Genomic DNA, 144,179 nt, shown 5'->3' on the forward strand with positions numbered 1-144,179 from the left:
ACATTGCATGGTTAAATGCTGCATGGCAGGAAAACCTCAACATGGAAAACGCTCAGGCTTGACTGTTTGCTCTCCATGCAAAAATAAGCTCTTAATGAACAGTAGACAGACATCTAATGATAAAATATAACAAATACATAACACGTTGTTATGAAAATAAATGTCCAGTGAATGGGTGATTGACATTTTAGCCTAATACTGAGGTTACTTTCAAACTTTAAATGAAGTTGCCTTCATGGAACCTCTCAGCTCTTGTTCAGACAATTGGTTTATTTGAACAGAGCAGCAGAGAGGTGCAATTATCCAGTAATTATAAAACATTATGCTCTTTGGGGTCATGTGAATGACCTGGTCCTTCAAGCTAACTGGACAGCATATTGTCCAAAGAAGACATAGTAATCAGCCTGGGGGCACCGTCACACAATGCAGGTCTGAAGCAATTTACTAGAATTTAGGAGATCCATTAGTTAAGTAGTCAACTAAACAAAATGAGCCACAGACCTGCGGTTTAATAATGAGATGAATGTTGACACTGAATAGCCTACAGTTAATAATGCTGCCAAAATGAAAATGGAGTGCACAAAGCATTCCCAGCTGATATATGTATTCAGCCAGTTCTTCATTTATTATTAAGTAGTATGAGCATCAAGGGTAAATTATATAAGACTAACTGTAAACACTTATAGTTCATGCAGATCCACACCTGATCTCACACTCTTCCCGTTTGCTGCTGGAAGCCGCAATGAATGAAACATGAATTCTACAGTTTCCAAGCTCACTGTTCATTTCTGAGTGAAGCATGCCTCATTACTTCATTTGGCCTCACAAAGAAAACAGCGATATTCATCATCTCTTACTGAGAGATTCGCTGTGTCTGAGAAGTGAACAGCTAAATGGAGTTTCGGACTCAAGCTGACCTTTGAACCTTGATGTTTACCTGCTGAAGGTTGGAGGCAAAGTGATGACGTCTCTCTGTTGTCTTCTTCGTGTGTTACTCATCCATAAACACAGTGCTCATTAATAATGTAACAGGTGCACAGTGTGCTTGGCTTAGCTGAGGGCTTATACCAAACTGTCAATATTGCACAGATGAAGCCCTCTCCATGTGCATGTTGGGATTTCTGGCTTTGTGAGCCTCTCTATGTATGTCTGTCTAATCCAAACCTTTAAAAGGTCTTTCCAAAAACCGTTTTTACCCTCAAAGTCCACTATGTACGGCCTTACAAATACATAAAATACACATGCACACACACACACCGAATAACCTGGAGATCGTACATCTTCCCTGTTCATGCTTGTCACAACTGTTTAGTGTTGTTTGTCACAGACATTAAAGCCCTAATCCATGAAGTTGTTGTATGTTTGTTTCACTACATACTAATATTTCTGTTCTTGATTATATACAGTTTTCTGTAATCTGTGGATTCTCCACAGAAGTCGAGTACAGCGGAGAGAGAGACTATCCTTGTAGGGCACCACAATTAATCACATTTCAGATCTGAATCATAATTTTGGCTTCCCACATTTAAAGGAAAGAAACTGAACAATATTGAAAATGTGTGCTCCACCAATAGAAAGCGAGCACTCCCTAAATCACAGCCGTTCCCTGCACCGTGCAGCTTGAAATATCCTGGACAAGTCTAGATGTGTAACACTATGTTAAAAGGCAGATATACAACAAAATTCAAATGTCTGGCGCAGCCGAAGGCGAAGAGCTCGTCCTTCAAAGCAGTTCATTATCCACTGTTTGAAAATACTGTTGGATTTACTACAAGCTTTGTTTAACAAGAGCAAATCCAATGCAAAGAGTGATGTAGAGTTATGTCTTATTCACCCAGCTGTCAGTGTGTTTATCGGCTCTCAAAGACACACTGAAATCACAAATAGGTCTACATGCCCTTCATTACTGACTGTGTTCAGTGGACACGGTCAGTAATGAAGGCTTCAGGAAAATGCTCAGCACAGTGGACAGCAGCTGTGTGGCTCAAGAGTTGGGTGTTCGTCTTGTAATCGGAAGGTTGTTGTGTCCTTGGGCAAGACACTTCACCTACCGCCTACTGGTGATGGCCAGAGGGGCCGATGGCGTGATATGGCAGCCTCGCCTCTGTCAGTCTGCCCCAGGGCAGCTGTGGCTACAACTGTAGCTTGTCTTTACCAGTGTATGAATGTGAGCGTGAATGAATAGTGGTATTGTAAAGCGCTTTGAGGGGTCCCAAAAAGCGCTATATAAATACAATCCATTATTATTATTATTATTTATTATCTCCTGAGGCAATTATTTTTCTAAATAATTGCAATATCCACACTGCATCCAAGATTTAGTCACATCCAGCTGTGAATGGAGTGAAAGACTATTCTGCTTCTACCAGGTAAACTCAAGTCAGGGGACTAAAGACCTGATTTTTTATGATTTTATTTAAATTAACAAAACTGTAGCACAGTGAAAAGATGCAATCAGTGCCCTTTTGCTCAAGATTTTTCTGGTACAGTATTTAAAATGTGTGTGTGTGTGTTTTTTAATTTTTCTTGTGCACTGGATTACTAAGATAAGATGAATGAGGAATATTATTTATTTTGATGCATTTGTCTCATTAGCAGGAATGCACCACTTTTAACATGGATGTTAAAGGACATTTTTCACCACTAAAATCAACGAGTAAACACACTGAAAGCAAATCACTTTCCAGTCCAGTGGGAGATGGTGGTACACCTTACACAAACCAACACAGGACTAACACAGAGCGGCAGACAAGCATTTATCCTCACATTCACACCTACTGTCAATTTAGAGTCGCTAGTTAACTTAACAAGCATATCTTTGGACTCTGCACCTTGTTCCTGTGAGGCAGCAATGCTAAAGTACTCTGTGCTCTTTGAGGCAGTATTATGAAATTTGTGCAGCAGCTGCATTTCACCTGGGACAGCTAATCCTCCTTTACAAAGACAAACACGAAAATCAAATGTCAGTTTAATAAAAATCATGAAAAATAAAGTGGAGGCTGGTATAATCTTCTGATACGTGACACTACCATATGGCGTCACATGCTGTATTCTCATTTATGCTTTTCCAGAATTTAGTTGACTATTATTCTTTTCATAGATTTAAAAGAAAATCCTTACCCTTGTGTTTGTTCAAAGTTCTTTAAATTCAGTACAAACCTTCATTGTGACTCAAGGATGAAGTATTAAAAGTTTGTTGGTCAAAAGTAAAGGTCATTATGACTTCAAAAAAAAAACCCTTTTTAACCAAAACTCAAGAATAAATTCCTCTTATGATGATAAAATGTCACACAGATGTCTAAGAGGATAATATGATGAAGCGATTACAGGCTTTTTCAAGCTGTTATTTAAAAAAATACTCCAGGAACAGAAGGGGAGATTGTGGCCATATTTCACATTTTCTTGGATAATGGCCAATAATCTTTGGTGCCAACCAATAAAAGTCCTCCAAAGTCCATAAAAGTTTTTACTACAACTATATAAACACTACATATCCGTCCTGAGATCTCTCATCGTTGGCAACACTTTTTCTCAACATCTACTGCAAGAGTAAAGCAGACTATGGCAGTGAAAGACCAAAGCAATCTCGCAAATGCCTAAAACTCAAGTGAACTGTTGTGATTGTCCACCAGGGGAGCTGTTGTATTGAATCTTCACACTAGTTATCTAGATCTTAAATCCGAGTCACTGCGGCAGCATTTATGAGCGAAGGGAGACCCAGTTCACGCACACGAAAGTACAGTATGAGCTGAACGAAAACAGACACTCAGTGACTCAGATGAGTAAATAACCTTAATTATGTCCTCAGAGCAAATGACAACAAAGGCTGGCACAGGAAACCACAAAACACACAAGCAATAATATGGATTTCATATGAAGGAATTGCAATAGGCAGGGGATGAATGAACGCAGAAACGGAGTGAGAGCTAATTCCCTGTTATACTCCCACCCACCCCACCCCATCCCCTTCCCCACTTGTCGATGTGCAATTAGATAAGCAAGTGTTCGATGAGGCACTTGGCGCCCACATGCTTCCATTTCAGAGCTGCTTTCATAACAGCAAAGCTCAACTCTACCAGTCCACTTTGACCAAACTCTATCAAACAGAGCCCCTTATCCCTCTCCAACGCAGGGAGTCACATCCCGGCCGCCCACTCCAAACTAACTCATTTCCCCCTGCTGTCACACATCATCCAACCTAATGGAAGTGCTCCCCCCTCCCTCTCCTGTAATTCACTCGGATTCAGCTAAACCACCTCGTGTTATGGAGCAGTTCAAATTTACTTTGAAAATCTAATTCGCTTTTCTTTTTTTCCCTTAATGGGTGCAGAAAGTCAATATTTGAGAGCTGAGCTGTTTGATGGTTTTGATTAGATTTTCATTTCCAAATGTCATCACTGAAAACATCTTTTAATAAGGTTTTGGAAAGGAAAGTGTTTAATTTTGCCCGAGGAAGAATGGGCCAATCATTCAGTGAATTTAAAATTCACTTTTTAAAATGTAAAGCATCATTTAAACAACGTTTTGTTTGTTCGTTTGTTTGTTTGTTTGTTTTTTAATTTTCTTCCCAGCATTTGTAGTGAGAGGAGATAAAATGACTCCTCCTGAAAAACTGTTTCTTATCTCTGAAATGTCAATAAGCAATTTTAAATGTAGGCAGTAATTGTCTATGTAGGTAGACAATTACATTTACCTTAAAAATACAACTAACCAAGTACAATTTTATATCCCTTAATAAAAGTGTCAGCCTGCCTTAAACTGCTCTGTTTTCCTCATTTGCACAGTTATTAGACAGTGATCCACTACATGTGCAGAGGTTAAAATTAAATGCTCCCTCCAGTCACTTTTCATGCATTCAAAAAAGTGCAGTAGCATGAAGACACTGGAGGACAGTGTGCCTGAATGTGTCCCCTGTTGTCCCCATTTTGATGACTCATCTCACTGCTCAGTTATGGCAGTTTCTCTCCCACCTTCAGCTATAAACAGTTCTGCCCTCAGGCGTGTTTAGACACTTCACAGAAATTATTAAGGCTAGTTTGAAGACTCTTAAAACTATAGGTGTTACCACCACAAAAGGAGGATGACAAACCTGGGATGCATCGATGGTACAAAAGCCTGATTGCTTTTATGTTTTGCATAAGCCCCTTGCAGACATGAGCTCCTTCCCATTAATCTGACAGGATCTGAACATGGCTTTACGTCTGAATGTACAGAGCTGCAGTGGAGGGAGCTTTTGATGGCTGCAAAACTTCAAACTACAGCAGTGAGCAATATGCAACATTTGCAGTGACAGTCGGAGAGACCTGACCTCCCTATGGGGGCCCCACTTGACCGCACTCACTTCAGTTGCAAGTGGCCTGCATGATTCTGTTTAAACAAACCCAATTTCAATGAGGAAAGCCACTCAATGAAAACGAAGGGTATTATCTTTCTCAGAGTGATAAGAGAAAGGATAAAAAGAGAAAGAGTCTGGGTGTAAAGATAAAACTAACTAACTAAATGCTTCTAGTCCAGCTTTAACTGTTAAGGCTAAGTGACAGATACTTGAGTAATGTAAGTTCTACGAGCATCACATTACTTCTTCTGTTTACTTTGATGGTCAGCATCAAACATAGGTTAGCTAAGTTAAGGTAGTTAGCCTAAGTCAGGGGTGCCCAATCCCGGTCCTCGAGAGCTACCGTCCTGCAGCTTTTAGATGCATCCCTACTCCAACACAGCTGAATCAAATGGTTTGATTACCTCTTCAGCATGCCATCGTGTTTGGCAAAGGCCTGATAACAAGCCATTCATTTGATTCAGCTGTGTTGGAGTAGGGATGCATCTAAAAGCTGCAGGATAGTAGCTCTCGAGGACTGGGATTGGGCAGCCCTGGCCTAAGTTATCCAACCTAGCAGAGCAGCAGTGTGTCCAGTACCACAGATGACTTGTTAACATCACAGAAACACTGTAAACGGGTTACTGTCAATTTTAGAGTATTCACTGGCTGCTAGCTGCCAATAAAGTTACTGCAAAAAACTATTTACAGTAACTTCACTGTAATTTTATATTTTTTGCTATACTGTCATTTCAGGCTGAACGACAGTAAGCTTTTAGTAACAGTAATCTACATCTGACAGTCAGTCAGACAGAACTCCAAAACACAACCTTAGCAACATAGTGTATGCTGTACAGTGTAGCAAAGAATGCTCAGACCTCTACATTGGAGAGACCAATCAGCCACTTCATAAACGCATGGCACAACATAGAAGACAAGACTTGGTGGGCTATATGGTGGGGCTAGGTATCACAACGGATTCTCCCGAAACCTTGGCTGATTGTCACCTACACCCATTTTCACACCTTGGCTCATGTGATTAGGTAGGACGTCCATGTCCCTCTTGGAGGAAACTCCCATAGGGCTTAAATCTGGGACTGTCCACCATTTACCTTAGAACTGAAGAAGCTTCATGGATGAGAGGTGAAACGTCTTCAAGCAACTCAAAGAAGTCCTTTTCTTTCCAAGCTCCTTAGACTACGATAACCTGGATGACTGAGAACCTTCACAGACAGTATGCCACATCGTTTGATGGAAAGAAAAACTATCAACTTGCAGAGGGATGAATTTAAAGACATCACGAGAGTCAAAGTAAAAAACTGACATGGTCGGCATTAGATAGATTGAATCAAAATGTCAAAGGTGTCCTGCTGGATTTTTGTCAGGTGTGCTAGGGGCCAGAAAATGGTATCAGTTCATTCATCATGCAGGAACTTACTGCATATTCTCACCACTTAAGGCCAGGAATTGTGTGCAGGAACCCACAACCCAGCCTAGAATTTGGCAGTGGGATCAAGGATTTCATTCTGATAGCTAATGGCAGTCATGTTGCTGTTGCCTGTAAAGGCCTGTTGGTGCTCCGCATGGATATGCCTCCACAGACCATCACTGAACCCCTGCCAAATCGGTCATGCTGAATGATGTTACAGGCAGCATAATTTTCTCCTTGGCTTTTCCAGACTCTTCCACACCTGCCACATGCCAATCAGACTCCATGGTGCCAGGTAGTGAGCACAGGGCACACTAGAGGACAGTAGCCCCTAATGAAGTCTGTTTCTGATTGTTTGACCATAGACATTTACACCATTGGGCTCATGGAAGTCCTTTGGTAGCTCTAGCAATCAGCATCCTTGTACAAAAGAGCAGAGACTGGTCCTCCAGATGAGTTGAGTACCTTCCACGGCCTTCTCCAGCCCTCCTAGAGCAACTGCCTGTCTCCTTGAATCTGCTGCATGTTCTTGAGACTATGTTGGAAGACACAGCAAACCTTCTCACAAAGGTATGCACATGTACCATTCTGGATACCTGTGCAACCTCTGTAGGGTCCATGTATCGCCTCACACTACGAGTAAGGACACTGGCCCAACTCAGTGGCCTCTACCTGTAAAATGTTTCCTGTTTGGGGGGTTGTCTCACTGTCACTATCACTGTCATCAACACTGAAGCAGCTGAAACTGATCAGCACCCCCATCTGCTACCTGACCGACCAGATCAATGTCTCGGAATTTTAACTGGCCTGATGTTATACTGGCAAAGCAGTTTTTGTGACTAGTCCTCTCCAAACACTTTCCTACTGAGCTAATAGGCTTAGTCATTTGTTTTGGGTGAAATTAAATAAAACGCATTAAGTCCATTTTGTAAATCCTGCTCGTACTATGTTTCAAAATGGAGACGTTCATTGATATTACTGGGCCTAAGAACATTTTAATATCATCATGTCATGATAATAACAACAAAGCTGCAGTAGCAGAGAGGTGTAAACCAATAAGTAAATCCTAAACCCTCATGCTGTCCTTAAGTTTCTGTAGTTTTTGTTTAATGACAGCAGGGACTCTCTGTGATGACATTAAAAACACTGATTGGCTGAAGCAGTATTTACCCTGGGGGAAATCATACAAATGTTAATTTCAGGACAGCAGCTTGGTTGAATCAGGAGCTGTGAGAGACAGTAATATAAAAGTGACCTGTGCCAATGATGCTAACAATGTTATGTATCCTATGTCTAAAAGGAGCTATAAAGATATAGCTCATAAAGACTCAAGGGTAAAGTGACCTTATGCAACTGCACACTCTTGCCTGACTTTAAGTGATCCTGAGTCACTACAAATAAAATTATCAGAAGGTGTGGGCATCATCTCCTCTTCTGTAACATAAATCTAAGTAAAAAATTACAGTAAGGAAGATAATTGTGTTCTCCTGTTAGCTATGCCCTTCTTCTGCCTCTCCCTTTGTGTCCATCTCATCACATTACCCAAGCAGGGGACTTCTGTCAGATTTTACCATAACCCGTGTCTCACACCCAGTCATTAGGTTGCTTTCTCTGCTGCTGTCAGCTGTCATTTCAGTGTCATATTGATGCGGTGCTCTCCCCTTTCACCTCCAGTTTTCATCACCAGTGATGTCCATGTGTCCGTCCAATCAGCTTCACGTCACTATCTATCTTCAGCATCATTCTGTTTCTAGACGTCATTGTGTGAATATTTCTGCACATTGCTACCCTGGATGATATGTTAAAATACATTTTCTCTAGCCTAAACACTGAAGGTTGCATGTGGACAAACCTTAAACAATGCTGCTCAGAGCTTTAACGCCCGGCGAATTTGCACAACCTCTGTCGACTCAGTGCTCCCTCTTAACGAATCATCTTGTATAAGTCAGCATAAAATTAGCCCTTTTGATAGTTTAATTCCCACTGCAGCTAACCCTGAGGAAGGTGGATGCACTGCATTGCAGGATACAATGAAATGTGTTAACTGTGATCCCCAGAGGCCGCAGATCCTCTCGCAAACTTTATTGCACTTGCGCTTTAGATCCTGGCAGTGGCAGATGAATGTGTGGAAGGGCACCTTGAGGGTCGATGGAGGGGCCGCTGCCCTTCCAGAGGCTGACAGAGTCATTTGTCAAACGGAGAAGGCCGTGAATTTACTGCACTCGCTGTCTTATCCGCATGTTTAACCCCATGTGCTCCTAACACACATACACATATACACACACACACACACACGCACGCACGCACGCACGCACGCACGCACGCACACACACACACACACACACACACACACACACACATCTCCTGCCCCTGCAATGTACGCAAAGGGATCCGGATCTGATGGAATTAGAGTGAGACAGAGGGAGAGAGCGGGCTATGGAGCAGACAGGGAGAGAGAGTTTATTTAATTATAGAGACACAGGAAGAGAACTGAGTGACATCATTTCAATGTCGCCTCTGTCGCTCTCCCCCCCTCACCCCCAAACTGTTCACTGTCAAGAGCTCCATCTGGTAGACACATGACGCACACACACATTCACGTCCACACGTATATTCACATGGACAGACTCATGCTCTGATACTCTGCGTGCTCCTCTTCACTGAGTCAGTAGTTCAAAAAAGAAAAAAAAGAAAGCTTCTGCATTTCACATCCGAGCTATTCATCATGGGTTTCACTCCCACCACACAGTCTGATTTTTAACCCATGTCCCTGTTCATGGAGGGGTTCATAAAGCCAGGACTGTAAGTGATACATGTGACACATTCATGCAAGATGCAGGACTATGAGGATGTCTCATGGATCAATATGGGAATGGAGTCTTATACTGATAATGTTCTTGTAAGTCTGCACACTCAATGCACAACAGACACGACAGAGTTGATCAGCCACTTCGTAATACTGGGGGGTTAGCATCTTGCCCCAGGACACTTTGTCACATGGACTTGATCAAAACACCAACCTTCCAATTAGCAGGCAACCTGCTCTGCCTACTGAGCTACAGCTGCACCTTTAATAAAACATATGACACATTTGTAATGAATTTTTTTGGTGATGATAAGTTAGATCTTGAAAGCTGAAAGTCAAAATATTATTTATTGGAAAAATGATATAAAGATACATATCTGTGTTCAAAACATTTTAACCGTTTTTTTCAGCAATTAATTAAATAAGATTTAATAAATAATTGTTGCCAGCCCTGGACATCAACCTAAAGTAGTTTAAGCTCATTTGTTTTGTCTCCTGATATTCCACCACATGACAATTTCTTCAGGACTCAGTTCACTGATAGGTGCTCTGACATTTTCCCATAGAATTTGGTAAATGGACTGGTGCTTGTACAGTGTAGTGTGTTTCAAACTGAGCACTCAAAGCACTTTACTACGCAAGTTTTACTCTACGCCTTTAAATGCTTTCCAGCTATCACACATGCACATATTCACACTCTGATGGATGCATTGGGAGCAGTTTGGGGTTTTCTGGGTCAACACTTTAACACCTTTGTGACAACACGCACCCATTTGCTGGTATAATTCATTGCTTCATCAGAAATGGTCGCCCTATATATGAAGCAAAACAGGCTCAGACCATGACATCAACACCACCATGGTTCGCAGGTTGAATGAGGTACTAATGGTGGAATTCAGTGTTCGCTTCTCTCGAGACATAAAGTACAGATACTTTTGACTGCTACGTTATTTGCAAAGGGTCACAGCATGTTTTGATATGGCAGAGTTTTATGCTGGATGCTCTTCCTGGCACAACCCTAGAGAGATTTTTGTCTGCTCTCAGGGTTGAACTGAGGTTCTTTTTTCCTTAGTACCAAATGTATAAACCATGATACAACGAAAAAAAATTCTCATACAAAACATTGTTGACGTTCAACAAACTCTGGACAAAGCTCTTTATGGAGGCCAGATGCTTTCTCCTGTCTTCCTGCCAATGCATGTGCAGCACAGTAACTTATTCACTTTTTAAAAAATTATTATCATTTTAGCTGTGGTTTAAAAAGACTAAATTATTATAATTTTTAGTTCTTAACTTGCTTTGACATTTAGTCACAGGCTTAAGTAAAGTGAAGTTTGTTAAAGCCTGATCAAACAAATTTATATCTGTATATAAATTTATGTATTAGTACAGTCAGCGTTAATCTCGTTAAAATGACAAATCTCTGTTAGCGAGTTAACGTGGATCGCCCCGTGCGTGGGGAACAATCAGCTGAGACTGCAAGACCAGACTGACAAACCTGTGCACTGCCTGGATTGATCACAAGAAGGCCTATAACTCAATGCCCCACATATGGATCCTGGAATCCCTAGAACTATACAAGATCAACAGGACCCTAAGAGCCTTCATCAGGAACTCAGTGGGGATGTGGCGTACAACACTAGAGACCATCTTCAAGCCCATAGCACATAGCGGTCCTGAATGATGGCAAAATCAGGAAGAAGGAACACGAGAAGCTTGAGAAATACCAAGGGCTCAGAGAAGAGCTCGAGAAGATGTGGAGGGTGAAGGTAACGGTGGTCCCCGTGGTAATCGGAGCACTAGGTGCGGTGATTCCCAAGCTAGGCGAGTGGCTCCAGCAGATCCCGGGAACAACATCGGAGATCTCTGTCCAGAAGAGCGCAGTCCTGGGAACAGCTAAGATACTGCGCAGGACCCTCAAGCTCCCAGGCCTCTGGTAGAGGACCCGAGCTTGAAGGATAAACCACCCGAAGGGGCGTGCTGGGTGTTTATATATGTATGTGTATGTGTGTGTCTATCTGTGTTTTTAATGTTCCTCATACATATCTAAAAGATCATTTATGGGGGAAAATGCCCAACAGAGTACTGATAAAGACACTGTTAGTTCATCTAACATTTAGCATCTACTAACCAACAATAAACAATACATATCTCAAAAACCATGCCATTCATAAAGAGGATACAGCTGTCTGCTAAATAGATAAAAATTAAATAGTAAATATAGGACTAGGAAAAAGTGGAAAGAAATGCAACAATAAAAAAGGGTTTGATTAATTCTAGCTATGTGACACTAATAACTGATCTCCAGTAGCCCCCAGTTTGTATGGAGTACTGTGATAGTGAGGAAATAATCAAAGCATAAAATACATAATAAAAATAACCTATTATCTGTTCAGTTCTAAGGTTTTGCACATGAGGCTATAATGAAAAATTATCTGGCCCTAAGCACGTCTTAGAATTAGGTAAACACAACCTCAAATGAACAAAGGCAGATGAAATGCTAAATAGAAAACAAGAAAGGATGTAACATATGTTTTTACCAAGTTTTAATACCTGCCAAGATCATATATTTCATTTGGAAACAACACCTCAGTACCTTATTTTGTTAGATTTCCATTAAAGGTGTGTATTTATCTTCTGTGTCATATGCAGATGGAATGAACAGCATTGTATTTTAGACTCCAACTATCCCAGCCGCACTGCAGAGCCATTGTAGCATAGCAGCACTGAGTCCCAGAAGCGTACAGCAGTGAATCTTCAGACAGTGAATCCTGCAGCACCTGCTGCATGAATGCTGAAGCCATTCTCTATTTCAGGGCAGTAAACACATGTGTTGTGTCAACCAGCATCTCTGCATGTATAACCAAGTGTGTTAGTAAGTAGTGTAAGTGAATGTGGGGGTGTGCATGTGTGTCATGTGTGTACATCTCAGCACGGAGTGGGTAGGTTGAGAACCACACAGGACGTGAAGTGTGCAGTGAAGTGTGGAGCATGTGGTGTGCATGTGTTACATGTACAGTATTAATGGAGGAGTGAACCTCCCATGGCTGGATCAGTAGCTAACCGCAGGGGACGAGGTGTCCAGGAGAGCTGTCAGTTTTATCCAGCACGAGCGCATTTGACGCATGAGCAGGTGACATTTATTGGATCAACTCTGTTTACACAATTGCCAAATATAACACATTTGTTCAAGACTAAGTAAGTAAAATTTATACCTTGACAGAAATCGCATTAACTGTTTGAGGAGATTTCAAAACCAGATTTGGACGGACTGAATTGGATATATGTTATACCTGAAGCATGTTACGAGGTTACAAAATCTTACAGGTAACAAATTAACAGGCTCTGTTCCATTTATCTAATCTCTACAAAAACCAAAGGACACAACTGACAGTGATAATGTCAGTGTCAGTTTGTCATTGCTCAGTGTGCTACACCTGGGAAGGCTTCATCATTAAACTCCCATACAAGCTCTTTAAAATCTATAGGCTCCTCCTGTTTGTATTTTAAAGTTGGGCAGATAGAACCAAATAGCAATAGTATCAATACCAATGCTGTTATGTGATTTAGTGGACATTAAAATGTATTCAGAATTTGCAAATTGATCATGGTTCATCTCATGGATCATGACGCACTGCTCTCCTCTTCATAAGCTGCCTTTGTGGGTTAAAAACTCTCAGTATCGGTATTGGTAGTGGCAGTATCAGCCCTATATTTAATAGGTATCAGATCAACACCAAAATTTGCCTTATTGAATAGCACCATTGTAGTTTTCTTTTTCTTTTATTTTGTCTGTTTATTCATTTTTATCATCATCCACAGTGTAACATGGCAATGCCAGAGGTGACAGGAAGGAAAAAAGTCCGGCTGTCTCTCCAATAGTTTGCACTTTGTCCGTTCTCCCTCTGCGCTCTTTCCCCGACCTCTAACCAATTGCAGTGATTGGCTGCCCCTCCCTGAGCCTGGTTCTGCTGAAGGTTTTTTCCTTTTAAAAGGGAGTTTTTCCTGCTCAGCAGAGACTCACTGCTCCAGACCAAGAAACTGTCATAAAAAAAAATCCTGACTGTCATCTTCATACTTCATTTAATATAAACATTGGCATGAAAGGAAATCAACACAAGTATTTCTTTAATGAAAAGGCAAGTTATTAGCATTTTTGTTGACCACTGAATGTCATAAATGAGACAGCTTCAAAAAGCATTTAATGCTGAAGGTCTCATGAAGCTTTGTGAATGTGAAGCATGCACTTCTAAATGCATTCAGACTTCCATACAAGAAGTTCAAAGCTCCTCATTGAAGTTTTTATTTAAATTTCTATTTATAAGAAACTTCAAGAATGACTCTAAGGAATTTCCAATACAGCCAATAATTTAATAACGGGAAAACTTTTTTTGTTGTTGCTGCACTGCTCTTAGGAAAAAGGTTGGATACATGTATTCATAATAGATAAATGCCCATATGCATGCATGTGTGCGCCCTATAATGTATTTAAAAAAGATGGATGATGGGGCTCCACTTGCTGAGACCATACATTTCATAGTTTCAGACCTTGCTGTCTTTGGCTTCCAGGGTCTGTGCAGGAGTGCTCCGGGCTGGACTTTATTCATTTGAATTCAAATTGATGGCAGTGTATACTAACTATACTAACTACTAACTATTTTAACAAGGCACAAATTTGTACATACTCTTGTTTTATGTACATAATTTATTTAGCTCCTGCTGTCAGTATGGAGCTGGTTTGGCAGATGTGTTAAGAAGGTTAACAGGCCGTATTTCAATGTATTTCATTCAAAACTGTGATTAAATTATAGTTGCCTATAAATAATAAAAAGTAGACACACAAGAAAAAGGGGGTAACAACTCTGTTTTTTACAGGAAACAGAAATGTTTATACCGTAAGTAGATTTAAGTACTGTTCAAAAATGTTTAATTAGTGTGCAGTTTCATGTTAACTTATATATAATCTTACATGATAAAGACGCTGTACATTTCGGGGGGCAGGCCATATTATTGAGTGGATTTATCTAGCCTTTTTGCATTTTTATTTAATATTAATTATGTTGATGTGTATGTATACTGTTCTCTCTTACTAACGTACATGAAAAAATAAACACTATCACATTTCTCAGGTCTATGTGATTTTATAACAATGGAGTAAAGTCTAACTTAAATTTTCTTTCACAATTACTGTTCAAAGATCAAAAGGAAATACCTAAAATACTTACATAATAATATATGTACTGTATACTTTCCTGTAAATTAAATGAGGTTCTACAATACTTAAAATTACTTGTGATTTATTCAAAATTACATGCAAACTGTTTAATTTTACTTATAGTATAATGATTTTTCCCTTTCAAAACTTAAGTTGCTACCCCTTTATTCTAGTGCATATATCTTTAACTAATTGTAGATAGATATAATTACATTGTAATTTAATTTAAATTCAGGGGTCTTGCAACCCTACATACAGGCCGTATTATAAAGTGCTGCTGAGTCATTGTGGGATTAAATCTGTGTTTCAAGTGTGACCAGCAAAGTGATTCAGATGGACTTTTCCAACCTTTGATTGTTTGCACATGGGCAGGAATCCCTAATTACAAGACCAATCCAATGAAATGTGTTTTGTTGATGTAAATGAAAACAGGAAGTGGAGTAAAATGGGTGGGGTTTTTGTGTCCAGGATCAAACAGACTTATGTTTTAACCCTTTGCACTGACATGTCACAAACTCACAGAATAGCCTTCTTCCCACATCGTGAAATCTCTGCCCCAGAATTACAGGTCGACCTTGGGGTCAGGCTGAGATGGATCAGGGCCATGTGTAACGAAAAAAATGCACCCAGGCAGCAGGAGTAGAAATCACCAGGGAGGCTGTGAAACAGCAGGAAATGGTTTTGGTCATAACCTCTTGTCAGGAGAGGTCACAGCACAGATTATTTCACAAACATGTCAAAGTAAGGAGGTGCTATTATGGGAAATGTACGCTGGCAGGTGGAAACAGAGGTATGACTGTAATATATTTGCCTGCAATAAACTTCTTCGATAGTGTAACCTGGACGTGTGTCCCTCTATCCCAATAAAGTGATCCACCCTACTGGCCCCAAGTGTAATACTTACAGCCCTCATCTGGTAGTTTAATTTCCGGGTTTGCCCTGGAGGCATCACCTGCAGCTCAGGTGGGGCCGAAAAACAGGAGTACGAGCGGGGAGAGCGAAGGGAAGCACGGGTTGTCCAATTCGTGGGGAAGGAAAACTTTCCGTGGAGTGTAACACTTACATTGTATGGGTCTAGGGCCTTCCAGTGTAGAATCACCACAAGGCTACTCCGATTCGCACTCACTAACCCACTAGGTTCCGAAAGGAGATTGGCCGTAGCCGACTAAATGGAAGCAAATAAGGCCTCCAGCCCACACAACACACGCTGATGAACAGGAAATTTCTTTATGATGTATTCAAAGAACCCTGTACTTTTGAGTGCTGTGAATCTAACCAGGTTTACAATAGCAAAGGGTTGTAATGAACACCGCGAGGGTGGGACAAAGTGAGGAAGAGGAAACACAGCAGCACCACAGAGAATACCAACTGGCTCGCCGGAGCTGAAATTGAGTTTTTTCTCGTACCAAATTGTCGCCGTTGTATCACATTTATTACATCACTGTGATATATAACACAATAGAGGATTCTGCCAAAGCAAATCTCCCTGAACATTTGTAGATATTAAAGAGAAAGCAAATAATGAAAAATCTAAATCATCTTGCAGACGTCTCACCTTCACATTCCCTGCTTAAACATGAGTAGTCGGCGTTACAAATAAAAGCAGAGACGCGAGAGCCAAGACGTCACGCCGCTTGCAGAAAATTACACTCGGGGGAAAGCTGAAGTACAGCAGAGGAAATAAACAAAAGGTTTTGAGCTGAGAGCAAGGGCTGGCTCTTTGATGTCATTAAAGTTTGTGATGTGCTTGTCTGAGGAAACACTTTACTGTATCCATGTTCTGCAGATATGTGAAGATGAACAAAGATTAGGAAAGAATGCATTCAGCCTGCTTATGTGTGTGTGTACAGTGTGTTAAATATTTTGCGATTTCGCCTGCTACCCGTGTGCACTGATATGTTGGGGGATTTGAGTTGATTGCTTGAGCTCAACACTTCCTCACGAGCTCAGAAAGGATCCATTATCCTTCAGTCGGGTAATGTCAGTCGTGCCAATTAACACAGAGCTTAATGCTTCACTGTTACACACTGTGACACCTCATTCATCACAATTACAGAGCTGCTATCATTTTAAATCGCGCTGTGATCCTCATCAGAAGCGTGCAATTAAACAATGATTTCTTCTTTTTTTTTCACCCCCACTTCTACAGCCTGTGACACTTTCAAACACATTTTTCACAAATGGGAAAAGTCTGTTAAGGGAACCCATTCGAGGCAATTATAGAGCAGTTTCTGACGGTAAATCAGATTAGCGTCTGATTTAGCGTCAGACGCTAATCTTTGTTTCTTGATCAAGCAACAAAGAACTCATGCACCCAGTTAACAAAATCCAGTGTCTCAAGAGAAACCCGAGGCCTTTATGCTGCACAAATGAGACTAAAGTCCTCCTATCCAGGGAAAGACTCTTTGTCAGAGGTGTAAGAAATCAAGAAATCAAGGCTACATTATGTTTTTTTCTCTGATCTTAAAGTTCAGATGCTGGGGTTTGGCATGGAGCTAGAAAATAGTTTTCAACTGTTGCTGCCGCTGATTGTTAAAGATTCAGAGGAGATGGAGAAGGCGAGCATGGAGGGCAAAAGAAAAGAAGATGGAGGCTGACAGATTGAGAGAGAAAGTGAGAGGCAAAGAGAGAGAGAGAATAGATATACAAAGATTGAAAAAAAATGGATCGGGTGGGGGAAGATGAGGTGGTGGGGAAATGAGAGGGAGGAAGAACGGATACCAGAGAAAAACAATTTTGGAAATGATACACATAATCTGGCTGATGCACTGTGAAACACCTGCAGGGATGCTGAAACTCATATAGCTCAGATAAAAGAAAATACGCCCTCTTTCATTTCTAATGTTTTACATATCAATAAAAAATCATCTTATTCTCAGCAGGTCTTACAATTATTCCAGCACAAGCTCAGACACCGAGTCTTTACTTATTTTAAAATCATGCATCCTTACTGCCTCCATAGGAGTTAAGATGAGGGTAAGTAGGAGACGTGAGCACCTCTGTGAAAGGAGATTTTTTTGGGCTGTTTGCTGGTTTGGAGCATACGGGTGTGTGTTAACACAATGCCAAAAAGGAAAGACATCACAAATGATTGTAGAGAAGAAACTGCTGCTGCATGCCAATCTGTAAAAGGTTACAAGGACATTTCCAAATAATCCAATTCCATCATTCTACAGTGAGAAACATTATTCACAAGCTGAAAACATTCAAGGCAGGTATCAGTGTTCCCGTTCACTCACACAAGTTAGGCCCATGCAATATTCAGAGAATCTGAATCACAATTAGAAAAACACTGAACAAGTGTGGCTTGTTTGGAAGGGCCGCCAGGAGAAAGCATCTTCTCTCTAAAAAAAACAACATGGCAGCACAGCTTAGGTTTACAAAGTTGCATCCGAACAAACTGCAAGACTTCTCGTCTGTCCTTCTAGAGTCAAATGTGAGGCCATCTGTCTGACAGCTGAAGCTTGGCACAAAGTGGGTCATGCAACAGGACAATGATCCCGAGCACAGCAACAAATCTACAACAGAATGGCTGAAAAAGAAAAGAATCAATGTGCTGCAACGGCCCGGTCAAAGTCCAGCCCTCAGTCTGTGGCGGGACCTGAAGAGACCGGTTCTACAAGCTACTATGAGGTGTGCTTGTGTTTACACACACTACTTGGCTTTTAATAAATAAATAATGACACTATGTAATATCTCATGTGTTGCTGTTCATCTGAGCTTGGACTTAAATCATTTTAGCACCTGGTAAAGACCAGAAAATGTTTTATTATTTCCTGATATGTAAAACGTTAGATACGACTGGGTTGAGTTGTAGCAGCATGAAAGTTTCTGTTTCAGTACACGAGTGTAACTGTGTGCAGGTAGTGAACCACACAGGCGAAGGTAAACAGAACTGTAAAGGCAATTTCACAGCATCTGCATGGGCATTTGTATAAAACCACAGGAGGGATATAAAGGTGTGCATACTGTTGATACAGATAATTAGGAAGTCTGCTGTAAGAGATACTGGAAAATAAGGCTAATGTAGGAAGAAACATCAAAGCGCTTACCTACAAAATAGATGACTACATACTAAACACACACACACACACACACACACACACACACACAGATTTTATATGCATCTGTCCTCATTTTACACTGATTTTATTATATTTAATAAACAAGCTGTCACCAAACCCTCAGCAGCTTCAAATGAGAAACCCACAATTTTGTTTGTGTGTAAAAATCCATGAAAAAGGAAAAAAAGTTTAGAGTGTTTTGAAGTGCAGATCAGATTAAATGAAATGCTCATTTAAGTCAGTCATGTATACAAATCAGTCAATTAGGCTATATTATTTAGTATACTTCAACACTACTTCTTCTTGTGAGTTAGCTGATAGCCTAAATAAATCATTCAACTTAGCATTAGACTGAAAACAGGTTAAGAAAATTCACCTATTTGACAATAATTGCAAGAGCTGTGACCCACCTGATAACAGGTTATCGCCACCTCTGCTCAAGAAGCAGTCTGACACACACCTTGGCACCGAACAGTCAGGCTTGCTGTTTTCAGTTTTTAAGTTAAGCTAAGATAAGCAGTGCAGGCTGTAATTATCATTTTAATTAGTTTTTTTTATCCCAAATTTTAAGATATATGACATCATAGGCACAAAACAGACAGAGGGATGATGAGCAAAGTGGATGATGCTGCCATGCACAAAAATTAAACACTTTTCATTTTACATGATTGCTTCTGAGAGCGTTTGCTCGGGTTGAGGAGTGGGTGACACGGTGCAGAAAACTGTTATTTTGCAGTAAAACAGTTCATGTAATAAACAGCAAGCAGAGAGGCACTTCAGGATGAGGGGAGTGACAGTGAGTAAGAAAGACGAAATGATAGCAGGACAGCGACGGCGCCCTCACAGAAATAATTCAGTTTCCTCTGCCACGCTGAAGGTCACTCAGTAAGAAACAGTGGACAACCCCGTTTAGCTGTGCCAAAGACCCAGGTGTGCTTAGTGAGAATTAGAAATATCAAGCACATAAATCTACAGACAGAACAAGGATAGGCGAGACCCAACATCGTACGGAGGTTGTGGTTTAATTACAAAGCCGTCTTTTCATATTAAAACCCCACAGAGACGTGTTGGCCTGGGAAGAACTGTATTAATTTCACATTTTTCTCAGCCTGCTTTGAACCTCTGAGATTAGCAAAGCTCAGTGACAGCAGACTGTCTGTTTCTATTGGTGTCAGACATACATTATAGTAACACGTCTTACATTATAGTAACTGAGGTTTTGATTGTCACCCTTGTGATTTTCCATAGTTACAGTCACAGGATTGTTTTTAGACAGTGCTTTTATTTATTCTTGCATTAGCCTACATTTACTGTGTTGGAATGTTTGATAGAACTTTATTATATAGCCCAGGACTCCTGTAGAAATCTCAGAGAATTAAAGGGAATTTCAAGGAATGTTACCTGAAATGAACAGAAATGAATGACATCATGTAATCATGCATTTTCCTACATATTTCCCAGCAGATACACTATAATAACAATTCAGGTTTTCACAAAAAGGAAGAAAAAATAGATTGTAAGTAATTTTAAGAACTGCATAAATAATAGTACTGTGTAATTTGAAGTACCACATAACTTCAGGAATTGCTGCTAAATTACCCACAGTTACACACTTATTTAAGTTACTTCCTGCGTCATTTTTTCTATAAAATATTACTTTTTTCTTCCTATAAAAGGCTGAATTGTTACCCCATTTTTTGAATGTACCTATTGGTAAGGCTTTGTAGTTAAATATAGTAATTTCAGATAAAATACAAATACATTTGTAGGGGAATTAAGCCTTAAATGTGTGCATGTTGATGACAATGGTTGTTGTCATTGTCAGTTAAAAAGATAAGCAGCTCTTTGCCACAGTGCTAATAATATCAAAGCTAAACAATGTTACTTTACAAGTATAACTATGTTTAGAATGTTAGCATGCTAGAGTTAGGCATGAAGTAAGACTGAACCGGTGGTGATGTCATTATTTTGACAAGCACTGAGTCATTAACCAGCGTTAGAGAAACTTACATTTTGAAATGAAAATTGTGCCAGACTTTTCCACATACTGAATGCGGAATAGCTGTTGCTAGTTCCTGGTACCAGCTACTGTTTTGGTACCTACTCCACCCGGCTTCCAAGCGATCCGAGGAGATCCAAAAATGTGACATCAGCAGACTGCATGCCACTGATTGGCTGGTCGGTGGTGTTACTCCTTCACCAAATTTAAAACCGCTGTTTTAGAAACTTGGCAACGAAGGAAACAGCTACAAAAAACAACGCTGTGGGGGATGCCACAAGATGGGAGGTTGAGGGGTTGAAGGTTCCCAGAACTTTGACTGTTTTCATCATTTCTCCGCTTTAGAAAAATGAAACGAGCACCAAAATGTAATTACAGCTGCTAAATCAAAGTGAAGAGTGCCGAATGCTGCCTTCAGCGGGATGTGAAAGAATGCACCCGTGTTTCCTTCTTAGAGCTGGTGTCAGCAGATCATTTACCTGTTTTTGTTCCAAAATTATCCAAAATATTTGAAAGCCAAGGAATAAAGTTGATGTAAGCAGCACCTGGCAGTCGCCCCTGTCACAAACTGCATCCTGATCCTGAAGGAGGAGAAGACCACAGGCAACTGTAACAAACAAACCAGTAATTTTATGGTAATTCTTGAGGGAAAGTCAGGGCTTCACACAGTAAACAGTAAATTTTGATCCCTGGTGGTTCTAACATCATATCATGTGTTGATGATTTGGGATCAGATGCTCCCGATTCCTCTGGGGACATTTTCCCAATCCAGCTAAAAACCTGTGATGTTTCAGGATGAAGAAAAGTGGCGTCTGTCTGACGAACACTACCATCCCTAAATGGATAAACTACGACTTCCACTAAGCATGATCATGGATATTAAAACGCAGCCGGCTGCTTTCTTCTCTACTGAGTCAGTCTCCCACATAATCTGTTCACATTTTCTACTCATTCCACTGTAAACCACAGAAAGCTGTTCTTTCAGCAGTCTTTTAGCAATATGCACATCACACCAGTAATTTTCAACTAAGGCTCTATGGCTTTGTTGTCCTCAATGAAGGAAATAATATGCCAACCAGAGAAAAAAAAAATGTTTTTTAAACCCTTCTGCAGTGCATATGTGATTTTAGGTTCTTTTTATGAGCTCCATTATTTTCAAGGCTGGAACAAGAAGCTGTACAGCCTCGACCCTGCCACTTCTTCTACTGGACATCTTTTAGTGACCTGCAAGTTTTTCTTGTGCTAGTGTCTCTGAATAAGGGCCTTTTAAATCAGCATAGACAATAAGGTCATGTGTGCTTTTAAATCCTTCTGTCCACGAAAACTGACGCACCAAATCAGAAACAAGAGCACCAGATGTTTGATTTCTGCCTGAAATGTGTGTAGGATGGACAAAAACAAAATAAAGAACTGAAATATTTTAGCATTTAAAAGTGCCTGTACTGTTTTCAATTCAGAGCATTATATTAAAGTTCGTTTTTTTAACGTCAGCTCATTGGCTGAAAACGGGATCTAAAAACTGTTTAAAAAAGAGATGTTAAAAGTGCTGCTTTGGTTTATTCAAATCATAGTCGTTTAAACAGAAAGAAGACAAAAAAACAACAACTTGCACATCTCACACACACACACACTCACATGTTTGGGATTAGTAGAGCTGCTTCCACTGAGCCAACCGCTGAATTGAGCATTTATATTGTGTGATGTAAAATGTCAGCGGGTATTTCCAGGCAGCAGATGGTGACAGTTTGCCTACTTAACTTTAACACAATGCATCTGAACACACTTACACACACACGTAAGCACAGGGACCCAAACTCCAACTTTCACCATAAAAACAAAACAAAAAACCCCTATACGTTCTCAGTCCCATATTCCCATCTGAAAATAGCAGGTACTGCATGCCATTTAAATGCAAACACCCGAACGCACGCGCGCACACACACACACACATTTACCAGCGACAAAAGCCTGCCTCTATAGACCATGACATCAGTGCCGTTTCCCACAGATGATACAGGAACTGCAGATGACAGATTGATTGAAAAGATCTTCCTCTCTCTCTCATACATCACTCTGGCCTCTTTATCATCGTCTTGCTGCTCAATCCATCTGCTGGAAAGAGAAGAGAATTCCATTTAGGCCAGCCCTGACCACCAGAGCAGCTTTATGCATCATATCCAAAGCAAGACAGCCATGATTTCTTCTCCTTTAATTCTACTTTGCCCTCCTCCTGACGATGGAAACGACTGGATGCTATTAGCCTTGTGAAGTTTGAGCTGCTTGATAATCTAATGCCAAAAGTTCTGTACTTTTGAGAGGTTGGGAGAAGCCTAAAATTTAATCTAAAGTCGTGGAGGGATTTGTCTGAGCTCCTCTGAAATGTTTGGAAGTTTCTTTTTAAAAATCTATTCGCCTTGGCAATATGTTTAGAAAAAACGAGAGAAATGGAGAAAATTTTTATAATGCAAAGAAGATACAATATACCGTATGTATATATGTGAGGCGAAGCTCTAACTTCTGTATCACACTTATCTCTGTTGTAATGTCACCATAATGAGCAACTGCACGGATCAACACAGGCAGACTTTTGGAGATGACAGAAATGAAACACCTACGCAGCAACTCTGCAGGCAAACATATGCAAAATGATTCAGTAGCTACAAGCAAGTTTAAGAAGACTGACTCTTTTGGATTAACTTGGCTTTTCACTGTAATGCTTGCACATCATTTAAGTACGTCTGAGCATCTTTAGATATTTTGTGGACATGTGACCACTTATTATGTGACGTTAACTTCCTCTGCTATTTTGCATGTGTGACAACTATGGTGGCAGTATATGATAATATAAATAAGGTCTCATAACACAGCTGGTCTGTGACCATCTGGCAATCAACAATCAGGAGGGAAAACTGAGTAGTTGCAGCCAGTACCCAAGTGGTTGCTGTAATGGCAGTTGCTGGAAAAATGATTGCTATAAAGCAACATTTAAGCAGGCCTACAGACTGGTCAGTGACACTCTGGCAAAAATATGCAATCCTCAACTGGTTGGCAAGTGATTGCAACACACTGCTAGCTATCACAAGGTGCAAAAAACCCTCCTTGTGATTGTTTTAGTCACTAGCAGATTTCCATGGTTGCCAATAGCCAACTTATCTGCGAACGCTCGCCATTTAATCTCTGAGCTGCATTGAAGATTGTGTAGTGTAAAGCGCTTTGGGGTCCTTAGGGACTAAGTAAAAGAGCTATACAAATACAGGCCATTTACCATTTAAGATTGAAAAAATGTGCTGCAAACAGGAAACGAATAAAGTTCACCTTCAAAGTAAAAGTTCTTTATTTCCAATTTGCATGGTGCATTTCACATTTTTACTATTGCTTGGCATGTATTTGATGTTTGCAGACAAATCGCCATCTTCCATGCAAACTGGTGGCCATGAGGGCACCAGTTTAGTTCACTGGTTGAGCTGGTGTCTGTATTACCCAAGGCTGAAATGCAGCAGCCTGGTTATGCCTGGTCTGACCTCTGGGTACGAGTCTGAAAAAAACAACAACCCAAAAAACCAAAAACGAAGCAGTGACAAAAAACCCTGTAGTTTTTCAGTGCATAAAGAAATTCCATTTTGCAATTGGTTTTGTGGTACTGACTGCCAGCAACTGGCCGTACAACATAGTTGCCAGGGGGAATACAAATTTTTTACTGACCAGTGGTTGCCAAGTGGTTGCCAGACAGTTGCAGACTAGTCTCTGTATCAGTGTGACTGTAATCACAAGGACACCCTCTTTGTGATTCCACTGAGCAAGCAACAACACATTTTTCGCCAACTGTTTGGGTTATACCCGAGATTCCAGAGGAACTGAAGGTTTCCACAGGATCAGTGGCTTCTGATTCTCCTTTCTGCAGTTTCATGGAAACTAAAAGAAACTACTCTGATGACACTGACTAGAAAAGAGACAGCAGATTTTTATTCATATTTCTTTTGTTAATATTCCCTTTAATAGACATGTGATGCATAACAATCACTGTAAGATAAAATTCAATGTCTTGAAAAACTTTCAGACTAATCTGAAATGGTTCGAGGTGTTTTAATATGAGTCATACCTCATAGATCAAAGCATATTGTGAGGAGAATGAATTAGACAGCTCCGTACATTAATCCTGCAGCTCTCCAGCAGTCTCAGAGAAGTTACTAAATTTCATCTCAGTAGCAGAAATCCAAAGACAGAGCACTGCTGGGAGAGAAGCCAGGGAGCAACATTGATTAGCAGCATTATCACCTCTATTCCTACCAGTTGTGCGCACACACATCGACACACACACACACACACACACACACACACACACACACACACACACACACACACACAGGCACTTCCAAGGTTATTGCAGGTTTCTTTCACTTTGATATTGGCTGCTGCACTCAGAGTGACAATGAATTTTTCAAAGCGTTGGATTTCTCACATACAAACAAGATTTTTTTTTCTTTCTTTCTTTTTTTTTCTCCTTTCAAATGAGCCAGATAGAACTGTTTTGTGAGTTATTAAAATCTGAAGAACTCACTTGTCTTGTCCATAAGGGGCTGCTATCTGATGCTTCAAATGATATGCATGATAGTATAAGAAAGCCTCTAAAAAGCCAGAGTGTAAACATACAGTCCACAGCATATGAGGATTGATTGGCTCATCACACACAATCAGTTCTTCTAAAATGTCTCCTGGGAAGACTTTTGGTGGAGTGTTTTTTCTTTTGATAGCCTGTTATATTGATGTTCTCAGCTCGTGCAGAGCAATTAGATAAGATAAGATAAGATAGAACTTTATTAATCCCTCGGGTGGGTTCCTCTGGGAAATTCGACTTCCAAAAAAAGCACAGCAACGACCAAAGTTACAGTTACAGAACTGTTATATATATATACACACACACACACACACACACACACACACACACACACACACACACACACATATATATAAATACAGAGACAAATATAAATAAATTATGACTTCATCCCATCTTTCAGCATAAAAGGTAAACAAACTAAAATGAGAAAAAAAATACGCTGAGGCTATTTTTGTATCCTTTGTAAGTCTTGCAATTGGAACACAGAGCTCTGCGTTCACTTGGGAACTGATCACAAGGATAGCGTTAGCAATTTGAATGGCTGAGGTAAAAATGCAACAAATAACACAAAAAATCCAGTCTGGCAGTGGCAAAAGTAAAAAAAAAAAAAAATACTGGTAAAATTGTAGTGTTACACATAGTCTCAACTGTTTTTATTTATCCACTTTTTAAGACAAAAAATTAAAATAGGATTGGTTTGAATTTTTGATTCAAAGCTACTTTACAAAAATATAACAACAAAACAATGAAAGTAAGCATATATTTTAAGGCTCTGTCCAACAGCCAGTTATTTAACATAGTTCAACTGTTTGTCAGTAATTTGGTTAAATATGACATTTATCAGATTTTAAAAAAAATTATAACCTGAGATTAGAGCAGTTTCTTGGTTGGAAGCAGCTGACGGCAACTAGCTAAAACTCCAGGGCGTTCCTCATCCAGGCCCAAGATATAATCTGGGAATGTTTCATTCCTGCGCTTAAGTTTAGTTTAGAACTTATTGCTAACCAGTGAGCTTACAAGTGCTTGTAGGAAAATTACAATATCTTTAATTGGAGGTAGGCTATAACACTTTAAACAAGTGTTTGAGCTAAGATAAGCTAAGCTAAGTTAAACATGTACTAGCTGCATCTTCCTGCATAACCTAGCTGGGTGTGTCCTTATGAACTGGATGGGCAACAAACGTCGACAGAGGAGTATTTGTTTCTAGTCACTTGCACATTGTATATGTACAAACTCGGGGTGTAAAGTAAGAACTCTTAAATTTTCTTAATTCTTAATTTCTTCTTCAGACTGAGTTTAGTTCATGTTTTTCCAGCTGAGGCCCAGCTCCGTCATCTAACATCCAGGACATCATTAGTCAAGCTAATCTGCTTTGTATTAGCATCGGCTTTGTTTGTCTGCATGTCAGCCACATCGTGGGCTGCTGTGGCACCTGAGCCAGAAGGCAGAACGATGCAGGTGATTAATGCAAGCCACAGTTTATGATAAATAAACCCACCGGCCTCTCATCTCTCTGCTGTTGGAGGAGCAATGACAGCATTCTGTAATCTGTTGTAGAGAAAGCTTTACTGCCGCATTCTTGTTGGCGTCTATATGAAATGAGAATGTAGATAAGCGATGAGGTGGTGAGTGTGTAATCCATATGGTGCACATCTATCTGGGTTTGTTTTGCTTGTCAGTGACCCTGAGAGTGTGAGGCACAGATGTACTGCATCCTAAATGAGCAGGTGTTGTCCAAAACAGCTATTCCAATGCATGAGTCAGGCAGGCAGGCATGACAAATATTCATGACTGCTGTTGACATGGTGTTGAAGAAATTTCCAGAACATCCGCCTACAAATGAAACTTTCATCTGGCAAGTTTGTTTTTAAAGTTTCTTGTTCTGCTCGTCAGCTTTTAAATATTTATGAACGAAAAGGCTGGAGAGATTTGTAGGGGGGAGAAAACACAGTGTTTAAACAGGAGTGAAGGTTGGCCAGACAGACAGCACCCTCTTCTGGTCACTTCTAAAAACTGCAGATTGCAAAGGCGTGTCAGAACAGACAGGTCTCTGGACATCAGTATAGTGGTTTTAAAAATAAGAATCTATTAAATTAACATTTTTGTTTAATAGTGTTTTGTTTAATGACTAACATATTAACATGATAGCATCACACAGTTGCTGCAAATTTGTTGACTGCACATCCATGACCTCACTCTTCTCTATGAGGTGCCGTAAGGGACATTATTACTGAAACGCTCTCACACAAACAACTGAAACGCTCTCACACACACTACTGAAACGCTCTCACACACACTACTGAAACGCTCTCACACACACTACTGAAACGCTCTCACACACACTACTGAAACGCTCTCACACACACTACTGAAACGCTCTCACACACACTACTGAAACGCTCTCACACACACTACTGAAATTTTAGCTCTCACACACACTACTGAAACGCTCTCACACACACTACTGAAACACTCTCACACACACTACTGAAACGCTCTCACACACACACTACTGAAATTTTAGCTCTCACACACACTACTGAAACGCTCTCATACACACTACTGAAACACTCTCACACACACTACTGAAACGCTCTCACACACACTACTGAAACGCTCTCACACACACTACTGAAACGCTCTCACACACACTACTGAAATTTTAGCTCTCACACACACAACTGAAACGCTCTCACACACACTACTGAAACGCTCTCACACACACTACTGAAATTTTAGCTCTCACACACACTACTGAAACGCTCTCACACACACTACTGAAACGCTCTCACACACACTACTGAAATTTTAGCTCTCACACACACTACTGAAACGCTCTCACACACACTACTGAAACGCTCTCACACACACTACTGAAATTTTAGCTCTCACACACACTACTGAAACGCTCTCACACACACTACTGAAACGCTCTCACACACACTACTGAAACGCTCTCACACACTACTGAAACGCTCTCACACACTACTGAAACGCTCTCACACACACTACTGAAACGCTCTCACACACACTACTGAAATGCTCTCGCACACACTACTGAAACGCTCTCGCACACACTACTGAAACGCTCTCGCACACACTACTGAAACGCTCTCACACACACTACTGAAACGTTCTCACATACACTACTGAAATTTTAGTTCTCACACACACTACTGAAACGCTCTCACACACACTACTGAAACGCTCTCACACACACAACTGAAACGCTCTCACACACACTACTGAAATTTTAGCTCTCACACACACTACTGAAACGCTCTCACACACACTACTGAAACGCTCTCACACACACAACTGAAACGCTCTCACACACACTACTGAAATTTTAGCTCTCACACACACTACTGAAACGCTCTCACACACACTACTGAAACGCTCTCACACACACTACTGAAATTTTAGCTCTCACACACACAACTGAAACGCTCTCACACACACTACTGAAACGCTCTCACACACACAACTGAAACGCTCTCACACACACAACTGAAACACTCTCACACACACAACTGAAACGCTCTCACACACACTACTGAAATTTTAGCTCTCACACACACACTACTGAAACGCTCTCACACACTACTGAAATTTTAGCTCTCACACACTACTGAAATTTTAGCTCTCACACACACTACTGAAACGCTCTCACACACACTACTGAAACGCTCTCACACACACTACTGAAATTTTAGCTCTCACACACACTACTGAAACGCTCTCACACACACTACTGAAATGCTCTCACACACACTACTGAAACGCTCTCACACACACTACTGAAACGCTCTCACACACACTACTGAAATTTTAGCTCTCACACACACTACTGAAATTTTAGCTCTCACACACACTACTGAAACGCTCTCACACACACAACTGAAACGCTCTCACACACACAACTGAAACGCTCTCACACACACTACTGAAATTTTAGCTCTCACACACACAACTGAAACGCTCTCACACACACTACTGAAAAACCAAGTCATTTCAGTGAACAGGAAGGCATTTCAGTTAAACAGGAAGGTGTTTCAGTTGAACAGGAAGGCGTTTCAGTTGAACAGGAAGGCATTTCAGTTAAACAGGAAGTTAATTCTTGACAAGGAAACTGAAGGAAAAAGTGTTAGATTTCAAACAAACCACTACACAGATGTCTACTCAGCAACCTGTTAGTTAGGGGTGGGTTTTTATAATCGATTTATTGATTAAAATCGATTCTGGCTTGGATAACGTGAAATCGATTCATTAAAATCCTGAATCGATTTTTTAATATAAATTTATTTTGCCTGAAATGCCAGAATCTCTGGTGAAACCTCACAAAATTTCAACAACCACCAAACAGCTAAGACAGTAAATGAGAGCAGGTACACGGCTTCTGCACAAAGACGTAAACACACAGCGCGGACCCGCGGATCAGAATCAGTGAGATGTCGCCTTTCTCACCCGACAGCACGGACACGGTCGGGGCTGAAAGCCGACAGCTCGCTGACTCTGATCTGTCGGCAGGTCCGCGCTTTGTTTTCACGCCGTTTTTGCGCCGATTCTAAAGCTGTTAGTTTGATCTCTCTCCAAACAATATTGACTGAACCAGCAGCAAAAGAAGATCCAAACTGCGCTTCACATAAACATCGTCATGAATTCCCTCACTGTTTTGCTTCCACCACGATAAAATCGCACGTCATGCACAGCCCTCTCTCTCTCTTTCTCTCTCTCTGTACTTCAAGAACAGTTTCCCGTCTAAAAATCTGTTTTCTGCATTATTCGCTTGCTTGTTAGGCACAAGTCTACTGTTGTTTACAGCGCAGTTGGCCGCTGTTTTTTTTTTTTGTTTTTTTTCATTTTACATACTTCCGAAAAGAAAACCTAATTTCTGCCATTCAATACTGAATAAATGTAAACTTTTTAAAATTATGCAAAATGCAAAACGTTAGCCGTGTCTCTAATAAAACCGCTGTAACGTCAGAGGTAACGTTCATATGTTGATTAATGGTTTTCTTTCGTTTTTGATGTACTGCAGAATATTTTTTATAAAATCCCAGGCCAGGAAAACCACCTTCATGTTTTTATGTGTTTTATCTTCAGCTACTTTGACACAAAGGCATCTGCTGTGATGCTCACACCTTTGATAAAGTCTTGCGTGTGTCAGCTTCCTTTTTTTAAATACAAAAATATGTAAATGTACTGATCTGAATTATAATATTTCTGACTGTCAAAATTCCCCATAATCAAATCGAATTGAATTGAATCGAATCCTGGAACAAATCGATTCTGGACCTTAGTGAGACAGCTGCATTACTTAACAATATATTAGCCTCAGCATAAGTCAAAATTTAGAATAGCGGGAGACGTGCATTATCCTGGTTATTTTTTTGGCATATGTGCTTTTTGTCTTTTTTAGCAAAGAAAAATATCTTAAAATCATCAATAAAACCAGGGAGAGAAGGCTTAGCGTTCCTCCATTTAGCACAATGGATATGATATTTACTCAAAAGTATGATGATGTTAATAATGTCTGAGACATCCAATGCTAGATGATCCATATAAAAAAAATTATGATGTAATTCAAACAGTGGCACATCATTAATATTTAGGGAAATCCAATTTTTTAAGTTGCACCAAATACATTGTGTGATAGGGCATAGAAAAAAAAAGATGTTCTAGGGTTTCATTTTCATCAGTACAAAAAGAACACTGATCCACCTCAAAGCCAAATCTCTTTTTTTAGAAATTCTGCCACAGTATTAGTTTTGTTTAAAGTGTGTTTCTTTAACTTATAGGCTATTTCATAAATTTTTAGTATGCTTTATCCAGTGTATATGAAATAACTAAACTAGAACCATGCCATGTAACCATTCTGTTGTAACTATGAAATATTTTGTCTTTGAAGAAACTACTAACAAATTTCTTATTGCATTTTTATCAAACAGCTGACATTGCCCTAGCAATAAATTTGGGAGCACTGATGAGAAATTATTGTATATCATAAAAATTTTAATCAAATGAAGCAGAGGCAGTGGGACCAGTTCACAAAATTTGTTATATTCTCTTTGAGAACAGTTTAGACAATATTTTTCTGAAAGTTCTGTGTAACTTAGAATGACACCTTTATCATCCAACAAATCTGTTATGAATATAATATTTTTGTTCAAACCAGTCACTCTTGAAAATAGATTTTTGATTAAGTGTTATTACCCTATTATTCCATAAGGTTGAATTATGGGGAGAAGTTGTGGGTACATCTCATTTTCCCAAAAATGCAACGTCTGTTTTGGAAAGTTTGATATCTTTATGGGGATTTTATTTGCCGCAAAATCACATTTCAAAATAAAGTCTAATCCTGTATACTATTTTATTAAACAAGAATCATGGGATGTGGAGCTAAGTAGAGTCTGGCTGTGACAGACAAGATTTTAACCATTTAATTCTAAGGGTGCCAACCATAAATTCCAATTCTGGAGTTTTGATACCACCTTTATTGTATCCCTTCACAAGCTGAGATCTTTCTATGTAATGGGTTTTATTCCTCCACAAAAATTCGAACACATTTCTATTTATGGTTTTCATGGTATTTATCGTTTTTTTATTTTTATATCGTTTACGTGGCGCAAAAAAGGTTGGGGACTGCTGTACTAGCAGGTTGCTGAGTAGAAATCCTTGTAGTGTTTTGAAATATACCACTTTTTCCATCAGTTTCCTTGTCAGGAAACAACTTCCTGTTCAGCGGAAATGCCTCTGGTTTCAGTAGTGTGTGTGAGAGCGTTTCAGTAGTGTGTGTGAGAGCGTTTCAGTAGTGTGTGTGAGAGCGTTTCAGTAGTGTGTGTGAGAGCTAAAATTTCAGTAGTGTGTGTGAGAGCGTTTCAGTAGTGTGTGTGAGAGCGTTTCAGTAGTGTGTGTGAGAGCGTTTCAGTAGTGTGTGTGAGAGCGTTTCAGTAGTGTGTGTGAGAGCTAAAATTTCAGTAGTGTGTGTGAGAGCGTTTCAGTAGTGTGTGTGAGAGCGTTTCAGTAGTGTGTGTGAGAGCGTTTCAGTTGTGTGTGTGAGAGCGTTTCAGTAGTGTGTGTGAGAGCGTTTCAGTAGTGTGTGTGAGAGCGTTTCAGTAGTGTGTGTGAGAGCTAAAATTTCAGTAGTGTGTGTGAGAGCGTTTCAGTAGTGTGTGTGAGAGCTAAAATTTCAGTAGTGTGTGTGAGAGCGTTTCAGTAGTGTGTGTGAGAGCGTTTCAGTAGTGTGTGTGAGAGCTAAAATTTCAGTAGTGTGTGTGAGAGCTAAAATTTCAGTAGTGTGTGTGAGAGCGTTTCAGTAGTGTGTGTGAGAGCGTTTCAGTTGTGTGTGTGAGAGCGTTTCAGTAGTGTGTGTGAGAGCGTTTCAGTAGTGTGTGTGAGAGCGTTTCAGTAGTGTGTGAGAGCGTTTCAGTAGTGTGTGTGAGAGCTAAAATTTCAGTAGTGTGTGTGAGAGCGTTTCAGTAGTGTGTGTGAGAGCTAAAATTTCAGTAGTGTGTGTGACAGCGTTTCAGTAGTGTGTGTGAGAGCGTTTCAGTAGTGTGTGTGAGAGCTAAAATTTCAGTAGTGTGTGTGACAGCGTTTCAGTAGTGTGTGTGAGAGCGTTTCAGTAGTGTGTGTGAGAGCTAAAATTTCAGTAGTGTGTGTGAGAGCGTTTCAGTAGTGTGTGTGAGAGCGTTTCAGTAGTGTGTGTGAGAGCGTTTCAGTAGTGTGTGTGAGAGCGTTTCAGTTGTGTGTGTGAGAGCGTTTCAGTAGTGTGTGTGAGAGCGTTTCAGTAGTGTGTGTGAGAGCTAAAATTTCAGTAGTGTGTGTGAGAGCGTTTCAGTAGTGTGTGTGAGAGCTAAAATTTCAGTAGTGTGTGTGAGAGCGTTTCAGTAGTGTGTGTGAGAGCGTTTCAGTAGTGTGTGTGAGAGCTAAAATTTCAGTAGTGTGTGTGAGAGCTAAAATTTCAGTAGTGTGTGTGAGAGCGTTTCAGTAGTGTGTGTGAGAGCGTTTCAGTAGTGTGTGTGAGAGCGTTTCAGTAGTGTGTGTGAGAGCGTTTCAGTAGTGTGTGAGAGCGTTTCAGTAGTGTGTGTGAGAGCGTTTCAGTAGTGTGTGTGAGAGCTAAAATTTCAGTAGTGTGTGTGACAGCGTTTCAGTAGTGTGTGTGAGAGCGTTTCAGTAGTGTGTGTGAGAGCGTTTCAGTTGTGTGTGTGAGAGCGTTTCAGTAGTGTGTGTGAGAGCGTTTCAGTAGTGTGTGTGAGAGCTAAAATTTCAGTAGTGTGTGTGAGAGCGTTTCAGTAGTGTGTGTGAGAGCTAAAATTTCAGTAGTGTGTGTGAGAGCGTTTCAGTAGTGTGTGTGAGAGCGTTTCAGTAATAATGTCCCTTACGGCACCCATACTTCTCTTCCACGACATCCCAAAGGTGCTCTATTAGATTGAGATTTGGTGACTGTGGAGGCCATTTGAGTACAGTGAACTCATGGTCATGTTCAAGAAAACAGTCTGAGATTATATAAGCTTTGTAAGATGGTGAGTTATCCTGCTGTAGGCAGCCATCAGATACTGGATATATTTTGGTCAGAGATGGAAATGGTCAGCAACAATACCCCCAAAAAGTGCCAAGAACATATTCCCAATATCATTACACCACCACCACCACCAGCCTGGCTATATGGCAGGATGGGTCCATTCTGACCCTACAATCCAAATGTTGCAGCAGAAATTGAGACTCATCACACCAGGCAATGTTTTCCCAACCATATGTTGTCCAAATGTGCTGACCTTGAGTGTTTAGTCTTACTTTCCTGTTCTTAGCTGACAGTCTGGTCTTCTGCTGCTGCAGCTCATCTGCTTCATGGTTTGACACGTTAAGGCTTCAGAGATGCTTTTCTGCACACCTTGGTTGTAACAACTGGTTAGTTACTGTTGCCCTCATTGGAACCCAGTTTTGCCCAGAGAACTGCCACTCACTGGATATTTTCTCTTTCTCGGACCATTCTCTGTAAACTACAGAGATTATGTGATCAGTAGATCAGCAGTTTCTGAAATACTCAGAGGAGCCCCTCTGGCTTCCAACATTTTAAAGTCAACAGATCATCCTGACCACATCACATCTACATACCTAGAAGCACCGAGTAGCTGCCATGTGATTTCCTGACTAGCAGATGAATAGGTTTACCTACGACACGTTCTCATCCTGACGCGTAAAATACAGACGATTGTGACAAGTCGATATTTTACACGTTGGGAATGAGAGCTGGTTGGAATGAATCTGTTTTACGTGTGAAATGAAAATGATAAACCTGTCAAAGCATGATGTACGTTAAATCTGTTCACTTTCAGATCCTGAATCACTATGTGATGGCCACAACATGAAGCTATTTTATTGTTGAATTATGAGTGATACTTTGTGTTTGTGTTGGAATGGACGGCTGGAGCCTCTGCTCGAAGCGTCTCATCGTATTATCACTGGATTGTGCAGTTTCCCCTCTATATCTATCTCTCTATCTACTTTTGTTTATGAGGCTAACAATGAGAGTGATGATGAAATTATTCCCAATACTCTCTGAATAATTACATCAGAATACATAATTTTTTTAATACATTTTATTTGAAAAAGGAATACTGAGCATCTCATTTCCAAACCACCAAACTTTTATTTTATGTGCTAAAAAAAAAAAAAAGCTGGCCCCAAACAAATCATACAGATCTTATTTAATCACAAAAAAGATGCATATTGCAACATAATGAATGCATGATTGTGAACACCATGCAGAGAGTGTTCTAGTTCAGACGTGACAGGCAGCTTTACTACCAGCATGCTGTATATACCATCATATCATTACAGGGAGTACGTTTGCATTAAAGGCAGTTATGCAGCACAGTTTCTCTCAGTCTCTCTTCACAACACACACCTAATACTTTTAAAAGTTGCACCCTTGCTCACAAAAAAAAAAAAAAAAAAAAAAAAAAAAAAATCACACATACACAGAAAAACATAAATGAGACAAAGCTTAGATTTGGTCCCAGATAACCAGAGGGGCAGTTAATTATAAGAACAAACTAATCGATATTAATGATCAACGAGGAAATTTTTGGGGGGAGAGTTTTGCAGATTGCTTTGTTGCTCATGCGTCTGCACAAATTTAAAAATGCTAAAAACTGAATATTTTTCTGTGTGTGAATCAGACGTCTGTATCAACACTCTGGTTAAAGAGCAGCAGAGAATCATAGATTACAGGAATTGTGCACAGACCTTCAATTTTTCTTCCTCTGTTCTCAAAATATGTCGATATGTCATATTTCTGCTGTGCAATTGTTTTTCTTAACACAGAGGTGGCTTTTCCATGACGCATTTCAAAAAAAAAAAAAAAAAAAGAAAGAAAGAAAAGGAGTAAATAAAATTCCCAAAGTATAAAGACCACAGGCATTTTTTCATAAACAAACACAGTTTTAAATGAGAAATAAAACTGATAAAAAACATTTATGGTATATTACATATTTATAATATGAGGATAAATGTAAAACAAAACATTTCTATTAACCCTTGTGTGGTGTTCGTATTTTTATTACTCAGCCAGTGTTCATGGGTCTGGTGGACCCGCTAGAGTTTTGGCTTTCCAAATTAACACTATCAAACAATTTTATGTTAAATTACTCAACAGATGTTTACTTCATCCCAATTACAAGACATATGAACAGCAAACATGGTTAATTTTTTCCCTTTACCTTTGTTAGATCACATTTATGAATTAATGTGCTTCTCGTTTTTCTTTTATATAAAATGTTATAAATAAATCAGTTATAATCAAGTGGAGTGAGTGGAAAGACACAACACATTTACACGTGAAAAAATAATTAATTGTTTAATTTTTCTTTTGAAAAAAACTGAACACGGGTCTCACAGACCCGAACACCATACAAGGGTTAAAAAAAAAAAAAGGTTAGCAATTGCACATAGGCTAGAATATTTCACTGATAAAGGGGGAAAATGGCACTGTTTTTTAAAAATAGATCAACATTTGAACAAAATTGTACATTTGCTTTTCCTAAGTCTTTCTACAAAATGAGGCCTGTTTGTTTTTAATAAAACACGTTAAAAATAAAAAAGACCCAACAGATGCGTGAAGAAAACGATGCGGTTTTAAAACAGACCCTTGCTTTTCTTCAGATTCTTTTGCTTCCAGTTTGGCAGAGCGTTGAACTCAACGCGACTCATCTCAAGAAGTTTCTATAAAACATTAAAAGTGAGCGGAAAAATAAATGTCGGCATTTATAACATTTTTCTTTATTTACTGAATTTAAATGTAACAAATAATTCTAATGGCCACGGAGCGAGTCCTACCTTGAAGTCCTGGTCTGAGAGGTAATCCTCCAGACGCAGAGGGTCCACTCCCTCTGGCAGCGGTTTCCTGGTCAGCTCCTCGATGGAGTACTGCTGCTTACTGAGCTTGGACAGGGCCTCTTTCACCAAGATCACTTTTTTGGAGAGCCCAGCCTGCGAACACAGAGGCAGAAATACTCTACTTTCTATTTTTTTCCACATTTAAGCTCAAACTCTGTCTTTTTGCAACACATTTAATCAAACATAACACCTGAATAAAAGGATAGAAAACAGCACTGCACTCTTGCTGCGATGCTTAGGACAAAATAATCTCCAGTTCAAGCTGTGACAGCTCCCTGACACCAACACTTCATAAGACAGACTGCAGTAAAAGACAAGCCATCACCCACCTTTGAAGCGATATTGGGGTCCTTCTCCCAGTATGGGAAGATGTTGGTGAAGGTCAGGGGTTCACAGCCTGCTAGGATCAAATAGGCCAGAGGGGGGCGCCGAGGATTCTTCTCTGTAGGTCAATGTTGTATTGAAAAACAGAAGGAAAACATAAGCCAAAAAAGAGACCGGACATTTAAGTACAGAATATTAGAGACTTTACATAAGAACAACATTACTCAGACAAACACGTTACTACGAAAATCATTCCTGCATGACTCGACTGTTAAAGTGAAATCTGTGATCTGAAGATTTTTATGGCCTCTCTCTTTGATTTCTCTTCTTTTCTTATATTTAAAAATGATGATGAAGTATTTGTGAATAATATTGCAAAACTTTAAATAAAATGTTCAAAATGCTTGTGTGTGACCTCTGACCTTTGCAGTACTGCAGCACAGTTTCCATGGCGCACTTCCTCTCGCTGTCCCAGCGCATTTTCGCAGATCCGGTGCACTGTGTGTCTTCAGGCTGCCAGCCCTGCCACAGATACACCTCCATACGGTTGTCGAGCAGAAACAAGGCTGAAGAAGAAATAGTGATGTGATAAGATAGCAAGCCATAACATGATTACATTGAACTTTTGTGTTGCGTTTGAACTGTTGCAAAATATTTGTGATGCATGTGGCATTAGCAGGCGTTCCTCTTGATTCCATCTTTCTTCATATCTGTAGATGTTTGCTGAAGATAAGCCTGAACTTGCTTCGCTAACTTTAAACTTTCTTTAAGAACTGAAATGTAGAAATAACTGAAATGCGACATTGCTCGCAGCTTGTGTTACCTGGTTGTTGTGCTGCGTAGAGGTTCTCCTGCAGGAAAGGCATCGCCATGACTCCTTCTGCTACCCTGGCGGGATACAGCACCTCCTCCCCTTCAAACACCCCGGAGCTCGCACTTAAGCTGAAGAGCCGCGGTGTGTGGTTGTACTTTCCTGGATCTGCAACACACACACACACACACACACACTATCTCTCTATCTACATATCTACATTCTGCTAAACACCTGGATAGTTGCTAAGCAGCGCATGTTGGGCCGTACCATCCAGCATACAGTCGTAGGCCTTCTTGTCTTTCAGACCCAGAGCCTTCACAAACTCCGCAGGTTCAGATCCTTCCTCCACCTCCTCCACTCTCACGCTGCTGCTGAGGCTCAGGCCTAACTCTGACGGATGCCTTGAAGACACAGACACGTGTTGATCCGCAGCCGCAGCCAAACATCCATTCATACATTTACACATCCTGTGCCTTACCTCTGGGTTAGTTTGTCCACTGCTCTTTTGGCCACCTGCTTGGCGCTTGCATGAGCTTTGCAGCCGTGCCACAAGTAGAGCTGGCCTTTCTCAGCATTAAGCAACACCAGGCTGCCACGAGAGCGCAGACTGCTATGCTGGCAGTCCACCTCCACCAGCAAGGCCTCTGACTCTGCCTCACCACGGACACAAAACAACCTCCAGGCTTCTGCAGAGGTGAAACAGACGTGGCATGCTTTCATGTTTTCTACCAGAACCACCTAAATAATTCATTCGGTTTATGAAGTATTGTGAGGCTTTAATCTTTTACAACAAGTCAAAGTTTCAACATGACATTTTTTTGGTTACCTGTGTTGTTGGTGTTGTTCTCTCTGCTGCCCTTATGGATGATCAGACCTCCCTGGAAGAGCTGCAGGAAGCAAGGAGGTTCTTTTCCCTGAGTCACCAACACCTGGAGAGCCACCCGCAAAGAAAAAGGTGAACAAAGCTGGATCTAAATTTACTTTCAACAAGCAGGGATTGTGATTCTAACACTTATTGTGGTTATTTTTGGTGCATCTGTGACTCACCTGTGACCCCCTGTGGCTTCCGAGCTCCACCGTCATGAGAGCGGAGGTTCCTTTCTCACTGGCGCTGGAGTGGCGGCCCTGCCAGAAAAAATACGCAGCCCTCTCTCTCCCAGGACCTCCAGCGCTCAGCTCCCCAGGTTTCTGCCGCTTCCCCACTGGAAGAACAGAGCACAGAAAACCTTCTGCTTATTCGGTTCAGGCTTTCAGTGACATAACAGTCAGCTTTTCTTCACATGCTGTTCTGATGAATGTGTGCCAACATGGTAAGCATGTGAAGCCACACAAATTTATTATTATTATTTTTGCTCGCATCTTCTTCCACTATTTATTCTGAGGCTGTGCCAAAATGTGACTCACCGAGCGTGGTGACAGAGTACTTCCAGCGGATGATGTAGGCGTCGCCCTCGTGCAGCTGGCCCAGGCTTTCCTCAGGCACTTCCTCCTCTCCGTGCTCTCTTATGTGCCACGCCTCTACGGCCACGGTTGCTAACTCTGCCTGCCTCCCATCCTCCGTCCTCACCAGGCCGTGACCCCGCTGGACATTGATGCCCTCCAGAATGGTCTTCACCGGCTCCGGCTCATTGTTCAGCAGATCTTTAGCGTCACATGGGTGGAGCTCCAAGTCAAGTGGGGCGCGCACAGTGGAGTGGACTGGGCTCTGAGCAAACCAGGACACTTTTAATTAGCTTTAAATTTGTTACTTTAAAAAAAAAACAAAAAAACAAACCCAAACAAACAAAACAAATCTCCTCTACCTTAACTTCCTCAGCTTGAGCCGCTTCCTCTTTCTTCCTCTCAGCCCAGTCCAGGAACTTCTCTCTGAACAGGGACGTCTCATTGTGCTCTGACAAACGACCAAACAGAGCCCAGCTCGGACGACCTTCCCCTTTCCTACATGTCACACACATGAAAGTTACCTTTAGTATTTTTAGTGTCTTCTCTGTGTGGCTGTACATGCACAGTGAGACCACTAGGGGCTGCAATATAACTAAAAATCTAACATAGCTCTCCGCTTGAACAGACAATAGAGGTTTCTGGCACAACTTCACCTACTTCCAAAGTGCATAGAGAAGAACAAGAGTCTGAAGAGGATGAAGCTCCAGCTGCGCATGCAGTTTAAAGAACAGCTTTATTACTTAACCAAACAATAAAGCTGTTCTTTAAACTACGTGTGCTGCTGAAGCTCCAAACTTCTTAAACCATTATAGCTGCTTTAAATGTGAGATGACCACATCATGCATTTAAAAAGCACCCCACAGAGGACAGAATACAGGATTAACATGTCACACTCACTGAGGCGTGTTCTGGTCTGTGCAGGAAGCATCCAGCGGGTTGACTCTGCAGTGGCTGTAATCGTAGCTGCCGCTGTAGAGCTGTTTGCCTAGTTTGACGGCCACTTTTCTGTCGCTCAAGGGCACATCTTTCCCGTGCCACACGTACACTTCGCTGCCAAAATCAAACACCAACACCTGGTGTGAGACAACAGCAGCAAGAGGAAGGAGGAGAGAGAGACGTTGGTTAAGTGTTTACTGAAATCTCTGTCTTGACTTTTATGGACGTGTCCTAAAGATCTTCAGCTTCCTGTAAGCTTTTAAAGACTTAAGGCTTGTAGGAGAATGAAATGGACTGAGTTTCTATTCCACTTATCAGAACTTCCCAGACATATGAGTGACATCACCTCTTTAGAGTCGAGCAAGGACACACTTGGGATAGAGGCCCAGGCGTCTTCGTGAGGCACCAGCTTGTCTCCCTGGAGTCTGTACACGCCATTAGAGTCCACCACGCCACTCTCGTACAGCTCATCCTCCTCTGGCTCTCCCGCCCCTACAATCAAAAACAGGGTAAGCACATGTGTGTGGTGGAGTGGGGGCTCAGTGGTTAGACAGATAATCCTTTAAGAGGATAAGAGAAGTGCTCTAAGGAGAGTTTGACAGAATATCTACTGGTACTAGTCAGTATTATTAGAGATACAGATGTCAGAGACTGTGTTGGTGTTTACTTATGAAAATGTGTGCACGTACCTCTGTATTTGGTCTTTCCACCCAGCAGGGTCCAGAACTCTTTGGCCCATCTGCTCTCAGTGTTGATGCCCTCCTCCAGCACCGTCACCTGAGGGGCCTTACAGCCGAGGTCCCTCTTAGCCTGAACGAACGCCGCCATCTCCGACGCCTGTCCACACAAAGCACACGTTACAGCAAATACACAGCAGTCACATTTTTTTCTAAATGTGTAAGAGCAGACACATATTAGCTCATTTAATCCATCTGTAGTGATCGGACTTTGTGAAAATGAGAACACAAAGCAGTTACACTATGCTAACTTGTGTGAGAATAGCACAGGCAACACTTGTGGCTGTCCCACATTCTGCAGGCCCTACTCAGACAGGGCCCTCACCCAACCAAATCAAGTATTCCCAGTAGTGAGAAAAGAAATGATGAAATAGAGGTGGAGGAATCATCTGAACCTGTCTCAGCCGGTGTCTTATTAATTCAGCAATTCTCTAACCACAAGAATCCGTCACCCTGTAGTGTCAGCTCTCCAGCTCAGGCACAGCCTTTGATCTACTGATGAAATTCAGCTGATATAAACACTGACACCATTGTCTACTTACCTGTATATGTTTGAGGGTTCAACGTATCCCTGTTTATATATTTTATGTTTTTATGTTCAATATTTTACATTTGGAAACAAACATGTTTTAGGTTGAACTCCTAAAACCAAAGTGGTTCTCTGTTGCATCTCTTTGGTGTGATGATTGTTTGAGTCACAGATCAAACAGTGTAAAGACGTCTTTATGTCAGAGACCTTATTTTGGTTTCATGGATTTTAAGATTTTTGGTTGAGACTTCAGGATCTTCAGAGACAAATTTGTTAAACTCATTTTTCACGTGAAGATACTGACATATAATAACTGAAAAAGTTCACATAACATGAACGTCTGACAAGCTTTTTTGATTTCAGTGGCAGAAACAAGCTTTCATACATTACACAATGCAATAAACACGAGAGCAGCAGAGATCACCTCCCACGGGACAGTGTCCCTTTGGTAGGTATAGTTAAAGCCTTTTATAATCCGTTTGTTTCAACTCTGAATATATCAAACATCAAACTTGATCCTGCAGTTCATGATGGAAACAGCCCGTCAATGCACAACATTATCTGCTCTGAATCTCTTTGTTTTTTCAAATGTGGTCATTAGGGTGCTGATTCAGTGTGTGAGGTTCACTACCTTTGCTTTCTCAATGACATTGGCGAACTCTCCACTCCACATGTAGCAGTGCTTTGGTGTTATCAGAAGAAAGCAGTCACCACTGTTTAGAGACTGAGCTGTGGGCTCCACCAACCGAACCTGGACGTGCCTCCGGCCTTCACAAAGTAACAAAAAAAGACCTTTTACTTATTTGAAACATTAAAGGGATTTAAACTGTGGAAAAAAAGAAGTTGATTTACCAAATATTTTTAAGAAATGAAACAAGAAACATTTTACTGAACCTTTGATCGCTTCAATATTCAACACGTAATCATAGAAAGAGTTAATCCCCTCGTGTTTCCTCACCTTTGATGCGGATAAGCATGAGCTTATTGAAAGGAACTGCACTGTTATTGGTCACAACATCAGTGGACTTCACACTTCGCAGGTTCACCTTGCGAAAGTTTTCCTTGCTGGCCAGACCGGCCAAGGCAACGTCAGCCAGGTTCGAGTGTTTTGCCACTGGACAGGTGAGAAAACAAGAACAGGGACTCAGTTACACATCAGCTCTTGAAATATTAAACTGTTTTGAGGTTTTGATGATTTTCTGTTCCTTTTTCTAATTCTTCATAAACAAAGAGACGAGACACACTTTAATTATTTCTTTCATGTGAGCTATACTAGCACACAGCACACGTAGCTGTGGTGCTCACTTCCTCTTTTGTAAACCGTGAAGACGTCACTGTGGTCAGTCAGCAGAGTAGAATACTTGTTCAAGCAAACATCACACTAATATGATACAATAACCGGCTGGCAACAGCCCCACAGCTTTACCTGAACATCATTTTCATATTTTCTTCTTACATACAGTGTGTTTACGTTACGGCTGATTCACGACATAAACAAGAAATTCACTCTCCAGACATATTTCCTGTATAAAATAATTCACTGACTTTAATGTGATTTTTTTCTTTTTTAGAAATAACCCTTTTTGTGCTCCTTTAAAGCTATCCAAGACTTTCTGGCTATCTTGGGTGAGAATATACTGTAAGCACTGCTACAGTAGGAAAGTTTGAGCACTTACTCCTCTCCACTTGGATCCTCTTGGTCTCCACGGTGGCTACGTTAAGCCTCTGCTCGGTGTAGACCTGCCTGATGTCATTGCGGGCAGCTAAAGCTCGCAGAGGGTTCCTGGAGCCTTGGTTCCTTCTGGCTGGTCGCACCGCTCGCTTGTGCTCTGCTACTGCTGAAGTGAGCCTGATGACAAAGTTTAAGACTTAAAAATATTATAATACTAAAAAACAAAGGACAAAAAACCCATTTATGTTTATTACAAACTTACTTTGGCGACTCAGTCGGGATCTGGCTTAGGTCTTCCTCAGTCACCACCACGCCGGTGTCCTGGATTGCTGAGGGCGAGACGGATCTGTAGAAGTTGCCGAACGTCTCTTCGTCGTCCAGCTTCATCACTTCTTTCTCCATCTCTGCTGTCACCTCGATGGTGGATGTCTTGCTTTTGCTCACGCCTGCGCCCACAAGCCATAACATCGGCAAGAAGAAAAGATGGAAAAGGAAGTGCTACAAAGACTTTTTGTGCATAACATTTCTGGCATTTTACAGGTCAAAAGGTCACATGTGGTGATGGATGTCCTGTGATGTCTATAGCTCAAATGCTTACACTAATTGAAAGTCAACTTTTTTTAATGTTATTAAATTAGTGTGTATTATATTAATAGGATGAAACAGAGAAGAGCTTACTAAACTGCACAGGGATAAAAATTTACTTAAAAAAATAATAAACAGGGCAAAAAATAGATGAATAGAAGGAAAAATAACAATTCTGCAATTTTACTTGTGCATTCATTTATTTTTGCTTTTTTTTTTTTTGTTTAAATTCCTTAAAGTAAAAAAAAGCTCCAAAATCTTAATTTAATCTGAAAAACAAATGTTCTGCCAATCTCATCGTTTCCACTAATCCACATGGTGGCCCAAACATTTGTGTTGGCAGTTGCTCTGCGTGATTCTTAAATGCTTAAAAATATGTTCCCGTATGTTGCCTCCACATGTTGAAGTGGTCAAAATCAGGTTTGTTTGTTTTTTGGCAAAGACACAATTTTTGTAGTTTTGCCTCAGCAAACGATCAGCAGTGGATTTTAAATCAAACATTCAAGATGTGATTGAAATGCAGACTTTCAGCTTTATTTCAGTGGGTTTAACTACAGCTCTAGATTTTAACTTTGGAATGACACATTTTTACCGACTCGGTATAATCGTGTACTATACGATTGTGCAATACATCATCAAATTCAATACTGTGTACAATAATCAGAAGCAGAGAAAGTGTACCTTTATTGTGGAGCTTGTCTAGGAAGGACTCCAGCTTGTCGAGCCGTTTATCTCCTTCCACCTTGACATCAGATCGAGTGGAGATTTCTGTACAGCAGAGAAAAACTCATTTACTTTTCAGTGGATTTTCCAACTATCTTTTTCATCTGTAATTAAGTGGCAGTTTGAGCCATATTTAATCATGAATATACTTTTAAAAGACCTTTCAGTGAGGTATTAGAAAGATTTACAGACCTTCAAGAGGTTTGACGGGTGTTGCATTAGCCTTCTTCAGAGCTCGAATGGGTGACTCTTCTACTCCTGACACGAGACCTTGCAAAAAAAAAAAAAAACGTTTCAGTATTGGTTATTTGTTTGTTTCTCTTTTGGTCTTTAAATTCAAATGTTTGGTTTTTTGTGACTGTCTGGACTACAGAGATATTTGTATCTACTTTACAACGAGTGCATTCAACCCGACGGCTTGGAAACGTCCTATTCAAAGTAGTACGCTTTGTGTAATCAAATATAGGTCGTCTGCGTCTGTTGGGAGGGTTGGATTTCTGTGTATAATGTTATAAGGGCTGCAGTTATTAGGATTGTTGTCAGTGGAAAACAATGAGCTTATTCAGGCCAACTAAAGCCCAGAGTATAGTCTCACCTTTCTTGGCCATGCGTCCAGCCACAGTGAACTGGTTTGAGTCGTTGGCCGCTCCTTTGCCTTTGCATTTCCACTGCTCCTCCTTCTCCTTGAGAATTTTCATCCTGTCTGCCAGCGACATTTTGGGCTCCACATCTACGTTGGATTTCTGTTGAAACATTCAAACACTTTCAGCTTTGTGTTTGTTTGTGTGTGTGTTTGAATGCAAATCTGTTAAGGCTTACACTCTGATAAACTGTGTACACAAGAGCAGACACACATGAAAACTTGGTGCAGTAACTATGAGAGAGAAAAAAGTGTTGCATCAGGAAAACAGAGACTCTGATGAGGGTGAAGGAAGGAGAGTGAAACACTCATACAGGCAAATATTACTCTGTCAGCGAGTTAGGAAAATTTAATACTGGCAACAAAAACCAAGACCTTTTTTTCTTTTTCAAATCCATCTCTCACCCATTATTCAGCACACCGTTTCTTCTGTGATTTACTCCTGCTGCCATTTTTGCACCTGAACTCGACCATTAAAAGGGAATCGGCAGTAGTTTACTGGCCTCCCTACAGCCCAGGAACTGTGTTGCGGTAATTAATGATTTTCCAGTCTGAAATATTTAGGTTGTTTCTGTCACACTTTTCCCATTGCTGTCTAATTAGTAAGTCACACCGTGCGCAATGTGTGCCTTAGTTTTTGCAGTTGATTACACACAGCTTAGTCAGTGACTGCACAGATTTAAAAAAACAAAAAAAAACAAAAAACAGAATTAACTGCTAACCAAGCATGAAAGGTCATAAAAAAGGTCTACACGATTAGATTTTACATTCATTTATGCATGCAAGCTGTACGTACAGCATTTAAGCAGCGCAGGATGAAAGCTAATGTTTGGGATTCCCCACACCAAACAGCTGGAATGTTCTCGGCAGATGAGTAACGATCTGTGTGATCTGTTGACTCTTACTCTATAACTCATCGCCTCATTTTTACTGTAAGCTCAGAAACCTTAAACTCTTACAGATGTTAGAGGCAGCTTTAAAGAGAAAAACATATTTAGCTAAATTTGGGATTAACAGAGGTTCAAAACAAGCTGTCGGTGCAGTTTATTGTTGTTTTCATTATTTTTCTAACACTGAAGTGACACGAAATCATTTGGCAAAACAATTTGAAAAAACTACCATCTTCTTCTTCCAGATGTTTCGCCAAAGCAGATCATCTTCCTCCATCTGTTCCTATCCCTCGCATCCTCCTTAATCACACCAACTCATATCATCCTTCAAGGCATCCATGAGTAAACGTCTAATAGCAATTTAAACTTAAACCATAAATGTACCATTAGGTCTCTCTACAGTTGTTGTTGCAAATTGCTAAGTACAGTTAAAAGAAAACGTATGCAGACACAAATCTCTGTGAGGGCAGGTTTACACTCAAGCACCACGTCAAGCCAGTCAGTTAGGAGACAATTATGTTTTTAGGTAACATAAAACAGAAATCAGAGATCAACAAAGTGCAGTCATCCAGTTAATCCTCCATTTTCTTTTTAAATACTTGGATTTACAGCTTCTCTCCCATGTAGATAAGACAGCGAGGTCCTGTTCAGTGTTTCATATGAGATAACAGACTTTTGTTGATGCTCCAACAGGCACAAAGTTGGAGACCCAAGGTCAGATCAGCACACTCCAAGAACAATCCATCGGGCATTATCTCATTACCTTCAGACATCACTTAGTAGGAAAAAATAATCCTTTTGTGAATCAAGAAAAATCATTTTTGATCAGCCAATAAATCGCACATCTATAGAGCACATCCAGTCTCATATTTAACAATATTAGAGATAAAACATATCTTTGGCCTCTGCTATATTTAGCACACTGAAATATAATAAATGTGCTTTTTTTACTGTGTATGAGAAAATGGAAAAACGAAGGGGGAAAAAAAAGCATGCTGACATGCTCAAACAATTATCCACCAAATCAAATCGCACGTTCTCTCTCTCCTTCCGCGTCTCGCCATTTCAACCTGAACTTTATTTTGTGCTTTCATATCGAATGTGCTGCCATATGTGCTCAAATATTTGCCTTACATGAGACAAAAGCTCAAAGAATTAAGACTGAACCATGCTGGAATGCACAGACACCTGGATAGGCTAATAAAGAGCTTTTCTACTCTAACAGACAAATCCCTCTAAAACATTCCTGCTCTTTTGCTCATCTCACACACTAAAGGGTGAGAGTTACTCTACAAGGTGTTCTGTGTTTTTCTTAAAATCACTTCAAGAGCCAGAAAGCCCGAATAAACATTTCTGCATACCAATAACACACTTTTGGACTACAGGACTAAGTAAAGTCTGCTTCTTGCAGTCAAAAACTACAACTTCAACCCCTTCCATATTATATTTCATGCCTGCTATAATACAAACAATATCTCCCTAATCACAAAGTCTTGGAACAACTCTCACACACTTGCACATTGCGATAGCCCTTCAAGCTAGCACGCTCCTCTGGAGTCAATCAGAAAAGGGAAATACCTTGGCCTGACAGGACCCCGGAGAGAGTGGAGGAGAGGAAAAGACCTCAAAGCCCCACAGGAAACCACTTTTCCACCCCTGCTTTACCGTACAGTGTGGGCAGCTTTTTGGGCGAACCACTAACACAGATATCAACCACCTGTAGTTCAGCAGACCGCATTCATGTAGCGAAAGAAAGTGTGTCGACAGCTCTGAGTTCTCAGTGGGACTCGGTGAGGGCGAGAGGCTGTCCGGGACACAAGTTGAGAAATACGAGCGAATGTTAAGCAGTTAAGTCCATGCATTGTATGTATGTGTGCACGCACACACAAACACACGCACACTCACCTGAAGGGGTGGGGAAAAGATGCCAAAGTCAAAGAAAGGGGAAGAGTCTGCATGTGAGGACAGAGGCCATAGGAACACAGCAAGACAGAGGAAACTAAGGGAGGGAAAATATAAGAGGAGAAGAAGAAAGGAAAAATATAACAAAAGAAGAATTAGAAAAGAAGAAGGGCAACAGTAAAGACAAGGATTATTTTTATAGCATAAAGTGGGTGAAGCTGAGACTGTTTTAAAAGCTGCATTAAGAGACAGCACATATGAGTCTCTGTCGATCGCTAATAGACTCTCTAATAGACTTTCTGGGAACAACACACATAAGTCTAATGACTAGTTAATGCACTTAAGTTTCTGTGTGGGGCCTGCACTGTCAGTGTGTTAGCTTGTGGAGGGATGCCAGACTGTTCTTTGTTAAGTCATCTCTGAAACATGAAACCCAAAAACTTAGCAAGCCTTCAAGGATTATACAGCAAACAATTTTAAACAATCTTCAAGAGTCAGTATGTTTTTGTAAAGGACACCTAAAACAGCTTGGTTTCTTATGTTATTAACCATTAGCTCGAAACGTGTAGCCATCACTCATTGCAATTTATGACTAACAGGCACAATAGACCCTCTTTAAATTAAATTTACAACAAAGCATCACTTTACAGCACCACTGTGTACAGATCAGCTTAGCAGGCTTAACAGGAAACATCTGGAGCCGATCATGGCCTGTACCATGCGTGTTACATTTTCTGGTCTTCCACATAGTAACCGAAGAGTAAAAACATCTGAAATAACTTGGCAGCGTATGAGATAAGAGAAAGTGTTTAACATGAAAACTCGAGTCTGACTGATTCTGGATTTTTGAGGCTGTGAGAAAAAACAGATCTATTAGACAGGATTCTTTGGACAAACTATGTGAACGCACATGTCCATTTACTCAAAGCTTTCCTCTGTCTGAAATTGAATCACTAGACACTTTATTAGATGCATATGTTCAACTGCTTGTTCATGTAAATAACCAGCCAATCACATGGCAGCAACTCAATTCATTTATATATGCATACATGCTTAAGATGACGTGTGCAAGTTTAAACTGAGTATCAGAAAGGGGAAGAAAGGTGATTTAAGTGAATCTGGACAAAGCATGGTTGTTGGTGCCAGACAGGGATTTGCTGTGATTTTCCCAAACAGTCATCTCAAGGCTCAGGGAATGACATGAAAAGGAGAAAATATCCAGTTAGTGGCAGTTCTCTGTGTGAAAATGCTTTGTTTATGTCAGAGGTCAGAGGTGAATGGTCCGACTGGTCTAAGCTGATAGTTTCAAAAATTACCACGTTATAGGATGCAGAAGCGCATCTCTAAACATACAACACATCACACCTTGAAACAGATGGGCTACAGCAGCAGAAAACCATACTGGGTGGGGTTCTCTGCTGTTGGCATCTGTTAGTGAAGAAAAGGAAACTGAGGCTACATTCAGAGGGACTCACCAATACTGGACACTAGATGCTTAGTCTCATGAGTTTCAATTTCTACTGTGACATTCGGATGGTAGGGTCAGAATACGGTGTAAAAACCATGGAAACATGAATCCATCCTGGCTCAAAGGTTCAGGGTGGATCAATGGTATGAAGTCAACAGATCACAAACTGATAGAGTACCTTAGGGATGTAGTGTAACATGAGATTTGCATCATGGATGCAATGAACTTGCAGCAAATATGTGATGCCAAGGATGAAAATCCCAGAGGAATTTTGAAGCATCTTCTTGAATCAATCCCAAGAAGAATTAACGCAGTTCTGAAGGCAAAAAGTGCGTCCAACCCAGTACAGGCAAGGTACAACTAATGAAGTGTCTGACAACTGCTTGTGCATCTGCTACATTTCAGACAACTCATACCCCAGCGTAGATATATCGGCAATAGGCCAATATCAGTTGGTAATATTTGTCTGGCTCTAATGAAAACCGATGACCTTTCCACATGAGAGAGACATGTTCCACATGGGAGTAAATGCCCCATGGCTAATGCAGACATGACACTAATGCCGGTAATTTAGTCAAACCCTGTATTAGCTGCATCCGTGACATAAGTTGGTTTCCCAGACCTCTACAGTAGCAGCCACAATAAACAGTAGGTTCCAATTCACAAGCCTCAGACAGAAGTAAAGGAAGCGATCCAGAGACATTTCAGACACCAGCTTGGCACCCGTTCATGCGTGCGAGTGTTGAGGATGCAGTTTTTGTGCCATCACTGGAAATACACTAAAAAATTTTTTTATGGCTTTAGCATGGATTTATCAGAACGAATAAAGACCACACAAATATGAAATGACATCATGCTTCAGTATTTGGGGATTTGCTCAAATTTTGGCTGCTTGCACTCACTCATAAAGTGGCTTTTTCCAGACCTGGATTTGTTCTAACGTTAGCTCATATTTGGATGAACCCAAACCAGTAATCCCCCGAGAAAAAACACTGATCTTGACAGACACCCAGCCAAAAATAAAAATATATAAAGAAATATGACATCATTTCAATCTTAAGAGTCCATTTAACCGTTTTGGGGATGTCCATGCAGAACACACTGGATTTTTTTCACTTGTGCAGTATCATCCAGTACAAGCACTTTCAGTGGACTGGTTTTTGTATGGTGTAGTCTTGTGTTTCCACTTGAATACTTGCTTTGTGTGGGTGGTCATGTTTTTGTAGAAAAGAAGAGCGTGTAGAAACCTGCATAAACTTGCATCACTGCCAAGTACGACAGTTGCTTTAGCATGTATCTACTAGACCGTTTACACTGACCTGTGCAAAACCGTATGATCTGGATGTTTATATATATTTCTGAGAAATGAAAGTCTGTTAAGAACAAAAAAGCTAACCCTGTGGAGGAAATTATTGTTTTAACTTAGAGAAGTGAAGAAGAAAGGAGAGTGCAAAAGCCAACAAAGGAAGGAAGCATAAGCTTGGAAGGCTTGCAGGTGTTTGGTCATGGTGTAGGATTTTATTTTTACAAGGGGTAAAAGGTGTGTCCTTCATTCTCTCTGGCAGGCTAGCTAAGCCCTGGATCTCTGGCTTTAGCATCGCCACTCCTATATCCGCTGCACCGCCAAGCCCTCCTGACCTCACACCTCTTTGGCAGCAATTCAGGCAAACAAGCTGATTCAGCAAAGGAATACATGTGTCCGCAGCCAAGTCTTTTCTTTGCCTTTACACAAAACTGATGGTAATCTGCAACATATGGCTGTTTTTGCTCATTACCACCCTTTTCCCAGTGAAGAAAAAGCCCTGCAACCCTGCCAACACAATAGCCTCCAGCAAAAATGACCAATATAAAGTTTTGTAGAGGTGCAATTTTACAAAGTGAACAAGTTTGCGACCAGCAATCACATATTTGTTCAGTAAGTAAAAACTCACCTTTTTCTTCCAGGCACCTTCAGCATCTTGGAGCTGGTTGAAGCGGTCAGCCAGTGACGTCTGGAGCACCTGAGATGGCCTCGCCTTCTTCGGTGTGTCCTTCTCACCTTCTCTACCGAGCTCAGCCAATCTAAAAAGAAAACAAGACACATGAATCCTTTTTGCTTCTCTTTAAAAGTCTGAACCTTTCAGTAATTTTAAAGAAGTTTAAATTTCCATCTTATGCATGATATTGATTTTTTTTGTCTCAATCATGTTTCTCCACATGCTGACCTCTGTTTGAATGACGAGCTCTGACTTCCATCCAAACTGCTCTCGAGCTCCTCGACATCTTCTGACATTGTGGAGGACTTCTCCAGGCTCTCATCAGGGGAGGGACTCCGCATCTCCTCATAGCTCCCTCCACCGCTACTGCTGCTGCTCCCCCTCTGATATCTGTTGATACTGATGCACCCTCCGTCTGGGAACTCATCTGTTAATGACTCATCCTCTTTGCCATTTTCCCCATTAACCTCTTCTTCCATCTCTTCTTCCTCCTCCTCCTGCTGCTCCACCTCTTCCCGCTCTTCTTCTTCTTCTTCTTCTTCTACCTCCACCTCCTCCTCGTTGTCTTCACTCTGAGGGTGGCTTAGGGTGACACTACTTTGTTGTGCTGGAAAACGGTCAGGCATGGAGCCGTCGCTGTGGTCTGACTCCACACTAGTAGAGCGGCTTTTCTTTAGGATTCCCTTGATGCCTTGAGGCCCCGAGTCTTGGCGCTTCAGCACAGCGGCAGACTGGCAGGGAGGACTGGGAGGGGGAGAGGTGTCTCTGTTTCTGCTGAGTGGGAGAGCTCTGTCAGAGTGGAGACTGGAAGACTGTAGAGGGGAAACAACACAGAAGGGTATTTTTTAATTTATTTTTATTAGCAGCCATTATAATATGAAAAGAAATACAACTTTTAAATCTAACAGCTTTCTCAGTTTTTCGGCATTTATAGTGAAAATCTATTTTTCTTTCTCCCTCTCTTCTCCATATTTGTACAACCTAATACAATCAACACAAAGACAGATTCAAGTGCTTACTCACTGCTTTCAGTGACCTACTCCCACGTTAAGGTTAGTGAGTCACATTAAATATGACGATGACTTAGCCTCACTCCCCCCCCCCTCTAAGAATGTCAACATATCAAATACGGATATTGTCAACAAATCTGAAAGAGTTTTTTGTCTTTTGCAATATAAGGAAAAGATTCCGATAGAGAAACTGGTGTCAGAAAGCAAAGCTTTTTGAAAATATTAGAAATTCCAAGGCCAGACCATGAATTTCTTCCCTGCAAAAAGAGGAGGCATGATCATGTCTTTAATATGCTATAACTTAGCAAAAGCAGCTGTGACAGCAGACGCTAAGAGGTCAAAGGTGATGAGAGGGTGCTGATTTAGGAAGAGACGCACAAAGAAGTAAGACTGCAAAGCCAGCTGGGTGTAAGATTAAAGTCCAGTGCTAATTCGGTGGTCTCCTTTAATGAACTCCAGAGTTCGATACGTGTGTGGGCATTTACACGAAGAAGTATGTGTGTGTACTTCATCTGATTACTTTCGAGAATCAGTTTGGGTCACGTTATAATATTTTTTCCAGATGAGGGATTTATAAATCAAGTTTACAAAAACAAACTAAACTAAACTAAACTAAACCAGACCAGGAAAAAACAAAACCAAGCAAAGAGTTTTGGAACTAGAAATTGCAGATGTCTAGAAATAGGATATTATTAAATCCGGTTCTTTTGGATTCTTTAGAGCCAAGAAAGACACGGCTGAAAAGTGGTCCTTTTACTTTAAAAATTATCTTTATTTTACATATCCGGGGTATGGAGACCTGACCACAAAACACACAACCCAGAAAAGAATTCACAGAATTTCACTTTTATAGGTTTGCCTATCGACTCATGAGAATCACTTCTTATTTTTATATACCTTCACAGTTTTATGAGTGCATTATTTTTCATTTTGGTAAGCTGACCTTTTCCTCTGTAGTGGCAGTGTCCTCATGTTGCTGTTTCCATGAAGGTTCGTCTGCAGACTCCTTCTCTTCCATGACTTTGCCTGGATCAGGTTTATGGAGCCTATAATATATCAGAAAAAAAAAAAGACAGAAATCACAAAGATCTTAGAACAAAATTAAACATTATATAAATTTGCTGGATTAAACTGGCAACACTGATATGACTTTAAGCTTACTATAACATAAGGCTGCCACTGTGACAGCTTACATGGTGAATCCACAGTAATAAAAACAAACCAGGCGAGAAATTTGGGTGTAGTGATGGATGCAGACCTAAACTTAGAAAAACACATTAAGACAATAACAAAGTCAGCTTACTATCACCTCAAGAATATATCAAGGATAAAAGATCTGATGTCTCAACAGGACCTGGAAAAACTAGTCCATGCATTCATCTTTAGTAGGCTTGATTACTGTAACAGCATCTTTACAGGTCTACCTAAAAAATCAGTCAGACAACTACAGCTCATTCAGAACTCTGCTGCTCGAGTCCTCACTAAGACCAAAAAAGTGGACCACATCAGTCCAGCTCTGAGGTCCTTACACTGGCTGCCTGTCCGTCAGAGGATAGACTTTAAAGTTCTGATGCTGGCCTATAAAGCTCTGAATGGTTTAGGACCAAAATACATCAATGACCTCCTGACCCAGTATGAACCTTCCAGATCCCTCAGGTCATCTGGATCCGGTCTTTTATCAGTTCCCAGAGTCAGAACCAGACACGGAGAAGCTGCATTCAGCTTTTATGCTCCTTATATCTGGAACAAACTCCCAGAAAGCCTCAGATCAGCTGAAACACTCAGTTTATTTAAATCCAGGTTGAAGACTCACCTGTTCTCAGCTGCATTTGAATAAAGCACCAAATCCACACTTTAAGCTTAAATTTCAAAACTTACATTTAACTACTGATTTTATCTACTGTTCTGATTTTATCTGTTTTGATTTTATATACTGTTTTGTTTGTTTGTTTGTTTGTTAATTAGTCAGTTTATTTGCTTGTTTTAATCAATTTTAAATCATGCTTTTTATTTGTTCTTGTTTCTAATATCTCTGTAAAGCACTTTGAATCACCTTGTTGTTGAATTGTGCTATACAAATAAACTTGCCTTGCCTTGCCTAATAAAAAGGAGCTGATGATACTCTCACTGTTTGTATTTTATTAATTTATAACTTAAGAAGCTCTTGAAACAGTAGTCTGATGTCTTTGAAACTTCAGCCATGTTTAATATGTGCATGTATGAGTATAATGTATACAGAAGATATGAGATTACATACAGAAGACATGTTAGCACAGCAGGCTTGCCCCCGGACTGTTCAAACCTTTTATTTGTGAGGGGCAGCCAATCAGAAAAGAGGTGACGACCTAAATAGACTTGTTTCAGACAGCAGCTAATCTGAGGGGGCAACACCAAGGTCCAGTATAAGAGAAAAAAACATCCTGAAATCATCTGAATCATGCAAAGCTACTCAAGAAGAATAAAAATATAGATGCAGGTGTAAATAAGAATCTAACCATTATTCACTATACATGTTGCAGGCAGTGATGAGGTTTAGTTGGAAATGGTAATGCACACACATACACACTGAAACAATTCCTGACTTGGGGAGAAGCTGAGAACAGTTTGTGGGATTCATTCAAACTCCACATGGACCAGAAGGGCCAGGAATGGTTTCAGTTATACCTTAAACTGTCCACACAGTGGTTACAGTGCTAAGTACAGTGTGGCTCTCACTGCAGCAGCTATTAACTTCAATCTGGTTTGAATCACTGTGGCTACCACTGACACCTGAGTGCTTGTGTGTTGATGCATGTGCACGAGCGTGCGTGCGTGCAAGACAGAGCAGTATTAAAGGCAAGCCCTGCAGGTTTATCTGGTTTATCTCTGCAGCTGTTTACAACATTAGACAGCCTGTAATTACCTCTGTGCTCCATTCAGTCTGCTCGCCCTGCATGTCACCGTGTTTCAAGGTATATCTAACTATTAATGTTGTGCTGTATAATGTATCACAGCCCACAAGAAAGACACTACAGCATTTAAACGGTTAATATCGTTCATCTAATAAAAGCGTTCGACCTGGCTGGAATTGCTTACCTCGTAGAGGTTTCCTTTTCCTCACTGTCGATTACCTGATGCTTTCCTTTAACATCAACTTGTCGGCCGCTGCTTCCATCTTCCATCCCCTCCACCTCCTACAGGTAAAGAAAAAATGGAGGGAGTAGTATCTTAAAGGCTAGGTTTAAGTTTTTAAACACATACTTCTGAAGTCCTACGGCAGCTGTAAAGGATTTCTTGATATAGGAAGTAAATAAATGAATGTGGCTCCACCTCCCTCTATTTGAGAAAAGCAGTTAACCCCTGCAACGCAAACAGGGTGTTCCAGGAAAAAAAAGATAAAAGGAAGTATGTGATGTCAAAGAGCAGGTATGACATATTCATCCACCCTGTGTACGTGCAGTGTGAGAATTAAAAAGAAAGGAATTAGCTGGGCTATATTTTTCATGTTAATGCAAGGGAACCGCTGAGGCAGGTTTCTTGTTTCTGTTGTTTCCAATTCTGCTCGTGTGCTTATTTTAAATGCTAATAAAACAGCATTAAGAAAGTATGACTACCTTTAGACTGAACTATGGTAACTCTTCACCCAAGCTCGTAAACTAACAGGTTGTATATGTTGTGTTGTAACATAATAGCATCAATTTACTCATCAAACTTGCCAAGAAAGCAAAAGTGAAAGGATTTACATGTCTTCCTTTATATTTCTGTCTAATCGCCAGATTTGTTTTTTCTTTAAAACCTGCAGCTGTGTGGGACCTTTGTCAGTAAACACTTTACTGAGCCCTGAGGTAACCTGGTGAAGATAAGTGGATCTCCAGCAGTGAGGAAATTAAACTCCATCGAATTAGAGAATTAGAGGCTCCTTACAACCTAGGCGATGCTCACTGATTACAAAGAAGGAACACATTTTTCCACCGGGGAGGATGTGCTGCCTTCTGCAGAACAGATTTTTATACATTCAGGAAATTCAGTCAGGAAATTCTAAGTATAAATGAGCTGAATCTCTCTTTTATTGCTTCCATCCGAGCTGGAAGACATGCTGTAACCTCACTCCTACTCTGTCTCTTCTGATGGAGACACTGACTCACCTGCTTTTTTCAACAGGAGGAGAAATGAGTGATAAGGGAAACGTGAAGACAGAAAATGGGCATCTGTCACTGCTGCTGACAGTCGAGTGAGGCATGTTAAAATAACAGATCTAGGTCAGAAGAACGGATGGAGGTGGGGGTGGGGGTGTACTGCGATTTTCAGTTGGGCTCCCAAAGAGAGGCTACTTTCCCAGCAATTTTTTGGTTCAAGCAACTTGCTGCCATCTGGGTTCACTTGGCCAGTCTTGGCACCGTCCCTAGTTTGCAGGCCCAGTTAGAACAGCTATTTACATCAAACATCATGAAACCTAACCACTTCTGAAACCTTAGCAGCCTGGGAAAGACCAACACTCAGTTCATTTTAAGAACACATGTGAAACTCTCCCATAGGATTGAGGACATTATCGACATTTTTGTTTGAGTGCATCTTTTTATTTTTCCACCACCAATTCCACTGCCTGTGTGAGCTGAAGTCATGACTTTGGCCAAGCATGCATCCAGGTGCAGGACATCTCTGTGCTGTATGGAAAGGCTCAATTTGTTATTAATGGTGCAAACCTCCAGAGGGGAGTTGGAGTGCACACCAGCTGCACTGGAAAGCTGCTGTGAGTAAATCAGCAAGGGGGCTGAAAGGGATAAACCAAAGACAAACGCACCCCCAAAAAAATAAAATACACATACATTGCAGTACATACGGCAACTGTTCTACCACTAAACGAACAGCTGATTGCCTAACCTTGATTTCCAATCTGTCATCTAAAGCTCATAGCCTTTTATTTTCATGAATGGATTTGATGTTTGTTCCCTAAAAAGGTGCCAGGTCCTTACAACGAGGCAGTAGAAACAGATTTATGTGTCCACAACAAGTGCAAATATATACAAACAGACAAATGCATGAAGTGAGACAGATGGCAAACCAAAATACCGTACCTTAAAAAGAGACACGCTGGAAGTTGCACTTCTCTTGGAGTCCACAGGCTTTTTATCAACTAAAATGAGCACAGCGAATAAAAGAGTGAGAATTAATTGCTCCACAAGTGTCTTTCTTTATGCCAGTGCAGTAAAAAACGATCAGTGGGAGTGTATGCAAGGGAAAATGATTCAGGACAGTGTGTTTGGCACAGAAAACATTGCATTTTTAAAGCTTGTACAAAAGTAGACATAACAGGTAATTTAATGCATTACACACCAATCTCTCTCTTGGTCAAAAAAAAAAATAGTCATGTCAAAGGGCTCATGAGCTCCACTGGCTTCAGGGGGAGTCTGAAAAGTCAGTGGGAAGCGCCACAGTGAATTCAGCGAGTCTTTCAATAATGCAACAGTTCAACATCTGATGAGAGGAATACGTTTACTTGAGCATATGCGTTAGAGAGAAATAGAATTGGGTCTCATGTGAACTCCCTAATCAAGAACAGCCCTGAGAATATAATCTTCTAATCTTAACAAAAGGAAATCATTAAATTTTACAATACTCCAAAACAACACACACTTCTTAAGTCAACGCACTTAAATTCATCCCCGCACTCTAAATCTGTTTTTATCGCCCCGACAACGTGACATTTTTACGCCAAAATAACAGCACGTCTCTGACAAACTCACTGTTTCCAATGAAAGAAAAAATAAAAAGAAAGCTCCACTTTTAATTTATGTTTCCGAGCTCCCCTGCTGTCGAGAACATAGTGTTTCATCATCTGAATTAAATCATGCTAAGCATTGCAGACTAGTGACTCCACTCAGACTGTACTCTTATAGCTTTGACTTTAGTCCAGTCTTTAACATCATCACCCATCCAAGATCCAAACTAGAGAGAGGGAAAAAAAACTTCCACTGAAGTTTAAAGACTCGTCAGGTAGCGTTTCTTACAAGACTGCGATCTTTGTTCTACTGTTGATGCCCAGGTCAAAGGCTCAGGTCAAATGTAAATAACAGCCAGGCACTACTACTTTTAGCTGCTCCCTTGTTATTGGGGGTCGCCACAGCACATAGCTCCAGATGTTTGACACCAGATGGCCTCTCTGACACAACTTCAAAGCAAATTTCTGTCACTGTCTGGAATTAAACCAGCAACCTTCTGCTTGACAAGTGTAAACAATCACACTACAATACCAGGGAACATCAAAACATCAGATTTGTAAAATCAAACTTGCAGCAGAGGTGATGTTTAGCCAGTATCAGCAAACATCAAATGGAGTGTATTTACTGTGGTGGGCATCACCTATTTTGTAGAGTTTAATAATTATGTGGGTATCAACAGTGCTGCATCTTGGTTAGGTATTAAATTTGAACCAGCTAGCTGTTTGCATACATGCATTACTGACTTGATGAGAGGTCAGAGAAACCTTTGATGTAAATACGAGAGGTGTTCTGCCTGAGAATCGACTCTTCTGCCAACATATCATTTTTTAATGTTATTCTGTGAATATTTTGTTCCCAAAATCAAGATTGAAATGAGCTGTTTAAAGCTATAACATGGTTTAACTGAAATAACATAAGTAATGGTCATGTAATCCTGTTGTTTCCCAGCTGGGGTACATTTAGCTGGGAAACACAATGATTCAGTGTCCTGTTGGTGTTGACAGAAAAGAAAAGTCACTCAATACTGAAGAATATGGCAGTTTGAGACAGTCAGCAGAATACTGCCTGCAGCTTGTTTCATGCTGGGTTTTAAATTTCAAACCCTCTCATTACAGATCAGACCGAGTTCACTGGAGAGAAGTTACAGCTGGTGCAGGGAATAAAAGCAACACCAGTGATAGCCAGTGTGTGTGTGCACCTCAGTCAAATACACTATGGACACAATAGTGCTATCATTTATAATTTATGCCTGCAGTGCACCTTTTACACTGAGCAAGTCCAGGTTAAAATTTGTTATATGTTAAAATGAAAACAATCATGGGAAGAATATATTTAGCTCCATTTCTCTTCTCTAACATATGATTTTCATGATTAAATAACAACTTTTAATTAAATCTAAAGCTAACTTCCAGAATTCAAGCACTAAAAAAAACAAGGAAACATGATCATTGTGTGTGCCAATAAGATGCTACACAACATTACTCTGCTGTGAAACACTAAAGTAACTGTTTTGCTCACCGCACAATTCTGAAAACTTTCACCTTCTACTTTCTTTGTCTAACCCAGCACTTACACTTATCTCTAAATACAAGGTAACCAAACGGAAGGGACAACAAACATGTAAGCAGAGAAATACACGGGTAAGTGGGCCAACCATGGACAAAGAAAGGCATGGTCACAGATTGTTGCATGCATCCACACTAAAACACCTCAAGCACTTATCTGCACAATGTCATACAAACACACCTTTAAACATCATGTTACCTTTTGCACAACGTTTCTGTCTTTTGCACAACCCACTGTGATTTTTGCACTTTTCTATTTCTTTATTCTGTGTCTGTATCATTCTGTTCTGTCTGGTGTTGCACTGGTTATTTGCAATTTTTGCACACTTTGCACTTTATGTAGTCCTGTCTTGATTGTCTGTTATGTGTAGCAGCATGGTCTTGAAGAAACGCTGTCTCGTTTCACTGTGTATGGTACAACTGCACATGCTTGAAATAACAAAGCCACTTGACTAGACTTGAAAAAAGTGTTTTTGTTTAAAATGTGGCATTTATACTACATTTATGGCTAGCATCCTACTTCCTGTATGTCTTTCACATCCACTAACAACAGTCACTAAACTGGACCTACAGACCGTGTTTATGCTGTTGATGCCTTTTGTACCATTTTAACAAAACATCTTAAAAGAAACAAACAATGTGCTGCTTGGTACAGACCATCTAAACAGGTTTATGCTTCAGTTTTAATAAGTAAAATTATAGTATTTTATCAGTCTGATACTTAGCATCAAAGCAAAGACTGTATATGTGCCTGTGCACTGCTAAGGCACATAAATGGTTTATGAATTCCTTGCTAACCAAGTTTGCTGGCATTAGCTGATTTAGCTGATGACTTAGCACTCCACCCTCTCATTCTAATATAGAAGCTTCCAGATGGCAGCAGCCCAAATGCTAACAATAAAGTGTATAATTCAAAGTACAAAACCACTGGCTGATATAAAGTATAAAAAGGGTTATCAGCTAATAAACTTGTTTATATTGTCAATTATATCAGTTAGTAATATTTAGAGGAGAATAATAAGTAAACAGAAGATAAAAAATTACTTCTCCGTAGCTTCTTTTCCACAGTGGACACAAATAATAATCCTTGTAACTATACTTGTATGTAAGATATGTTTCTGTGTTTTATCTACACACCTTGGACACAGCTTTAGTTTGTAAAGCTAGCTGGTTAGCTGTCTCATCAAGTAAATGACAAACAGCTTCTCTATTTTATTTATTTATTTATTGGAAAAAATATCAGTTTAGAAAACCTAAAGCAATGCTTTTTTAAATTATACATCAACCACAAACTGAGCAAAGAACATTTCAGATGTATTTTTCTTCACTTCTCGATAAAAGAGTATTAAAAAGCCAACGTCTATAAATCAGGAAGGTAATCTGACATCAGCAATGAGCTCAGTATTCCCTTCACACTGAGTAATAGAACTTGAATGAGCTTAGTGATAAGGCAGTGTGTGGAACAATAGAGGATCAGAGCGCAGTAAAAGTACGAGTTCATCTTACCCTTTGGCTCCTCTGTGTCATCAGTTTCCAGCAGCCTGGGAGACAGAGAGAAATGAGGTCACTCTCTAATGCAATAAAGAGATGACAGAAGTTACACGTTTTTTACAAGTGATGCTGGCAAATAGCACAAAATATATGTACATCCCTCTTAAATACACTATTATAGTCCACATATGCACACTTAAGTCTAAAATAAATTGCAAGAACTGCAGCAAGCAACTTACTGCGTCTCATATGACATAAATCCATTTACTCATGCTGCTCTTCCACTCCCGTGTCAGCTATGATATAACAGCAAAGCCTTTCTTGCATCTGAAGATATGGCCATTCATTTCCAAGTAATGGGCGTTAAAAATGGATGGGGACAGCAGCTGCCTGTGGGGTAGCAGCAGTGATGTAACAGGAGGAGGGGAGAAATGCTTTAATACAATGGAGGACATCTGCAACGGGTCAAAGGTTATTGGAGAGAGGGAAGGCAGAGGCTACACAAACCCTAGTTCATTTCAGATGCATCATTCAAGTACATCCCACTGTGCTTCATTAAAAGCCCGCAACCACACACTGTTGTGAGAAAGTGAACCTCAAAGTTCACACTATAAACAAGCAGCAGCAAGCGCTTCCAATTAACTGCATCACAGAGTGCTTCTTGAGAACGAGGGAGTGTGGGTTTAGCCTCTACTTTAAGAGTCTAAACTCTTAAGTTCAGTTGTTCCTTCAGTGTACATTTGTCACCAAATACTTTCTGCATAGTGGAAATAAAAGGAATCTGAGATAAGCAAAAGTAGTAGTTTTAAGCAAATAAAGCTGATTAATTGGCTGGTTTCTTCCAGCCCTCTTTTCCTCAAAGACAGACTTGACACAGTTGGATTATTATCAGGATTTGATAATCTTCCTAAAGCTATTTTGAGCAAATATGGCTACAGATGAGCAAGTGCCAGGTACCATACTATAATCAAATGTCAGTTTATGAAAGCTGCCTATGCCCATCAGTCCAAAATTGATAGCATGCCACACCCAGGCATAAAGGATGTTTGTTTCCTCCTTTTTCTTATTAAGTAAGCAGTATATCTTCTTAGCTGACACTTAATGTTAACCGTTTACATGCACAGGAGCTACAACTACACTATGCAGCTGCAAAAGGGAACAAAACAACATTTAAACATTGGCTTGGACTCCGTATTATTTCGCTTTTCCCTGTACTGCTGTAATTTGTGGGCCTAAAACTACTACAGAAGTGTTTTTTATTGCAGTTTCTTATGAGTAATTCTTGGCTTGGATTTGTTTACTACACAAACTTTTGTCAGTTCTTAACAGCCACGCTTCCTGATAGTTTTGTGAAGACATCATGCTACACTGGCCAATATATTCTTTGGCCTGTATTTATGTAGTTAACAATAAACTGAAGTGATGCAATACTCAAAAATCTCTGGCTGCAGAGATTTAAATTTAACACAGACGTATAAAACCTATGTTGTGTGTAAGCAAACCACGAACCCCTCTGAAACTATTCTCCGTCACAACATGACGTGCGCCTTCGTAGATCTGCAACCATACGTCAAGTCAACACAGCTCCAAACTATTTTGAGTGGCCTGTTCAGTACCGTTGATTCCTCCTACGCATTCCCAGCTATATTTTCTTTTTTGGGGCCCCAGTTTTTGATTGGATCAATGAGAGAATGATCATAACATTATAATGTAAGGACTCACAGATGTCAGCTCATTTGTGGAAGGAGATTGCCAAAACTATTGGAATGGAGACAATGGATTGTACAAAGAAATGGAAAAACTTGAGGGACGAAGATGTTTGTTTCTTGAAAACAAACAAAAGAAAAGAAAAATTGACCACAACAAAGAGTGGGAACGCAGGAGGAAAAAAGTCCCAGCACTTTGTTTCTGCTGTGGCTGGCAGCACATAAAACATCAGGACAGGACCACAAGGTAATTAACACATAATGCACCTCACACAAGTATGAATGCTGGTAATGGTGACGGCAACTTGCGTAGATTATGTTGTAGACTCTACAATGATTTGCTGCAGAAGTCCAAATCGGTCATTGCTCTGACTTGCATGTATTTGTAGACCTTGTAAACCTCATTGTTTGATCTCGGACAGCCCATTTTTAACAACCAACCTTATAAGTCTCAGAAACACATCACCTTTGCTACCCACACGTTGACGGTCAGCTGAAAGTAGATGAAGAAAACCGGAATGCAGTTTAGTGGGCGAAAAGCAAAACAGAGGGGAACTTTCCAATCCAGCTGGGCACTTGTGTAATCAAACAAACACTCACAGTAAAAGTGTTCACATAAATTTATGTTTAGCTTTGTGTGCATCATATTAAATTATATCATGAGAGAAAATGAAATAAGAGCATAAAAACAACACTTGTGGCTGCAGCGTTGTTAAAAGCTGTAATTTTATTACATCTGATTTGTGTGCTTAACTTTTTGAGGCATTTGTCTTTGCTGTGGCTCAGTACTGTAAACAGTCCTTAGCCTTAATCCCAATTCTGTTTTGTTTATAAAGAGGTACCAACCCCATCATGTCAGTAGCATTAATAGTTGTGGTTTGTTACACATGCTTGATAGCATAGAGCACTTTCAAACCAAGATTACTATGACCTATGCAGCAACTTGTCCTGGAAATTCTATGTATACTATCCCAAACTCATATGATAACACACACACACACACACACACACACACACACACACACACACACACACACACACACACACACACACACACACACACACACACACACACAAAAAAATAGATACTGTTGGCTTTTAACCTTATGTAACTGAATATAACTTGTGGTAACTAAATGGTTGCCCAGAGTGTTTCACACTCACCATCATGTTAGATTGCACAGTTTACCTGATAGGAGGCAAACTTTCTGGAAACAGTCACAGTCTGGACTGAGAGCAATCGATCTCAGAGAGATTAAAGGTTTGCAAATAACTGATGTCTAATTTATCAATTCAGACAGATTGCCAGCATGTTGCCATCAGTCTGAACGAGTCTTTGTCAATGAGCACAATTCAAGGGGACTGGACTCAATTGGCAGCAAGCTGGTTGTATTCTGGTTATATTCCTATAGAATGAGAAGGATGCTGAGGGCAAATGTAGTGGTTACATTTGCATTTAGCACGGGTCATTGCTATGTTATCAGAAACAGATTGTTGAAGTGAAGTTGAAGTTGGCAACTTGAGCTCATTTGTCTGCAGTCAGACTGATATTAGACTGACTCTGTCTCAATAGCAGGCTTTAGTTACAGTGTTGACAATCACATTTTGCATCAAAATAATAGCTGAAGCGAACGTTATCTTATCGAACATAACAGATATCGACAAAGTTTAACTTGAGGACATAATTTAAAGTTGATATCACACAGTGAGGAAAGTACTGTGATAATATTGTATTGTGGGGTGATTCCGATTCCTACCTCTATTAAAAACCAGGAGTCTTTAACATAAAATTAAAAAAAATAAATCATAATAAAGGGAGAAAGAAGCCAAAGAGTGCGCTTTCATGCACACAAACGCATCAGATGTTGGATGACAAAGCATTACCAAACGGATTCTTCTTAAATTGCTAAGGGTGCAATGTAACAGTTTAACGTCAAAAAGCAGACTTTTGGAATGTCACCCTTCAACTGCAACTTCACGAGGAAAAGATTCGTGTCTGTTGCAGATAAACGCCTGTTGACAGCTTTCATTATCACCGAGACAGCCAAGCTCCAGTTTCCTGTACGCTCTTTCTGTAAAAGACTACACAAAAATGTTGCTCAAGTTTCAGTAAATATGTGTGACCCACTAAAGACATGAGAGTCAATGCTGAACGCAGATGTCTTAAAATAAAGGAAAATATATGAAGTACTAAAAACCATTAATATATGGGAATACCTAGACAACAAAAGCTTCTACAGTACCATACTTATGTATGTTGTGTAAGCGTGCACAGCTGGGCTGTGATGTGTAGTGAACATCATAACAGAACTTACAAAAATAGTAGCTAACATGACAGGCATGTGACACAAACACCTTAAACTGTCAACCTGCCTTTCTGCTCTCTGTAATTAAAAACAGTCCATAAACTGCACTCTGTACTTTCCCCAAACACTCTTTCTGCAGTGGTAAGCCGACGCACTGAGAGAAGTTCCTCTCACATTTCATAACCTGTTTACAAAAAAAAGAGAGAGAAAGTTCTAATCCAAATAAAGCCACAAAAGCAGAACGATGATCACTGTTAAAATATGCATGTAGAAATAAAAAAAAGACATATTTATTTTAAAACGTAATCAAACTAGCCAAACTTGCCATAAAATATGATAACGTAGAACACTGAAACATGCCATGCTGCTTGTGCTCTATTTTTATTTTAAGGCCATAACCCAAGTCATGTCTTTTCCAGTGTATAAAATAGCTTGTCTATAATATGCTTAATTAAGCGCAAAGCATGAAAAGTTGGCAGAGCTCAACAGCTCTACACTCATTCCCTTCCAACTCTGATTTTATCTCAGCACTCTTATCCATCTCTGTTCTTCTTCTCACCAGCATCACTCCCTCAGGCAGCTTTATTCAGGAACAGACAAGTCCAGTTATGTGCATGCAGCAGAATCCGCAGCATGATTACAGCCCCAGACCCACGACTGGACATGTTTTACTCCGTCTGTGTACAATTCTCAGAAACAAGCATTCCTCTGAGAAACCTCCAGGTTCTTCATCCAGTCAAGCTGACAATAGAGGTTCATTATTCGCTGGTTTTGTGAGCCCCTCATATAACTGTGAAGTGAACCAAAGCAAGCAGCATGTACGTAATCACAGCAAAACACACCATGGCAAAATAAACAAGGTAGTCCTGTTCTTTGCACACATGGCCAATTTTGGAAATGCTAGCACTTGTGTTTACCTCAAACAGAAGATAGCACAAAGTGTTCTCCAAATGCGCCGATTTGTTACCTCCTTTTCACGTACTGGGAGCCAGCAAGCCCATTTAAAGTTATTTAATAGCTGAATAAAAATGGCCCAATTGTTGCAAATGTTCTCTAAATCAAAGAAACCTCAGAAAAGCAATACACTACGTTTTCTTCTCCTGAAATTAGTTTTAAGAGATTTACATGTGTATCAGTTATCTGTTCTTAGGGGATTTTCTTGCACAAGTCTGTGCAGCTCTGTTTCATGACCCTGGCCAATTTTATGTCACCATGAAAACAACAATGAGACTGGTCTTGCACAAACAACGGGTTAGTGTGTGTTTAATATCTAATATTATGACAATGTGGATAAACTCACCTGGAATGGGAGGACATCTTTATGGAGGGCACAGCTTCTGATTTTGAGGATGTAGTCGTTTCTGTTTTGGGGTGAGCTGTTCTCTTTGTGGGCTCTTCATTAGCAGGCTCCACAGGTTCTGCTACTTTACTCCTGAAGCCCCTCCTGGTGCATGTTTGCTCTGCTCCATTATCCTCACATTTCTCTTTCTCCTTTGTTGTTAAAGACACTGTTTCGGATGTGCCTGCAGTTTTCCTGTCCTTACGCACGTACTTTGAGGTGAGCTCCTCTGTGTTGCCATAGCGCTCAGCCAACTCCCGCCTTCTTTCTGCCTTGTAGCGAGCAATTCGCTCAGCCTTGGTCTCCGGCGCAGAGCTCTGCAGGGTGTCTATTCCATCCATTACGCTGTTCGACTCGGTTTAAGAGACTAGTTTCTTGATATGTGATCCAACTTTTTTCTTTAAAATCTCCCGTGACAGCAATGTCTCACTCCATCAAAATCATTCCAGCGCTGCAAACAAGGAAGGAAGACATCATTAGTGCATCCTGCAGATACAATTTCAGACAACTGGCCCATTAAAGCTGGTTAAAACCGGATGTACCAACACATACAGTAAACAAGAGAAGTGAGGGCACTCCTGTACAACATCACTTAGACGTCCAATGCAAAACAGATGGGTAAATGCTTCAGACTTGGCACAAGAGGCATCAGTGCATATCAGTAACAGCTCAGATACTGCGGAGGACATTTTGCACAACCTTGACCTCAATAGACTGCATCCAGAAAAATAATAAACGTTGCTAAAGCACATCAAAGAAGGATTGTGAACTCTGAGATAAGACGAAAATAAATTACTTAGTTAATTATTTGTTTTTTGAACGTGTAGTATGCACAGAGGTGGGATGTTGGGGGAGGTAAGATTACCATGCTAGCCTGTGGAAATATCGAAAATACTGACTGACAAGACAAACTCAGGAATCAGAAACACACACATTGGTGCAGCTTTCATAAGAAACTAAGCAAATTGCATCTCTCTCAGCCAAGCCCTGCCGTATCACATCTGGCCCCCACCTCATGAAAATGATGTCAGCCAGATCAAAGGCTCCGATTTGAACCTCTATTACATCGGCCGACTTTGAGGTGGTTGGAAAGTTGAGGTGGGGGTATAGAGTGGTAAATGCACATGCAATATTATCTTAATCCCATGTTATTCCTTACAGCTTTGCACCTAGCTTATCTGCTCTCAGAATTATTATCCAGAGTAATGAGACAGGCTTCAGCTACCCGTGTCTGTGAAAAGGATCATCTTTTAATCATCTCCTTTCCACATTCTTCAGCACCCCAAAAAAAGCACTATAAAATAACTTGACTTTTCAATACCAAGTGAGTCACAATGATTTAGGGAGAAAGAAAAAACAAGACTGTTAAGTTCAACTCACTTTGTTCCAGTAAGTATTCACAGAGGAGGGGAAAAAAAGCCACACACGGTCTGAACGCAGAGCTCTGAAAATGGCACTGCCAGCTGACAACAGCAATAATAATTAGGCACCGTTTCTGACCGCTGGACCAAAAGCACTGGGGCTTTTCCACAGACGTTTCTCACAGCACAAGTATGCTCACGATGCTTTGGAAAAGTCACAGAGAAGACAGAGAGGGGCGTGAGGTATTTTTATTGGGGAAACAAAAAACCGTCATTATACAAAAAAAAAAACAAAGTCTTTTAGAGGCTCGTCACACCATCTCTAAACATTTAACCAGAGCAAAGTCGATGTGACACCACAGATAAACGTTAGCCAAACATCTTCATATTTGCCGATAAGCCAAAAGCAACAACACCACAGGTCATTTTAGCCAATGCACGTGCATGACCAGTATACGTATCCATACATTAATCACAGATGCATATACCATAGAGGGGCACATGTTAAACATAGCCCCCCGAATTCCCTATAAATACAGAGCATGAGTTAATTAAGAACATCAGTTCTCACACTTCAGGGATATGGGAAAATAAGTGTTCCGCATCTGGGCAATGTTAGTAATGTGAGAGGCAAGAAGAAAGAGGAAAACTGAGGAATGGGTCAAGGCAACAGGAAAAACAAAGGTGTGTCTGATCATAAGGTAGAATAAATGCTCTGACTCTAAGAGCCTATTCTGTAACAGTGATAAGCTAGAACAAATGTTGAGTGCTTACAATCTCTGACCACCTTTTAGTTAATAAATTACTCCCTTTAAGAGAATACAGCTTTGAAATATTACATAGGAAACTGGTGTATATTATACAGAATGTGTATGTGTACTAGGTTGCCACAAACAATTATTTTGATAGTCGACTAGTCACCGATTATTTTTGCGATTAGTCGACTAATCAGATCATGCGTCCATTGGACGTAAATCGTACAGCTTATTGCACCAGCATGCATCTGCTTTTATATATCTATCATTAGCTTACAGATTTAAGTGTTTAAGGTATGTGCTAACTAAAAATAAAGACAAGATGATAGTTTATTAAATTTAAATGAAATTTGCAGATTGTTTCGGTGGAGTTTAATAAACTCAGCCGTCTGCTCCTTGCTATCTAAAATATAATGGGACACCAGAGTATATTCTCGAGCATCTCACACTTCTGATAATCAGCTGTCTGCTTGACGTTTATTCAGCTGTGCAAAAACTATAACTTTAATCTCAGCCAAACCGATTTACTCAGGAACAAATAAAATACTGAAAAAAAGCCAAACAATAACATTTTTAAGTTATCTAAGTGACTTATATATGTTTAACCTGAGTAGCGAAAGACGGCGGTGGGTTTCAAAACGATTTGCCGGGTGTCCGGTGTTCTCACCGGCTCTAGTGAGCCTTGAACCCCGGCTAACTATCGAGCTAGTGGGTAACAGACGTCTCCGAAAATGTCGGAGCGCTTTTGAAAATATGTGGCGTCTTGATAAACTGAGCAGATATTTGAAGTTTACACAGCTACATTCTCGCCTGAAAATATGTTAAACGTTTATTTTGTGACCCAGAAAGAATAATAAGTAACATTAAAACTAACTAGCTGCCGCCATTGTTCAAAGTTGGAAACATTGAACAGTGAATTCTGGGACACAGTTTCTTCTTCTTCGGGGTTTAACGGCAGCTGGCATCCTTGTACATGCTGTGCTGCCATCTTCTGTTTCAGTCCGTTATTACACTCTTAAATCCTACTACTTATTCCTGCGTCTTTTGGGATCTTACAAAGCTTTGACGCGTCGACTATTAAATTAGTCGTCGATGTAATCGTGACTAGTCGACTAATCGTGGCAGCCCTAATGTATACGAGTGCCATCCAGTAAGAGAAAATGTGTCCGTTGGTGTTCACCTTGGCCTCCCCCATTCCTCCTCAACCTAAAATAAGAGATTTTCTAAACACTGAGCGACCACAGTGTCTCCCTTAGTTTACTTTGCGACTGTGTTGGACGGCTCCATGCCGTCTGAGCCTTCTTACAAGCCTGCAGATGTCCTAGACACCTACTATTAATCTGCTTTGTGCAGAAAAGATCCCAAAAATTAGTCAATGAGTACAGTTCACATTGATTCCGGTTAGTCTGATGTCAAACATCTGTGCTCATTTCACCGTTTCTCCTGCAGACGCCCAGGTATATTAAGTGCTACAAACTATGCTTGGCAACTTATGTTAGTGCTTTAGTTTTCATTCTGTCACGCCTTCAAGAAAATGTGCCATCGACAATCAAATTACACATGGAAAAGTCCCCTGCATCTATTTTAAAAGTTCAGTGACTGCCCGCATGCTGGTCCGAGCTCTTCCTGTCTTTGCGTTTTTGGATCACAGACTAAGTCGCTGTTTTGGTGGTCTTTGGTAACTTTTAGCTGCCTCTCCAATTAGTGTTTTGCCTTATGCCTTGACAATAATAATTTTTGTGTACTGCATTCCTGCTCTTGTTCTGATGAGCAGCTGCAAGCTGGAGGGCCGCTGTAACCAGAACTGCAGAGCTGAATCAGGACTACAGTTGCAACCAAGTGCAGTCTTGGCTGAAACTGGTTTCTTGTCCCACTGCATGAGACAAAGAAAAAGAAAGAAAGAAAAAATTCACTGTCACAAAGTGCATGGGTATTAAGGTATTTAAAGGCTAGCTTCTTATACATGTATTACTTAACAACAAATGATGTAAGCGCCAGAGGTTGTGGTTTGAAGTTCACATACACTCATCATCCTGTCATGGTAATTTGGGGTTTTTTCAAGCGGTTTTCCATGGTGGAATAATTGTGCTGCATACATCTTCAATTACTTCAAAACACAAGAGTTGGGGCACACTGGTTCAAGATTACACATACAGGCTCAAATGAATTCACGCAAATCTTTTCACAGGTGCTGAGGATTGACAAATAAGGCCTATTAAGTTCTCATTAGTCATCATGATTGACTACAACTGCTAATTTCTCTTTGCTGCCATAAAAAGGATTTGTTTGACAGGACTCGTTGGATTGACCAATACTCAGGAAAATGTCCAAGAAACTCAGTTTCTCCTTCTTCGATCTGCACTAAGCTTGATATTTGGTCCCAAATGAAAAGACGTATGTGAGTGGTGAAATCTTCAGCCAGAATTATACCAAAAGCTTGTTGATGGCATCAAAAGCATCTGGTTGTGGTACAAATTACTAAGGGACATTTAGCCAAATATTAGTTGGGGGTGTTTGTATGTATTTGAGGCTGTATGTATACTTCTTTTCTTGTGTGGATTGGATTTATTATGGATTTTCTCTAAACTTGTGCACCCAATTTGTTATTTAAAGTCATTGAAGATATGTTGTACAATCATATCTACCCTAGAAGAAAAACGGCTCGAATTAATCATTAAAAGCCCCAAATTACCATGACATTTATGCCCATGATGAGTGTATGTAAACTTCTGACCACAACTGGAACCTAGCTCTGTGGGAAAAACTGCAACTAAACTAGAACAGACTCTGGGTACACATCCCAGCTTAGACTAGGCAAAAGCTTTTAAAGCAGAGTTCACAACACAATACGAAAACCAAATGAGAAATTAAACACGCACGCCTAATCAACTGGGAACACCGCTTCCAAGACTGAAGCTTTCCTGGGTTACAGAGCTCAAAAAGAAACAGATATTTATGATTAGAGTGTATTAGACTTCTCATCAAGCCTAATTTGTTTTAGGGTATTTCACAGTTTACATTCTTATAATATGGTAAAACCACCAAAATCAAAGTAGAACCAAAACAACCCTAAATTGTGACGTTCCCTGACCTGTTTGAAGCAAAGAGCCATTTTCGCAACAAATACTAACAAAGAAATCTTTAATTTGACTTGACCTTTAGGTTTGAACTCAATGCTACACCAAAACAAAGCCTTATGAAGGCAAAAAGGATCCTTCATTTAGATGTTGATTTCAGGACTGCACGCACGCGTGTGTGTGCGCTTACGTAATTCACCTAGGTCACTACCTATAAAAGGAGAGCTCCACAGTGCACTAAAGCTTATCCGTGGAGACCCAGAACGTCGAGGCTGCTTTGTTTGGAAGCCGCCTCTGTTATTTTAAGCAACAAGGGGACTCAAAATGCAGTTGTGAGTCATACTTTAAAAATCATCACCCCCTCTATCAGCACATGTGGACTCACCCAGAATATTTGTTTTGTTAGGTGATTTACAACACCAAAACACTGCATGGTGCCTTTCCCTATTTATGGTTATTTCTTGAGTAATGAAGACAAGAGCAGCTACCAGGATCAAAAAAAGCAGTAAGACAGGCCTGCATAAGTGAAAGGAGTAATAGCAGTCGACATAACAATAAAAAAGGGCCAAAGCTCCCAACAGAACAAAACATCTGTTCCCATCACAGCAGCTAAGTCATCTGGTTCAGTATGATTGTCCCTGAAAGGGGATCACATCACATATTTGAGAGCAGCTTGTTAACAAAGACAAAAAGAAAAAAAAACATCTTGTTCTTTTGTTTTGTGTCACTGGTGACAATGTGTCTGTCTTGTTCACTATGTAGTTATACCAGTCCTACCGGCTAATTTATGTGGGCAATAGGGCTGCCACAAACGATTATTTTGATAGTCGACTAGTCAGCGATTACTTTTGCGATTAGTCGACTAATCAGATCATCATCCATTGAACATACAGCATACAGCTTATTGCACCAGCAGCATCTGCTCTTATATAACTATCATTAGCTTTCAGCTTTAAGTGTTTAAGGTATGTGCTAACTAAAAATAAAGACAAGATGATAGTTTATTAAATTTTAATGACATTTGCAGAGTGTTTCGGTGGAGTTTAATAAACTCCTTGCTATCTAAAATATAACAGGACACCGGAGTAAATTCTCCAGCATCTCACACTTCTGATGATCAGCTGTCTGCTTGACGTTTATTCAGCTGTGTAAAAACTATAACTTTAATCTCATCCAAACCGAGTTACTCAGGAACAAATAAAACACTGAAAAAAGCCAAACAACATTTTGAAGTTATCTAAGTGACTTATATATCATGTTTAACCTGAGTAGTGAAAGACGGCAGTGGGTTTGAAAACGATCTGCCGGGAGTCCGTGTTCTCACGGCTCTAGTTAGCCTAGCCCCCGGCTAGCTATCGAGCTAGTGGGTAACAGATGCCTCCGAAAACGTCGGAGCGCTTTTGAAAATATGTGGTGTCTTGATAAACTGAGCAGATATTTGAGGTTTACACAGCTACATTCTCGCCTGAAAATATGTTAAACGTTTATTTTGTGACCCAGAAAGAATAATAAGAATAATATTAAAACTAACCAGCTGCCGCCATTGTTGGAAACTAAGCAGGGCCGCGATGGGCCGCGCTATGAATTCTGGGACACAGTTTCTTCTTCTTCGGGGTTTAACGGCAGCTGGCATCCTTGGACATGCAGTGCTGCCATCTTCTGTTTCAGTCCATTATTACACTCTTAAATCCTACTACTGATTCCTGCGTCTTTTGTGATCTTACAAAGCTTCAAACGACGCGTCGACTATTAAATTAGTCGTCGACGATTTTGATAGTCGACGTAATCGTGACTAGTCGACTAATCGTGGCAGCCCTAGTGGGCAATAATATTTCTGCTGCTCTAGGGCACGCAAACAAACTGAATCATCGGCTTCCAATCACTAGAGTGTTCTCTGACCTTTTGTTGCCCATTGGGAGCTGTTACTGTCTACAAGAGGAAGATCTGTCTCAACACAGGCCAAGTATGTCACTTCCTGGCCGTGCCCCATATCCTTCTTCCTAAAAGCTTTTTCTCAACCCTGGCAAATGTCCAGTGCTCTCTTAAATAGAAGGGATGGGTAGTGAGAAAAACTTTGAATTGTTTCAGGCAGCATCTATTTTGGACTCAAAATATCTTCAAATCATTTCATATTGTAAGTCTAAGTACTACATGACAGGGCCATCTTAAAATGTTTACTCCTCTCAAGTAAGGAGTTACTTGAGATTACATAACGTCTGTAAGAAATGCAATATACCACAAATGCAGAAGTTACAACACTTAAACTCACTGGATAAAACAATTATGCTGCCTGCAGTTAAACTGTCAAGTGTTTTACTGGCTGGTATAAGCAGCTCAAATGAGAAAACCCAGTTAATTTTCACCATGTCACTGTTGGTCACTGATGATTTGAGTTACAGGAAATGAACACCTGTTGACATATTCATAAGAACAGCATACACAGAAACTACTCTGAGATAAGGGCCAGACAGAATGCTGCCCTAGAGGCAGATATTGACCTGTAGTCTACCAGACTAGATTTTGTCAGAAATCACATGTCCAAACAAGAGGACAGAGCAGGACTGTGGTCAACACTCTACTCTATGAATAGTAGATTTGTATGGAAAAGGCTTTTAACTGTGTATATATGCAAAAAAAATACATCACTGGTAAAGAATGAACCAAAGTGCATGTAAGCACTGTTTAGCAAACATTTAAGGTGTTATGACAGACAGTCAGTCAGCCTTTCACCACAAAGCCCACAGCTCTGTAAGTCATCAACTTAATGAGAGAAGTCACAGGACCAATGAAACATATTGAGCTCGCAACCAAAGACCGATATGAACTCGTGTCCAACCTTTCAGTATTGTTTCAGTTCAGCTTTGCCAGAATTCCCACAAGTCTTCTGTTTTTTCTCATTGAAACCCTAAACACCACAGACATTTACACCTGACAGCCCTAGACTGTGACAGCGCTCAGGTTTCAAATCTGCCAAGTTGTTTTATGGCCATTAGTACACAGGATATACATGTTGTTTTGTATCATCATGAAAACATTTTAGCCACTTCACAAATTCACATAAACAGTAAACCATCAGAGAAATGTTCTTTTCCTAATTGTACAAAATCGGGGGGAGCTGCTGAAGACAGAGCCAGCCAGTTGCTGACACAGTCTCTTCCTGAGGGAAGAGGGTGGAGAGTGGAAACTCTGCTCCACTAAGAAAGCCAGGTGCCAGTGGAAAAATAAACTGGCCTTCCAATTTTGAAATAAAGAAGAAAAAAAGGATTTACAGCTGGTGGTGTGCTGAGAAATCCTCAGCCAGCATCAGGAGCCATGAAGGAACAAAACAAAAGATGGAAGTAAAAAAGTGTGCTCTTTAGTGCAGAGGAAGGAAGCATATGCGAGCAACTTCCAAAAGTATTCCTTCCTTTGAGATTTGGCCATCTAATGTGAATCCCCAAATTTTACTGATGAATTCCAGTAAAAGTAAGAAAAGATCAGTGTTTACTGCCTCTGAGGGAGACTGTGACATCACCCATCCAGCCCTCAAGAAAATGTACCCAATTTATGCACGTCTCAGCTCAGTGTGCAAGTCTCTACTGCATTTTGGACTCATGTATGTTGTGCAATGGTTTCTATCGTACTTCCTCTCCACAGGTGTTAACATGAGGGGGGTAGGGTTAAAGTGATACATGCACACATAGAAACAGATGAGAGACACGTAATAATATTAAATCCTTAGCCCAGTTAAGTCCAACAAACATCTGTAAAGGAAGCCCTAGGCCTGGTTAGCCCACCAGGAGCTCTGCTGCAGAGTCACAGGTCAAACACCCGAGAGGACAAACTTCCACCTTCACTGCACTTCAAAAGCAGTCAAAAAGTCACTGGCACAAAAACAGTTAGTCCACAAAAATATTCTTACCCAAAGAAGTAATATAGTAATATCAGATCTTACCATTATTGTGTTCTTTTTATGTCCAGAGAAAGCAGCATGTCATCCTACCACTGTCGACAACAGAAAAATGACAGGAAGCACAAGAAGTCCTGTGATTTGTTTGGTATACAATATGTTGCATTGGGTGTGTATGACTACAACCAGGTCATGTGCCTTTCCACTGAAAGCAGACACAGGTCACTAGTCCTAATGCAATAACCCCATGTTTTATACGTATATCGATCCATGCAAGCAATCAAACCAATGTTTTTCAAATGGAAAAAAATGCACCGTGATGTGGCCCGGGAGGACGGTAGATGGAGGGTGTGTTACTTTTTTTTTTTAAGCAACCCTCACATAACAATTAACCACATAGTGAGTGTTCAATGTGTGTCTCATTAAAAAGCAATCTTTCAGCACTTAAGGTGGTTTAAGTGCCCTGCCTGCAACAACTGGCAAATTTGAACCACAACTCCAACTGCTCGCATCCCCATCGCAGCTAATAGAGTCCGCTTCAGAGTTTCAATCTGACAGCAGGGTGTGTTTGTCTATCTTGGCAACGGGGTCTTCAATCACATGACTAAACTATCCCTTTGATCTGTGAGGGAAAAGAGGGAAATGGAGTTAAAGTGACAGAGGAAGGAAAAGCAGCTGTAGACAGAAGAAGAGTACGGAGGGCAGAGGACGATACAAAAAAGGGATTGTGAACGGAAACAAGAGGGTCCAACAGGAAAATGTGTGGGGAAAGAGGACGGGAGATGGGAAGAAAGCTGGAGAAAATGGGCTTTTGTGGGGAAGGGGGGGGATGGATGTGATGGCTTTGTGGGGCATGTGTTTCCAGGGTGCCGAGAGGCCTCAGTCTGGTGATATGGGGGTGAGGAGCAGAGGGAGGAGGACAAAATCTGCTACTGCAAAAAAAACAACAGGGTCTGAGACTAATCCATCTCCCCCTCTCCCCCCCCTCTTTCTCACAGAGACACAAAGTCCCTTAAATCCCTTTTACCAGAAGTCCTGCTGACTGGAGCCAGTAGCCTGAAAAGCAGTTGACATAACAACCCTGTGGGTACTCGTGCTGTAGAAATGCACTGACCCGCTTCAGGCAGCACTACTTATGTCACCAGAAAGACAAAGAAAGCGTGCAGCTTCCCCTCCTGGAAATATTTAATTTGGCTACATGTCATTCAAACACAATCAAGCCTCAAAGTTACACTGGACAGCGCGAGTGTGTGTTTTTTTCTCTATTTACAGACTACATTTTTGTCCAAGCCTTCCAAGCTTTCCATTTTCCTCCATTCAGAGAAGCCATTAAGCATTGCATATGGGGAAAAACAAACAAGCAAACACACTCACACAAATGCACTGTGCACATGCAACGAGGGGAACACAAGAAAAAAGAAAAAAAAAAAAAAGAAGAAGAAGATAGGCGAGGAGAAACACACACACTGCCTCTCCAACAAAATACTGCAATCATGGAAGCTGCAGCGGTGAGAAGGAAGGGTGGGGTTTATGCTACTTTATCTAGCCAGGAGATCATATACGTGCACACACACAAACACACACACATGCACAGCAGAAGCAAACACCCAGACAGATGTTGGGGTTTTTTTTTTGTTAAATGGGATACATCTAGCATAGTAGCTGCAATTAAAGCCACAACCCCCAGAGCAGGCACACAGAAAGAATTTTAGTGCTCCAGCAACACTTCCAGCACATCGGTTTTGCCAACTTACGATGGAAAATGTGAAAAGTAAATGACTAAAAGCCGTTTCAATTTTACAAAAACCTCTACTGGGTCAGTTAAGCGAGGGAGAACTGATGTTTGCATCCATTGTTCCTTCTCTTCTGCATGCACTTCCACGATTTATATCAGTAGTTCCTGCTGTGAGGCCACTTTTGATCGAATGCAAATATTGTTGCACAACCAAAACTAAATTCAAAAACTGCCCAGAGGCAGGACATTTGACAAATAAATGGGTTTGCACATGTTAAAGTAGCAACTTCAGTAGCTAAAAATGACATGACCTCAACTACATGAGAATTAATCCACTCTCTTTTCAGACAGCTGTTCGATAGCTGTATTTGAAATAAGAGCATGTAACTATCTCTGCTGTTGTTCTTCCTCACAGCTGAGTTGAAGACCCTGACAAACCATAATGAGATTTTTCCGCTTGGCAACAACTTATCAGCATAGAGTTCTTCCACAGAATAGCAGCCTCTGAGATACCGAGAAGAAGAACAGAGAGAAAGAGGACGCAAAATGAGGACTGAGGGGGGGAATTAGTGGGGTGGAATGTCTCATCCTGCCAGTGGGGTTTCTCCCTCTCAGCTCTGTGGTGTCCACTGTGCAGGGCAGACACCATCTGGCCAGCTGGAATGCTACTGAGCAGGGGGTGAGTGGAGGGTTAAAGGGGGCGTAGTATCTTGCAGGGGGATGGGTCATGGCTGAGAGATAGAGTATTAACAGTAGTGGTATTAACCACTTAATGCCAGACAAACTAAAATGTGTCAAGTAAGGAGAAAAAGCAGAAATACGACATTAAACGCTCATGAAAAAAGTGAAGGCCCCCCCCCTCCGAATTTTCCAAAAATGCTGTTTTGCAGTTCATTCCAAAGTTTATGGCTAATTACATTTACATAACGTCTACTGCCCCACATATGACATGCATATATGATGAACAAGAGGCCTTATTTGGATTTGCTCTGTAAGCTTGAAAAACTTCCATGCAAACTTTGGCTCAGAACAGGAAGTATTGCTGCCTTTAAACACTCCCCCCAAATATGGTTTACCAATAACTGTGCATGTTTTATTCATGGGTATTTCATGGTAACATCTGCCACTCATATGGGTTTGAAGGCAATAAAAACGCTGGCTGAAAAGCACAGAAAAAAATAAAATAAAATAAAAAAAATAAAAAAAACACCACCACAGATACACTAACTACCTCACTTATATTTTACTCTGAGGCTTTGTTGTCAGTTGACGGTGGTGTCAGATGAAATTCGGCTCTGACAGCTAAAAAAACAAAGCGAAAGGCAGTACGGAGAAATCCCCTGTGCTCCCTCAACGCATGGAAACTATTACGCGTTTGTGCAAATCAAACGAAACCCTGAAGTATAACCATATGTTTATGTGCCATGCAAATATTAAATTGGTTAAACAGACGTCGTTATTGAAGTTGGTCCCGGTGGTGGTGGTGCTGACCAAATACAGTTTGCATCTTAGCGCTGAAGCTGGAAGCGGTCCACTCTAACTGCTAGCAAGGTTTATAAATATGTCTTAGTAGAGATTAGCCCAAGGATAACCCTCTAGCATCTTCCCAGTAGAGTTCCTATTCCTCACACTGTCACATCCCGTCTGGTTTATATAAATATTTGTACTGCTGAACTTTTTGGCTGTGCAATTGACATCAAATCCTACTGAGAGCTGAGGAAGAAAAGATGGGTCAGCGCAAGAAAGAGGAGAGCAACAGGGCTGAGTGGAATTGTGCCTGACTTTCTCAAGTACACTATAGCTAAAGACTGAGAAATTCTCAGTATACTTAAATTCCACTGACCAGGTGAAACAATATCTACTCTAATAACTGTCTTATTTACACTGCACACGTTCCCAAAACAGCTGAGAGTTATAATCTCTCCGGCATGTCTTGGGTCTGTCCTGTGGCCTCCCCTTATAGGACTTGTCCAGAATATCTCATCCAGAAGGCATCCTAGTGCCCGGACCACTTCAAGTGGCTCATTTCAATGAATCCCAGAATGACCAAACTCCTCACCCTATATTTATGGGAGAACCCAGACCCACTACGGGGGAACCTTATTTTAGCCACTCGTATCCACAGTCTCATGCTACCCAAAGCACTTGGACATAGCATCTTATACTCAGTTCTCTCTTCATCACAGCAGACCAGTACAACATCCTCATTACTGCTCCAAGACACTTAAATTCCTCCACTTGGGGGAGCAACTTGTCCCTTGCCCAGAGTGGGTACCCTCCCTTTTACATATAAAACATTAGCACTCAAATTAGATGGCAGAGTCATCTTTTAAACTCTTAGTTTTAGCCTTTTGGATGCTGGAACATTGTTTTGTTTTCATTTTATTCCTGAACCCAAAGTTATTGGTTTCTGACATGGTTAGCCAGCTGTGTCCATGCACTATGTATGCACACTACAGCCAGAGATACCCATCTATTAGCACTAAGTACCACACAATTAAACGGTAGAATTCCCCTCACCATAACTGAGGGGACCTTTTGGACAGACTGTTACATAAAGTGTGATAAAAACTACCTATATCAGCGAGTACCTGTCAAGTTGATTTAATTTAAGTTAGAATAAAAACCAACGAGTTTGCACAACTGGTGTGAAAGGGCGAATTAGCTACAGAGACCGAAAAACGTTTATATAGTAGGCTGGAAACAAGTTATATTATGTTTAATACAGGAGTCTATGAGGACTGATTGGCTTGTGGGATTCAGCCTCAAGTGGCCGCCTGAGGAACTGCAGTTGTTCTGCACCATTCAGCCTAATTTTTTCAGCCCTGGAGGTTTGTGCCCATCTGTACATGTACACTTTATCCTGTCAAAGGGGATATTATTGTGAAGTGAGTAAAGCCTTCTTCAGTCATAAGATTGTGATTACAATGTGGCAACAAACTCAAGGAATGTCCATACCTGCCACCCATTGCTTCTGTCACGACCAGACATCTCGGAAATTCCACTAACGTATCAAAACCCTGTCATATGACAATCATCAGGATCCTGGGCTCTCAGTAGTTGTCACTTCACTCGACTCAAAGTTAACAAAAGTTTAATTCGGGACCTTTCCAATTCATAAAGGTCAGGGACATTGTCTTGAAATCACTGAATTTGATTGACCACTTTTCTGCTAGTGGTTTCCTGTGTGGGTTTTAAGGTCCCAACGTAGCACTGCACTGGTAGTCTGTTGGTGAGACACATGTCAGCAAGTTGTAGTTGTAGTGACAGTCACCTGGGGGCACTGTCATAAATATGTGGAATAACCGGTTGTCCCGTTAGCTAAGCCTCTACCACAGAAAAAAAAAAAAAAAAACTAGAAGTGATAGTATGAAAATAGAGATAACAATAAAATGAAGCCAGGGTTACAAAAACTGTCAAAAGAAGTAATTTAACTCTTCTTCCTATTTGTGCTTTGTTGATTTTTGATGTTTTCTTCCACACTTCCTCCTCTTTCCTGATGTCCTTGTTGTTGTTCAAAACAATGCTTCAGTCATTCAGTGTTTTACCACTGTCAGGCTACGTGAAGTTTTCTTTTTGTAGGACCTGCACACATACCGTATTATGCAAAAGCCTTGAGCCACCCCGTCATTCCCTTATATTTTGCTTGGGAAATAAGAAGTAGGTGCAATGATTTATGGAAACATATGCAAACATAAATGGAAATACAGTAGATAAAGCAAAACAGAGTGAATCTGAACTCTTAGACAAGTTTTCCTGTAATTTCTTTCAGTAGTCTTCAGGAACAGTTTGCCAGCATTGTAAGGACATTGAAAGTTCTGCTTTGGATGTCGGCTGCCTCCAAAATTACTATTTTATTCATTTTAAACTGTGTCAACTTTGACATTTTTCACAGATTAAATAAAATAAAAATTAAAAATAAAACATCGATCTTCTTTGAAGTGAAACTAAATACCAAAAGATATAATTTAAAACTCTAAGGTGTTGTGTCTACTCATAGCAGACACAACACTGGTTCATATCTTGAGTTTTGCCTTTATGCTTGAATGATTCAGAGCAAACAAGAAAAACAGGAAAACATTTCTCTGAAAACATTTCTGTGAAAGGACTGGACCGAAAATAAGTGAAAAAGCAGTCAATGTCAAGAAGACCTTCAGAAAACCTGGAGAACTATTGCTCAAGATCACTTTAAAAGAATTACAAGACAGAAAGACTCCTCGGAGAACTGAAATACAAAGCAATGTGATTTTAGTCGGTTGTTTCTTTTTTTTTTTTTAATTAATGTGGAAATCTTGGTGTGCTTGTTTTGGTATTTTGCCTTTAGAGTCTTGTTAAAACAGTCATTGCCCAACTGACAGCTCTAACTTTACAGATTTTATTTTTTTTAAAATAAACATCCCTTAATTACTTTTGAGCGAAGCAACACTCTATCGGAGGTGCAAACACCAAAAAACAAAAAAAAATTTTTGACAGTGTTCACAAAAATGCAGAACAAGCCTTAATGACAGGTCTTCAACCCATCTGTCGCTTGCAAACAAGAGGGAAATTTCTCTGATAGCAGAAAAAAAAGAGAACAAGGAAAGAAATGCGCAGCCACCAAGTAGCAGGGCAATGTCCCACGGTCTTTGATTCTGCGGGATGATTCCAGGGAACTGGCCCATGGTTAAGAGCCTCGTACACCTTGTTATTGTTTTCTTGTGATGGCAATGATCCAGGAATTGAGTTTTCTAGAAGAAAACAAAACAAGTCTGTGCAGCAAAAGCCCTCATCCACGGCACACTTCTCCACTAGTGTTGAGTAACAAGATCCCTGCAGGGACAATCCATTACCACCCCAAGACTGACAGGAGGTGTTTGGATGAATGATAATACCTCCCAATGCCACTGCAAAACACTTACTTTTGCTTGACAACAATGGAGTCTCTGTCTCTCTTTGTTTATGGTCTTTGCATGGCTCAAAGAAAAGGCAGGTAATGTGCGGCAGCACTATGCAGATGAGAGAGAGGAACTGTAAATAAAAGCAGGATGCATTGTTTGCTGGTCTCATAAACCCATATTTTATTCACAATAAAAAACAGAAGAAAAAAAATCACATGTTTAATGTGAGACATTTTTGCTATTTTACAAAAAAGAAATTTGCTCATTTTGAATTTGATTGCATCAACATGTCTCAAAAAAGTTAGAATTGAGGCAGCAAATGGCTGGACAAGTAATTGGAGCTATAAAGAAAATAGCTAGAGGAACACTTTGCAGCTAATTAGGTTAAATAGCAACAGGCCAGTAAAATCCTATATCAGACATACCTGGTAAACCTGGCAAAACATAGGACTCAAAATCAAAAAGTACCCCCCCCCCCCCAAAAAGTACATTTTATCAATATAAACATTTGATGTGTTTCCTATGTTCTATGGTAAATAAGATATGGGTTCATGGGATTTGAAAAGCATTTTGCTTTTATTTAGATTCTGCTAAGCATTTCAACCTTTTCAGTGTTGGGTTTATTCCCACAGAGAAACAGGCCCCATTACAACAGCGATTAAGAGCAATGCTTTAACATGTGCCATCCTGTTCTGCGCCTGACACACAGCACATAGTACATCTTATCAAGGCATCAGGGGTTTTTTTCCCCTGAGTTGCTCAACACCAGCTGGCTCATGATGGTCCTGGGAAGCCTGTTGTGACACAAGCCACTGAAATGCCTTACAATGGGAAAATTACAGTCAAGCCTTAAACACAGTACCCCTGGGATTCTAAAAAAAAAAAAAAGAAAAATTTAGTTCTATTCATAATTTCAGAAAAAAATAACAGCGACTCTTGAAATCATACATCAAACCCTTTTTGACAGATGAAAAACATGTGAACAGAATGTAATCAACTCTAGGGTCACCTTTCCATTAAAAACCAAAAAAAGGACAACATTTTGAATTTAAATATGCTTCGTGGCATGTGACAAGAACCAGACCCAATCATATGATCAAAAAAAGAAAAACATACTTCAAAGACAATCATACACACCTCCCCAGCAGTCTGCGAGTATTTGCACAGCCATGGTAGTCTGACACAGATAAACACAACTCTGGCTCCAAACTATTATGTGCCAGCTGGAGTGACATTACTGTAACAGCAGTGGGCCCTGAAGCCTTTTCATTTTTATCGCTCTCTCTCTGTCTTTTTTTTATCACTTTGTTTTCACAGGTGGTTTTGCAGAACAGGCCTCAAATGTTCACTCACTGCGCCCAGGGTTAGTTCCCCTCTGTGGAGAGTGAGCTCAACAACTCTCTGCTGACTAATTTGCCGAAACCTAAGTAAAAGAGTGAGGGGACGCATAAAACCAGCTAACTTTAACATGCAATTTGACATGTCACACTTGAACTGCCTTAAGGGGGGGGGGACCTATAGATGGAAAGGAGCGTTTGGAGTCGTTTTGCTCAATGAATACAGTTAAAGGGAACAAGCCGGTAGTAGGCGTATTCAAGTGCAATATTAACCAGAAAGATTTAAACTGGTGTTATAAAAAGCAACATTTTACTCACACTGAGTAAAATACGAAGCTAAATATGAAAAAGGCGATGACAGCCGATTTACAATGAGTGTTTCGACCCAATGCATGCATCATATCCTTGTGCGCAACATTTTTTTTCCATATACAAAAATGCACGACTATCAGAGATGAGCATTTCCTCAAACAGCCATTAAATGCTTCAAATTGTTCACAGGAAGTACACAGTTTGTGCTAATGCCTTCAAACATCCAGCGTGACAGCACCGGAGTTAGTTACGCCATAACAACACGGTCATTACAAAAAAGGGGGGAAAATAACCCCCTAACTTGTAAACATACCTGCGACCCACCGTGGAGGTCTCCTTACGCGCCAGCAAACAACCACATACACGTCGAGATATTAGAGACCCTCTGTGATACAGCTGTTCAAACACTCGCTCTGTTTTGGAAAGTTTGGTGGCAGCACTAACGTTAACCTGAGCACGTAGTTCAAGCCGTCAGATAGCGTTTCACCGGCAAGAGCGAGTCCTGCACGACAGACGGCATGAAAGCAAAGTGAGCAATGAGTCAGCACTTGCCTTCTTCAGAAGACAGATAGGCTCTCCATACCACCCTTCACCGAAACTGAGGGGTCAGCACGGCGGAGTCCTGCCTGGTCAGTATGCAGAGAGAGAAAAAGCTGTGATAGCGGCTACTGGAAGCAGGTCGAGTGGCTTCAAACTTAAAATGCTATCTCTTCTCTGATTGGTTGGAACCAAACGGCGGTGCGTTCGCGTCTTTCCAGTAAACGCCCCTTTTCCTAGCTGTAATGTATAAATTATGACTGTGTGTGTGTCTGTGTGTGTACAGTAAGAAAATAAAAGTAATTATATACCAAGAAGTTAAATTTAGTAAATGCCAAAAGCTTTACATGACTACATTATGTGTATTCCTTATTGGGGCATTTCTTGTTTGTGCTGCTTGATACACCGCATTGTACCGCACTGATTAAAATAAAAACAATAATTGAGCCAGTGGCAAAGTCTATGATCTGTTAGTGAGGGACTGAAAGCTTTAACACTATTTATCGATCCATAAACTAAAAAATGGGGTGGGGTGGGGGGTATACAAACCCAACACTTTAAAAACACACTCTCCCCTCTTTCTCTTTGCGTGTCACTGTCGCTGCTTCTTATATGTTACAGATTTTGTTACACATGCAACCACATAATGCAAAGCAGGTGAGTTCTATATCTGGCACTCTGGTTGCTCATTAAGCGAAGGCCCGCTTTGATATCTTGCAGCGCACCCTGGTGTTCATTGAAAGGCACTGTAGGTACAGCATTGTGAAATAGTCATGAACCAACCCTTCATTTCTTTATATTTTGCAAGGAAAATGAGAAATAGGTGCAAAAACATGTGCAAATACACATCGTAATACAGCATCTAAGGCAAGAACTTAGTTTGAAAACTCTTAAGAGCTTGAAAATCAGAATTTGGAATGAACACCTTTATTCTAACCACACACTGAACTATCATAGGCAACTTTTCATTTGGATTGAGCACGTAAGACCTTTTGCCCCTGATTTTCAGTGCAGTTATCGTGTAATGTGCCATATCTTAGCTTTTTCTTCCTGTTTCTCTTTCTTAAGACTGGCTTCTTGACAGCCACCCTTCCACTGAGACCATTTCTAATGAGATTTCAGTGAATAGTTGACTGAACAGCTGCAGAGCCAGATGCATCTCTCAGGTCCTGTGTCAGGTCTTTCCTGGATTTTTCCCCTCTTTCTTAAGGAAATGTAGGTTTATAAGGCCTGCAGTTTCTTCCTTTGTCCTCCATTTGTCTGGTTTATGCCAAGTTTACAGCTAACAGCGCTTTGACCTTGTTGGTGCAAAAATTGGCATTTTTCATAGATTCAACTAAAGAACTGGGAACAAATTATGTGTTTTGCAACAGGCTCCTAGTAGCAAAGTGCCTGAAGACACAATTTAAAATAAGGTATTTGCTAAGTTGTTTTGTGCAGACACAACTGTGGTTTGTCCCTTGAGTTAGGTATGTCTTTATGCTTAAATGATTCATAGGTTGGAGTTACGAGGCTTAACAAACAAACAGAAAGCAAGAACAAAAAATCCAGTTTCTTCATTCAAGGCCACCTGAGCAGTAGTTCTCAAGTAAAGGCAGAAAATATTTTTAAAAAATGAGGGAATGCTTAAAACCTATGTACAATGAACAGCTTTTACACTGTACTGCATTCAGGAGAGAAAGTAAAACAGAATGTCTAAGATGTAGAAAAAAACTAAACTTCCTGCTGTGTGATAGATACAGATTTATAGATTGTGAGAGCATTGTTCACTTTACAGCATTTACCTTTGGCTTCTTTGCTGACTGTTAGCCCTACAGAGAAACCCCCCCCAGAAATGCTCATTAATGTTTCACTTTCACACTTCTGGAACAAATCATGCCTAGTTGAGATTTAACTTGAATGGCTTCATTCCTGTCATGGTGTACTTGGAAACTAAAAGGGAATAGCAAGAGCAGATAAGAAGACAGACTGGTTTGTGTACGTGCGTGTGTGTGTACTGTGTTTACATATCTTTGTGGGGACCAAAAATTGGAAATTTACTGTACTTGTCGGGACCAACATCCCTTATGGGGCCAAAGTCCACGTCCCCATGAGTTTGAAAGTATTTTTGAGACTCAAAATGTGGTTTTAGTGTCAGTGTTACAAATAGGTTATGGTTAGGGTAAGGATTAGGGTCAGGCATTCATTTTTTATGGTTAGGGTGTTAGGGTAAGTGGCTAGGGATATCATTATGTTAATTAGATGTCCCCAGAAAGATATGAAAACACAACTGTGTGTGTGTGTGAGTGTGACTCTAATGCCTTTGTCTTCCAATCATGTTTTTGTGCTGGTTGCACTCTAACAAGAGTCATGCCATCACAGGTTATATGAGTTTCCTCTATTAGTCAGAGGCTAATAGACTAATACAGCGACATGCCCTTCTGCGAGTGTGCGCGCGCACACACACACACACACACACACACACACACACACACACACACACACACACACACACACACACACACGTGTTAGGATGTGCAGGGTCTATCTACTGAACAGCACAAATTCTCCTTTACGTCAAAAACAATTTGTCCCTGTTACTAAAAAACTGGACCCAATGAATAACTGCCATAAAAATCAGAAATGCATCTGGAAATTTAATTCAGCCTTTATTCCTCTTCTTGATTTTTTGAAAACATGTGTTTTGCAGTTTTCCCCCCCGAAACCCCAAATTCCCCTTTGCTGATACTGATGCAGTTTGACGTCCAGTCTCCTGAAAGTCCTTTCACTCGCTTCACCGCTCTGCCACTCTGCCCTCGTCCAGTAGCAGGTCAGTTTGGGAACACAAGGCCAACCTGTGAAGCACACGTCCATTATATGAATTACTGATGAGCAACAGTTATCAAGGACAGGAGACACCTACACTGAACCTTACAGGGTGGACTCGCAAACATTTTTAAGCAGTTTCTGACATTGCCATTTTATTTATTTACTTTTTATACCTGACAAGACAAAACGGGTGAAAAAACGGTAACGCTGTCAACTCATAATGTAGCAACTTGTCAAACACAAAGTATTCACATCCAGAATCATTTATTGTCTATTTTAATCTAAATGGGATTATACTTTATAAAGTAAACATCATGTTATAATAAACCTGTCTTGAAAGTTGATTTGAGGCCATGAACTAATTCAAAAAGTATACAACAAGGTGTTAAATCAAGTGAGACGTAGCATCATTTTCTCGTTGTCCTCACTATAATCTTAGTCGTCTAAAAAATGTGCATTTAAGGCATTTGCAAGCACTGGAATCCATTGGGTCCTGTTAAAAACGATGTATACCCAATGATTAAATAGCATGTGGAACAACTTTGAGCAGCAATAACCTGCAGTAGTGGTTTTCTCCACATCACCGTGGAGGACTTCTGTCCCACTTTTCTTTACAGTTGATGCACTGAACCCACAATCTGACCCAAAGCAAAACTCATCAGTGCTTTGACCCAAGATTAGACAATAAAGTGGTGGACCATTGCATGTAAATGTAAAAAATGACAGTAATGGCTCTTAACTGATTGCAACATTAATGCACTGAATACCTTGTCTGGGCTCATATTAGGACACATCCAGTTGTACAAGTAGTAATGAACACTCTGGTCAATGACACTGAACTTGAGCTTCTCCAGGAAACTCTTGTTGTCCATCACATCGATGGCAGAGAAGACGTCACAACCTTTCTGTTAGCGAGGGGATGAAAAACAATAACGTGACCATTATATGCACAAAATCAATTATACACAGCTTCATAGCTTACAGCATATGAAGTGGAGTGACACATAATGGCACATAATTCAGTTTTTAGATGATAAATGGTTATATAAAGTGGTCATAGGTGTGAATGGGAGTGTGAATTGTTAGCCCTGCAACACACTAGCAACCTATCTAGGCATTACTCCACCTTTTGCCCTACGACAGCTGGGATAGGCTCCAGCCACCACCCAACCAGAGACCAGAGACTAGGGTAACGAATATGAGGATGTACTTTGGCCTCTGTAAAGGATCCCTGGCTCCCATGCTTTATATGAACTAAGGTTTTACAGTGACACACTCACAGACTTTGCCAGGACCAGGGTGTCCTCCATTAGGTCGACCAGCTTCGTTCTAGTAGAGACAACATAAAGGAGGCGAGCTCCTCTGAGGCTTGTGTGGACCGGGTGATTCAGCACTCTCGAGGAGAAGCTATAGAAACTCACTATATCTGTCAGGGCACCATTATCACCCTGTGTGGGAGGAGAGGAGGCAAATACATTTTTAATGACTACAGCATAATATCATTTTAAATTCCCCCCAAAAAAGAACCCCAGCGAAAAAACTTTTTTTTCTTCTTCGATATAATTTAAAGTAGAGATACAGTGAGGTCAGACCTCGACCACATAGGTGTCGATCACATTCTCCCTCGGCAGCAACAGATGCTCTACATCTTGCAGGGATAAGATGGGGCTGAGGTGAAACTTGCAGAAGTTTGTCTGGAGTAGTGAATGTATCCCCGGGATATCTTCTCTGGTCATAGGGCGCAGACCTTGCACTTTTGTCACCTTGGAAATAATTTGAGCAAAGTGAATGAAAACAGGAGAAATGCTTTCGAGAAGTGCTGCAGTAGCAACATGCAGCAGTAAACTTCTGTCTCTAGATGGCGGCACAGACTAACCTCAGGTAAGCGGTTGAACTTCAGAGCTCTCTGCAGGTTCATGCTCTGTCTCAGTGCTGGGTGGTTGACCTCCATCAGCTTACGAGGATTAAGTGGGCGATGCCAAAGTCTAAAAGGATTTATTTGACAGAGACGTTCCTTCATAAATAAAACACGAAATGTAACCTAAGTGAAGCATACACAAACACCTAAATGTATAATTAGTTATTGTAGATAAAGGCGGAAGAGTCTGGCATCCATGGCAACGTGACAAAAACGTGCTGATTTTATTCCCTTTTGCACCGTGCCTTTAAATTGTGACTCAACTACGTGTGGCAGCTACTACCTGCAGGAGCTTATTGGTGTGGGCAGTACTATGCCAGTGGTGTAGACAGCCTGGCAGAGCCCCTGCTGGTTGACCCGTCTGGCGAGCTCTCGGATCAGCACTGGAGTCATTCGCTTGAGGCGGAGCTTCTTATGAACACACAGGAATTTGACCTGTACCACCCGCCTCTCCCTGCAGAAACATTTTGAGTCCCAGCTTTGAGATGTTCACGAGGAAATTGCCACGGTTACGTGCTCTGAATGCGGACATCACTCATCAGACTTCACACAAACACACATCTTTGCATATATTTATGAGCTACTCACATCTCATAAATGCGAACATCTGCAGGAACAGCAGCGATGAAGCCGACTAACTTCTTATTGGCGTCTACTCTCACACCGCAGTGCCAGTGAGCCACCCAGTTAGGAGGCTGTAGAGCCCTTAAGGGAAAACAAATAATGCTGTTTGCAGCACAACACTCATTTCATATAGACATAGTTCACAACACCCTGAAAAAAAAAGAAAGAACTCAGCATGATGTGAATTCAGAGGCTGAATGAATGCAGCAGTTTTTTCAACCTCAGGGCCAAACACTTGTGCCAATTCCTGGAAAGATAGCGCTAATTATTCATTTCAAAGTAAATGTTATTATATTTAGTAGCCCCGAAGGTACTGCTTTATGGAGATCACTGCCAAAAAAAAACCCAAACAAAAAAACCAAAACAGCAGTGACGACATTAAAGCAGAGGCTTGTTAAAGATATGATGTGTTAGGTCAGGTTGGGGAAAAAATGTCCTTTAAAGACATTTAGTGTTTTAATTCGGTGTAATGCAGAGGCTGAAAGCAAAGCACTGTGATTACACAGAGCAGAGTCCAGCTGTGAATCTGTAAAAATCTATGAAGTATGCCTGAGCCGTATGTGTGTGTATGTCTGTGTGTTTCTCTATTAGATAAGAGGTTTTAAAAGGTATTAATGCTAAAAAGTAGACATCAAAAGGCACTACATCTTTTCGGAGCTTACCACTGCAGATATTCCAGAGAGAAGTCAAATCTGGTCGTGTTATCGTCTTCTTCCATGTAGTTCTCATTTAGCAGACTGCATAGTTCTCTCAACTGAAATGATGGAAAACCGCTGAATTGGATTCATTTTATTTTAAATAGCATTTGATTTTTCTGAGCCATACACTAAGAAGTTGGTCCTTTACTTCTGAAATGCTAGCAAAAGACTGCCATATATTTTCTGTTATTGCATACAACAACCTACAATAAATAACTTACCACTGGAGGGCTGCTCAGGTCCAGAGTGTCCCAGGAGAAGCCCTGAGGTAGTGAGTAGGGCTCCTTCCGGATACTTGCCTCACCCTCTACTATTGGGCCATGAGTTGTAATGCTGTCACCTGAGGGCAGAGAAATAGACATGACTGCATCGAATGACATTCAGATAACACTATTCTCAGTACAAGTGAATGAAGGAGTGATGTACAAATGCACTTTTTATACTATCTACTATAAACTTACAATATATTCTCAAAAGGTCAACACAAAGTCAGTGTTTCAGGACTTCTTATCATATGTAAAAGCAAAAGGAAGGTCAGCTGAGCATAAAATTTTATATATATATATATATATATATATATATATATATATATATATATATATATATATATATATATATATACCAACCATCACAGTGGCAGATATCCAAGAAAGGGTCTCCAGTATGAAGAGTTGGACAGCACCAGGGCCCGACATGGTTCACGCCTACTGGCTGAAGAAGCTAACTGCACTCCACGAGCGTCTGGCAGCACAAATGAACCAGCTGCTAGTTAACGAGATACACCCGGAATGGCTAACTGAAGGCCGGACGGTCCTGATCCCCAAGGACCCCAAGAAGGGACCGGTCCCCTCCAACTACCGACCAATAACCTGCCTCAGTACTACATGGAAGCTCCTGTCAGGCATCATATCGGCTAAGATGAACAGGCACATGGGTCAATACATGAGCGGGACACAGAAAGGAATTGGCAAGAATACCAGAGGCGCAAAACACCAGCTACTGGTAGACAGAACAATCAGCCGAGACTGCAAGACCAGACTGACCAACCTGTGCACTGCCTGGATTGATTACAAGAAGGCCTATGACTCAATGCCCCACAGCTGGATACTGGAATGCCTAGAATTGTACAAGATCAATGGGACCCTAAGAGCCTTCATCAGGAACTCAATGGGGATGTGGCGTACAACACTAGAGGCCAACTCCAAGCCCATAGCACAAGTCACCATCAAGTGCGGGATCTACCAAGGAGATGCTCTGTCCCCACTGCTGTTCTGCATAGGCCTGAACCCCCTCAGTGAGATCATTAACAAGACTGGCTACGGATACCGACTACGGAACGGAGCAGTTGTCAGCCACCTCCTGTACATGGATGACATCAAGCTGTATGCCAAGAGTGAACGAGACATCGATTCACTGATCCACACTACCAGGCTATACAGCAATGACATTGGAATGTCGTTCGGACTGGAGAAGTGTAGTCGGATGGTAACAAAGAGAGGGAAGGTAGTCAGAACTGAGGGGATTGAACTACCAGAAGGCAACATTGCAGACATAGAGGACAGTTACAAGTACTTGGGGATCCCGCAGGCGAATGGGAACCATGAAGAGGCCGCTAGAAAAGCTGCAACCACCAAGTACCTGCAGAGGGTCAGGCAAGTCCTGAGGAGTCAGCTGAATGGTAAGAACAAGATCCGGGCCATCAACACGTACGCCCTGCCCGTGATCAGGTACCCTGCTGGGGTAATAGGCTGGCCAAAGGAGGAGATAGAAGCCACTGACATAAAGACAAGAAAGCTCCTTACCATGCATGGAGGGTTTCACCCCAAGTCCAGCACCCTGAGGCTGTACGCTAAGCGGAAGGAAGGGGGCCGGGGACTGGTGAGTGTCAGCACCACAGTCCAGGATGAGACAACGAACATCCAAGAATACATTGGGAAGATGGCCCCAACTGACCGAGTGCTCAGTGAATACCTCAGGCAGCAGAAACCCAAGAAAGAGGAGGGCGACGAGGAACCAGCATGGAAGGACAGGCCCCTGCACGGTATGTACCACCGGCAGATAGAGGAGGTGGCTGATATCCAGAAATCCTACCAGTGGCTGGACAAAGCTGGACTGAAAGACAGCACAGAGGCACTAATCATGGCAGCACAAGAACAAGCTCTGAGCACAAGATCCATAGAGGCTGGGGTCTATCACACCAGGCAAGACCCCAGGTGCAGGCTGTGTAAAGATGCCCCAGAGACAATCCAGCACATAACAGCAGGGTGCAAGATGCTAGCAGGCAAGGCATACATGGAACGCCATAACCAAGTGGCCGGCATAGTGTACAGGAACATCTGTGCCGAGTATAACCTGGAAGTCCCGAGGTCAAAATGGGAGATGCCCCCAAGGGTGGTGGAGAATGACCGAGCTAAGATCCTGTGGGACTTCCAGATACAGACGGACAAAATGGTGGTGGCTAACCAACCGGACATAGTGGTGGTAGACAAACAGAAGAAGACGGCCGTAGTGATCGATGTAGCGGTTCCGAATGACAGCAATATCAGGAAGAAGGAACACGAGAAGCTGGAGAAATACCAAGGGCTCAGAGAAGAGCTCGAGAGGATGTGGAGGGTGAAGGTAACGGTGGTCCCCGTGGTAATCGGAGCACTAGGTGCGGTGACTCCCAAGATAGGCGAGTGGCTCCAGCAGATCCCGGGAACAACATCGGAGATCTCTGTCCAGAAGAGCGCAGTCCTGGGAACAGCTAAGATACTGCGCAGGACCCTCAAGCTCCCAGGCCTCTGGTAGAGGACCCGAGCTTGAAGGATAAACCGCCCGCAGGGGCGTGCTGGGTGTTTATATATATATATATATATATATATATATATATATATATATATATATATATATATATATATATATATATATATATATATATATAATGAGAATGCAGTATCATACAGATGCCAGAAACAGTGGAAGAAAAGAAAAAACACTGTTTTCCAGAAGAGGTCCTGTATCTTGCCGACTAACAATCCACATGTGTAGCTGTGATACGTTTTGCTGTAAAATGTAAGAATGCACCAATACAGTCCAAAACTACTTCTTTCTCTGTATACAGACTTTAGTAAGCAGCCAGTCCAGGCTGTATGTAGAAGATAGACTTAGCCCCCCCCCCCATATTGGTTAGCAAAACCCCATCATGTAACCTTGCTTATGGCTCCCTCCATCTTTGTTTCAAATCCAGACCTCATGAGTGAAGGGTGGAACTTACTGAAAACCCCAAGGACACTGCACACTAATGCTGTAGTGAGTGTGAGTGAACCGAAAGGAATTAAACCAGTATTACAATCAGATGTCACAACCACTGCACAGTTTACTGTGCTGGGCTAGAAACCATTAGCAAGGCTTCCTTCTGTATAGCCAGTTTCATTTACTTATAGCTCTGTTTTTGACTCAGCTATGGGCCATAATTTGAAAAATCAACATTTCAGTCTATTCAGTAAGGATTGAAACTACAAGTGTGACTGTGAACTCAAAAGAAGACAGTCACTATACTTTCATGTACATGGAATTATTGTTTTCCTATTGACTCCTTTGTAACTGGAGTTATTTTTGCAACCATGGGAGTTTCCTGTTGGTGAACAAGACTCTGACTCCACTAAGTCCTTAATTGTATATAGCCAGTTATCTTACAGATTAGCATAGAAACTGGACACAGAAACAAGTAACCTAATCATATTGGGATAGCTAAAGCTCCATAATTACCTTGACTATTAAACCGCCTTTCTTATAATGCCTTGTTTGTCTAGTCTGCTAAAATCAAAGTTTATAAAGATTTTGCTATCTTTGGACACTTGGACAAGCTTGTTTAAATTTTCTATTTGTGCTAAGCTAAGCTAACCCACAGCTGCCAGAATTATAGCTGACAGACGAAAGAAAAAGTTTAGTGTTTTTATTAGTGCTTTCTTAGGTAGACTTTTTCTAAAAGACGGATTACCCAGTTTAGGGACAGGTTGCGTGTCCCAAAAGCAGTAGGTGTGTTTTTTGGCCTGCTGCAGGGTCTTTGGCAGACCTGGCTCCAAGGAGAAGAGGTGAAGGGCTCTCTGGATCTCCTGCTGCTTGTTCTCTGGCAAAGCATCCAGCTAGTACAGAACAGGACATTGAAAGGACATGTCATTGTGCAAATATCCCACCTAAGAAAGTAAAAGTTTGACCGTCAAAAAGAAAGAAAAATCAGCTACAGCTAGAATACAAATGCACTGAAAACGAAATGTTTCCAGCAGCCAAATATTCATAGTCCACAAACAAAACATATTGAATATCACAGTCAACCATGCACAAAAAAACAAACCATGGCGAATGGGTCTCTTGGCCCCTGTGGTCTCCAGGCATCGTCCCCCTTTTTCTTCTTTTTGCTCTTCTTAAAGCTACTATTCTTGTCATCTGGCAGCTTCTCATCACTGAAAGACATTTTTAATGCCCTAAAGTTCCCGTATATTCCTCTGTACTCAATACTGAAACTTTAGATGTTCAGTTAATGGAAAACAGAATTTATTGCTGTACTTACTACTTTGACTCAGCCATTGTAAGCAAGTGTGACTCCCTTAAGCTGAGGGTGACTGGTGGTGTTTTGTGGTTTTTTCATCTCTTATCTCTGCAAGCAGTGAGGGGAGGAGGGCGGACGCCTCAGTTACCCAACCCAGCTCCCACCCAGTGGATAGATAACCGAGAACAATACGGACAATTACGTATGACTTCTCACGGTCTTCATATGTCAGACTGCTGCTAAATAGAGTCCTCTGGTAGATTAAAGCTTACAGCAGCTTGATCCAGGTAGAGGTTTTAATTGGTTGGGGCTGTCTAATTGCAGAGTTCCCATACAGGCGCCCTTTTAAAATTCAGCACTTTTCCAGAACTTTATATCTCCTGTGGACTTGACAATCTTTGTGCTTTTTCAGCACAATGTAAGAAAACACGGCTAATTTGACCATATAATCTCACTGAGGATTTTTCTGCACACAAGCAAATGATAGCGATTGAATTCAAATATTACCAAAATATTAAAGTAACATCAGTTTACAGTTTAAAGTACTAGGGAGTAATAAGAGCTCAGTGTGGCTGAAATACATTCACTTGCCAATTAATTAGGTACACCTGTTGGACTGCTTGTAACTCAAATGTCTATCAGCCAATCAAATGGATGCAACTTAGTGCATCTAGGCCTGCAAGCATGATCTCAATGACCTGTTGAAGTCTAAACTGAGCACCAGCATGGGGAAGAAAGGTCGTTGAAGTGAATAACTAGTGAGCGGCAGTTCTTTTGTTGATGCCGGAGGTCCAGACCAGACTCCTTTGCGCTGATAGGAAGGCAGCAGTTACTCAAATAACCACTTGTTACAACCAAGGTCTGCAGAAGATTGTCTTTGTATGCACAGCATATCCAACCTTGATGCAGATGAGCTGCAGCAGCAAAAGAGCAGATGTCTTGTTTATCAGAATAAAAAATGTCCTTAAATGAAAGGAAGTGTTGTGGTAAGGAATGTTATTGTTGTTGTTACTGAGTTTTCACCTTATAAGAAAAAGTGCCTTGAGGCATCTGTTGTTGTGATTTGGCGCTCTGTAAATAAAACTGAATTGAATGAAACTGAATAAAACCCAAATCCCGGCATAGGAACAGTTTCTGGGATGAATAAGCAAACTTTTATATAATCATCCATGCAGCCTATTGATCCGGGCTGACAGAACAATTTCCAATAATAATAATATCACAATATCTACAGATTTATTTTAATTAATAAGTAATTTTTTTAAGGCTATCGTCAGATTCATCTAGAACTCTGTGTTTTTCCGTAGCCAACACAAGACTTCACAGGTATATTTATAATATTATCCTACTATGTGTATTATTGACACATCATTGATATTTAGAAATTTAGAAATACCACAATGTTCATCAACACACACATCAAGAGATCTGTGCTCTGCATATAAGATCAGCAGAGAACAAAATATTAAGGTACCGATTGTTCTAATGCAGGAAAGACGGAGAGCTATTCCTTTTTTCTTTGAAGAGAAGGGAAGTCTTAATTGTTTTGTAAGAGAGCAGAAAAAGGGGTTTGTAACTTCAAAAAAGATTAATCTAATATGTCATTCTTACACTTGAGTTTTTTTAAATAAATAAAAGATCAAATAGTTACATAAAATTATGGCTTTTGTTCATGTCATAGTGCATGAACAATGCAGTCCATCAGCAGCTGCAGACTTCTCAAAGAGCTGTTATACTCTTTATTATGCAGCTCTGTATGTGAAAACACAGAGTGGCTGGAATAACATTTTGCTATGCCTGGAAAGTATTAATAATTTGGGGACAACTTGCTTTTTTATTGAATAAAATACAAAGCTCAGAACTTCTCCCCCGCTACAGTAATTTTGGCAAAATCCCTTAAGGGGAATAACAATTTGTTGACTGTAAAATGTGTTATGACACAAATATTTGTGCTCTCTGGTCTTAAGTTTAGGCGTTTTCTTTTTGTTTCATAAGCGCTGATCTCCAGTTAGATTCAAACTAATCAGCTGCTTTTGGCCATGCTTTCTCCCTGCTGCCACTTTTGCTAATAATAATGATGATTCTGACATCTCTTGCATTGTGCATGACAAATATTCTCTTCCGTTATACCCCAGGGGAGGTTTATTGCGGTCCCTGAGGAGTCTGTTGCATACTTTCTTGGATTCGTCTCCGGAGTACTGAGCTCAATTCATCTGCATACCGATTTGTGCTATAAATGGTCCACTCCGCTTTGATCCGAGTGTTTTTTAACCAAAATATACATGTAAAATAGATGCAGCCTGCATCTTTTATTTATTTTATTTTTTTAAATGTGCACCCTGGAGCTATTTTTGTCTATACTTCTTGGTTCTGCTGTGTTATTATCCTGCCACTCAAAGCTAAATGCCAACAGAAGGATGCTCGTAACACCTGTCATCTTTCAGGGTGAGGCAGTGGAGTTACCTCAGACAAAACTTCTGATGTGACAACAAAGAGACAGCGGGCAAGAGTGGGCACTGGAGCGTGCTCATCTTGAGTTTCAGGTGCTTTAACATAATGTAACAATTACAAATTACTCAAGGCCACTGCACTGCAGCTGCAAAACATGGTAGAGACAGCCGGTGGTAACTGGTGGCACAGCTAGCTCAGCTGCGCAACCTGAAGGCGCCAGTGGAACGGGAGGAAGACGAGCTGATGACATTTCCAACTGCTAGCCACACAATGAATTTCTAGTGAGCTGAAACAGCTTTTTAATAAATTTTATATTCATGTTCATCTTCATACTAGCATACTTTTTTCTAGTTCAATCCCATTTCTCTTATAAAGCTGAAGTTTCCCCCAGAAGACATTAAAATTTAATCTTCTAACGGAGTCGTAGTCCTATCTGAAGGAGTCTGAAGGGGTACACCCACACGTGGAAAACAATTTACCAGTTATGACAAGAATAGGTAAAGCTCGATGAACTAATAAATTGAATGTGTCTGTGATGATTTCTGTCATAAACTGACATCAGATGCATTTGCCGGTACATTTGCCAGTACAGTTTCTTGCTCAAGATGATAGTGTTCAAAATCAGCATGTGCCTGGTGACCATCGAGTGCTATTATGAAGCCAGCATGAAAAGGATAAGATTTGCAGTTAGATAAAACTGGAATCTTCAGCCCCACACCATCATATTCATGAAAGGGAATATTAGGAAACAACTGATGAGGAGGCCAAGCTCCTGTGAGGCAGACCTGTTACAGTCTGTGGTGTTTCTTTATCTGTTTCATTTTCTGTGTTTTTACTGCGTCTGGTAAGACAACAGCAAAATAAATCTCTTCATTGTCACTGATTGCGATTGATCTAATTAAATTTTGCCCATGTTTGTTTGGGGTTTTTATGTTTGGTATGATGAAAGTACAGAGTAACATTTTTTGTTTTGGCAGTTTGGCTGAAAAGTAAGACAGGCCAAGTTTCCCAGTTTAGGCTACATACACCCCATTTATCCTGCGGTCCTTGCAGTAAGGTGGTCAGTGCCAGCTGTAGCTGTAACTCTTGACCTAAATGGTGGACACCCAAGCTAAATGGAGTCATAAATCTGCGGAAGGAGTCATATCAAGCTTAGCTAACTTGCAGAAAACGGCCTTGGAGCAATTCTGACAAACTGACATGTGACTCTGGAAGGGGAACCAATGCTCTGCTCACACGTGTACTGCAGGGAGGTGCTGTTGAATCCCGAGAATGAAGGTTTAAGTACTTTGAGAATCCACTGGTGTGCCTTCTTAATGGAAGCACATTCTGGGGACAAAGGAGACGACAACGTCAGTGGTCGGTGAGGTTGCGGGCTCCTGGGTTGGACGAGATCTGTTTGAGGATCTGCTGTGGGGCTGTTGTGGTTGAGATATCTTTTCAACAGCGAGGAGGTCTGGAGGTTAAGCTATTGAAGAGGAGAGCGAGTCTGTTAGTTGAGCCTCGGATACTCAGAGTTTTCCATCCTGGTGATGGAACAGCATACCAGCTCTTTATCCTCTCAAGGATATCTGAGTTTGCCCAGGCAGTCTACATGTGTTTAGTGGACCAGGAGAAGAGCTGCTCATTTGTCAGATCTGTTGCTGGTGGGTGTTGGACTCTGCCAGCGCTGTCATTTGTCACCAATTCTGTGAATAATTTTTATGAAAAGAATTTCTATCTGCTGCGAAGTGGTGAAAGGAACCAATTGAGGTGGGTTGGCCATCTGCATACGATAACTCCTTGACACCTCCTAGGTAATAAAATTGTGTATACCCTAATGGGGGGAGACCCAGGACATTGTTGAAAGATTATGTCTATTGATTGGCTTGGAATACCTTGGTGTTTCCACAAAGGAGCAGAAGAGGAACTGATGGTCCAGCAGGAGTAGCATATTCTCAGTCTGCTGGTCATCTGGAATTAGCCCGTCTAAATGCAGAGAGCTCTGTTGTCAGATAGAGACAGTATACAAAGTTGGTGTTACAACCGATCAGTGGGTAGTCTTGTTGTTGTTGGTCTGTCACCCAGCAGAATTATAACATTCAAAGAGCTGAATTGAAACTGAGCATTAATAACAATGAAGACTGATCACTGCAGCCACTGTCAGTGCTTTTCAAATTGTATTTTCTGATCTTTGAATTTTTTTTCTCTGTGAACTTGACAACCAATCAGAATTCTGCAGATAGACAGTCAGGATTTTGAAAGACTCCACAGGAGTGTGTCTGCAGCAGGTGCACATTTGCAGAACCATAAATTACACTTAAAAAGATGGCCAGGTGAAAGGGAGGTCTGATATCGCTGCTTAGACTGTTGCCCCCATGACCCGAACACAGACGAGCAGCAGAAAACAGGTGGAATTCTCCAGACATAGAATGGCAGACCTGGTCAAACATGACTGGGAAGGCATTCTGTTTCTAGTATTAAGTATCAAATTTTACAGAATGACTCCATGTTTCTAGTTTTGCAATTAATTCTTGCATCACAATCCCAGAGATAAAAATCAAAAGCTTTATATTTACACTCTCTAGATGGCGCAAAAACACCTGCAGCCCATTACAACTGATAATAAACACAATGCAAGAGCAGGAAGGTTTTGCTTTCTACTCGGGGGATACGAAGATAACCTGCCAAAGGGGTATGTTTGCCGTGTGTGTGTGTCTCTGAGTTTGACATTGTAGGTGTTGGTACCTGCTGTACACACACACACACACACACACACACACACACACACACACACACACACACACACACACACACACACACACAGTCAGAACCATTACTAATCTGTAAATAGATCTGTATTGCTGTGATCTCTCTGCCGAACAAGATCCTCTTCTCTTTGCCTCGCTTTCTCTTCTTCTTCCCCATCTCCCTCGTCTGTCTCAGACTCTGTAACTCTGCTGTTTGCAAGTCTGGATGAATGAGCAACAATCTCAGCGTCTCCCTTTCTCTCTGCTGACTCTTGTCTTTCAGTTTCTCTGACTCACTGTCGCTCAGATTTATTTTTCAGCTTGTTGTTCTGCCCTCGTCTTATTCTCTCTCCCTCTCGCTTATGCATTTCTTTATCTCAGCTCAATTTTTTTTGTCAGCCGCGGCTGTCAAATGAATCATCACGATCTCCAGATATATCTGAGATATTTCTAAAAAAGTGCACAGGAGTAATTACTCCATTAAACATCTGTTTATCTTTATTTCTGCATTCAGCCTAAATAATAACTGGACTGGCTTATCTTTGCTTTCTTATTTGTTCATTTGCCACTTTATTTCTTTCTCTCTTTCCCATATGTGGTTCCCCCATTGTCATTTTGACAAGATAAAGATACAGACGTGAAATTAATAGAAATTATTGGGATTATTTTTAGACTTATTTGGACAAGAAAACATTTGATCCTCTTTGAAACAGTGCCTGTAGATAAAGGTGGGAGGTGGTAATTATCTTTAAACAAAAATATCAATAGATGAAAAGCAAGTACACTCTCAAACTCAGATGGTACTGCCTCCTTAAGGAAAAACGAATTGTTGTAAGCGTTTGGCATAATTGCCTCTGATATCGGCTCACAGATATTTTTCATTATTTTTTCCCATTCCAAAGTTCACAGTCATCAGTGGTGTTTAAAGGTTTTCTTGCATGCACTTTTTAAAGATGTCTGTTTAGTTATTTCACTTAACTGCACCAATCTATTGTCATAATAACACCCCATCACAGATTTCTTGACTTTAATCTCAGGAATGCTTTTTTTCCTTAAAATTTATTAGAATATTTCTTATAATATCACCCTTCTTCCTCAGCTCTGTAATTATTGTAATTTTTTTTAACTAAATATGTCTTTAATTCTGTGTTTTAACTCCACAGCCTTCTCTTTCTTCTTTCTGCTTTGTATTTAGTGTCATCATTCTGTTGAACACTCCACTTCCATTTCAGATTCAACTTTTGGACAGATGGCCACACATTACCTTCAAATACTCTTTGATATGATGCAGAATAGAATATTTATAGTTGAATCAAGGACCGCAAGCTGCTGAGTCTCCAAGGCAGTAAAGTAGCTCCAAACATTTCCACCACCAAGCTTTACACCTGGTATGAGGTTTGGATATTCCCCTCACAATAAAAGCTAGTATTCACAAAAATGAGTGGAAAATTGGGAATTTTGCTACGGATGCCCAATCCTGTTATGTTGGGCTGTGCAGCAAAGTGTAAGTAGTTCAAATTGTACATTTATCCCTTGATTAATGCTACAAATTGATCTTGAGATGTTACTGGTATGTCAGATTTTCTTGTTAATATCATGTGATCAGCTGTCAAACAGTTTTTTGAAAAATTGTCTGAAATTCCTTATACAAAGTTCCTGACACAGCATATAGGGCCGTGTCACTTACGGAATGACATGGCCATTGTTAGGAGGTACTACTTGGTTTGGGATAGGTAAATGTCAAGGTCTAGAGTCAAAATACACCCTTTAAAAAGGTTAAATAGTGTTAAAAAGTTCAGTTTTCTAGATTTCCAGGGAGTTTCTCTCCAACTACAAATGAGGACACACCAGGTGACTGAGGTCACCCTGCAAAGATGATATTTCCTGATGTTTTTTACGGTATTATGGTTGTACTTTTTCATACTGCCACTGATGGGGCATCAAACCAGTTTGTCAACCAGTACCTAAAATGGCCTTAAGTTGCCCTATTGTTTTAATATTTCACAAATATCATCAAACAGTGCAACACATCTTTTTGCAGGATAGTTCCTCAATAGTTGAGTTTGCCTAATTGGTAACAGTAAAACATTTGCATTGTGGCAGTAGTATAGTGTCTGGCTATACTATACAAGTCTGGCTTTCAAGGAGACAGACTTTCTTGTAATTTTTTTTCAAGTGATCTTGAGCAGTTGTTTTCCAGGCTTTCTGAATGCCTTTCAAAGTTTTTCTACATTGTGTTTTCATTCATTTTCAGTACCTGACAAGCAGAGTGTTGCAAAAACACAGAACTTGTTCCAATTTCTTTTTTTGAATCTATGAAAAATGCCAAAGTTAACACAGTTTGACAAGCATGAAATAGTATTTTGCCCCAAGAAGGTGATTCCTAAAGAGCTATTAGCTGAAAACCTGGCATATCTTAGCATGGACTGGATAAGTGGCAGACAAAGGAAGAAATGGCAGACCTAAACCCTCACCCAAAACCCAATTCAAAGCAGCAAAGTCAGAAATAAATAAGAAATAGGAAAATGACCTGACTTAGGACCTGAGAGACACATCTGGCATTTCAGCTGATCCATCTTCTGTTTACTGAAGCCTCATCAGGAATGGTCTGAGTGGAAGGGTGGCTGTCATGAAGCCATTCTTAAGGAATGGAAACAATAAGAAAAAGCTGAGATATGCTACATCAGGCTGAAATATGCCAAAAGAACTGAACTAAAAGTGAGCACAGTCGTAGTGATGAATCCAAATTTGAAATTGTCATCATTATGTATGGAGAAGGTCAGGAGAGAGGTAGAGCAGTGAGTGTCGGCAGCCAATACAGTGGAGACTCACGGTCTGGTGCTGCATTTGAGCCAGTGTTGTTGTCAAAATTGAATAATTACAAATGCATAAAAGTAACACCAGATCTGAAGTAGTATTGGTTCATCTTTACAGAGAACAGAACAAAACACAGCCAATATCCAAAGAAGAGCTTTGAATGTCCTTCAAGAAGCCTGGAGAACTATTCCTGAAGACTACTCACAAAAATTACAAGAAACCTTGCCTAAGGCTGTGCTGAAGAATGAAGTTGTTCATACCGAATATTCACTTTCAAGTTCATCAGAGTTGTACAAACTCTGTTTTTGCCTAATCGACTGTATTTCCAGATATATTTGCAGATTTTTCATTAAACCAAGGCAACTATTTCACATTTTTCTAACAAAATATAAAGAAATGAGTGATTGTTCAAGAGTTTTGCACAAAATCTGAAAGTTCAAACTTTTTATGGGGTTAGCCATTGAACCAAACTTCTTGGTCAAATTTTCTCAATAAACTCGAGAAGGCAGAGGTTGTTTCTTTCCTGTCAGTGTGAAATTACTACCAGCCCAATTTTGGCTCCAAAACAGCAGCTTTTCATCAAAGAGTCCATGACGCGCTCTCATGTTACCAACAACTCCGAAAATGAAAAGCTTGTTTTGCACTGATTGGAGTGTCCTCCCTCGTAAGTCAGGCAATCAAAGGCATTGTTATTGTTATTTGGCCATGTTGCCACACTTGATGAAAGAACTGGACAAAAGTATCTGCATTCAAAATCAGCTCTGAGCTCAGTATCGTTGGCTTTCTCTTTCTTTGTGCAACTTTCATTATTAAAGTCAGTCAGGAGAGTTCATGGCAGGAGAGTTGGGGATCTTTTCTGGGGGTGTTTCTCCAACTTACATGTTGATGAGTAAAAGTAACTAAAAGTGACAAGAAATGTTGAGTGTCTTGTTCAAGGGCATGGCAGATAATTGAGAAAATCCCCATGGTCTGAGATTGAAATGTTGATTTTCCAATAATGACTATTACTATTGGCAACCTTCACCTCGCCTTTTCTTTCTGTATCACTCTGCAATCCCATTATCTATTCTGGCAAAGAAATGAAACAGAAAATGGAGCAAAACCACACATCACCTGTCTGGGTCTGCACCTTTCTAAAATTTATTTGAGTACACCCAGAATCTCCCCATCCCCCCAAAAAACATTTACTATAAAGACTACTGCAGGTATTTTTCTGTTATGATGATAATGATGTCATTAAAAACCATCTGTACTACTTTGTGTGTGTCCATAAGACCATGGATTGCATTTTCAAGCAAAAACATCACAGTTTAAGATTAAAACCTGGTTTTGAACGCTGAGATTAAGGGTACGCACTCTGCCAAGGCCTTGATTATTTTTATTCTACTATTGTTAAACTTTAACAATTCAAGTACTACTTTAAGTCTCGAGTGAATGATGCAGAGTCCTCCTAAGTATGGGTATTTGGCTTCGATTCAAAGCAGCCGTTTCATTATTTCTGGCCTGGCGCGATATTCAGTAGGCAATCTCTTGTGCATTATAAATCCCACATTATATCATTTGACATGATAGAGAAATTCAATAAAAACATCATCCACTTAACTGCCAAATGAACACAAAATATGTTGTATATAAAAGTATACAGTATTTGTGACATATACACTGGACACTTTATTAGGTACACCTGTTTAGCTGCTTATTAATGCAAGTATTTAATCAGCCAAACACATGGCTGGAACTCAATTTATTTATGTATGCAAACTTGGTTAATGCAACCTGCTGGTGATGTAAGTGACTTTGAATGTGGTATGGTTGTTGGTCCCAGACGAGCTGGTCCGAGGAATTTAGAACCTGCTGATCTGCTGGGATTTTCACACACAACCATCTTTAGGATTTACTGACAATGATGTGAAACAGAGAAAACATCCAGTGAGCCGCAGTTCTCTGGGTGAAAATGTCTTTTTGATGGCAGGGGTCAGAGGATAATGGCCAGACCACTTTGAGATGATGGGAAGGCAAATAACCACTTGTTACAACCAAGGTATGGAGAACAGATGGATAGCACACATTCATCTCAGACTGTTTTTTTTTTAACATGACAATGAGTTCAGTGTAGTCAAATGGCCTTCACAGTCACCAGACATCAACCCAGTAGCGCGCATTTGGGATGTGGTAGGGCAGGAGATTCACATCATAGATCTGCAGCTGACAAATCTGCAGCGGCTGTGTGATGCTATCATTTTAGTTCAATAAGGACAGATCATTAGACTGAATTGAATCTGATTTATTGATATAGAGAATTTAATTATGCTATTTGGATGCTAGACTCTGATGGCACATCACAGCACAATGAAATCCCAGCAGTCACAGGAATTAGGGCAAGAGTCTAGCCGGTGGTGTAGATGTTTTGGAGGACTGGATGGAAGATGGTTTTTCTGTTAAAACAGATGACAAACTTTGAAATAGGACAGTCTTCTGGCATCATATGATTTCATCTCACCATGTGGCAGAGCACCAACTGAGCTTTGTTGTTGGTGTCCTGTATTTATATTCTCTTACACGACTCATCACTTTAAAACCCTCTGGCTCTCCATCCCTGACAGACACAAAATAACCAGCATACATCTTTTTCCAAAAAATCGTTGGCAAGTATGAGGCTACAATAAATCAGAGGACGAAACATTGTGTTTGTAAAGTGAATGAATATGTGGTTTCTACTTTTTCTAGATCCACACTTGTCAAGCACTAAAGAAAAAAAAGGGTAAGACAAGTGTAGTTTGAATCTAAAATAGTGCGATTGTATGATTCAAGCCTTTATTTGGTGAGACAGTGAAAAGAAGACTGAAACAGTAGGAGAAAGACTCACAGTAAATAGCCTGAGGGTTGATTTGAACCTAGGTCTCTGCATTAGCCTTGCAGGTTGCCCGCTCAACCTTCTCAGCTAAACAGGCTCCTTTTTAATGTCATTTTTAAAACTGGAGAATAATTTTAACTTTATAACCAAACCAAAGCAAATTTTTATACACATTTTAATTCAAAATAATAACAAAGAAATTACTTTTTAAGATCAATATTGAAATTTAGGAATATAAAATTGGATACATCTGGCAAAACTGTTCTCTTTCAAACAGATTAAACGTTATTTATGAATCCGCACTAAGATAATGTGATGATGTAGTCAAGAAAACCCAAACAAACAAAAAAAATAACTTGATTGTCACAAGTTAGCCAACTGGAATTCCAAACCAACAGGAAGGTTGCAGCAAGTCCCTCTGGTGGACAAATTGTGCAATTTCAACACAAATAATACAGTCAGTGGGTTTTTGTCTCATCTATTGTTCACTTTCTAATTTAAAAAAAAAAATCACCATTATTAATGCTGATACCGATACACTGGCAAATAGCTGAAATTGGTCAATAACATCAGTCCACAAGTTGAACGTCAGGCTCTACTTTAGTTGAACACCATCGTGTCATTCATTTATTTATCCATTTTTTGCAGAGGGTTGAAGGACTTGCCTGCCTCTTTGGTATGTTTAGCTAACTTAGATAACAACTATTAACTCTGTTAGGTGCAAAAAAATCCAACATGTTTTCACAGTGACTTCATGAAGTGCCCTTTGTCAGAGAGCTTCAGGTGTGCAGTTCGGAGTTTTTCTAAGCTAAATACCTACGGACACTATGAAAAGCAACCTTTTTTGTTTCATAAGTGTCCTTCGAAAATTGATTGGTTTTTTTATGTACTTGGTTGTAGGGATAGGAGTAAAGAACTAATTCTTGTAGAGAACTGGTTCCCAGTAGTTCAATTTCTTGGAATTGTTAGCCAATCATTTTGGCTTGGTTCCACTTTTTTGCTGCAATCAACTGATTTGAGTTTGAGTGCCAGAGGAGAAAAATAGTGGTTGGTTTACAACATCACTTTTATTTATTTATTTATTTTTTTACAAACTGCATCCAGGACAGAAATATTTGCAGTAACATAGCATAACTGCTCTTTGCAAGCACCTGTGCAGACAGCAATGCTAAGCTAGCCAAGAAACCAGAGTGATGTTAAACCTGAGTGAATGCCAACCCCAGCCCTGCAGCCAGACCCTGAACCTTAACAGGTAACAAAGGCAGTGATGAGCAGTCAGGCTGCAGCTTCCATTTCTACCTTTTCATTTTTCTAAAGTAGAATCAGTGTGGCGATCGCTTTAAAGTCTCTTTGTGCCAGTTTTCATCTTTGCTAAATGCTTTCAGCTTTGTTTTTATACATAAAAACCAAGAGAAAGATCATATGTGTGTCCTCATTAGGATAAGGATTCTTGTGTTGGTGTGTGAGACTGTAGCCTGTAGGTTTATATTGTTTAATGGAAATCATGAGACAATGCATTTCAGGTAATTTTACAGAGAAATGCCACAGTAATATACAGTAACGAGTAGTGCAACAAGTTATTTTCTCCTGGCATTAAAGTAATGTATTACTTTTAAGAACAGTGATCTGTGTAATATGTGTAATGCATTCATTTTGTTTGAGTAACAATGATTATAACAAAGAGGGGAAATACATCTATGCACAAACATTTGACCACGCAGCAGGCAATTAATTCACAAAAATGTAATGTCTTTACTTAGCAACTGCGAGAACTGATGAGAATCAATTGCGATATCGAAATTGATAATGAATTCTTAATCACTGAATTTCCCTGTGTCTGTCTTGCTTATGCAGTCTTAGGTAGAGTAAAAGATATTTGATGGTGCCCATTGCCCTTAGAGATTAGCAGCAGATCTCTTAAAGCCTTTAGGAGTCGAAGGAGCTGCCTCTCTGCCAGGAGATTTGTTTGTGCAGATCGCTTGTACTCTGTAGCAAGTCAGTGGTTTGTCTACTGTCAGAACACTGTGGGTATTTAACATTGCTGACACTAGGAGTTCGAAACAAGCTTTATCAACTCTGGCGTGCTACCATTAGCTTCTTGTCAGAGTTACTCTTATATCTTTGCACCTTCCCACTTCTCAGCATCCAACATATTCACTTCAAGAACATTTACTTAATATACCAGACCAAGAGATATTCAGAATGAACTTCATTTGTTCATTTTGGGTTAAAATCTCCAAATTTCAACATAACTTGAAATTTCAAGTTTCATATCTCAAAATTGTGAGTTACCCAGAGGTAAATAAAAATGTCAAGATACTTTCTGAGTGGAAATTGTGAAATATATAATTCAAAATTTAGAGATAGTGACCCCACCTTCTACATGTCACTGCCCAGTTCCCAGATTGATTTTATTTAGGCTTTCTGTCCATTGTTTCTTGGTTCTTGGCTCAGTGTTCTTCGCATCTTCCTTGTGTTCATAATTGATCCCTTCGTGCGTGACTTTTTCCCGCCCTTCAAAAGAGTTGTTTACTTGTTCACCTGTGTATGACCACTGCTTGTGCGGATTAAAGATTTGGATTTTGGATCTGCCTCCTGGTGTTTATTTGAATCCTCTTCCATCTGATCCCTTACAACCACAGAATCTATGTGCATTTACTTATAAGGTCATCCTTATATCATCAGGCTGCTTTATCATCTTCCAGAAATAACCTATGGTGTTGCTTCTTAGATGATTGAGCCTTTGTTTTTCCAGTTTCATTGTAGCAAATTCCATGTCACCTTTTCCCTTAGAGGAACAACTTGTCTTTCTCCATGAAACTTGTCATCGCTAACTTTCAGGACTAATCAAGCATGTATCTGCTTTGTCTATTCAAGCAACTATAAACTTCCTGTCCTACTCGATTATATTCTAAGCAGAAAACAAATCTTCTCTTGGATGTCAGCCATAGTGGTTTCTGCATCCCAAAATTCGTCAGTCACTTCTATTATTCTAGCAGCCAAAGTAATTTTGTGCTTTAAGTGAACCACCATATGCCAGTTTGGACACTTGCCATGGTGGCAGAATACACACAGCTAAACAACAGCAGTCAAAATTTACCAGCATTTACTGGCTGTTGGCTCATATTGTCAAACCCCATGTTGATTGTATGCAGTGTGAGATATATGTAAGAATGCGAAAATAGACATCCATCCATCCTTGTCACCAGCCTTTTCATGCAAAGAAGTTTATAAATCCATTTTCTGACAGAAACATCTCCAGAACAATTTGTACCCAATTTAAATAAGCTAGTGACCTAACTTTGGATGCTGCACCAGTTTTTGAGGCGTGCAAAGGCTGAAAAGTTAAAGCTGTAAGGGAAACAACTCTCACTCAGACAGCAGCGGGAGCAGCAGCAGCTGCCTTAGGGTCAGGCAGATAATGCTGCTTAAGTTCAGGAAACAGTTTGGCTCCATTTGGGACACTATTACATCTAAATTTCATCACAAATCATCATGACAGACGACGCAACACTTAGACATACCAGTTATTCCCTATTAGTGCTGTCTTCTCAGCTTCAGCTTTAAAGCCGGGACACTCCGCAGATCACTGCAATCAATCCCCTTCTTTTAAAGGTTTACTGTAATCCTATCGATGCATTACTGGACAACTTCTGCTATTACGTCAAATTCAGATTCAATTTATACTCCAAGTATGATTAGATAAAAATCTTCAGGGTCAGAAGTTGGTTTCAGATGAGGATATAGGTCTGGTTTAGTGCAGATTGCTTTATTCTTCCACGTGAGCTTCACCCCAAATCATCATGACAACAGGCGGAACATACGGATGAAGTGGATGAATGAATGGAGTAGTGATTAGAAGAGAGTGAGACAGTGCAGAATTCATGAAGCAGAGCTGTGTTATTGGGAGTGTCAGGCTGTGAGTGACTCATCCTGGGAGCCTCCCAAATCACTTAGCATGGAAAATCATGAGACAATTCATGTCACTGCCTTGGTTTTGTGTGTATCACACGTTAAAGTGTGAGCACATTCAGCACCATGCACACATTTTCGTCTATTTCATTGTGAATGAACCAACCATAAAATCATAAATAAAATAGATGATAAATTTGATTCTCATATATTCAGAAACTCTAATTTATTGGTACTCTGCTGGGTTTTACATTTTATCTTTCTTATGCCTTACAGTAAACTCCCACTCCTACTCCGCGTGCATGTGGCTGTGCATTTGAGCATATTCAGCTGCTTATATATCCACGTGAAGGTCATGACTCCCCATGAAAGCCATCAGAAATTAATTTGTTTTTACTGTTTATCTCTGCTTGGACAGTTATTAAGAAAAGAACACTGACAGCGAGCGCTTGGTCCACGCACAGGCGTGTATGCGTGTATCTCTGTGTATGTGAGTAGGCCATACAGATTAGCTTCTGATCCCTTCGTAAACTAGCAATCAATAGGTCTCTGTATTCAGACGGTTAGACAGACAGTTCTGCTTCAAAACATCCAAACATCACCTCCACTCCACATTCAGAGCACACAGACGTCTTTCTGACACCTATGAAAGACAGAGGGAGAGTGGAACAGAGAGGTGAGCGAGAGCAAAAAGGAGGGGAAAGAGGCAGGAACAGGAATGAAAAGGTCTATTTTTGACATCAGTAAAAACTGACAGACGGACCAAGAGTAACTGAACAGGAAAGAGGAGTTTTTCCTTAAGCAGAGGGACAAAAGGGAAAATGGAGGGTGTAAAAGAAAGTGGTGAAAAAATCCTTTCAAGTTACATCTTTTACTTAGAAAAATAGAGGGAAAAAAGTGGGTCAATTAAAAAATGGTCAAAGATATGGACTAATGTCTTTCAGAACCACTGATATTTAAATATTTGCATTATTGAGAGAACATTTTGGCAGCTGCAAATACCACCTGCAAATGATGCTGTGTACACTCAGTGGTTCTTTTTTATCAGCAAGCAGAGCACTCTCTCACTTCTTCTGCACTTATCCGAGGGATGGTCAAACTAGCTACTCACTGCTCTCCAAATTTGACATGAAGGTCAACAAAACACAGCGCGAGCAAACTGATATCATACTGCACAAACACAAAAAATGACTCAAGCAACACTGTTGTTACTGTTATCAATATTTGTCTATTCAACGAGTTTAGGAATGCATTTATAGCATTAAACCTGAATCAAACACTGTGAGCAGTCTCTATCCTTCAACCTCAGATTCTCTACCAGAGGTCTGAGAGCTTGAGGGTCCTGCACAGTATCTTTGCTATTTCTTGGACTGCCCTCCTCTGGACACATATCTAGGATGTTGTTGCTGGGATCTGCTCCAAGTATGCCCTGCCTGCTAGCATCTTGCAGCCTGCTGTTATGTGCCAGTTTTTCTCAGGGGCATCTTTACACAGTCTGTACCTGGGGTCTTGCCTGGTGTGGTAAACCTCAGCCTTTGTCAATCTTATACTCGGAGCTTTTTCCTGTGCTGCCATAATTAGTGCCTCTGTGTTACCTTTCAGTCCAGCCATTGGTAGGATTTTTCAATATCAGCCACTTCTTCTATTTGCTGGTGGTACATGCTATGCAGGGGCCTGTCCTTCCATCATGGTTCCTCTTCTACCGCCTCTTCTTCTAATCAGTTGATCAGATTCAGCTGCTTTGGTATTAACGAAATTAACAAAAAGTGCACTAGAGCGACAACAATGAGAGAACCCCTGGAACAGGTTGAGGTCACTGACATTTTTTCCTCATCATCTTTTCTGACTGTTTTTCACTACTTTTGCATTTGACTGAAGTCAGTGTAACTACTGGTAGTATGATGACCCTGCACCAGTTGCACAGGTAGTCCAGCTCCTGGATGGCACAACAATAATGTTGGTTGTCTTTCAGCACAGTCTGAAGAGCGTGGAGGAGATTCCAGGAGACAGAGAGTGTCATGGTCCTGCGACCATGACTCAGTGACTTTATGTTTATGTACTTATTGTTATTACTTTCATTATTATTCATGGCTGTTTTGGGATGGTTTGTGTTTGGGATTTTAGACACTGGGTTCTGGGTTTGTGCTCCCTCTGTTGGTCCCTGGTGTTAGTGTTCCCCTGTCTCGTCAGGTTAATCAGGTCCAGCTGTTTCCCCCATCTGTGTGTGATTTCCCAGTGTCTCTTTGTGTATTTATAGCGTGTGATTTCCTCTGCTCCTCGTCGCGTCGTCTGTGTTCCTACCTGGTGTAATCCTCTGCGTGTTCTCCCTGCTGTTCTCCCTTCATGTTCAGGTTTGCCACTCCTCTGTGTAGTTTATCCCAGTTTAGTTTCGTCCTTAGTTCTGTTTGCCATCTCCACTTTGTGTTTGTTATTAACAATAAATCACCCTCACATCTGAATAAGTGCTGCGTTTTGGGTCCTCCTTCCACTCTCCACACGGCCGCTGCCCCGGACCGTGACAGTACGACGCGACCACAACATGGACCCAGCAGCGCTTAACCCGTCCAGGGAGCTACGGGAAAATCTAATCGATGCCACACAGGAGCTGATCGACCTGTGGCTGGAAAGCCCGGGTGGCACGTCCCAGCGCGCTATAGAGAGGCGGCTACAGCGTCGCTTTGTTCGTGGGAGCGGGAGTTCCTCCTTTTGGACCTCGGACTTCACCCCCCGTCTGCTTTTACTTTCGAGCAGCCCGAGGCGGTGAGCGAGCGACATGTTCTGGCTTCCCCAGTTTCCGGGACTTTGTTTTCTGGGGCGATTCAGAGCGGGATGGGAGACTGTATGGATCGCTTACCCACCTTCGTGGTGACTGATCCTTCCCAAGTGGGCGTGTACAGACCCTCTGCAAGACTAACAGACTGTGTCTCTGCCACCCCTTCTGAGCCAGGACTTTATCGCCATTCTCCGGCTCAGTTCAGTGCTCGGCCACAAGCTCCCCAGTCAGTAGCTCAGCCGTTAGCCTCCCTGGGGGCGCAATTGCCTGTTCTGCCGCCGCTCCAGTTAGCCACTCAGCTGCCACCATCACCGCTAGCATCGCTACAACCCACGGTTCCGGTAATAGCTGAATCACTGTTTTCACACTGTTTTTCCACCGCTGTTTCTAGGCAGGGAGATGAACTGTTACATTACGGACCTGTTCCTCAACAGCTGGCAACATTAGTGACTGTTACTCACTCCGGGGCTTCCCCAGAGGCGGGGTTACTACCCTCAGCTTACTCTGGACCCCTGGTGGCCAAGATGCCAGCTGTGAACTGCACCGGGCTGTCACTGCCTGAGCAGGGTCAGTGCTCTGCGCAGCTGCAGCCCTCCTTATGTGTGCCAGAGGCCCACGTGCCTACTGGTTTTGTTTCATGTGTGCCGGAGGCCCGCGTGCCTACTGGTTTTGTTTCATGTGTGCCGGAGGCCCGCGTGCCTACTGGTTTTGTTTCATGTGTGCCGGGGGCCCCGGTGCCCACTGGTTCTGCGGCTGTTTTCGCTGGGGGGCCCGAGGAGCCCGTCCAGCCTCCTGCTTCGCCTGCTGGGGGGCCCGAGGAGCCCGTCCAGCCTCCTGCTTCTTCGGCTGGGGGGCCCGAGGAGCTCGTCCAGCCTCATGCCACACCTGCTGCCACGTCGGCTGGGGGGCCCGAGGATCCCGTCCGGCCTCCTGCTTCTTCGGCTGGGGGGCCCGAGGAGCTCGTCCAGCCTCATCCCACACCTGCTGCCATGTCGGCTGGGGGGCCCGAGGATCCCGTCCGGCCACCTGTGGCTGCTTCTCCACCTGTGGCTGCTTCTCCACCTGTGGCTGCTTCTCCACCTGTGGCTGCAGCGCCGCCTCCTGCAGTATCATCACCTGCAGCGCTACCACCTGCTACTGCCACGCCTCAGCCTGAAGCTTCAGCCTCGCCTGGTTCTGGTCCAGCTTCATCCTCACCTGGCCCAGCTTCAGCTTCAGCGTCTGCTTCGCCTAGCCCAGCTACAGCTTCATCCACGCCTGGCCCGGCTTCATCCACGCCTGGCCCGGCTTCATCCTCGCCTGATTCTGGTCCAGCTTCATCCTCACCTGGCCCAGCTTCAGCTACAGCGTCAGCTTCGCCTGGCCCAGCTTCAGCTGCAGCTTCTTCATCGCCTGGCCCGTTTTCATCCACGCCTGGCCCGTTTTCATCCACGCCTGGCCCGTTTTCATCCACGCCTGGCCCGTTTTCATCCACGCCTGGCCCGTTTTCATCCACGCCTGGCCCGGCTTCATCTTCGCCTGGTCCGGCTTCATCTTCGTCTGGTCCAGCCTCCGTGTCTGCACCCTCGCCTGGTCCAGCCTTTGTGTCTGCATCATCATCTCCGCCTGCTGCGGTCCCGGCTTCCGTGCCCTCAGCCTCGCCTGGCCCAGCCTCGTTTGGGTCTGGAGCTAAACGGCCGTTTTCTGGACCGCTGGCTAGGCTACTGGCCGAGCGCCGTCGCCTGACTGGCCGCCGTTGCCTTCCGCACGGCCGGCCCCCGGACCGCCATCGCCTGAGTGGCCGCCGTTGCCTTCCGCACGGCCGGCCCCCGGACCGCCATCGCCTGTGTGGCCGCCGCTGCCTTCCGCACGGCCGGCCTCCTGAACTCTTTACGCACCGCCGTTGCCTTCCGCACGGCCGGCCTCCTGAACTCTTTACGCGCCGCCGTTGCCTTCCGCACGGCCGGCCTCCTGAACTCTTTACGCGCCGCCGCTGCCTTCTTCGTGGACGGCCTCCTGAACTGTGCTTTGGACTCTGCTCCCCTGTGGGTTTTGTGTTCATCTTTGTTTTGGGACTCTGGGGCCTCCGTCCGTGGTCGTGGTCCGGTCCCTCCGTCCTGGGCCCCCTGCCGCCCGCCCGGATCTGGAGGTGTGTTTCTGTGGCTGTCGGGGGCCAGCCCTTGAGGGGGGGGGTACTGTCATGGTCCTGCGACCATGACTCAGTGACTTTATGTTTATGTACTTATTGTTATTACTTTCATTATTATTCATGGCTGTTTTGGGATGGTTTGTGTTTGGGATTTTAGACACTGGGTTCTGGGTTTGTGCTCCCTCTGTTGGTCCCTGGTGTTAGTGTTCCCCTGTCTCGTCAGGTTAATCAGGTCCAGCTGTTTCCCCCATCTGTGTGTGATTTCCCAGTGTCTCTTTGTGTATTTATAGCGTGTGATTTCCTCTGCTCCTCGTCGCGTCGTCTGTGTTCCTACCTGGTGTAATCCTCTGCGTGTTCTCCCTGCTGTTCTCCCTTCATGTTCAGGTTTGCCACTCCTCTGTGTAGTTTATCCCAGTTTAGTTTCGTCCTTAGTTCTGTTTGCCATCTCCACTTTGTGTTTGTTATTAACAATAAATCACCCTCACATCTGAATAAGTGCTGCGTTTTGGGTCCTCCTTCCACTCTCCACACGGCCGCTGCCCCGGACCGTGACAGAGAGTTACTCTAAGGGAGCTGGTCAGGGCCATCTCATCATTTCTACATTTAAAAGATCATGAAGATGCACAATTTTTTCCTGAGCAAAGTTTCCTCCTCAACGATGATACTTCACATTTCTTAATCAGGTGTTAGTAGTTTTAGCACTCTCTTTAGTTGTTTTCTTAGCTTGACGCAGTCTAATAACTGTTTCCAGCAGACTATTTTAACCACGGATGTAATAATCTGATGGATGCAACGGCTTGCTTAGTTATAACCAAGTATTTCATTTTTGGGCTTGGCAGTGTATATTAACAATGCATATTAATTTTAAGATGCTGTAGTGTGCTTCAGGCTACAATCCTTGGTAGAAAGCAATGGCCTGGATTTAAAACGGTTCTTCAAGTCTGAGTAGGTATTTTTCATAAAACTTCTGTAGCTGACAAGCTAAATATGCCTTCTCTTGCCTAGAAAGTTTTTTTCATGCAGGATTATGGATGTTTGATATATATATATTTGTTAGAAAGACCTTCTGAAGGAGTGGTGCACTCAAAGACACCTTGGTTGCTAACTGTTTATTAGGATGCAACCAGGCTCTTTTATGGAAGCAACATTGTCTGCACAGCTGCTAAGGAGGAAGGAAACCCTGGGAAGAGCGCAATAGGAATAAGAAACAACACTTAGCATGTTTGAATGCGATATATGCCTTTCAACCAGGCATATGTTCATTAATAATCCTTCTTACAGAGTTTCAATGGCCCCTTTATGGTGCAGTGGAGCCAGAATCCACTTGCAATCTTCTCTTTATTTAATCAATATTGGCATAAGCATATCTGTAATGTATTAAGTATTGCACTGATTTTTTAATTGAATCTACTGTTTTGTATATAAGTGTAAATTATAACTTGAATGAGGTGCTTGTGAGAAGGTCAGGGTGCTGTCAATAGTAAAGTGGTCCTTTCTGCAGGAGGCAGGAAATTGCTTATGACAATCTAACCTTTAGGAATTTTAGATACAATGGGTAAAAATGGTTTCCCTGCAGATGGTGCTCAGAGAGAGGTTGTTAAAAATCCAAAGGATGAATCCCCTGGGGCGCACAGATCTATTTAGAGTAGGTAAGCATAATCCACTTTATGTATGTCATGGTGAAAATCAGCCATTATGTTAATGGCAAGGTCAGGGGGTGACCAGAATCCACCCGAGTCACCTTGAGAGTGGAATAAACAGACTGCAAATGTAATGGAAAGATGGTTATTGTTTTGCTGCGTGTGTTCTCTCATGAGCTGAAGTGTCATTAAGTGAATATTACCACTTGCTAGTGGCACAAAAACAAATGTCAACCAGGTCATTGGCATTTCTGAGACACATTTTAGGAGCAAACTCTTCATTAATTTGCGAACAAACAAAACATTTCAACTGATCACCTGACAAGCTAAGTCCAGGTGTCACAGCCATCGCCTTAACAAAAGGCAGGAATATGGGGGAAAAAATGGATGGAATTCTCAGGGAATAAAATGGGATGCACATAAGTGTATGCGTAGACAGAAACATGCATTTCTATGCATGCACACAGGTACCGGACCTTCATCTGCACTCACATATGCAGTCTGTGCATGTACATGCAGGGATCTTGTATCCTGAGCCAGGACTAGCACAAGGGACTGGCAATGCTTGGTTGCCTCTCTGGCAGAGACAGAGGGATTGGCATGACGTGAGTGAATGAATCCATTGGCGTAACAATGAGGATGTGATATTAAGACATTATTTTAGAGGGAAAAGGGAAGCTTGCATAAATCTCCGAGCCAGGTTTAACTTTTTCAGCTCTGGCTAAGCAACATTCTGCTGCACAATGTGCAGCGCAAAAGAAGGACTGGATGTTCGGACACTTATCAAAGAAATGACTGCTTAAGATAATAATCAGTCAGGTTTTGTCACCTTAAAGTCTCTCTTTTTTATGAATCTTGAGATGTTACAACAAGAATACACAGGAATAGCGTCAAACCACTACATTCATATTATGATGAATATTTGCTAATTAAAAAAAAAAAAACTGTCACCTGAGATTGAAATATTCTTTCCATTTTATTGGGACTTTTTTTTCTTTTCTTTCTTTTTTTTACATCTATCAAATGGTGATTGCATTAAATAATTTCAAATTTCCACTGTGAAGCTGCCAGGACAGATGGTGGTAGGCAACCTGTCTCCAAACAATCGCAGTCTGACTTGGACTGACTGCAATCATTCTCAGACAGACTGGCAAAGATTTGCAAATAATTCTCATCTAATTTATAAACATAGAGACAACAGTCTGAGTCTGATGAATGAAACTCATCTGTGGCACATCTCTTTGCAATATGAGACTCCAGTGAACTGGCTGTACAGTATACTGGTTTTTATTCCTAAGTAAAAGCAAGTTCCTGCAGCAACTACATCACAAACTGTTGAGGGATTTTTATTTCAAATCCATGAGGTTCCAGCTGGGGTCTGAATGTAAGTAGTTAATAGGAATTTATGTTTAATGTGCATACGAATGACGACAGATTTCCAGCAGAGGGCAAAAGATTTGTGATTGAAACCATTCAGTCCAGAACTGAGAGCAGACAAACTGTCTTTTTGCTGTTTTATTGCCATCTTATTACTTTATTGTTCTGATAATAACAATTGACTGCGAGTGCTTGCAGACCTGTCCTTGTCTACAAAGCAACCATTTCAAAAACAACGAGATCTCAAGTTTATTAATGAAAAGGTTTAATAACAGAGCATTAATTACAGAGAAAACCCCAACAATCAGATAACCCCACTATGAGCAAGCGCTTTGGTGACAGCAAGAAGGAAGAACTCCCTTTTAACAGGAAGAAACTTCTTGCAGAACCAAGCTCAGGGAGGAGGAGACAAGCGTCTGGTTGGGGGTGAAGGGAGGACGATGGGACAAGACAACCTAATGATTAAAAATAATAATTACTATTAATAATATTAATATTAAAAATGGGTCAAATTTTACAGTAACAATTCGATTGTGTACTTAACAGCTGGATAAGAACAGTTTTTTATGGTTCCTAATAGGGGTGGGTTTTTATAATCAATTTATCGATTAAAATCGATTCTGGCTTGGATAACGTAAAATCGATTCATTAAAATCCTGAATCGATTTTTTAATATAAATTTATTTTGCCCGAAATGCCAGAATCTCTGGTGAAATCTCACAAACTTTCAACAACCACCAAACAGTTAAGACAGTAAATGAGAGCAGGAACACGGATTCTGCACAAAGACTTAAACACACAGCGCAACCGGCGGATCAGAATCAGTTAGATGTCGCCTTTCTCACAGTCGGGGCTGAAAGCCGACAGCTGGCTGATTGTGATCTGTCGGTGGGTCCGCGCTTTGTGTTCATGCCCTTTATGCGCTGATTCTAAAGCTGTTAGTTTGATCTCTCTCCAAACAATATTGACCGAACCAGCAGCAAAAGAAGATCCAAACGCTTCACATAAACATCGTCATGAATTCACTCTGACTTTCGCTGTTTTGCTTCCATCGCGATGCGCAGCTCTCTCTCCCTCTCTCCCTCTCTCTCTCCCTCTCTCGCTCTCTCCCTCTCTCTCTCTCTCTCTCTCTCCCTCTCTCTCTCCCTCTCTCTCTGTACTTCAAGAACAGATTCCCTTTCTTCATTATTCGCTTGCTTGTTACGCACAAGTCTACTGTTGTTTACAGGCTGTCAGCTGCTGTTTTTTTCCCTTTTACATTCTTCCGAAAAGAAAACCTCATTTCTGCTGTTCAACACTGAACAAATGTAAACTTTTTAAAATTATGCAAAATTCAAAACGCCGTGTCTCTAATAAAACCGCTGTAACTTCAGAGGTAATGTTCATGTGCTGATTAATGGTTTTCTTTCGTTTTTGATGTACTGCAGAATATTTTTATAAAATCTAGGCCAGGAAAATCGCCTTCATGTTTTTCTGTGTTTTATCTTCAGCTACTTTGACACAAAGGCATCAGCTGTGATGCTCACACCTTTGATAAAGTCTTGCGTGTGTCAGCTTCCTTTTTATAGATACAAAAATATGTAAATGTACTGATCTGAATTATAATATTTCTGACTGTCAAAATTTCCCAGATTCAAATCGAATTGAATCGAATCGAATTAAATCGAATCGTGGATCGAATCGATTCGGGACCTTGTGAATCGGAATTGAATCGATTCTAGAAATCAGTGACGATACCCAGCCCTAGTTCCTAACAGCATGAATATAGGACCTTGTGAAGTTTAAAAAGAAGAAATACCTCAAACACTGGAGCTTTAGAAGGTTTTGTGGCAGTGGCAGAGATTCTCCTGTAACCTCTTACTGAGAGGCGATGGGATCATTGACTTCTTCCCTGCTCCTAGCTGATTTATTCAGCACAAACACTATATGGAGGAGCAGTACAACAACATGATGAGACAGCATGAGTTTGGGTAAGCTTTACACACATACGCAACGACATCCACCATGCACCAGCGTATCGAGAATACAGAAAAATGTATGGGAAGGACGAAATAAAATAACATCAAACACACAGTACCAGGCAAAAGTTTCAGGCACTATAAGGGAAGTGAAGATGACTTCAGAAACAATGTCATGAGCAGTTTCTATCAATTAACTTCATGAAAATTTCAGTTGATTGAAAAAAGAAAATCAAATTACCTGCAAGAGTTCTCCTTTGGCTTCAGGATGTCTCATTGTCTCTTTATGTTATCTCACACTAGCTTAACGATTTCAAGATCAGGACTTTAAGGGAGCTATACCATTATTAGAGTCACTGTCACACCGCAGAATGAATTCAATCAGACACCCCACTGATGGTATAGTGCAAATATATTTGCTGAGGACCGAATGTGCCAAAAGGCACACATATGCAGTTTATACACTTTCACACACATGAACTCACATTTCTGAGAAGATTGATATCAACAGGAATGGTTGACATTGCAATTTGCCAATGCTCTCTGGCAATATGTCAGTCCAGGTAGCAAAAAGCAAGAACCAGGCATTCATAGAATCACAGTTTTCTTTCCATCACTTGAGAACATGTGGCGTAGATATTCCCACACGCCTCGTCTTGTACCCCAGGATTCAACTAGGTTTTCACTTTAAAATGGAACAATTTTCTAATTTTTGTGACTATGTAAACACACCAAAGTTCCCAAGACACGAGTAATACAAATACACACGCACATATCCATACTCAGAGGTATATAGTCATGCTTGAGAAACAGACAAAAAAAAAAACACAATGAGAGAAAAACCTGTTTACAGTGCTTCCCTGTTTGAGACTTTCAGCTCTTGAGATGAAAGCAGAGGGACTTGAAACTGATATTTTTCTTTCTTCGAATGTCACATGTCCCACTTTCTGTGCAATAGAACCATTATTGTGTGAATCCAGGTCATAGCTATGCTCCCCAAACGACTTTGCCCATTAAATCCATTGCACTCATGACAGGGTGAAGCACGCGAGACCGGGTAGAAGAGATTCTTAGAGCCTTAAGGTATGTTCATAGTGAATGCGAGATGAATTTCAAGAAAAGCACTTTTGCATATAAAGTCAAAGAAAAGATGTGAGCAGGCACAGGTTTGCTCCCGGCAGTGCAAACTGAGTCATGATGAATCTGTACGAGAACACATTTCTTGGGGGAAACACTGTACATATTTATGCTTTTCTAATACTGTATGACTGTCACACAGTCGTCTACCCTGCAACGGGATGATGCATCCTCTTGTAGCCGGAAGAAAAGTGTTGGTGCTGATTTAATAAACGTGGGTGAAAATTGCATCATTTTGATAAAGCTCTCTGCGCCTGAATGCGCAACAAATGCAAACAAACAAAAAATGCCAATTACCCAGGTGCCTAAGTTGCATTGCACTCATGAGCTGATGCCATGAATGTTGGGACCTGTCTGAAGGGTGATGAGGGTGATTCATCCTGAACTATCAAAACAAAAAAGCAATAGCTCTGGCTAGCCAAGACCTTCAGTCACGCTCAGCAAGTACCAAGAGAGCAGACAGCAAGTCAGGGACTGGCAGAGACAGCGCTCCCGAGAGAAAAGACTATCAATTATGTCAGCAACTTACATTTATGGAGTACCAAAGCCCTCTGGCAGCCATAATTAATTTGGACTTTAGAAACCAAACAGAGTTGCTCCCTCTGTTTGGTGAGTTGCTAATACTACAGAGAGGCCTGGAAAGGTCAGGACTGGTGGAGACTGACTGGCGTAGTCTGTTCTGCAGCTATGGAGGCCTCGTGGACAGTGCTGCTTGTTGTCTGGGTGTTGTTTGAGAGACTTTCACTGCTTGTCTTATTTGTAGGGGAGCTATTATAAAGAAAACTCTCTGTGGACTGATTAACTTCAGGCTTGGAAACTTCAGACACATGCTCATCTCTTATCTGTTTGATGTCAAGTGTTTCTGTAATAAATGTATTTTTATTCCACACTTTACATTTGTGTCTCTTGAAAGACACACATTGCTAAATCTGATCTGTTGGTTGAAATATGAGGCCAAAAATGCTGAATTTGAATCTTTAATATTTGAATTCCTCAACTTGACTAATTGCAGTTAAATTTAAGAGTTTAATGTTTTGAATTGTTTTACCTGAGGAAGTGCACTAAAAATTTGAATTTCAGGAATTGAATCATTTGAAATAGAATCTTGCTATAATACTCGTGCTGTCTGCGTTAATCTCGTTAAAATGACGTTAACGCCATAACTGCATTAACGAGGTAAATCTCCGCTAGTGAGTTAACACGTGCAGGCCTCGCACGGAGCGAGCCGCGTTAACTCGCTAACGTTAACGTCATTTTAACGAGATTAACGCTGACAGCACTATATAATACACAAAATCTCTGTCTATGTGTTGGTTTGTTTCTTTGTGCACAGGCTTCTTTTACACAATCAGGAGCCGAGCAACCAAACTTGGCATATGCGTACATATTAGACCCCCGATATTATGACATCACCATATTGCCAACCACCTAGCAAGGAACCAAAATTGCCTGTTTTTAGCATTAGTATCTTTAACATTTGTAAATGCTTTGCATCATTTAGATTTGATGTCAACAAGTAATTTATATTCACAAAACCTATATACAAACTTAGATATGTTATAATGCCATCATGTTGCCTAGCAACGACCTAGCAACACTCTAAAATGACTTTTTCTGACTTTCTGCACCTGCAACACCAAACAATCCATCCTGTTGTTTTAATTTCATGATAATAACATCATATTTATATCTATAAAAGCTCAGTTATATATCTATAAAAGCACTTTGAATCACTTTGTTGTTGAATTGTGCTATACAAATAAACTTGCCTTGCCTTGCCTTATACATTATATATTTTAATATTATCACGTTGCCGGGCAACCACCTAGCAAGGGGCTAAAATGGTCCATTTTGTGGTGAGCGCACTCACAATACCTTATAAAAGCATCCAAAAGCAAATTTACAGAACTGAATTTGGTTGAAACTCAAATTGTACTTCAGTATCTTTGCTGATTCAGTTCAGCTAAAATCTTTATATAACTGTACAGTCACTTCTCAGAATTGAAATTCAATTCTTGTAATAAAAAAAGTCTTTAGAATTCAATTTAAGTGGGCTGAGAGACACTGTCAGGGCACAAAATCGAATAACAAAACTCTTTCCTTGAATGTCTATTAAATGTTTTGTTGTGACACAGTCTACACCGGGAAGTTAAATGGGTGGAAGAACAAAAATATGACACATATTCAACCAAAATTCTCTAATGTGAAACAAGTAGTTATATGAAACAAAATGTGTTGGTAAAGACCTGGGATAGTTTGTATATTTTAGTTTTATTTGACACTTTTGATATTTTTTCTTTAAAACCACTATGCTTATGCTTTACTATCCACAATTTTATATGTAAAATAAAAGATGTGTATATGGTCCATTCGTGAGCATTTATACTGCTAATGTTAATACTCTGGCACCTCAAAGTAGATTTTAAAACTACCGTTTACCAAATCTTTGACCTTTAAGTTAAAGATAATCAGTCTCAGTGCCAGATAAGGCTCATATAAATTTAACCAACCTTCTACTTTGCCCAAGGTACCTATTAATAGTCACTCATGTTTTTTTTTAATGCTAATATAAGTTTTTATTTTATCTTTGATAAAATGTACTATTCATAAAATAATTACAAAGAGAGATTAAACAGATTAAATCCTTGCAAACCAAGAAAACTATTTAAGGTTATAATATTAACAATTATGATTTTATTTTGTTATATAGTAAAAAGGTTAAACTTAGAGAAACAGTGTGCACAAGATAACAGGGCCAAAGGAATACATGACTCATTTTTCTATATTATGCCATACATCTGAAAAATAAATATTCAGGACCACAGAATTGTTGTTTAACAATATTTTCTATGTTTTAACACATGTTTATGTGAAAGTCAAGAACAAATACATAAATTAAAAGAAGGAAGCTTGGTGATTAATTAATTAATTAATTAATTAATTAATTAATTTTCTTTTGTCTTTTGCTAATATGGTTTACAGGGTCGCACCAATGAGGGTGTTGCTGCCTAATCAGAAAACATTGGGATGACACAAATTATATGAAAGGGGACTGAACTGTGGTCGGGGGGGGAGGGGGGGGGGGGACACGTGTCATTTAGAGAACAAATGTTTGTAGGGCAGAGATTATGTTCAACATTATTGGTGGGCCAAAAAATGTCCCAGAACTCTAGAACGGTCCTTTAGAATCCCTAAAATTGAGATATTTAGAAAGACCGTTTCCTTAGCTTTAGCTTGAAAATGCAAAGATACACCCATGTTTACTACATGACTGTGAAACCAATCCATCCCAATAATTTTTTTTTGGAATCTTTAGATAGCCGATGACTGTGCCTAATTGGCATGTGAACTGGAGGCAACTGGAGTGTCTGCAAGCAACATTTGAGCCCTCGCCTTTGGAGATTTACAACGAGAAAATAGTTTCCAGTGTGGATACAGTCTCAGAAATCTACTTCCATCGAGACATGATTCTTGGAGACAAGATGTGTTTACAAGACAATACAGATTATGGACAGATATCATTTTAAAGCTGCTTTAAAATGTAAACGTAAAGTGTAGGTGTAGTTCTCAAGCTCAGTTTCACTTTTTGAGAACTCACCTTGTTTTTTTCTAACCGTGAATCACATATCTGTGCTGTCAGCTCTGGGTGTCTGTAGAGAAGCGCATGTCACACTGGCAACGTTAAGAATCTAAAAAGAAGCAGCAGTCAAAAACAGCGTGATGAGGCTAGGCACTTCAAAAAACTTTGGCATGCATTGGAATAGAAGGATAGTCTCCAATATTAGGCTGCCAAATCTATTAAAGTTTTGCATTGTTTGTGTGAAGAGAGGTGAAGATGATGAATTTCTTTGGCTCTGATGCAGCGAAGTAATGTCAGGCATTGATGATGGATTAGGTTTGCACTGAAAAATCCTCAGTGGAGTCTGTTTGATTTAAAAGGAGAAGAATAGGTGATGATCCTGTGTTGAGGTGACTCGGGGACTTCCAGCAGATGGCTGAACATAAGAGACGAACAGGGCAACATTTGTGGTACTGCCAGAGGAAGGGCTTGACAGCTGAATAGTTGTTGGACATGATTAGTTTTCTCACTATGGGGTAAAATAGGTTTGGTGAGGTGTGTGTTAAAGCATGAACTGCTCTGGGGAAAGTATTAGCAGCATATGTGAATCACTCTTTCCAAGTTTTGGTTATGAATTCCAATTGTGTTACACATGCAGTCGCTGATCTCATTCAGAGAGAGATTATTCTTGTTCTTCTTTCCTAATTGATTGTTTCTCTTCTCTAGAGTCTACTCTCTTTTTCTTGAGATGTCACTCACAGAGCCACGTTTTTGAAAACACAAGCCCAGAGCTCTTCTTTACCATAGTTTTGTTGCCATTTGTTCAAAAGGATTGATGCATTACATCCACTCACCCGCTTCACTTTCAAAATAAATACATAAAAAATACATAAAAAATAACAGAAGCTAATTTGTGCCAAATTCTGTCGGCAGAGAATCCACAACCTGTCACTCCTACACCACCTGTGCACCAAAGTAATCTGGGCAGACGTTTGGCAGCGCTGACATTCAACCAGCGTCGAGAGACCAACAGAAAGAAATTGAGTTGCAACAAACTGATGCAATTGCTTCCCTATAGATGTTTGCTCTCTAATCACTATATTTCAGCCTTATTTGTAGTGTTTAGGTGGATGCAAAACAAATTTGCAGAAACTTCATGTCATACATGAAAGGTCACAAAAGGTGCGTGAGACTAGCTAGCTTATTCAAAGAGAGTAGGCTAACCTTATATATGGAAAGGGTTATTTAAGGTTTTCTACACAATTGAAAGTGAAAAACAATTCAAAGTCACAGTTCTGTGGCTTGTATCTAAATGAAAAGACTACCTGCACAATTCATGGCTGCTAATTTAGCCCTAAAACCTCTTGCCGACATTGTTTGTGTCTAATGCATAAATAATAGGACAGGGACTTCAAGCTTTGTTTGCCTGGATGAAACACACACGACGGACATATTTCTCTAGCTTCTGTCTGTTCTGTCTGACTGCTGTTGTTGGCATTAATTTTAAGTGAATTGAAGCTAGCTTTGAAGCACACAGTATATTGTTTATGTAAACTTTTTCTAAATTGGGAAGAACGAAGTATACAGATGTTCATGCGAATGGAAGATATAGCTGCTCCTGCCAGATAAGACAAGATAAGATAAGATAAGATAAGATAAGATAACCTTTATTAGTCCCACACGTGGGAAATTTGTTTTGTCACAGCAGGAAGTGGACAGTGCAAAAGTTATGAGGCAAAAATTAGAATACAATAAGAATAAATACAGTACACAACTGTACAGAATAGAATAAAATAAAATACTATATACAGTAGAATAAAATAAATATACAATAAGATAAAAATAGAATACAAATACAAATACTATATACAACTGAGTAAAAATACAACGATGACAGAAAGGATTATTGCACTTAGTATTATTGCATATGTATGGATGTGTGTGCTTGATCAGTTAAAGTCTTTATTATGGAGTCTGACAGCAGTGGGGAGGAAAGATGTGTTGTTGATGTGTGGTAATTTGGCCACATTGCCAATCCCTTAGTTCTTTTAAGTAGACGGCTTTTAACAATTAATATTTCTTGCCTTTGTCTGTGTGTGTTGTGTTTTTGTTTGTGCTGCCTGCTGGTTCTTTTAGCTGTGTCTGTTACTTGGTTAGGAAGTGCCAAGTAATTTGTTTTTCTGCCATCTACCTGGACTATTATACATAGCTGGTGGTTTATTAACCACTAATGAATAAAGCACAAATGCGGTTTTATACATTTTATCTGCACTCATTGGCTACTTTGTTAGATGCCTTGCCAATGCCGAGTATGGCCCTTTTTGTGCCTTCTGAATTGCCTTAATTCTTCATGGCATAGGTTCAACAAGGTGCTGGAAACATTTCTCTGAGATTTTCTTTCCCTATTTACATGATGGCACCACACAATTGCTGAAGATTTGTTGGCTGCACAAATCTCATTACATCCAAAGTGTATATCTGGTGACCGTGGAGGCAATTTGAGCACAATGAACTCATTGTGTTGTGCAAGTAAAGTTTAAGTGATTTTTGTTTTTTGGCATGGTGTGTCCTTCTGGAGATGGATACACTGTGGTCATGAAGACAGAGTTTAAATGATGATCAAGGGACCCAAAGAGTGCTGAGAAAAGTCAAGCACAAACCTACACCACCAGCCTAAACCACTGATACAAAGCACTGTGGATTCTTTTTTTAATGTTTACTCATAAGACCAGGCAGCTTTTTCCAGTCTTCTTTTGTCCAATTTTGGTGAGCTTGTGTAGCCTCAGTTTCCTGTTCTCAGCTGGCAGAAGGACCACGTGGTGTGGTTTTCTGCTACTGTAGCTCATCTGCTTCAAGGTTCAACATGTTGTGCATGCTGAGATGTTCTTCTGCATACCTTGTTTACAATGAGCGGTTATTTGAGTTACATCCAACCAGCCTGAAGGAGTCTGTTCATTGTCTTCTGACATCAACAAGGAATTTTCTCCCAGAAAACTGCCACTCACTGGATATTTTTGCTTTTCTGGACCATTAAAACCCTTATCCTTATCAGGGTCATGGGGCGGCTAGAGCTTATCCAAGCTACCATAGGGCGAGAGGTGGGGTGCAACTAAGACAGATCTCCAGTGTGTCACAGGGATACTCTGGAGACAGTTATATGCCAACGCTCACATTGCCAATTGCATCCAAGCCCATTTAAGGTCACTTAAATCAGTTTTCCTCCCCATTCTGATGCTCAGTTTAAACTTCAGTAGGTTGTCTCAACCGTGTCTACGTGCCTAAATGCTTTGAGTTTCTGCGATGTGATTGGCTGATTAGATATATGAGTTAAAGAGTAACTGAACAGGTGCACTGAACAAATAGCTAGTGCCTGTACTGTATATAATAATGGCTATTTATTGCTGAAACTCTATGATAGAGGTGTCCATAGAGCTTATTGAGGGTGTGATTTGTGGTATTATTGAACTGCACTGCAGTATTCACAGAGGTGTTTCTGTTATTTCTTCTACTTTTTTGAACATCATTGACTTTATCTGAACTCCTCTAAAATGTTCTAGTGTCTGGGTTTGTCTGTGATCTCTCAGCTTGCCCCCGGATGAGGCCACCATATGAAATAGTGTCACAAATATGACAAGATAATGCATTAGAGACTTACATTGTTTGATTTATTAAGACCTAACTTCTGCAGGAATTATTCACTATTATTTGTCTGCAGTACATAAAGTTAAGTGCATGTCAGGTCTCATATCTTAAGTGCATGGACAGAAAAGCGTCTAGACCATTTTCCCAAATATAAAAGTCTGACATCGGCCAGAGTGACTTGATCTCACAGGATATGGGAACCATCAATCATTTTTAAATGCTGATGTACAAGCAGCAGACACTGCTCAGGACATCCAGCCAAGAGGAAACGGAGCTGGAGCAGCTGGAATGCAAGATTTTCCCATGGCTTAGAACAGGCCTGTGCGGAGGATGGGGGGCACAGCAGTATATCACTGGTCATTGTACAATAAAATGCATTTTTATGTTAGTTTTTAATATTTGATTAACAAGAAATTATTATGTTTGAGTCAACCCCAATTAACAAAAATGGTTTTAAAACTGTTTTACTACTAGCATTGTCATTTTTCTTGTTTTATATCATTGGTTGTTTCAAAAATAACAATACAGGAAGAACTCTTTAATGTTGGTTACTTTTGTCTATTGTTGCCATTAAGTTTTTAAATATACAAAGCTGTTCTGAAAAAGTAACCATTAAGAGCATCTCAACGGCTGCAGCAAAAGATCCCTGCTGAGGTGGCATAACTAATAAATTTATTCTGCCCTGCATTGCCCGTATCACCTTCCGTGCCTTTTCCAACAACATATCAAGTGTAATATAGTGCCAGAATTATTCATGCTTTCACTTAGGCCTTACAAAAGGCAATGCACCATTACTGGGGCACGCGAAACACTCCCAAGGGAAATTAGGGTGTTCGTTGCTATGTTGGAGTTCAGCGACACATTGAACTCAGCCAGCAGGAGATTGAGGAGGATACCAGTCTGTAGCACCGATCAAAGGAAAATCCAGAACTGAGTACTTAATTCACAAAGTGCTTCAGCATGTGGAAACTAAGAGGATCCCATATTTACGAAGGAAATCGTAGCAAAGTCAGCGTGGATTAATTGTGAATGAATCAGATTTCTATCGTGATAAACAAATCCCTCTGCACATTTTCACCATATCATTACCAATCTTTCTGAATTCTCAAAATTATTTTTTAAATTTTAATCTGACCTGTTGGCAATGAGAAGATGACTGGACACACTACAGATGAAAAAAATAGAGGTGAGAAGCTGACTTCCAAGACCAATATTAAAATTTAGAATTAAAAACACAATACCCTACTACATCAAATAAAATATATTTTTTCTTTCAGACTCACAAATCATAACGACATTTTCCTGTTTATGTGTAGCTTTTTATTTACATGTTTACACGCTCTGCTCAGATCAGCTGGTTTCTGTGTTTGTGGCATTTCGAACATGTTTTGCAGAGCTCTCTCTGGTGGGCAAACTAGGCAACATCAGCATTCAAAACATAACTGAATGGTGTTTCTCTTTTACTTTTTAAATTAAAATGGATTGGGTGTTATCAATGCCAATACAAATAGATTGGGTAATACATAATATCTGCAAATATCATTGGTCCACTAAGAATTTGGTTGGGCTCTAATTTTTGAAATGCTTATTTTTTTGTAACGAATAATGCTGGATATGTGGGACTAATGCCTGTAGCAAACACACTGTGCTGACATCGATAAATAGCTTAATGTTCTCAATATTACAGCCCAGTCAATACTGGATCTGTTGGGTAGATGTCATGTTCTATGTAACTATAATATATATTACTGCAAATTGGACTACAGACTGTTGTCTTATGCACGCTGGACTTACAGTATGCACCAACACTGGACAAACAACAGACAGCTCTATAAAATACCAGCAACGTTTTATGAATGGATTCAGCCTACAATATATGTGAGCTGAAGTGAAAGGCAAATAGCCAAAGAATTTTTTAACTCACTGCAGAAAAAAGGGAAGATATTTTCATATTTTTTTACCTCCACAAAGGAGATTGTGTTTTTCGTAGTGTTTAAATCCATTAAAATTTGTTTCACATCCACCAAGGTCTTCAAGGTCAACTTAATGATTAATTGGTTGATTATTGACAAAAAGTCTTTTAACATAGAAACTATGATTCTTACAAGTGTGATGTGTATTGTTAACATATAGAAATGCATATACATATACACACAGAAAGTATCCTTTAAAATATTTAAAATATCACATAAGTGTCCCATTTAACCTCTGACATGTCTTTTTTTTTTTTTTTTTTTTTTTTTTTTTTTTTTTTTTAAATGACATCAGAAACAGCAGTATGCGACATTACGTGATGGCAGAGCTTCAGTTCATCCTTTGTCATTTTTTTTTTTTTTTTTTTTTTTTTTTTTTTTTAATAAATAGGACAGGGGGAATGAATGAGAGAGAGAGGGGGAGAGAAAGAAAGAAAACCCAAGGGGAGAAGAGACGGTGAGAAGGGGGGGGAAGAGAGACAAAAAAAAAAAAAAAAAAAAAAAAAAAAAAAACTCCTGGGTCACCTGTATGGAGAAAAAACAAACAAACAAACAAACAAACAGAGGAGACAGCAAACAACAAAGAGCAACATAATAATAGAGAAAACAAAGCACCATCACAATAAACTAGCTAGTCATAGATATCAGTATTTACTAAGTAATAAACGATATTGTGCAGCACGCAAGATAGACAGCGCACAGTGTGCTTTGAGGCAGCAGCCAAGAAAGCTTTAGTCCGCGTCTGTGAATACCCATGTGTGCATACCTGTGTGGATCAGCATGCTTGCATTCCAAAGGTTTCTCCATGTAATGATCTGCTAGGGAGTGTGGGGGGGCCACAGCCCCGTCCTCCAGGGTGTGAAGCGGGTATGGAGGAGATCAAAACTCCAGACATCCAGAGGCCCCCAGAACACAAGAGACCATGGAAGACCAACAGAGGGGCAGCCGCGCCACTGTTCCAGTAAGAGCTGAGGAGAGTCCCAGATGAGGGCTCACTCAGCAGCCGCGGAGCAGAAGCCAGGGGGGGTTGCAGTGACGCGCCCGTGAGCTCCGCCGGCCCCCAGCTGCGCCTGAGTGACCGAGCCCTAGGCCGAGAGGCCGGGGGCACCCCACCTCCAAAGGGGCCCGAGCGAGCCCCAGGCCCCAGGCCCCGACAAGCGGCCGCCAAGGAGTGAGCCGGTGTGTACCCGGACGCCCACCCCCAGACACAAAGAACCACCAACACACCGACACCTGAGGGAGTCCGCCACCGGCAGGGGAAGTGGTGGTGGGTGGAGATAGGCCTCCAAACCTTGGAGGGCCTGAGGTGTCCCCAGAGAGGTGGCGTCTGATACCCAACCTGACATATAGACACAGACATACAGGCACACACAGACACAAACATCCATTCCCACCCTCATGCTCTCATATGCACTCACTCCACACTCAACCAACGTGGAGACAGACATAAAGAGACGCTGTACACACAATCACACTCCCCAAGCGTACTTTACAAACCGGGTCTAGGTACCCTTGCCCCTGGAGGGGGGAATTGCACCCAGACCCAGGTGGTGTTACCCTTTTCCCTGCGGTGGGGAGAGGCAGACCACCCCGACTCCGCAGCAGCAGGGAGGCCCCACACCCCAGACCGCAGTCGGACGGCCAACTCCTCCTACTAGCCCTCCCGCTCCAGCAGGCCGCAGAGAATGGGGGTGGGAGAAGACTCCAAACCTCCCTCCACCCGCTCATTGTAGTGTTGATGCATATGTGTTCTAAGGTGCAATTAAAACCCAGGAGGGCATGGAGCTACCTGCCAAGGAGCAGCAGGTAAGTGCATAGTCCCTCCTGCTAACCCTCAATGACTAAGTGTATTTAAAATTGAGAGGTGGGCAACGACGTCAGGGGTGAGGTATACACCCTGATGGTGATTTGGACTCCGTGATTGTGCCCACCCCCAAGATCCTATATGTATGTGTAATGAGAGTGTGAATAATGTGAATGTCTAAGTTGTGGGATAAAATTGAGGCAGAGGCAGCCAGAAGGGGACGGGGGGGGGGGTAGCCTCCTCTGCACCCTGGTGACATACCCCCACTTCAAGGCCCTGCATGTGTGGGTGGTTGTGGAGGAGCGGGAAGAGGGAGGCAGCTGGAGATGTCTTTTAGTGCCAATAGACTGATCTGAAGCTTCATACTATGTACAACTGTTTCATACTATGGTTGTTTTTATTGACATGGCATATGGGAATATATATATATGGACAATCTAAATATCAGATTATTTTGGCCCTCTGACCTCTTAGTCAAGGTCCATTAAGGTATTATCAAGAGAGTGAGCTGTCTAGTTAGTTAGTTAGAGATGTCATAGGATAATATTATACAGTATGCTTGTGTTAATCAGGTACCGTTATGTAAAAATCAATACATACTAGAAAAATTTGCATTTCCTGCGAAAATGCAGTGTGGATGCCTTAACGGCTGAAGATATCTGCTGAAAAAAGCTGAAAAAGTTGAAACAAAAAAAAAAAAAAAAAGATGCCCTGAGCAGGATTTGAACCTGGCCCTCCTGATCAAAGGGCAGCTATTTAGCTCACTGAGCCAAACACTTTCTCACAAAGAAAGGTGGAGAGATTGACAATTGTGCTAGCAGAATTTGGGCAAAAAAAAAGGGGTGAAAATTCTGCTGAAAAGAGTTCCATCAGCAGAATTTCTGCTGAAAAGAGGTGAATGAGCAGAATTCTGCTGAAAAGAGTTTTTTTCTGAAAACAGCAGAAAAAACTGAAAATTTTGCTGAAAAGAGTTGAATGAGCAGAATTCTGCTGAAAAGAGGTTTTTGCTGAAAAAGAGCTGATAAAGTTTGGATTTGTGCTGAAAAGGGGTTAAAAAAAACTGAAAATTTTGCTGAAAAGGGGTGAATAAAATGAAATTTGTGTTGAAAAGAGTTTAAAAAAAGTTTAACTGTTAAGTGAAAGAAATGTTGCCATAAGCTGGATTTGAACCCAGGCCTCCCAGTCTGAGAACAGATGCTTATCTCACTGAGGTAAAGCACAGCTCAGCCCATCATGCAAAATCAGTGACCACATTGATAATGTGTTCCATTCATTTCAATGGTCAAAAGTCATAACACACATCAGCAGAAATAGCAGAATTTTTTAAAGTTTAAACATAGCATTTCTGCTAAAACTTAGTATTTATACTAAATAATATTTTTTTCCTGCCAAATCATAGCATTTGTGCTGGAACACAGAAAGTTCCACCAAATCATACAATTTGTACTAAAACATTATTTATGATTTAGCAGAAACATTGGGACTTGGTAGAAATACTATGATTTACATGAAATACTTTGACTTAGCAGAAGTACTACAATCTAGGAAAAAAGTACTAAAGCATAGCAGAAATTCTATCATTGAGCAGAATTACTAGGATTTAGAAGAAATACTAAGATTTGGCACAAACACTGATGTGGCTCAAGAACCTTTATTGTGCAGTTATACTATGATTTGGAAGAAATACTATACTTTGGCACAAATACTATGATTTGGAAGAAATACTATGTTTTAGCACAAATACTATGATTTGGCTCAAATACTATAACTATCCTCGGTCAGAAGGAGAGGCTGACATCCAGGGATTAGATTACCACAGGTGGAGTTTATTGCGGTCAGATGGATGGTACAGGGAGGTATGGCATACAGTAGGAGGATGTGGAGAGGTGATATGGTGTGGTTTCTATGATTAAGAACAGGGTATGCATTACAACATGCATACAGATTAAAGATTAAGAAAACTGGTAACAAATTCCTCCACTACAAATCAGTCTGATGCCACTTTTTACAGGGTTCCCGTTTACTAAGGCACTACCCAAAAGGCGCCACAAGAGGGCACTCCAACACAAGAGATGACCTATTTACACTGATGCACTTAGTAAACAGCCCCTACTTAGCCACTACATAATACAGTGATATTACAGTATACAAATTCACACGAATACTATGATTTGGCAGAAATACTATGACTGAGTAGTAATACTATAACATAACAGATTTCCTAAAAAAAACTATTAAATTGCAGTAATTCTATGACTTGGCAGAGATACTACGTTTTAGCACAAATACTATAACAACGCAGAAATACTATGACTTAGTAGTAATACTATAACATAACAGTTCAATGTTCTTGCACAAATACCACAATATGGCAGAAATACTATGTTTTAGCACAAATACTGTGATTTGGTATAAATACTATGATTTGGCACACATACTATATTCCGCAGATACACTATAACATAACAGATATGCTACAACTTAGTAGTAATACTATAACATAACAGAATTATTATTTGGGCACAAATACCACGATTTGGCAAAAATACTATGATTGGGTACAAATACTATGATTTGGCAATAATACTGCATTTTAACACAACTACTGAGATTTAATTTAAATACTATGATTTAGAAGAAATACTATTACTCCATACAAATACGATACTTTGGGACAAATACTATGTTTTGGTTCTAATACTATGATGTGCAACAAATACTATGATTTGGCACAAGTACTATGATTTAGTACAAATACTATGATTTGGCAGAAATACTATGCCTTAGTAGTAATACTATGACATAAAAGATATACTATGGTTTTGCAGACATACTATGATTTTGCACAAATACCATGATTTGGCACAAATGCTATGATTTAGCAGAAATACTATGATTGGGTACAAATACTATGATTTGGCAATAATACTGCGTTTTAACAACAACTACTGAGATTTGATTGAAATACTATGATTTAGAAGAAATACTATGACTCCATACAAATACGATGCTTTGGCACAAATACTGTGATTTGGCAGAAATACTATGACTTAGTAGTAATACTATAACATAACAGATTTCCTAAAAAAAACTATGAAATTGCAGTAATTCTATGACTTGGCAGAGATACTACGTTTTAGTACATATACTATAACAATGCAGAAATACTATGACTTAGTAGTAATACTATAACATAACAGTTCAATGTTCTTGCACAAATACCACAATATGGCAGAAATACTATGTTTTACCACAAATACTGTGATTTGGTATAAATACTGCGATTTGGCACACATACTATGATTTGGCAGAAATACTATGCCTTAGTAGTAATACTATAACATAAGAGATATACTATGGTTTTGCAGACATACTATGTTTTTGCACAAATACCATGATTTGGCACAAATGCTATGATTTAGCAGAAATACTATGATTGGGTATAAATACTATGATTGGGCAGAAGTACCATGTTTCAGTACAAATACTATGATTTGGCAGGAATACTCTGGTTTAGCAGAAATACTCTGATTTAGCAGAAGTACTATCTTTTGGTAGAAATTCCTGCTAAAAGGTACTATTTCTGCGTTTTAGCAGAAATACTGTAATTTGGCATAAATACTATAATTTGGGATAAATACTATGATTTGGCACATATAATATATTCAGCACATATATTATAAAATAACAGAAATATTTGGCCCCAAAACCATGATTTTGCACAAATACCATGATTTTGCAAAAATACTATGAATTGGCAGAAATACTATGATTTAGCAGAAATACTATGATTTGGCAAAAGTACTTAGATGTAGTAGAAGTACTTTGCTTTAGCAGAAATACTATGATTGAGGAGTAATACCTAAACATAGGAGAAATATTGATACACAGACACACATACACAGACAGTAAAGGGAACAGGAGCTGTGGAGAGTCTGGGCTTGGTATATGTAGGTCAGTTAAATTAGCTGCACCTGCTGTAGTCAGCCCTTACACACACAGACACAGAGAGAGGTGTGAGTTTTCTTCAGTGTATTTCTGACATTCAGGATTCCCCTCGAACAAATGGCCATAATTTCCTAACCGTAGAGGCTAGAACGGTCATTCAGGCATCGTTTTATTCAGAAGAGATGGGGGAATCTTCAGGTCTTCATAATTCAGAGATAAAACATAAATTCTTAAAGATATATGACTTGTAATACACTGTAACTGAGTAGAGGCGAAGCAAAAACTGCCTTGACTTGCGCTCAAACAACCTTTGGTAACTCTAAATCTATATGGAGCATCAAAATCATTCTTTCACCGTAAGAAACAGCAGGCTTTGGTGAACAGTCATGGAAATTTTCAGGGCTCTGTGGAAATCCAACAAAAAGATATGACGAGAGAAAAAAGTGGTTCATTTCCAGAGATTGAAATCTGATGAAATCTGAGCGAGGGACAAATTTCCTACCCTCAAACAAGTCCAACTCATTTCAGAACGGTAATAGGTGAGAAAGAAATTCTTGAATTGTGAGCGTCAGGAGTGTCTGAACATATACGGGGACAAGCCTCATGTCTTAACTTCGCTTCGTTAAGGAGATATGACAATTTGAAAATGCCTCTCATTAGAGAAATCCAGCGGTGATTTTGAACAAACTCTCCATTGAGTTTATATGGAGAGTTTTCTGACTTTGTGTTACTCTGAGGAGATTTGCAAAATATCTATGAGTCCCACAACAATGATAGTGACATTTTCTGAAAGCCAGCAAAAATACCTACGTTTTGGTGTATAATTTGTGGGGCTTGAGTGGAAATTGAGCGAGTAGCAAGAAGTTGTTTGGACATGAAGAGAAAATTCAAACAGTTTCACTGTCCCCTCTGAGTTAATTGCATAGCAACCATAGCAACGCATGTATTTTCTGAAAAATCACAATTTTGCAACTGAAAACTCAAAGAGGGATAAGATTAAAACGGTAGAAGATCTGAAAAAGCTGAATCATACAGGAATAGCCAAATCATTTGAGAACATTTTAAAGTTTGAATGAAGTTTCTAGGTGAAAGTATGAGGCAGTAGTTAAGTTTCAAAGACAAGAAAGTTTTAGCAGAATTGTGGAAGTTTCCCATTCATTTCAATGGGACAAATTAAAGGAAAAAAGTGTAATATTTTAAAAAGTATAATAGTAATAAACACCAAAAGTCATAGCCGGCATTAGCAGAAAGAGCAGAACAGTTTAGAGTTTGAACGGTGAAAATAGCACAAAAATTGTGGAAGTAGATCCACGGCAAAAAGTGTACGGAAACACCCGGAATAATAACTAGAAAAATTTGCATTTCCTGCGAAAATGCAGTGTGGATGCCTTAACGGCTGAAGATATCTCCTGAAAAAAGCTGAAACAACAACAAAAAAAAAAGATGCCCTGAGCAGGATTCGAACCTGGCCCTCCTGGTCAAAGGGCAGCTATTTAGCTCATTGAGCCAAACACTTTCTCACAAAGAAAAGGTGGAGAGATTGACAATTGTGCTAGCAGAATTTGGGCAAAAAAAAAGGGGGTGAAAATTCTGCTGAAAAGAGTTCAATCAGCAGAATTTCTGCTGAAAAGAGGTGAATGAGCAGAATTCTGCTGAAAAGAGTTTTTTTTCTGAAAACAGCAGAAAAAACTGAAAATTTTTCTGAAAAGAGTTGAATGAGCAGAATTCTGCTGAAAAGAGGTTTTTGCTGAAAAAGAGCTGAAAAAGTTTGGATTTGTGCTGAAAAGGGGTTAAAAAAACCGAAAATTTTGCTGAAAAGGGGTGAAAAAAATGAAATTTGTGTTGAAAAGAGTTTAAAAAAAGTTTAACTGTTAAGTGAAAGAAATGTTGCCATAAGCTGGATTTGAACCCAGGCCTCCCAGTCTGAGAACGGATGCTTATCTCACTGAGGTAAAGCACAGCTCAGCCCATCATGCAAAATCAGTGACCACATTGATAATGTGTTCCATTCATTTCAATGGTCAAAAGTCATAACACACATCAGCAGAAATAGCAGAATTTTTTAAAGTTTAAACATAGTATTTCTGCTAAAACTTAGTATTTATACTAAATAATATTTTTTTCCTGCCAAATCATAGCATTTGTGCTGGAACACAGAAAGTTCCACCAAATCATACAATTTGTACTAAAACATTATTTATGATTTAGCAGAAACATTGGGACTTGGTAGAAATACTATAATTTACATGAAATACTTTGACTTAGCAGAAGTACTACAATCTAGGAAAAAAGTACTAAAGCATAGCAGAAATTCTATCATTGAGCAGAATTACTAGGATTTAGAAGAAATACTAAGATTTGGCACAAACACTGATGTGGCTCAAGAACCTTTATTGTGCAGTTATACTATGATTTGGAAGAAATACTATACTTTGGCACAAATACTATGATTTGGCTCAAATACTATAACTATCCTCGGTCAGAAGGAGAGGCTGACATCCAGGGATTAGATTACCACAGGTGGAGTTTATTGCGGTCAGATGGATGGTACAGGGAGGTATGGCATACAGTAGGAGGATGTGGAGAGGTGATATGGTGTGGTTTCTATGATTAAGAACAGGGTATGCATTACAACATGCATACAGATTAAAGATTAAGAAAACTGGTAACAAATTCCTCCACTACAAATCAGTCTGATGCCACTTTTTACAGGGTTCCCGTTTACTAAGGCACTACCCAAAAGGCGCCACAAGAGGGCACTCCAACACAAGAGATGACCTATTTACACTGATGCACTTAGTAAACAGCCCCTACTTAGCCACTACATAATACAGTGATATTACAGTATACAAATTCACACAAATACTATGATTTGGCAGAAATACTATGACTTAGTAGTAATACTATAACATAACAGATTTCCTAAAAAAAAACTATGAAATTGCATTAATTCTATGACTTGGCAGAGATACTACGTTTTAGCACAAATACTATAACAACGCAGAAATACTATGACTTAGTAGTAATACTATAACATAACAGTTCAATGTTCTTGCACAAATACCACAATATGGCAGAAATACTATGTTTTAGCAAAAATACTGTGATTTGGTGTAAATACTACGATTTGGCACACATACTATATTCCGCAGATACACTATAACATAACAGATATTCTACGACTTAGTAGTAATACTATAACATAACAGAATTATTAATTGGGCACAAATACCACGATTTGGCAAAAATACTATGATTGGGTACAAATACTATGATTTGGCAATAATACTGCATTTTAACACAACTACTGAGATTTGATTGAAATACTATGATTTAGAAGAAATACTATTACTCAATACAAATACGATGCTTTGGGACAAATACTATGTTTTGGTTCCAATACTATGATGTTCAACAAATACTATGATTTGGCACAAGTACTATGATTTAGTACAAATACTATGATTTGGCAGAAATACTATGCCTTAGTAGTAATACTATAACATAAGAGATATACTATGGTTTTGCAGACATACTATGTTTTTGCACAAATACCATGATTTGGCACAAATGCTATGATTTAGCAGAAATACTATGATTGGGTACAAATACTATGATTTGGCAATAATATTGCGTTTTAACAACAACTACTGAGATTTGATTGAAATACTATGATTTAGAAGAAATACTATGACTCCATACAAATACGATGCTTTGGCATAAATACTATGATTTGGCAGAAATACTATGACTTAGTAGTAATACTATAACATAACAGATTTCCTAAAAAAAACTATGAAATTGCAGTAATTCTATGACTTGGCAGAGATACTACGTTTTAGTACAAATACTATAACAATGCAGAAATACTATGACTTAGTAGTAATACTATAACATAACAGTTCAATGTTCTTGCACAAATACCACAATATGGCAGAAATACTATGTTTTACCGCAAATACTGTGATTTGGTATAAATACTGCGATTTGGCACACATACTATGATTTGGCAGAAATACTATGCCTTAGTAGTAATACTATAACATAAGAGATATACTATGGTTTTGCAGACATACTATGTTTTTGCACAAATACCATGATTTGGCACAAATGCTATGATTTAGCAGAAATACTATGATTGGGTATAAATACTATGATTTGGCACAAGTACTATGATTTAGTACAAATACTATGATTGGGCAGAAGTACCATGTTTCAGTACAAATACTATGATTTGGCAGGAATACTCTGGTTTAGCAGAAATACTCTGATTTAGCAGAAGTACTATCTTTTGGTAGAAATTCCTGCTAAAAGGTACTATTTCTGCGTTTTAGCAGAAATACTGTAATTTGGCATAAATACTATAATTTGGGATAAATACTATGATTTGGCACATATAATATATTCAGCACATATATTATAAAATAACAGAAATATTTGGCCCCAAAACCATGATTTTGCACAAATACCATGATTTTGCAAAAATACTATGAATTGGCAGAAATACTATGATTTAGCAGAAGTACTAAGATGTAGTAGAAGTACTTTGCTTTAGCAGAAATACTATGATTGAGGAGTAATACCTAAACATAGGAGAAATATTGATACACAGACACACATACACAGACAGTAAAGGGAACAGGAGCTGTTGAGAGTCTGGGCTTGGTATATGTAGGTCAGTTAAATTAGCTGCACCTGCTGTAGTCAGCCCTTACACACACAGACACAGAGAGAGGTGTGAGTTTTCTTCAGTGTATTTCTGACATTCAGGATTCCCCTCGAACAAATGGCCATAATTTCCTAACCGTAGAGGCTAGAACGGTCATTCAGGCATCGTTTTATTCAGAAGAGATGGGGGAATCTTCAGGTCTTCATAATTCAGAGATAAAATATAAATTATTAAAGATATATGACTTGTAATACACTGTAACTGAGTAGAGGCGAAGCAAAAACTGCCTTGACTTGCGCTCAAACAACCTTTGGTAACTCTAAATCTATAAGGAGCATCAAAATCATTCTTTCACCGTAAGAAACAGCAGGCTTTGGTGAACAGTCATGGAAATTTTCAGGGCTCTGTGGAAATCCATCAAAAAGATATGACGAGAGAAAAAAGTGGTTCATTTCCAGAGATTGAAATCTGATGAAATCTGAGCGAGGGACAAATTTCCTACCCTCAAACAAGTCCAACTCATTTCAGAACGGTAATAGGTGAGAAAGAAATTCTTGAATTGTGAGCGTCAGGAGTGTCTGAACATATACGGGGACAAGCCTCATGTCTTAACTTCGCTTCGTTAAGGAGATATGACAATTTGAAAATGCCTCTCATTAGAGAAATCCAGCGGTGATTTTGAACAAACTCTCCATTGAGTTTATATGGAGAGTTTTCTGACTTTGTGTTACTCTGAGGAGATTTGCAAAATATCTATGAGTCCCACAACAATGATAGTGACATTTTCTGAAAGCCAGCAAAAATACCTACGTTTTGATGTATAATTAGTGGGGCTTGAGTGGAAATTGAGCGAGTAGCAAGAAGTTGTTTGGACATGAAGAGAAAATTCAAACAGTTTCACTGTCCCCTCTGAGTTAATTGCATAGCAACCATAGCAACGCATGTATTTTCTGAAAAATCACAATTTTGCAACTGAAAACTCAAAGAGGGATAAGATTAAAACGGTAGAATATCTGAAAAAGCTGAATCATACAGGAATAGCCAAATCATTTGAGAACATTTTAAAGTTTGAATGGAGTTTCTAGGTGAAAGTATGAGGCAGTAGTTAAGTTTCAAAGACAAGAAAGTTTTAGCAGAATTGTGGAAGTTTCCCATTCATTTCAATGGGACAAATTAAAGGAAAAAAGTGTAATATTTTAAAAAGTATAATAGTAATAAACACCAAAAGTCATAGCCGGCATTAGCAGAAAGAGCAGAACAGTTTAGAGTTTGAACGGTGAAAATAGCACAAAAATTGTGGAAGTAGATCCACGGCAAAAAGTGTACGGAAACACCCGGAATAATAATAAAGAAGAAAGAGAAACAGGATCTCAATAGTGTGGATGCCTATTAAGGCATCCACACAATAAAGAAGAAAGAGAAACAGGATCTCAATAGTGTGGATGCTTAAAGCATCCACACAATTATCTAATGCCTACCTACTCCCTGTAAAGGAAATACTGCAGAGAGCACGCCCATATGGAAAAGATATATATAAATCTTATAAAGTTTGTATCTGTCTTGTGTGAAACTTGTATGAAAAGCATATAAGTGTGAAAACAGATATAAGATCCCTTGAAAAATTATATAATGAAACTTGTATGTTTTGGATACTTACTAAAACAATGTATGAAAGTAATGCGAAAGTGGCCACTTTCATGAGTAAATCATGTAAGCCTTATATGATTTACTCATGAAAGTGGCCACTTTCATGAGTAATCACATATAAGTTTTTACTATTTCTTTTCCGTATGGGCGAGCTTCTTGTTTTTAGATCTTTTTCTTTTCTGCCAAAGTTTCTTTTCTTTTCTTTTCCTGCAGATGAGTGAAGTTCATGTCATCTTGGTTAAGGGATGTTTAAGGGGATTAAAACACACCGAATGAAAACTAGCGAGGTATGTCCAAGTTTTCACAAGTTTTGGCCTGAAAGGATGTACAAACACACACACACTAAAATGGCAGCGGTGAGAATGGTTTATTGATTTGTGATCAAGACTGCAGTGACATTTCAATTCTTCTAAACCAAGAGAGGAAATTCTGCTAAGGTTTTTTTTGTTTTTCCATGTCTGTTTTTGTGAGTGTAATAGCTGTATGTAGTAAGAAAGAAAGGAGTTGGATGTGTGTGTGTGTGTGTGTGTACACTTCTACCCAGCACCAATCCTACAGGGAGTTTCAGATAAGGTTCAGTGTAGAAACAATCAGCACACAGAATGAAGTGAACATGGCGAGAGAAGTGAAATCTCAATGGAGACAAAGATGGCAAAAAAGGAAGAAAAGGTGAATAGGATAGAGTCGAAAAATAAAAGGATTAAAGGAATTGAAAAACATCAATTCAGACAAGAGGCAAACAATGGGAGCGTTAGCAACTGACATAAAAAAGGTGTGTTTGAGACATAAAACACACAGAAAGATACTTGTCCACAGCATCCCTTTTAACTGTCATTCCATACAGTTCATGCTAGTCAGTACTCTCAGTTATTTATTTTCCTTATCTTTTTTTCTTTGATCATAGCAAACTGTAGAGTATAGCAATGCTTTTGTTTGGTGCTTGATATTAATTTCCCTGAGGTATTATGATGAAAAACCTTTGTAAATTCAAGACTACATATGGTAAGTCTGGCTTACCATGTGCATAGTAAGTATGGCTGTATTTCATTTACAGTCAGAACCATTTGTATTAGAAAATGGCACAAATTTTTCAGACTCTTGTATTGCTGAGCTGGTCAGTGCATGCCTCCTTAAGAATGTACCAGATTGTTGATTTGGAGACAATTTTTCTGCCATTTCTCAGTTTTTTCCAGCTTCCTTCAGGTGGATTGACCTCTCTTTTGAATTAAATCGACAATTCAGTTGAAAAGCTATTAAATAATAAAGGGATAGCTATTCTGCTTCCAAAGTAAAAAATTTCAATCAACTGCAGATCTTCTCTCTGCTTATGCTGTTATAAAAGAACAAGGGGAGAGGCCTCATTTGGCCATGAAACAATCGTCAGTTAATTATCCACTTACTCGCCCTGTAGACGAGGGGGTGTATGCTGTATAAAAATTGATGTAATTCCTAAAAAGTTAATACAATACTTTTGTTAAACCATTTGAATTAAAAGCTGACAATCTGTAAGTCAATCACATGTTGATTGTTTGACTTAAATCTAAAGTGGTGTTTACCACTGAGTTCAATGTGGCACTGAACAGATCAGGGGCCATACTGTTTTAGTAGCACATCTGAAGTCAGCAACACTTCATAGAGTTCATCTGACTTCATCTGGAGCAGTGGTTACCACTGTCGCCTTTCTTTATGGTGCATTAAATAACTTTAAACACAGTGACATGCTTCACTGAAAAAAATTCGAACCTTGAAATTAAGGGGCGACCGTGGTTCAATGGGTTGCGAAGCTCATCTTGTAACCGGAAGGTTGCTGGTTCGATCCCTTGCTCTGTCTGGCTTGGTCGTTGTGTTCTTGGGCAAGACATTTCACCTACCGCCTACTGGTGATGGCCAGGGGGGCCGATGGTGCAATATGGCAGCCTTGCTTCTGTCAGTCTGCCCCAGGGCAGCTGTGGCTACAACTGTAGCTTGCCTCCACCAGTGTGCGAATGAGTAGCGTAATGAGTAAAGCACTTTGAGGGCCTCGAAAAGCGCTATATAAATGTGTCAGGAGTAGTGTCGTGGACGAGAGAAGGAGGACCCAATCGCTGGACTCACAGGCA

The 144,179-nt window shown here is 40.4% G+C and overlaps 2 protein-coding genes across 4 annotated transcripts; both read right to left on the reverse strand.

Moving 5' to 3' along the window:
- Nucleotides 1-36,272: 36,272 nt before the first annotated feature.
- Nucleotides 36,273-84,622, reverse strand: svild (supervillin d). 3 transcript variants are annotated; one of them, XM_085361415.1, is made up of 29 exons: nucleotides 84,499-84,622; nucleotides 66,565-67,054; nucleotides 61,268-61,302; nucleotides 57,552-57,610; nucleotides 55,573-55,670; nucleotides 53,441-53,543; nucleotides 51,716-52,299; nucleotides 51,443-51,572; nucleotides 45,207-45,354; nucleotides 44,804-44,881; nucleotides 44,570-44,656; nucleotides 43,566-43,749; nucleotides 43,308-43,480; nucleotides 42,590-42,745; nucleotides 42,263-42,399; nucleotides 41,055-41,202; nucleotides 40,712-40,857; nucleotides 40,327-40,502; nucleotides 39,789-39,924; nucleotides 39,391-39,691; nucleotides 39,034-39,188; nucleotides 38,813-38,915; nucleotides 38,465-38,672; nucleotides 38,254-38,387; nucleotides 37,996-38,151; nucleotides 37,595-37,738; nucleotides 37,178-37,290; nucleotides 36,789-36,941; nucleotides 36,273-36,674 (listed from the first exon to the last, which is right to left on the reverse strand). In XM_085361415.1, the coding sequence occupies exons 2-29, from the start codon at nucleotides 66,942-66,944 to the stop codon at nucleotides 36,588-36,590; spliced, it is 4,512 nt and encodes a 1,503-aa protein (XP_085217541.1). In that variant the 5' UTR covers nucleotides 66,945-67,054; nucleotides 84,499-84,622; the 3' UTR covers nucleotides 36,273-36,587. The 3 variants fall into 3 exon arrangements, with proteins under 3 accessions (XP_085217541.1, XP_085217542.1, XP_085217543.1); XM_085361416.1 differs by having other exon boundaries at nucleotides 84,260-84,622; XM_085361417.1 differs by lacking the exon at nucleotides 84,499-84,622 and adding an exon at nucleotides 67,984-68,132.
- Nucleotides 84,623-87,293: 2,671 nt separating this feature from the next.
- LOC146626691 (glycylpeptide N-tetradecanoyltransferase 2-like) lies at nucleotides 87,294-95,100 on the reverse strand. The gene is made up of 12 exons (XM_085360738.1): nucleotides 95,084-95,100; nucleotides 94,868-94,976; nucleotides 94,514-94,658; nucleotides 90,753-90,871; nucleotides 90,496-90,587; nucleotides 89,798-89,914; nucleotides 89,493-89,663; nucleotides 89,168-89,276; nucleotides 88,884-89,054; nucleotides 88,572-88,739; nucleotides 88,059-88,196; nucleotides 87,294-87,317 (listed from the first exon to the last, which is right to left on the reverse strand). Exons 1-12 carry the CDS (start codon nucleotides 95,098-95,100, stop codon nucleotides 87,294-87,296), a joined length of 1,380 nt encoding a protein of 459 aa, XP_085216864.1.
- Nucleotides 95,101-144,179: the final 49,079 nt, after the last annotated feature.

The sequence above is a fragment of the Diplotaxodon limnothrissa genome, linkage group LG8, assembly GCF_057381915.1.
Source record: "Diplotaxodon limnothrissa isolate DT_005_m linkage group LG8, D_limnothrissa_male_GT1.1, whole genome shotgun sequence".
NCBI classification, from domain to species: Eukaryota; Metazoa; Chordata; class Actinopteri; order Cichliformes; family Cichlidae; genus Diplotaxodon; species Diplotaxodon limnothrissa.

Coding starts and splice junctions, on each gene's coding strand:
- svild (XM_085361415.1), bottom strand. CDS start 66,944: ATGGATGGAATAGACACCCTGCAGAGCTCTGCGCCGGAGACCAAGGCT. Junction 55,671..57,551: donor CCAGCGTGTCTCTTTTTAAG/GTACGGTATTTT, acceptor CTTTACCTGTAG/GAGGTGGAGGGGATGGAAGA. Junction 38,916..39,033: donor GAAGCCACAGGGGGTCACAG/GTGAGTCACAGA, acceptor GTGGCTCTCCAG/GTGTTGGTGACTCAGGGAAA.
- LOC146626691 (XM_085360738.1), bottom strand. Junction 89,277..89,492: donor ACACCAATAAGCTCCTGCAG/GTAGTAGCTGCC, acceptor AAATCCTTTTAG/ACTTTGGCATCGCCCACTTA. Junction 89,055..89,167: donor AGTTCAACCGCTTACCTGAG/GTTAGTCTGTGC, acceptor ATTATTTCCAAG/GTGACAAAAGTGCAAGGTCT.